Source organism: Scyliorhinus torazame, chromosome 25, assembly GCF_047496885.1.
Source record: "Scyliorhinus torazame isolate Kashiwa2021f chromosome 25, sScyTor2.1, whole genome shotgun sequence".
In the NCBI taxonomy this organism is placed as follows: domain Eukaryota; kingdom Metazoa; phylum Chordata; class Chondrichthyes; order Carcharhiniformes; family Scyliorhinidae; genus Scyliorhinus; species Scyliorhinus torazame.
This window is the reverse complement of record NC_092731.1, coordinates 16,492,993-16,637,171: the sequence shown is the minus strand read 5'-3', so window position 1 is coordinate 16,637,171 and position 144,179 is coordinate 16,492,993. Positions and strand designations below refer to the sequence as shown.

Below are 144,179 nucleotides of genomic sequence, written 5' to 3'. Positions count from 1 at the left end.
GAGAAGAGTGTTTGGGGTTCTCCCCCCCCCCCCCCCCCTCACCGAGGTGAAAGGTCAAGTGATAAAACCTCCCGGAAGGTTTGCCTGCTCTGCCCTCGCGGAGTTGTTGCGGCAGAGGAGAGAGTCACAACACTGCCATCTCCAAAAGGCAACATCGCCACTCGGGCAAAAGTGCTCCGTTACGCCGAACAGCACCAGGCAGACTGGGTTGCCCCCCCCCCCCCCTCCACCCCCGAAGTTGCCACCTCCCACCAGCCGACCGACCCTCCGAAAGAGCACAACACCCGGACCCATCCCTGCAACCCACTCACCTTTGGCCACGAAGGGGCAATTTAGTGTGGGCAACCCCCCCCCAACCCGCACATCTTTGGACTGAATTGAAGGCATCTTTCTGGCCGTCCCCCCCAATACAAGAACACAGATTGGAGAATGATCAACAATTCATTACCCTAAAGGAAAGGAGGAACACATTCTGCCTTTAAAAACTCGTTTAAAAAAAAAAATATATATAGATGTTGCTTATTCAATTGAGCAATGTTGCCCAGTTTTGTACTTGTGCGGCATCGGTTAACCAAGGACAAGTACGAGCTTGTTAAATCAAGGCTAATGCTGCTTCTAGACATTGCCCCAGCTTCCCATGCACCACCCCCTCTCCCTGCTACCCGAAGCCAATCGACATTTCTCTCAATACAGAATGAACCCACGAGCTGCCACTCTTCTCCCCCTCCCTCCCCCCCCCCCCCCCCCAAAATCCCAAGACTCAAGCGCTTTGTCCCAAGAACAACAACATTTGAGCGAACGAGAAGCGGGTTTCATCGACGTTCACTCCATCCAATAGGCGCCCCCCCCCCCCCCGTCCTCTCTGATCGCTGCCAATGTTTCTCCCGTGGACAGGGGAGGTCAGACACCTTAGTCTGTCCGCCCCCTCCCCGATCCATAACGAAAAACCCAGGGAAGTTCCTCCCCAAATGCTCACGGCAGGATTCCTGTTTCAACTACCTCGCCCCTTGCGAGTCACGGAGCCAGAAGGTCGCAAGTTCAAGTTGCACTCCAGAGATTTCGACACAAAGCAAAAAGTCCCAGGCCGACGCTTGCGTACAATGCCGGAGCGGTCACGTTTCAGGGGAGACTCTCCCTCTCTCTCTCGTGTGGATGGAAAGATCCCAAGGAAACGATTCCAAGGAAAATCAGGGCAGTTTCTCCTGGCCGACATTTATCCCTCAGTAGCATTTCTGCCTCACGGCGCCGAGGTCCCGGGTTCAATCCCGGCTCTGGGTCACTGGCCGTGTGGAGTTTGCACATTCTCCCCGTGTTTGCGTGGGTTTCGCCCCCACAACCCAAAAGATGTGCAGGGAAGGTGGATTGGCCCTTAATTGGGGAAAAAAGAGTGAATTGGGTACTCTAAATTTGTAAAAAATTATCCCTCAGACAACATCGCAACAAAAACAAAATAACGACACACTGACCAGGTCCCACTATCACGTCACTGACCTCGGTTCCGGAATCAGCTATCAGGCGATCTACACCAGATACACCCGATCGCATTACGTGAAAAGAATGAATTCACCTTCCGTGTTTCACATCCTGACCTCGGTGCCACAGCTGGAGTTTGCATTTTGGACGGTCCAGTCACAAAAGCCGTCATCTGCAGTGGTGCAGAAAGCGACGATTCAACTCCTCCAATCTGCACCAGCGTTTTCCTCTGCACGAGCTCACCTTCCCGCTTACTCGCTCGTACCTTTCAATATTTCTTCTGATCGAGCCCGCACCCCCCCCCCCCCCCCCCACACCTCTCTCCCGCCACTGCGTAAAGGCGTTTAGAACAAAATCTTCACGACATGCATCCTCTTGGGCACAGCACGATCCCACGACTGGTTGGGGATTTTGCCGGCTCGCGGGGTTAATTGTTGGCGATGGATCCGCGGGGGACCACCCGAACCGGCAGGTGGGGCCGCCTCCAAGACGATACATGTCGTAAAGATTTAGATTTAGCACGGGGCTAAAGAGCTGGCTTTTAAAGCAGGCCAAGGCAGGCCAGCAGCACGGTTCAATTCCCGTACCAGCCTCCCCGAACAGGCGCCGGAATGTGGCGACGAGGGGCTTTTCACAGTAACTTCATTTGAAGCCTGCTGGTGACAAGAAGCGATTTTCATTTCATCGTTTTGGGTTGTGGGGGCGAAACCCACGCAGACACGGGGAGAATGTGCAAACTCCACACGGACAGTGACCCAGAGCCGGGATTCGAACCCGGGTCCTCGGCGGCGGGAGGCAGCAGTGCTAACCACCGTGCCGCCCTTGGCATTCACCAAAATAACAGTGACTGCAAGTCAGGAGGAACCCCCATGGGACACACATTGGGATGCTTTGAAGAGGTCCACTAAAAGTATCGTATGACGTTATACGACCGCCTGGGTTGGCGCCCGGTCAAGCCCAGCCCCACTAGACCCGGAGTCGCAACGCAGGAGAGATTAACTTTTAATTTAAAAAAAACGAAGTTCATGGCCGCCCAATTACTAGTCATTTTTCTTGGATTCGGGTCACCGAACGTGGGCCCTTCAGAGGTGCGTGATGCTCCTGTGCTTTCTCACCTTGCACCTTCTAACTTACATCTCTGTCGGAATTCAATTGGTGCTCCCCCATCCCCCGCTCGATACAAGTCAATACCCGTTTAAAAAGTTTCAATTTGCACTGCTGTTTTCCGAATCTCTCCCCCAACCCCCCTTGTCCAAATACAGCAAACACCTTGGGTCCAAATGGCCACCTCTCACAAGCAGGATAGATTTTTGGTAGGTAAGGAGATGGTAGGTTATCAGGCGTAGGTGAAGTGCAGGTTTGAGGCCATTATCAGATCACCCCACAGTCCAAAGATGTGCTGGTTAGGTGGATTGGCCAGGCTAAATTACCCTTAGGGTAGATGGGGTTGCAGGGTTACGGGGATAGGATGGAGATGTGGGCTAAAGTAGGGTTCTCTTTCCAGGAGCCGGTGCAGACTCGATGGGCCAAATGGCCTCCTTCTGCACTGTAAATTCTATGATTCATCCATGTGAAAATGAGTGTCAGCAAGTGTTAGCCCTGCTGCCTTACGGCACCGAGGACCTGGCCCCGGATCACTGTCCGTGTGGAGGTTGCACATTCTCCCTGTGTCTCACCCCAACAATCCAAAGATGTGCTAGGTTAGGTGGATTGGCCACGCGACATTGCCCCCCCCCTTAATTGGAAAATAATAATTGGGGACTCTAAACTTAAAAAAAGAGGAGTGCCAGTGGGCAGCTCAACTACAAGGGGCATCATCTTCAGCCCCACCCGGCGTTTGCACCATCCAACCAGAGGCACTAGGTACCAATCAGGGATACCAATTTATCAGGCGGTGGGGGGGGGCCTCTTGAAATCTTCCCTCTCGAGCCTGCTCCGCCATTCAGTAAGATCACAGCTAATCGGTTTGTGTTTTGATTCCATCGTTCACATCTCCAGCCCTCCCCCCTCCCCACCCGACCCTTGCTCCCCCCCCCGCCCAACACTATCTCTCTACCTCCATCTTGACTCCCGTTCTCCACCGTCTTCTGAGGCAGAGAATTCCAAAGTCTACACCAGGCATTGTCAAACTCGGGGGCGGGACCCGCGGGTGGGCCGCGGGCGGGTGTCGGGAGGGTAACGGAGCCGCCTGGCGCAGAGCTCCCGACCGCGCAAATCCGCGCGCAACAGCCACTTTTAATAATGCCGGCTGCAAGCGGCCTTCAAAACGGCCAGGAACAGATTTAAAAAATTCGGCCGCACTGCGCAGGCGTGCCCGATCATCGGTACGCATGCGCAGTGCGGACGCATTATTTTTAGATGGTCTCAGCCTTTTCACCCCCCCCCCCCAAAGTTTGGGGGGGCCAAAGGGACCCATAAACCATTTCCTCCATTTTTTGTCAGCAACAAACAAGGCAAGAGAAAATGGTGGGTCGCACAGGTCAGCCTGCGACAGGGCCGCGAAGGTCGGCCGGTCGGCAAAAATGGGTTCCGTGAAAAAAGTTTGAAGAACACCGGTCGACACTACCCTCGGAGAAAATAATTCCCACCTCCGTCCCAAAATAGGCGATCCCTAGTTTGGAAACATTTCCCCCTGGTCCTGGACTCGCCCACAAGAGGAAACATCCTTCCCTTGTCCGCCTCGTCGAGACCGTTTAGGTTTTTCTCTGGGCTCCAGGCGGCCAAGGACACTCCTCGGTATCCTGTTACTTAGGATGGCCAGCAGGTTGGGACCCTCTCACCCCCTCAGGTCAGTGCGCCGCCAGCGTCAGCCGCGCCTCCGTTAGCAGCACTTTCATTCCGGTGTCACAAATTTCAGGCTTCAAGCCCGGAGGTTAACACAATTGCTCCAGGGTCCCAGGTTCGATTCCCGGCTTGGGTCACTGCCTGTGAGGAGTCTGCACGTTCTCCCCGTGTCTGCGTGGATTTCCTCCGGATGCTCCGGTTTCCTCCCACAGTCCAACGATGTGCAGGTTAGGTGGATTGGCCGTGCTAAATTACCCCTTAAGTGTCGAAAAAGGTGGATGGGGTTACGGGATAGGGTAGAGGTGTGGGCTTGGGTAGGGTGCTCTTTCCAAGGGCTGGTGCAGACCCGATGGGCGGAATGGCCTCCTTCTGCACTGTAAATTCTATGATATGACAAGCCTCACCCCAGCACCGAAATCAAGGCCGCCACTTTAGTGCAGTACTGAAAGGGTGCCGCGCTATTGGCAAGGGTGGCGATTGGAAGGGAGATGCTGAACCGGGGTTCGACCTGCTACTCGGGTGGTTGTAAACCTTGGCCTCTATTTCGGAGGAGAGCAGGGAAGTTCTCCCCGGCGTCCTGGTCAATGTTTGCCCCTCAAACGAAAACAGATCATTTGGTCGCGATCACCGTGCTGTTTCTGGGAGCTTTCTGTGCACAGATTGGCTGGCATGTTGCACACATTGTGACAGAGGCTTCCCTTCTGAAGTATTTAATTGGCAGGGAGGCACTTTGGGATGTCTAAATGGTTGCGCCACATACGATATAAATACAAGTACGCCCCTTACTGCTCTGGCACCCAGGCCGGCATTTTCTGATGATTGCTAAATCTGCATTTCTATAGCACCTTCTGCTGCCTCAGGCCATTCCAAGTTTCTTTACAACCAATGACCTACTTCCTGAAGAGTAGGCACGGCTCCAATGAAGGCAACGTGAGCGGCCAGTTTGTGCACAGCAAGCTCCCACAAACAGCAATGTGATCACGACCAGGGCATCTTTGTTCCTCATTAACGTTGGTTCTGGGGTGAATAGCGACAGGACACAGGAGTGGGGGGTGGGGGGGGGGGGGGAACACACACACTCCCCTGCTCTTCTTCAAAATAGAACCCACGGGACCCTCCACGTCCGCCCAAATCTGCTTGTCCAAAAGTTGGACTTTTACACGCACGGACCTCCCACCAGATCCAGAGGCAGGGACCATGTTTGAGTTGTGCACACTTGGGAAATGCCAGTGTTGGGTTGAGGAGAGGGTGGGGGGGGGACACTCTCTGATCAGGCATAGTTGTATCCGACACAGACTAAACCCCCTCCACTCTGTCCTGACCACGCAGCTCAACTCCTAACCTCGGAAAGTAAGTCCGACTGGGTTAGAGCTGCGTTTGGCCAATGGAGAACACGGACTGGCCACGGATGTGGCCACACCGACACCATCATAGCCACACGCGACTAAGTTTAGCAGAAACACCTGTCACACCCTCAATGCTGGTAAACGCACGCCACGTTTATAAGCAATTACTTCTATTGCAGTCAGAAACAAGCTCGATTCCCGTGTCAACACGGGTCTCGTCCCCACATTATAAAGATGTGCAGGGTAGGTGGATTGGCCGCGCTAAATTGCCCCTTAATTGGAAAACAAAGAATTGGATACTCTAAATTTAAAAACAAATATACAACAAGGTCGAAATAGGAGTAGGCCATTCAGCCCTTCGAGCGCGCTCCTCCATTCAATGAGGTCATGGCTGACCTTCAACATCATTGTAACAAATATAAACGTTAAGGTTCCTGTACATACACCATGTGAACATAGAAGCTTCAGATCATAGGCCTCACGGTTCTGCTGATTGCTCACGGTCTTTATTTCCGAAATCACAGAATTGAATACATCTGGGGCGAGATTCTCCGACCCCCCGCCGGGTCGGAGAATCGCCGGGGGCTGGCGTGAATCCCGCCCCCGCCGGTTGCCGAAGTCTCCGGCACCGGATATTCGGCAGGGGCAGGAATCGCGCCGCGCCGGTTGGCGGGCCCCCCTGCGCGATTCTCCGGCCCGGATGGGCCGAAGTCCCGCCGCTAAAATGCCTGTCCCGCCGGCGTAGATTAAACTACTTACCTTACCGGCGGGATGAGGCGGCGCGGGCGGGCTCCGGGTTCCTGAGGGTGCCCCCACGGTGGCCTGGCCCGCGATCTGGGCCCACCGATCCGCAGGCGGGCCTGTGCCGTGGGGGCACTCTTTTCCTTCCGCCTTCGCCACGGTCTCCACCATGGCGGAGGCGGACGAGACTCCCTCCACTGCGCATGCGCGGGGATGCCGTCAGCGGCCGCTAACCCTCCCGCGCATGCGCCGCCCGGAGATGTCATTTCCGCGCCAGCTGGCGGGGCACCAACGGCCTTTTCCGCCAGCTGGCAGGGCGGAAATTCGTCCGGCGCCGACCTAGCCCCTTAAGGTTGGGGCACGGCCCCCAAAGATGCGGAGCCCGACTGATTTGCGCCGTTTTGGGCGCCAGTCGGCGGACATCGCGCCGTTTCCGGAGAATTTCGCCCCTGGTTCCTATTTAGCCTCATGAGGCTACTGGGTCGGGAGCTACTGCAGCTCCCTCCCTAACAGCACCATGGCTGGACCTGCAGCACAGGGACTACTGCTGCGGCCCAAGGGGACAGCTCACCACCACCTTCTCAAGGGGCAATTAGGGACGGGTGACAAATGTTGGCCTGGCGATGAAATCATTTAAAATTCTACACACAAGGCACACAGGAAGCTGGGAAAGTGACTGGGTCATTGTTAGGGGCCAGGGTTTAGAGAACCCCAAAGTGTATCATGGAGTTCCCCTGACCCACAACTTTTAATAGATTGTGGTATGGGGAGCGGCCCACTCTACAGGTGTGGTACAGCAGAAATGGAAAAGTATTTTTTAAAGCAAAACAATGTTTATTCTATGAACTCAAGTTAACTTTTTTAAAACATACAGTGAACATCTTAGCAACCATCAATTCAAATACAACCCCCAAAGAATACAACACTAAGTAATCCTTTAAGCTTTCCTTTTAACATCCATACAACTTAAAACACCTTTTACCAGAAGCACATCAGGTTAAAGTCACCACTGTTATTAGTTTTAAATCACCAGGATCGATTTACAGTCTTTAGATTAGAGAGAGATTCATACACCTTCTGGCTGTGACTGCAGCTATCCAGCTCTGAAAACAAAACTAAAACACACCCTGCAGCAAACAGCCTAAAATGAAAGTTGCCACCCAGGTTGATAGGGTTGTGAAGAAGGCCTATGGAGTGTTGGCCTTTATTGGTAGAGGGATTGAGTTCAGGAGTCAGGAGGTCATGTTGCAGCTGTACAAAACTCTGGTACGGCCGCATTTGGAGTATTGCGCACAGTTCTGGTCACCGCATTATAGGAAGGACGTGGAGGCTTTGGAGCGGGTGCAGAGGAGATTTACCAGGATGTTGCCTGGTATGGAGGGAAAATCTTATGAGGAAAGGCTGATGGACTTGAGGTTGTTTTCGTTGGAGAGAAGAAGGTTAAGAGGAGACTTAATAGAGGCATACAAAACGATCAGGGGGTTGGATAGGGTGGACAGTGAGAGCCTTCTCCCGCGGATGGATATGGCTGGCACGAGGGGACATAACTTTAAACTGAGGGGTAATAGATATAGGACAGAGGTCAGAGGTAGGTTCTTTACGCAAAGAGTAGTGAGGCCGTGGAATGCCCTACCTGCAACAGTAGTGAACTCGCCAACATGGAGGGCATTTAAAAGTTTATTGGATAAGCACATGGATGATAATGGCATAGTGTAGGTTAGATGGCTTTTGTTTCGGTGCAACATCGTGGGCCGAAGGGCCTGTAAAGCGCTGTATCGTTCTATGTTCTATGAAAGCCAAAAGCTGACAGACAGCCCAGCTCCACCCACACTCTGACATCACTGCAGTAGTAAACACCCATTTCTTAAAGGCACTCTCACTACAGATATTTAAATACACACCCATTTATACACACCCATTTCTTAAAGGTACTCTCGCATGACAGTCATGTACCAGGGAGATTTAGTAGCTTAGAAGGAGGAGAAATCGCACTGAAGCAGACAACATTCTTACAACAGCCCCTGACAAGGCAGATTCAGGGAGGACTCTTTCCCCTGCCCCATGGGGGGGGGGGGGGGGGGGGGGGGAAAGAGAGGGAGAGAGAGGGAGAGGGAGAGAGAGAGAGAACGTGGAGTCGGCCATTTAGGACAGAGTTGAGGAGGGCAGTGCAGGGGAAAGCGGCGTTGAGGTAGGTCAGCCATGATCTTATTAAAGGCAGGGAAGGCTAGAGGGGTGAAATGGCCTTTTTCTGCTCCTATTTCCGATGAAGCAACTTGGCCCCACCCTCAGGGTAATTAAATCAAGGACAGGGAGGACACTGAAACAGACGTTTTACAGGGTTCATGGAACAATTACGTTTCTAGATAAAGGAGGGATTTGGTGAGTGGGAAAAGGTAAGGGGAGTAACAGCTTTCAGTCTCACAGCCGCGCCAGGAATATTTCTTCAAGGAAACTCTGAAGACCACGGAGCACACATCAACCAAGTAGCTGCGATCTGCAGCAATTATGTTGCTCTTTTATCTTTCACTTGTTGCAATAGGGCCGTCGACCTCTTTGCAAATCAGTTACTTTATTATTTTTTTTGTTAAGTGCCGAGCAGGAAAGTGCTCCCAGGTACAAGGCCCAGTCCCGTGCTGATTTCGCCCCCTGGAGAACTGTGCATTGTTTGGGGGCCTCTATTGGAAGCAGCTCAGGAGATGGTTCGCCTGATGGATCCCTGGGTTGTCTAAATGAGGAATGGTGGGGCCTGTAGTGAAGAGTCAAGAGTGAGCAGGGATCTGATTCAAGCAGTAGGTTCTGAAGCGGGGTGGGGCTTGACAAGGTGGATGCTGGGAGGGTGTTTCGCCTCATGGGGGAAATCGAGAACTAGGGGCACAGTTTCATTAAGGGGTCTCCCATTTGAGATGTCGATGAGGAGGAATTTCTTCTCTCAAGAGGGTTGTTAGTGTTTTGAATTCTCCACCACAGTGCGGCGCCGAGTGGGGTCATTGAATATATTCAAGGCTGAGATAGATTTTTGATTGACAAGGGAGTCAAAGGTTGAAAAAGGGTGATCAGTGGCAGACAGGAAGCCACAGAATCCCTACAGCGCAGGAGGCCATTCGGCCCATCGCGTCTGCACCGACCCTCTGAAAGAGCACCATGCCGAGGCCCGTTTCCCCCAACCATAGCCCCGTAACCCCGCCACTTCGATCGTCGCCAATCCACCCTAACCCGCACATCTTTGGACTGTGGGAGGAAACCGGGGCACCCGGAGGAAACCCACGCAGACACGGGGAGAGCTGGAGTTGAGGCCACAGATAGATCGGCGGAGTAGGGCTGAATGGCCCACTTCTGCTCCGTCTTATGTTCTTATCCTTTGGTGGAATAGCCACCACACTGTGCAGGTTCATGCACAAAGAATGGACCAGAGCCCAACATGAGTCAGCATCTTTGGGGCACAGAAGGCAAATAGTGAAGAGGAACTCTTATAACCAACATATATTTGTGGAGTTTTGCTAACTCCCTGAGTACTTCAGAGTACCCAATTATTTTTTGTTTTCCAATTAAGGGGCAATTTAGCGTGGCCAATCCACCTACCCTGCACATCTTTGGGTTGTGGGGGTGAGACTCACACAGACACGGGGAGAATGTGCAAACTCCACACGGACAGTGACCCAGAGCCGGGATTTGACCACGGCTGAGGAAGGTGCAATGAATTTCCTCCACCACGCAATAAATCCCCTTTGTTCCGCAATAAACCAACCGGAGTTGCTTTTAAATTCCAGGCCGCTGCCTTTCAACATTGGAGATATTTCCCCACAGAAATAGCAGAACTTCGGAAATAAGAAACAGTCGCGGCCAATATCTATGCAGCTTCCTCAGAGCCTAACGCCTTCTCCACACACATCCGCTGATGATGTTCGCACTTCTCCAAATTCAGACAAGAAAATTCTCCCCCCCCGCCCCCCCGATGGGCCCAACAGCTTCCTCCTGAACTGTGGGGATTCCAAGTCTGCTGGAGGCAGACTCACGCACGTCTTTCAGACGAGAATCGGACAAACGCGCAGCATGACAGGGACAGGTCAGCCGACTATCCGAGTCGCTCCAATAGAGCTGGCACAAGCATGACAGGCCGGATGGCCTCCTCCTGGGCTGTAACAATTCGATGGTGCAGTACGGGCGAGCGTGCCTTCGCCTGCCTCCGACCCAAGGACTGTAACTTTCTTCCTAAACCTTGTTGATTGTACGTGAATTGGGTGCATCGAGATGCATGGAATTAACTGAGGGGACAAACTGTTGCGGGGGTTGGAGGCCAATGCTTGCAACACGTGCCTCTGCAAATAAAAGCATGTAAGGATGGGAAGAAAACGAGGCCCCGGTTGTATTCTCCACCGTCTCACTCCACTGACTGCTGCTTAACCGATTTCTCCTCTAAAAATACTCACTAAACGGTAACCCCATTTCTTCAGGGGCAGCACGGTAGCACAGTGGTTAGCACAATTGCTTCACAGCTCCAGGGTCCCAGGTTCGATTCCCGGCTTGGGTCACTGTCTGTGCGGAGTCTGCACGTCCTCCCCGTGTGTGCGTGGGTTTCCTCCGGGCGCTCCGGTTTCCTCCCACAGTCCAAAGATGTGCAGGTTAGGTGGATTGGCCGTGATAAATTGCCCTTAGTGTCCAAAATTGCCCTTAGTGTTGGGTGGGGTTACTGGGTTATGGCGATAGGGTGGAGGTGTGGGCTTGGGTGGGATGCTTTTTCCAAGAGCCAGTGCAGACTTAATGGGCCGAATGGCCTCCTTCTGCACTGTAAATTCTGTGATTCAGCGTTACTTCACACGGTTTTAACCTTTTGGGAATAGTCGCGGGAAGGAGGGCTGGGAGGATTACCAGCGCGTTGGAACCACTTTCTGAAGGCACCTTCCGTGGCCAACACGTCCTGGCATTGGACTCGAACCTGGATCTTCTGCTGCAGCAGTAGGGGCCCTACCCACTTCGTTCGTCACAAGGCCTCTCAGCTACCCCCTTGACTAAGTTGTTTAAATATCCTTGTATCTGCCTCGTTAACGATACGTGTCCGTGAACGCTCCTAGGAAGGGCTGTGGGACTTTATCATCACATTAAAAGGCGCTACATAAGTGCAAGCTGTTGTTGGGGGGTGTGGTGGGAGGGGGTTTATAAGGCACTTATGCCGCACTTCCCATTCCAAGCTAACTTGATGGCGTTGGAGCACCCCAGGAGATCGAGAGTTCAAACCCCGTCACGGGACGTTGCAAACCTGGACCCAACAAATCACGTCATTTGTTGCTGAACGTTAGTGAGGTGATGTTGAAAGCTGCCCCAAAGCAAGGGGCAGGAGATTTCGAGGGGATCTGAGGAAAGACTTTTTCCACCCAGACGGTGGTGGGAATCTGGAACTCGCTGCCCCAAAAGGTGGTAGAGGCGGGAACCCTGACATTTAAGAAGCATTTAGAGGGGCAGCACGGTGGCGCAGTGGGTTAGCCCTGCTGCCTCACGGCGCCGAGGTCCCAGGTTCGATCCCGGCTCTGGGTCACTGTCCGTGTGGAGTTTGCACATTCTCCCCCGTGTCTGCGTGGGTTTCACCCCCACAACCCAAAGATGTGCAGGGCAGGTGGATTGGCCGCGCTAAATTGCCCCTTAATTGGGAAAAATTAATTGGGTACTCTAAATTTATAAAGAAAAAAAAAGAAGCATTTAGATGAACACTCAAATGGACCTAGGTCGGGTGATCTATCAGAGGGTCGGTGCAGAGTCGACGGGCCGAATGGCCTCCTCCTGCACTGTAGGGATTCTATGATTCTCCAGCATTTTATGTTTTTTGTTTCAGATACCAGCATCCGCAGTAATCTGCTTTTATCTAACCAAACTGTGCCCGCCCTGGGAGGATGTTGTGGGAAAGTGTAGGAAAAGTACCAGTCATCTAAAATTGTATTGCATCTGACACACCCGTGCTGGATGGAACAGCGAAGAGTAGACCGACCTTTCAAGTGTATCTAACCTGCTCTACATTTAGCCAGGAGTGTTGGAGGAAAACTTTAGAGGAAGCAGAGGGTTTACAGCCGGGACCCATTGTTGGGGGTCTCTTTCCCCCCCCCTCCGATTCCAAAGGTGGATTAAAGTCTCACTCCATGGTCGATAAAGATTGAGGCCGACACTCCCCGAGCAACACAGAGGGAGTGCTACACTGCCGGAGGTGCCATTTGTACGCTATGAAGGCAAACCGAGGCACACCTGCTCTCAGAGAGAACTCTTACACTAATCTCACTCGCCCAGTACCTGGGAGCCCTCGCCCCACAGGAGCCCTCGCCCCTGGTTAAACGGCTCCTCATTCCCAGAATAGCAATTCCATTCAAAAAAATACTGTTTCAATCTAAAGAGTTACTGATTACATTACAGCAATCAGCATTTGCTTAATACGGCGATACGTATTTTTGAAAAACTACCCAAAATAAGGGACGGCACGGTGGCGCAGTGGTTAGCACTGCTGCCTCACGGCACCGAGGGCCCGGGTTCGATCCCGGCCCTGGGTCACTGTCCGTGTGGAGTTTGCACATTCTCCCCGTGTCTGTGTGGGTCTCACCCCCCACACAACCCAAAAGGATGTGCAGGGTAGGTGGATTGGCCACGCTAAATTGCCCCTTAATTGGGCAAATAAAATACACACACACACGCGAAACAATCTGCTCGTCTCTTTCATATGAGTCATGTTTCCAACTATTTTGTGTCAAGCAATAAAACCAAATAAAACGGACATTGAACCTATCACAAATGAAACAAAAATGAGGGATATCACAAATGAAAAAAAAAAATGTGATTACAGCAACTGGGACTGCACAATTGGACTGACTGGGGGTCAGTTCCTCGTTAGTACAGTGGTTAGTATCCCCGCCTGTCACGCGGGAGACCGGGACGGGGAACCTCTACAGAAAAACGACTGGAATACTTTTATGGTCCTAACTATGGAGAGAGAGAGAGAGCGGGTAAATGGAGTTGAAATCAGCCATGATTGAATGGTGGAGTGGACTCGATGGGCCGAATGGCCTTACTTCCGCTCCTATGTCTTATGGGTTGGGGGGGGGGGGGGGGTTACATACAGCTCTTTTGTGACCGAGAAACTTCAGTTGAAAAGCCAAGGCTGCAGTGAAGTGGGTGGTGAACCAGGAAGTCATGAGGCGGCAGTAACAAGGCTCGGTGTCGAAACCGTTTGAGATTGTAGAACGAGGACTGCACAACTTATTCTATCTCACTCGCCTCCCCACCTCCCTCAGAAACAAAAGGAAATGGGCCAAATTAATATCAAAAATATAATTAACTTCTTAACACTCCCCCCCCCCCTCCTCCCCCAGGAAAGAATTTTAGCTGCAGTGCACAGTGAGCCCTGTTTCATTGTGGAGGGTGATTGTTCATAGAATCCCTACAGTGCAGGAGGAGGCCATTTGGTCCATCGAGTCGGCACCGACCCCCCCCCCCCCCCTCCCCCCGAAAGAGCAACCTACCCGTGTTCACTCCCCCCCCCGTCCCCGTAACTTAACCTGGACACTATTCTTTTTAAAGGAACGCGTGTCCTTGTTTTCGGTGTTGTGCAGAGAGATAACAAATTCCTAATTCCACTGCGTCTCAGAAAGACAGGAGTTAGGGGAGGGGAGAGGATGGTACGACGGGATCTGAAGTGTTTTAGAGTTAAGAGTGAGGCACAAGGGTGCAGGCAGCTGAATAGTTTCCCCTTGGCTGTGGTTACTGCAATGTACTTGAAGAAACCAAACATTTAAAAAAAAAACAGCAGCCGTTATGATTCACCATGATCTTCAAAAACCATCTTCCGTTCGACTAGGGCTTAAACAGACCCCACTAAAGCACTTTTGTTTCAGGTTAAGAGCACGTAACTACTGAACAGCATAACAGATTAATCAGCAGGTTAAAAATTATAGTGCAAAATTTTATGGCAATTGAACAAACCCAAGAATATATTTAAAAGAATAAAGTGCTCTTGAAGTTTTATGTAACAAGGGAATGGAAGACATACAGAATGACAAATAGGAGGTTATTTCTTAACATAGTGCTCACACACACAAAAAAAAATCACTTCATATTCCATGCCACAAAACATAATCTCAATGGACCGAATCAATTATAACTTACCTTGAAGTCGCAATTCTTCCCTGGGGGGGTTTATAAACTTAATTAAATTATGTCTCGGTAATTAACTCGAGCCATTTTTCTGCTTTGGGGGGGGGGGGAAAGAGAAGCAGCAAAGTTGGTGTCTAAAATTAATTTGGAAACGAGACATGTAGAAACTTAACCCAAAGTCAGAAAAGGAACATTTTTTTTTTAATGCACTCCCTTCCCTCCCCCCCGCAAAAAACAGGAAATTGCCCCCATTTGGAGACTGGAAAGGAAAAATCTGCATTTGGTAAAAAGTGGTGGAAATCCACACGCCCAGAAATTGACAAAAGGCTGAAATCCTACCTCATGTTTGGCTTTGGAAAGGATCTTTCTTAGGAGGCTGTCCCGGGCTCTCTGGAACACCAATTCCTGCTCTGCTGTCAGTTCTCTCGCTCGCACACACTCGCTGGTTTCTCGCTCTGTCGCTTCCTGGGTTAATTTCAATGCGAGAGGCCAGTGGTTAACCTGCCCGGGGTGTGTTTGTGCTCTCTACCTCCCCGACTTCCCCCGCCCTGCATCCGACCTTCTTTCAGTGGCCAACACGGTCCTGTCGGGACATGTTACTGATCCCGCGACACTGTATCCAGCACACTGCACTGTAACCACCCCCCTACTGTACTCTGTCCTCTACTCGCTACAATGTAGCCTCCACTCGCTACTCTCTACTCTCTACCCCCCTCCCCTGCCTCGCTCTATCCTCTGCTCTGGGTTACATCCCAGGATCCACACACCCTCCCCAGCCCCACAATGCAAAGCCAGGCACTTCCGCCAGCACCAAACAAATTAAAAGGGCAACAACCCCAATGTTGCCTTAAAAGGGCAATCATGGAGGGGGAGGGTAGGAGGGGGGGGGGAGGGATTGGCCACTCTCTTGAGGTCCACCAACAAAATAGAAGAAAGGAAACAAACTGAGGGTCAAAGCAAAAAAAGGGCCGCTCCTATTAGGAGCACTGCCCGAACATAACAAAGATCTACGGAAACTTAAAAACATCAAATAAGAGTGCAGAAAAAGGGGTCAATAAAGCCCCCCAACCTCTGCGGTGTCCCCGTGCACGGAGGAGGGGGGGGGGATTGGCCATGCTAAATTGGCCCTTGGGAAAAAAAAATTGGGTACTCAAAATTTATAGGGGGCGGCACGGTGGCTCAGTGGGTTAGCACTGCTGCCTCACAGGTTCGATCCCGGCTCTGGGTCACTGTCCGTGTGGAGTTTGCACATTCCCCCCGTGTCGGCCTGGGTTTCGCCCCCACAACCCAAAAGATGTGCCGGGTAGGTGGATTAACCACGCTAAATTGCCCCTTAATTGAGAAAATAAAATTGGATACTCAAAATTTAAAAAAACCAGAAAACCCATTATTCACTGATATGATCTAAATTTATAATTAAATGTAATCAGCAAAATAATCACATTATTGAGCTGGACAAAGCTGAGTCAAAAATGTATTAAATTTATATTTTAAAAAATGAAAAACAAAAGAGGTTTCCCAGTAGCCAGGATGCATTCAACGGGAAACCCCACTGACGACGCTGGGGCAAGAGCGGGACCAGATGATCGGCCAACTCCCCACGGCGGGTTAAGCGGAAAATCCCACACGGAGTTTTACAGCACAGAAAGAGGCCCTTCAGCTCATCCTGTCTGTGTCAGCCATCAAGCACCTATCCATTCTTATCCCGCTTTCCAGTTCTTGGTCCGTAGCCTTGTCTGCAGTGGAGAGTCAAGAGTCCATCGAGATGCTTCTTAAATGATTTAACACCAGATTTTTACTGAATTCAAATTTCACCATCTGCCGCGATGGGATTCGAACCCAGGTCCCCGGCGCATTACGCTGGGTCTCCGGATTACTGGTCCAGTAGGGGCTGGTTTAGCACAGGGCTAAAGAGCTAACTTCATTTGAAGCCTACTTGTGACAATAAGCGATTTTCATTTTTCATTTTCAGTGACAATTCCACGACAGTGCCATCCGCCCCGATTTCCTGCCTCTGGCAAGAGCGGAGAATTCTGCCTGTTTTTCTCACGAGGGTTTATTAGTTGCCTCGATGGACCTGTTGATAGCAGCACTCCGCGAGGTGGCGCTGAGGCGAGATCAATCAGGAAGATCCCAGGTGCGTGGGGGATTTCTTTGACCTCGCGGGTTGCAGTTCTTTGATACCCTTCGCCGCAGAAAGCAGCGGGAATCCCAGGTTTCCAACTTTGATCGGATATAAGTCTCCTGGAGGTTTTAATCACGTGACCTCGTGCCTCCGATGGCCCTGCAAACCCCACCCTACCGCCTCCCCTCATTGGTCGCCCAACCGTCCATCCTCACGGCTGCCCTCCTTTCCAATTGTAAAGTCAGCTGGCAGGTCATCATCTCAAACAGCCTTTATTCCCAGGTCCAATGTTTGTGTAACTAATAAACAGAGGTGTGCAAAGAATATTTAAAAACACACAAACTTTAATGCCCCCTACCCTTGTGGTTTTTCTCCCAAGCTTTGCTCCCAGGGATTCGGGTTCGATTCCGGCCTCGGGTGATATTATGTGCGGAGTCTGCATGGGTTTCCCCCGGGTGCTCCGGTTTCCTCCCACAGTCCAAAAATTAATTAATAATCTTTATTGACACAAGTAGGCTTACATTAACACTGCAATGAAGTTACTGTGAAAACTCCCTAGTCGCCACATTCCGGCACCTGTTCGGGTACACAGAGGGCGATTTTAGAATGTCCAAATCACCTAACAGCACGTCTTTCGGGACTTGTGGGAGGAAACCGGAGCGCCCGGAGGAAACTTGGACCCTGGCTCTGTGAAGCCACAGTGCTAACCACTGTGCTACCGTACAGGTTAGGTGGATCGGCCATGAAAAAATTGCCCCTTGTGCAGCACGGTGGCGCAGTGGGTTAGCACTGCTACCTCACGGCGCCGAGGTTCCGGGTTCGATCCCGGCTCTGGGTCACTGTCCGTGTGGAGTTTGCACATTCTCCCCCGTGTCTGCGTGGGTTTTGCCCCCACAACCCAAAGATGTGCAGAGTAGGTGGATTGGCCACGCTACATTGTCCCTTAATTGAAAAAAATTAATTGGGTACTCTAAATTTAATTGCCCCTTATTGTCCGGGGAGGCGTGGGTTTGGTGGGATTACGGGGATAGGGCAGTGGAGTGGGCCTAAGTTAGGATGCTCCTTCAGAGGGTTGGTGCAGACTCGATGGGCCGATTGGCCTTCCTGCTGCACGGTTGGGATTCCATGGTAATTCCTGGAGTCTCCAGGGCAGTCCTGGAGGGTTGGCAACACACTGAGCCCTCAGGACCTGGTCGCTGCTGTCGATGATCCGTGCTGGGTAACTCGGGAAGGCAGAACTGGACCTGCCTGCACCCTGCCAGTGCTCACTGTCAAGGTTACTTCACAGAGAATGTCAATGTGGGCATGAGAGGCGGAACCACCACACATTATAGGAAAACTGGAGCAATAAAAAAAAACAATAACAGGGAATTATTCCTCGACATCAATCTAATTCTGCCATTCTGATGACAACTGGAGGCTGCAGCAGCTCTCAACCCAAACCCGGTGAATATAATCTCCTTCTGTCACACAAGGAAGCCACAGGCTTTCCCTTCTCAAACTTTGGAGATTAAAATGCCAACCACATGGAATTTATCTGCTGGAGTCTGTCTGTTCATCTGCTCTTTGTGTCGTTTGGTGGGGGCCCAAGTTACTTATTTTTAACTCCATTTTTCCATGAATTTTGTGCTCACCGAGGGCTGCTTCGGGCCTTATTTCCTGCACAGCCCGTGACCGTGTCCAAACCCCCCCCGTAGAAAGTTTTTTTTAAAAAATTCCTTTGTGGGAGTCGAGCATCACTGGCAAGGCTGGCATTAATATTGTTAGTTGTTTATTGCCCGTCCCTGATTGGCCTCGAACCGAGTGTCTCGCCCGGCCGTTTCGGAGGGGCGTTTGAGAGTGAACCGCATTTGCTGTGGGTTTGGAGTCACGTGTAGGCCAGACCGGGTAAGAACGGCAGATTTCCTTCCCTAAAGGGGGCATTAGTGAACCAGATGGATTTTTACAACAATCGATGGTAGTTTCATGGTCATCAGTAGCATGCGTTTGATGGTAATCGTGAGACAAGGACTGGGCATCATTATTTGCACGCAGACACACACACACACATACTGAACATGCACACACACATTGAAGTCACACACACATTGAACATGCACACACACACATTGAACATGCACACACACACATTGAACATGCACACACATTGAACATGCACACACACATTGAACATGCACACACACATTGAACATGCACACACATTGAACATGCACACACATTGAACATGCACACACACATTGAACATGCACACACACACATTGAACATGCACACACATTGAACATGCACACACACATACTGAACATGCACACACACACATTGAAGTCACACACACATTGAACATGCACACACACACATTGAACATGCACACACACATTGAACATGCACACACACATTGAACATGCACACACACATTGAACATGCACACACATTGAACATGCACACACATTGAACATGCACACACATTGAACATGCACACACACATTGAACATGCACACACACACACACATTGAACATGCACACACACTGGAATACACACATTGAACACACACACATGCATGTACAAACACAGTGAACACACACACACTGGACACACACACACTGGACACACATACACTGGACACACACACATGTGCTGTAAGGGTCTTTACTGTTTAGTCCCTGATTTTCCCTTTCTTTTATCTTGCTGTTGCATTTTTGATCCATGATAATTAATGGACATGCCACTTTAAGACCAGCAGCCTGTAAGAAGCCTATACCTTTAATTCAGACAGAAGAATCTGGAAGGCTGTGCTGGTTTAAACTGGTTTAAAGTGGTGATTGTGGGCTAGCCTGTATCAGCGAGGACTCGGTTTCATTGATTTGTCCGGTGGCCAATGAATGGGCCCAGAGGGCTGTGCTCTGCCCGGTAACAGATGGTGATGGATATTATTCCAGCAGAAGGCTTTTCAGAGTCCCCAGGTTCCAGTTTTGATCATGGCAGCCCCAGGAAAGGACCTGCCATCCTCTCCTCTCCATTGTGCGCCAGAAAGGCTATGTTCCTGAACTGGCAGAGAGCTTGGATGAATCTATGCACAGGTGGAGTCCAGAACTGACCAACTCTCTCTCCCTAAGGCAAAGGCAGAGCCGACCAACTCTCTCAGCACGGTAGCAATAGTGGTTTGCATAATTGCTTCGCAGCTCCAGAGTCCCAGGTTCGATTCCCAGCTTGGGTCACTGTCTGTGCGGAGTCTGCACGTTCTCCCCGTGTCTGTGTGGGTTTCCTCCGGGTGCTCCGGTTTCCTCCCACAGTCCAAAGATGTGCAAGTTAGGTGGATTGGCCATGCTAAATTGCCCTTAGCGTTGGATGGGGTTACTGGGTTGTGGGGATAGGGTGGAGGTGTGGGCTTGGGTAGGGTGCTCTTTCTAAGAGCCGGTGCAGACTCAATGGGCCGAATGGCCTCCTTCTGCACTGTAAATTCTATGATTCTCTCTCCAGAAAGATAGAGGCCTAAATGCGAAATAAGGTGTCTCTCCTGTTGCCTGTGAGTACTGCATTTTCAAAACTACAAGGACCCTGAATGAATGAATCTACAAAGAAGACCATTACCGGCTGTATACCAGAGACTTTAATCAGCAAGCTTGCTGTGAAGAAAATGTGCTAAAGAACCACCATCTGAGGCAAAGACTCTTATCTTTTGACTTCATCCTTATTATTTATTACCCCTTTCCACCCCCTCTGTGTTTGTCTATTTTGTGTGTGTGGGTAGTGGGTAGAGGGCGAGACAGTTTGGTATTATCTCGTCATGAACCAGTTGAATACACTGCATATTTTATGATAGCCCTTGTCATAAATGAACGGTAATCGTCTTTACATTTACAAACCAGTAATTGGGCAGCCCGGCCAAAGACTTTCGGTATTGTTATATAAAAACAAAAAATTTTGAGTACCCAATTCTACTTTTCCCAATTAAGGGGTAATTTAGCGTGGCCAATCTACTTACCCTGCACATCTTTTTGGGTTGTGGGGGTGAGACGCATGCAGACATGCAGAGAATGTGCAAACTCCACACGGACAGTGACCCAGGGCAGGGATCGAACCGGTGTCGCAGTGCTAAATACTGCATCCCCATGCGGCCCTTCGGGTATTATTGTAAAATTATTGGTTAATTCACTTGTGTTGTGACTCCAGGGCATCTGGGGCTGGAATTGACCGTTCACTGGGCCAGGGGATCATAATAATGCACACACACACTGAACAAACACACTGAACACATACACACTGAACACACACACTGAACACACACACACTGAACACACACACTGAACACACACACTGAACACACTGAACACACACACTGAACACACACACACCGAATATGGATACACACGGAACACACACACACCGAATACGGATACACACTGAACACACACACTGAACACACACACACTGAACACACACACTGAACACACTGAACACACACACTGAACACACACACACCGAATATGGATACACACGGAACACACACACACCGAATACGGATACACACTGAACACACACACACTGAACACACACACTGAACACACTGAACACACACACTGAACACACACACACCGAATATGGATACACACGGAACACACACACACCGAATACGGATACACACTGAACACACACACACACACCGAATACGGATACACACTGAACACACACGCTGGACACACACACACCGAATACGGATACACACGGAACACACACACACCGAATACGGATACACACTGAACACACACACTGAACACACACACACCGAATACGGATACACACTGGACACACACACACTGAACACACACACACCGAATACTAATACACACTGAACACACACACACACACCGAATATGGATACACACTGAACACACACACTGGACACACACACACCGAATACGGATACACACTGAACACACACACACCGAATACGGATACAAACTGAACACACACACACCGAATACGGATACACACTGAACACACACACTGGACACACACACACCGAATACGGATACACACTGGACACACACACACTGAACACACACACTGAACACACACACACCGAATACGGATACACACTGAACACACACACACCGAATACGGATACACACTGAACACACACACTGGACACACACACACCGAATACAGATACACACTGAACACACACACTGAACACACACACACCGAATACGGATACACACTGGACACACACACACTGAACACACACACTGAACACACACACACCGAATACGGATACACACTGAACACACACACACACACCGAATACGGAAAGACACTGAACACACACACTGGACACACACACACCGAATACGGATACACACTGAACACAGACACACCGAATACGGATACACACTGAACACAGACACACCGAATACGGATACACACTGAACACACACACAACGAATACGGATACACACTGAACACACACACTGAACACACACACACCGAATACGGATCCACACTGAACACACACACACACCGAATACGGATAAACACTGAACACACACACACCGAATACGGATACACACTGAACACACACACACCGAATGCGGATACACACTGAACACACACACACCGAATACGGATACACACTGAACACACACACTGAACACACACACACCGAATACGGATACACACTGAACACACACACTGAACACACACACACCGAATACGGATACACACTGAACACACAAACACACCGAATACGGATACACACTGAACACACACACACCGAATACGGATACACACTGAACATACACACACACCGAATACGGATACACACTGAACACACACACACCGAATACGGATACACACTGAACACACACACACACCGAATACGGATAGACACTGAACACACACACACACCGAATACGGATACACACTGAACACACACACACCGAATACGGATACACACTGAACACACACACTGAACACACACACACCGAATACGGATACACACTGAACACACACACACCGAATACGGATACACACTGAACACACACACTGAACACACACACACCGAATACGGATACACACTGAACACACACACACCGAATACGGATACACACTTAACACACACACTGAACACACACACACCGAATACGGATACACACTGAACACACACACACCGAATACGGATACACACTGAACACACACACACCGAATACGGATACACACTGAACACACACACACCGAATACGGATACACACTGAACACACACACTGAACACACACACACCGAATGCGGATACACACTGAACACACACACTGAACACACACACACCGAATACGGATACACACTGAACACACACACACACCGAATACGGATACACACTGAACACACACACACCGAATACGGATACACACTGAACACACACACTGGACACACACACACCGAATACGGATACATACTGAACACACACACACCGAATACGGATACACACTGAACACACACACACCGAATACGGATACACACTGAACACACACACTGAACACACACACACCGAATACGGATACACACTGAACACACACACACCGAATACGGATACACACTGAACACACACACACCGAATATGGATACACACTGAACACACACACACCGAATACGGATACACACTGAACACACACACTGAACACACACACACCGAATACGGATACACACTGAACACACAAACACACCGAATACGGATACACACTGAACACACACACACCGAATACGGATACACACTGAACATACACACACACCGAATACGGATACACACTGAACACACACACACCGAATACGGATACACACTGAACAGACACACACACCGAATACGGATAGACACTGAACACACACACACACCGAATACGGATACACACTGAACACACACACACCGAATACGGATACACACTGAACACACACACTGAACACACACACACCGAATACGGATACACACTGAACACACACACACCGAATACGGATACACACTGAACACACACACTGAACACACACACACCGAATACGGATACACACTGAACACACACACACCGAATACGGATACACACTTAACACACACACTGAACACACACACACCGAATACGGATACACACTGAACACACACACACCGAATACGGATACACACTGAACACACACACACCGAATACGGATACACACTGAACACACACACACCGAATACGGATACACACTGAACACACACACTGAACACACACACACCGAATACGGATACACACTGAACACACAAACACACCGAAAACGGATACACACTGAACACACGCACACCAAATACGGATACACACTGAACATACACACACCCCGAATACGGATACACACTGAACACACACACACCGAATACGGATACACACTGAACACACACACACACCGAATATGGATACACACTGAACACACACACACACCGAATACAGATACACACTGAACACACACACTGAACACTCACACACCGAATACGGATACACACTGAACACACACACTGAACACACACACACCGAATACGGATACACACTGAACACACACACTGAACACTCACACACCGAATACGGATACACACTGAACACACACACTGGACACACACACACCGAATACGGATACACACAAAACACACACACTGGACACACACACACCGAATACGGATACACACTGAACAAACACACACCGAATACGGATACACACTGAACACAAACACTGAACACACACACACCGAATACGGATACACACTGAACACACACACTGAACACACACACACTGAATACGGATACACACTGAACACACACACTGAACACACACACACTGAACACACACACTGAACACACTGAACACACACACTGAACACACACACACCGAATATGGATACACACGGAACACACACACACCGAATACGGATACACACTGAACACACACACACTGAACACACACACTGAACACACTGAACACACACACTGAACACACACACACCGAATATGGATACACACGGAACACACACACACCGAATACGGATACACACTGAACACACACACTGAACACACACACACCGAATACGGATACACACTGAACACACACACACACACCGAATACGGATACACACTGAACACACACGCTGGACACACACACACCGAATACGGATACACACGGAACACACACACACCGAATACGGATACACACTGAATACACACACTGAACACACACACACCGAATACGGATACACACTGGACACACACACACTGAACACACACACACCGAATACTAATACACACTGAACACACACACACACACCGAATATGGATACACACTGAACACACACACTGGACACACACACACCGAATACGGATACACACTGAACACACACACACCGAATACGGATACAAACTGAACACACACACACCGAATACGGATACACACTGAACACACACACTGGACACACACACACCGAATGCGGATACACACTGGACACACACACACTGAACACACACACTGAACACACACACACCGAATACGGATACACACTGAACACACACACACCGAATACGGATACACACTGAACACACACACTGGACACACACACACCGAATACAGATACACACTGAACACACACACTGAACACACACACACCGAATACGGATACACACTGGACACACACACACTGAACACACACACTGAACACACACACACCGAATACGGATACACACTGAACACACACACACACACCGAATACGGAAAGACACTGAACACACACACTGGACACACACACACCGAATACGGATACACACTGAACACAGACACACCGAATACGGATACACACTGAACACAGACACACCGAATACGGATACACACTGAACACACACACAACGAATACGGATACACACTGAACACACACACTGAACACACACACACCGAATACGGATCCACACTGAACACACACACACACCGAATACGGATAAACACTGAACACACACACACCGAATACGGATACACACTGAACACACACACACCGAATGCGGATACACACTGAACACACACACACCGAATACGGATACACACTGAACACACACACTGAACACACACACACCGAATACGGATACACACTGAACACACACACTGAACACACACACACCGAATACGGATACACACTGAACACACAAACACACCGAATACGGATACACACTGAACACACACACACCGAATACGGATACACACTGAACATACACACACACCGAATACGGATACACACTGAACACACACACACCGAATACGGATACACACTGAACACACACACACACCGAATACGGATAGACACTGAACACACACACACACCGAATACGGATACACACTGAACACACACACACCGAATACGGATACACACTGAACACACACACTGAACACACACACACCGAATACGGATACACACTGAACACACACACACCGAATACGGATACACACTGAACACACACACTGAACACACACACACCGAATACGGATACACACTGAACACACACACACCGAATACGGATACACACTTAACACACACACTGAACACACACACACCGAATACGGATACACACTGAACACACACACACCGAATACGGATACACACTGAACACACACACACCGAATACGGATACACACTGAACACACACACACCGAATACGGATACACACTGAACACACACACTGAACACACACACACCGAATGCGGATACACACTGAACACACACACTGAACACACACACACCGAATACGGATACACACTGAACACACACACACACCGAATACGGATACACACTGAACACACACACACCGAATACGGATACACACTGAACACACACACTGGACACACACACACCGAATACGGATACATACTGAACACACACACACCGAATACGGATACACACTGAACACACACACACCGAATACGGATACACACTGAACACACACACTGAACACACACACACCGAATACGGATACACACTGAACACACACACACCGAATACGGATACACACTGAACACACACACACCGAATATGGATACACACTGAACACACACACACCGAATACGGATACACACTGAACACACACACTGAACACACACACACCGAATACGGATACACACTGAACACACAAACACACCGAATACGGATACACACTGAACACACACACACCGAATACGGATACACACTGAACATACACACACACCGAATACGGATACACACTGAACACACACACACCGAATACGGATACACACTGAACAGACACACACACCGAATACGGATAGACACTGAACACACACACACACCGAATACGGATACACACTGAACACACACACACCGAATACGGATACACACTGAACACACACACTGAACACACACACACCGAATACGGATACACACTGAACACACACACACCGAATACGGATACACACTGAACACACACACTGAACACACACACACCGAATACGGATACACACTGAACACACACACACCGAATACGGATACACACTTAACACACACACTGAACACACACACACCGAATACGGATACACACTGAACACACACACACCGAATACGGATACACACTGAACACACACACACCGAATACGGATACACACTGAACACACACACACCGAAAAGGGATACACACTGAACACACACACTGAACACACACACACCGAATACGGATACACACTGAACACACAAACACACCGAAAACGGATACACACTGAACACACGCACACCAAATACGGATACACACTGAACATACACACACCCCGAATACGGATACACACTGAACACACACACACCGAATACGGATACACACTGAACACACACACACACCGAATATGGATACACACTGAACACACACACACACCGAATACAGATACACACTGAACACACACACTGAACACTCACACACCGAATACGGATACACACTGAACACACACACTGAACACACACACACCGAATACGGATACACACTGAACACACACACTGAACACTCACACACCGAATACGGATACACACTGAACACACACACTGGACACACACACACCGAATACGGATACACACAAAACACACACACTGGACACACACACACCGAATACGGATACACACTGAACAAACACACACCGAATACGGATACACACTGAACACAAACACTGAACACACACACACCGAATACGGATACACACTGAACACACACACTGAACACACACACACTGAATACGGATACACACTGAACACACACACACCAAAAACGGATACACACTGAACACACACACACCGAATACGGATACACACTGAACACACACACTGGACACACACACACCGAATACGGATACACACTGAACACACACACACCGAATACGGATACAGACTGAACACACACACACCAAATACGGATACAGACTGAACACACACACTGGACACACACACACCGAATACAGATACACACTGAACACACACACTGGACACACACACACCGAATACGGATACACACTGAACACACACACACCGAATACGGATACACACTGAACCCACACACTGGACACACACACACCGAATACGGATACACACTGGACACACACACACTGAACACACACACTGAACACACACACACCGAATACGGATACACACTGAACACACACACTGGACACACACACACCGAATACGGATACACACTGAACACACACACTGAACACACACACACCGAAAACGGATACACACTGAACACACATACACACCGAATACGGATACACACTGAACACACACACACCGAATACGGATACACACTGAACATACACACACACCGAATACGGATACACACTGAACACACACACACACACCGAATACGGATACACACTGAACACACACACACACCGAATACGGATACACACTGAACACACACACACCGAATACGGATACACACTGAACACACACACTGAACACACACACACCGAATACGGATACACACTGAACAGACACACACCGAATACGGATACACACTGAACACACACACTGAACACACACACACCGAATACGGATACACACTGAACACACACACACCGAATACGGATACACACTGAACAGACACACACCGAATACGGATACACACTGAACACACACACTGAACACACACACACCGAATACGGATACACACTGAACACATAAACACACCGAATACGGATACAAACTGAACACACACACTGAAAACACACACACCGAATACAGATACACACTGAACACACACACACCGAATACGGATACACACTGAACAGACACACACCGAATACGGATACACACTGAACACACACACTGAACACACACACCGAATACGGATACACACTGAACACACACACACACCGAATACGGATACACACTGAACATACACACACCCCGAATACGGATACACACTGAACACACACACACACCGAATACGGATACACACTGAACACACACACACACCGAATACGGATACACACTGAACACACACACTGAACACTCACACACCGAATACGGATACACACTGAACACACACACACCGAATACGGATACACACTGAACACACACACACACCGAATACGGATACACACTGAACACACACACACACCGAATACGGATACACACTGAACACACACACACCGAATACGGATACACACTGAACACACACACACACCGATTACGGATACACACTGAACACACACACACACCGAATACGGATACACACTGAACACACACACACACCGAATACGGATACACACTGAACACACACACTGAAAACTCACACATCGAATACGGATACACACTGAACACACACACTGAACACACACACACCGAATACGGATACACACTGAACACACACACTGGACACACACACACCGAATACGGATACACACAAAACACACACACTGCACACACACACACCGAATACGGATACACACTGAACAAACACACACCGAATACGGATACACACTGAACACACACACACCGAATACGGATACACACTGAACACACACTCACCGAATACGGATACACACTGAAAATACACACTGAACACACACACACCGAATACGGATACACACTGGACACACACACACTGAACACTCACACACCGAATACGGATACACACTGAACACACACACTGGACACACACACACCGAATACGGATACACACTGAACACACACACACACCGAATACGGATACTCACTGAACACTCACACACCGAATATGGATACACACTGAACACACACACACCGAATACGGATACACACTGAACACACACACTGGACACACACACACCGAATACGGATACACACTGAACACACACACACACCGAATATGGATACACACTGAACACACACACTGGACACACACACACCGAATACGGATACATATTGAACACACACACTGGACACACACACACCGAATACGGATACACACTGAACAAACACACTGGACACACACACACCGAATATGGGTACACACTGAACACACACACTGAACACGCACACACCGAATACGGATACACACTGAACACACACACTGGACACACACACACCGAATACGGATACACACTGAACACACACAGTGGACACACACACACCGAATATGGATACACACTGAACACACACACACCGAATACGGATACACACTGAGCACTCACACACCGAATATGGATACACACTGAACACACACACACCGAATACGGATACACACTGAACACACACACTGGACACACACACACCGAATACGGATACACACTGAACACACACACATACCGAATATGGATACACACTGAACACACACACTGGACACACACACACCGAATACGGATACACACTGAACACACACACTGGACACACACACACACCGAATACGGATACACACTGAACACACACACTGGACACACACACACCGAATACGGATACACACTGAACAAACACACTGGACACACACACACCGAATACGGATACACACTGAACACACACACACCGAATACGGATGCACACTGAACAAACACACTGGACCCACACACTGAATACGGATAAACACTGAACACACACACACCGAATACGGATACACACTGAACACACACACTGAACACTCACACACCGAATACAGATACACACTGAACAAACACACTGGACACACACACACCGAATACGGATACACACTGAACAAACACATTGGACACACACACACACCGAATACGGATACACACTGGACACACACACACCGAATACGGATACACACTGAACAAACACACTGGACACACACACACCGAATACGGATACACATAGAACACACACACCGAATACGGATACACACTGAACACACACACACCGAATACGGATACACACACTGAACAAACACACTGGACACACACACACCGAATACGGATACACACTGAACAAACACACTGGACACACACACAACGAATACGGATACACACAGAACACACACACTGGACACACACACACCGAATACGGATACACACTGAACACACACACTGAACACACACACACCGAATACGGATACACACTGGACACACACACACTGAACACACACACACCGAATATGGATACACGCTGAACACACACACACACACCGAATACGGATAAACACTGAACACACACACACCGAATACGGATACACACTGAACACACACACACCGAATACGGATACACACTGAACACACACACTGAACACACACACACCGAATACGGATACACGCTGAACACACACACACCGAATACGGATACACACTGAACACACACACACCGAATACGGATACACACTGAACACACACACTGAACACACACACATCGAATACGGATACACACTGAACACACACCGAATACGGATACACACTGAACACACACACACGGAATACGGATACACACTGAACACACGCACACCGAATACGGATACACACTGAACACACACACACCGAATACGGATACACACTGAACACACACACTGAACACACACACATCGAATACGGATACACACTGAACACACACACACCGAATACGGATAAACACTGAACACACACACACCGAATACGGATACACACTGAACACACACACACCGAATACGGATACACACTGAACACACACACACCGAATACGGATACACACTGAACACACACACACCGAATACGGATACACACTGAACACACACACTGAACACACACACATCGAATACGGATACACACTGAACACACACACCGAATACGGATAAACACTGAACACACACACACCGAATACGGATACACACTGAACACACACACACCGAATACGGATACACACTGAACACACACACTGAACACACACACATCGAATACGGATACACACTGAACATACACCGAATACGGATACACACTGAACACACACACACCGAATACGGATACACACTGAACACACACACACCGAATACGGATACACACTGAACACACACACACCGAATACGGATACACACTGAACACACAAACACCGAATACGGATACACACTGAACACACACACCGAATACGGATACACACTGAACACACACACACCGAATACGGATACACACTGAACACACACACACCGAATACGGATACACACTGAACACACACACCGAATACGGATACACACTGAACACACACACACCGAATACGGATACACACTGAACACACACACACCGAATACGGATACACACTGAACACACACACTGAACACACACACACCGAATACGGATACACACTGAACACACACACACACCGAATACGGATACACACTGAACACACACACACCGAATACGGATACACACTGAACAGACACACACACCGAATTCGGATACACACTGAACACACACACCGAATACGGATACACACTGAACACACACACGCACCGAATACGGATACACACTGAACACACACACACACCGAATACGGATACACACTGAACACACACACTGAACACTCACACACCGATGACGGATACACACTGAACACACACACTGAACACACACACACCAAATACGGATACACACTGAACACACACACACCGAATACGGATACACACTGAACACACACACTGAACACTCACACACCGAATACGGATACACACTGAACACACACACCGAATACGGATACACACAAAACACACACACTGAACACACACACACCGAATACGGATACACACACTGAACAAACACACTGGACACACACACACCGAATACGGATACACACTGAACAAACACACTGGACACACACACAACGAATACGGATACACACAGAACACACACACTGGACACACACACACCGAATACGGATACACACTGAACACACACACTGAACACACACACACCGAATACGGATACACACTGGACACACACACACTGAACACACACACACCGAATATGGATACACGCTGAACACACACACACACACCGAATACGGATAAACACTGAACACACACACACCGAATACGGATACACACTGAACACACACACACCGAATACGGATACACACTGAACACACACACTGAACACACACACACCGAATACGGATACACGCTGAACACACACACACCGAATACGGATACACACTGAACACACACACACCGAATACGGATACACACTGAACACACACACTGAACACACACACATCGAATACGGATACACACTGAACACACACCGAATACGGATACACACTGAACACACACACACCGAATACGGATACACACTGAACACACGCACACCGAATACGGATACACACTGAACACACACACACCGAATACGGATACACACTGAACACACACACTGAACACACACACATCGAATACGGATACACACTGAACACACACACACCGAATACGGATAAACACTGAACACACACACGCCGAATACGGATACACACTGAACACACACACACCGAATACGGATACACACTGAACACACACACACCGAATACGGATACACACTGAACACACACACACCGAATACGGATACACACTGAACACACACACTGAACACACACACATCGAATACGGATACACACTGAACACACACACCGAATACGGATAAACACTGAACACACACACACCGAATACGGATACACACTGAACACACACACACCGAATACGGATACACACTGAACACACACACTGAACACACACACATCGAATACGGATACACACTGAACATACACCGAATACGGATACACACTGAACACACACACACCGAATACGGATACACACTGAACACACACACACCGAATACGGATACACACTGAACACACACACACCGAATACGGATACACACTGAACACACAAACACCGAATACGGATACACACTGAACACACACACCGAATACGGATACACACTGAACACACACACACCCAATACGGATACACACTGAACACACACACACCGAATACGGATACACACTGAACACACACACCGAATACGGATACACACTGAACACACACACACCGAATACGGATACACACTGAACACACACACACCGAATACGGATACACACTGAACACACACACTGAACACACACACACCGAATACGGATACACACTGAACACACACACACACCGAATACGGATACACACTGAACACACACACACCGAATACGGATACACACTGAACAGACACACACACCGAATTCGGATACACACTGAACACACACACCGAATACGGATACACACTGAACACACACACGCACCGAATACGGATACACACTGAACACACACACACACCGAATACGGATACACACTGAACACACACACTGAACACTCACACACCGATGACGGATACACACTGAACACACACACTGAACACACACACACCAAATACGGATACACACTGAACACACACACACCGAATACGGATACACACTGAACACACACACTGAACACTCACACACCGAATACGGATACACACTGAACACACACACCGAATACGGATACACACAAAACACACACACTGGACACACACACACCGAATACGGATACACACTGAACAAACACACTGAACACACACACACCGAATACGGATACACACTGAACACACACACTGAACACACACACACCGAATACGGATACACACTGAACACACACACTGAACACTCACACACCGAATACGGATACACACTGAACACACATACTGGACACACACACAACGAATATGGATACACACTGAACACACACACTTGACACACACACACCGAATACGGATACACACTGAACAAACACACTGAACACACACACACCGAATACGGATACACACTGAACACACACACTGAACACACACACACCGAATACGGATACACACTGAACACACACACTGGACACTCACACACCGAATACGGATACACACTGAACACTCACACACCGAATATGGATACACACTGAACACACACACACCGAATACGGATACACACTGAACACACACACTGGACACACACACACCGAATACGGATACACACTGAACACACACACACACACCGAATACGGATACACACTGAACACTCACACACCGAATATGGATACACACTGAACACACACACTGGACACACACACACCGAATACAGATACACACTGAACAAACACACTGGACACACACACACCGAATACGGATATACACTGAACACACACACACCGAATACGGATACACACTGAACACACACACACCGAATACGGATACACACTGAACAAACACACTGGACACACACACACCGAATATGGATACACACACTGAACAAACACACTGGACACACACACACCGAATACGGATACACACTGAACACACACACACCGAATACGGATACACACTGAACACACACACTGGACACACACACACCGAATACGGATAAACACTGAACAAACACACTGGACACACACACACCGAATACGGATACACACAAAACACACACACTGAACACACACACACCGAATACGGATACACACTGAACACACACACTGAACACACACACACCGAATACGGATACACACTGAACACACACACTGAACACTCACACACCGAATACGGATACACACTGAACACACACACACCGAATACGGATACACACAAAACACACACAGTGGACACACACACACCGAATACGGATACACACTGAACACACACACTGAACACACACACACCGAATACGGATACACACTGAACACACACACTGAACACGCACACACCGAATACGGATACACACTGAACACACACACACCGAATACGGATACACACTGAACACACACACTGGACACACACACACCGAATACGGATACACACTGGACACACACACACCGAATACGGATACACACTGAACACACACACTGGACACACACACAACGAATATGGATACACACTGAACACACACACTTGACACACACACACCGAACACGGATACACACTGAACAAACACACTGAACACACACACACCGAATACGGATACACACTGTACACACACACTGAACACACACACACCAAATACGGATACACACTGAACACACACACTGGACACTCACACACCGAATACGGATACACACTGAACACTCACACACCGAATATGGATACACACTGAACACACACACACCGAATACGGATACACACTGAACACACACACTGGACACACACACACCGAGTACGGATACACACTGAACACACACACACACCGAATACGGATACACACTGAACACTCACACACCGAATATGGATACACACTGAACACACACACTGGACACACACACACCGAATACAGATACACACTGAACAAACACACTGGACACACACACACCGAATACGGATACACACTGAACACACACACACCGAATACGGATACACACTGAACACACACACACACCGAATACGGATACACACTGAACACACACACACCGAATACGGATACACACTGAACAAACACACTGGACACACACACACCGAATATGGATACACACTGAACACACACACACCGAATACGGATACACACTGAACAAACACACTGGACACACACACACCGAATACGGATACACACTGAACAAACACACTGGACACACACACACCGAATACGGATATACACTGAACAAACACACTGGACACACACACAACGAATACGGATACACACAGAACACACACACTGGACACACACACACCGAATACGGATACACACTGAACACACACACTGAACACACACACACCGAATACGGATACACACTGGACACACACACACTGAACACACACACACCGAATATGGATACACGCTGAACACACACACACACACCGAATACGGATAAACACTGAACACACACACACCGAATACGGATACACACTGAACACACACACTGAACACACACACACCGAATACGGATACACGCTGAACACATACACACACACCGAATACGGATAAACAGTGAACACACACACACCGAATACGGATAGACACTGAACACACACACACCGAATACGGATAGACACTGAACACACACACACCGAATACGGATACACACTGAACACACACACTGAACACACACACATCGAATACGGATACACACTGAACACACACACACACCGAATACGGATACACACTGAACACACACACACCGAATACGGATACACACTGAACACACACACTGAACACACACACACCGAATACGGATACACACTGAACACACACACACCGAATACGGATACACACTGAACACACAAACACCGAATACGGATACACACTGAACACACACACCGAATACGGATACACACTGAACACACACACACCGAATACGGATACACACTGAACACACACACACCGAATACGGATACACACTGAACACACATACCGAATACGGATACACACTGAACACACACACACCGAATATGGATACACGCTGAACACACACACACCGAATACGGATAAACACTGAACACACATACACCGAATACGGATACACACTGAACACACACACACCGAATACGGATACACACTGAACACACACACTGAACACACACACACCGAATACGGATACACGCTGAACACACACACACACAACGAATACGGATACACGCTGAACACACACACACACACCGAATACGGATAAACACTGAACACACACACACCGAATACGGATACACACTGAACACACACACACCGAATACGGATACACACTGAACACACACACTGAACACACACACACCGAATACGGATACACACTGAACACACACACTGAACACACACACACCGAATACGGATACACGCTGAACACACACACACACACACCGAATACGGATAAACACTGAACACACACACACCGAATACGGATACACACTGAACACACACACATCGAATACGGATACACACTGAACACACACACACACCGAATACGGATACACACTGAACACACACACACCGAATACGGATACACACTGAACACACACACTGAACACACACACACCGAATACGGATACACACTGAACACACACACACCGAATACGGATACACACTGAACACACAAACACCGAATACGGATACACACTGAACACACACACCGAATACGGATACACACTGAACACACACACACCGAATACGGATACACACTGAACACACACACACCGAATACGGATACACACTGAACACACACACACCGAATACGGATACACACTGAACACACACACACCGAATACGGATACACACTGAACACACACACACCGAATACGGATACACACTGAACACACACACTGAACACACACACACCGAATACGGATACACACTGAACACACACACACACCGAATACGGATACACACTGAACACACACACACCGAATACGGATACACACTGAACAGACACACACACCGAATACGGATACACACTGAACACACACACCGAATACGGATACACACTGAACACACACACACACCGATTACGGATACACACTGAACACACACACACACCGAATACGGATACACACTGAACACAAACACTGAAAACTCACACACCGATGACGGATACACACTGAACACACACACTGAACACACACACACCGAATACGGATACACACTGCACACACACACACCGAATACGGATACACACTGAACACACACACTGAACACTCACACACCGAATACGGATACACACTGAACACACACACACCGAATACGGATACACACAAAACACACACACTGGACACACACACACCGAATACGGATACACACTGAACAAACACACTGAACACACACACACCGAATACGGATACACACTGAACACACACACTGAACACACACACACCGAATACGGATGCACACTGAACACACACACTGAACACTCACACACCGAATACGGATACACACTGAACACACACACTGGACACACACACAACGAATACGGATACACACTGAACACACACACTGAACACACACACACCGAATACGGATACACACTGAACACACACACTGGACACTCACACACCGAATACGGATACACACTGAACACTCACACACCGAATATGGATACACACTGAACACACACACACCGAATACGGATACACATTGAACACACACACTGGACACACACACACCGAATACGGATACACACTGAACACACACACACACCGAATACGGATACACACTGAACACTCACACACCAAATATGGATACACACTGAACACACACACTGGACACACACACACCGAATACAGATACACACTGAACAAACACACTGGACACACACACACCGAATACGGATACACACTGAACACACACACACCGAATACGGATACACACTGAACACACACACACCGAATACGGATACACACTGAACAAACACACTGGACACACACACACCGATATGGATACACACACTGAACAAACACACTGGACACACACACACCGAATACGGATACACACTGAACACACACACACCGAATACGGATACACACTGAACACACACACTGGAAACACACACACCGAATACGGATAAACACTGAACAAACACACTGGACACACACACACCGAATACGGATACACACAAAACACACACACTGAACACACACACACCGAATACGGATACACACTGAACACACACACTGAACACACACACACCGAATACGGATACACACTGAACACACACACACCGAATACGGATACACACTGAACACACACACTGAACACTCACACACCGAATACGGATACACACTGAACACACACACACCGAATACGGATACACACAAAACACACACACTGGACACACACACACCGAATACGGATACACACTGAACAAACACACTGAACACACACACACCGAATACGGATACACACTGAACACACACACTGAACACACACACACCGAATACGGATACACACTGAACACACACACACCGAATACGGATACACACTGAACACACACACTGGACACACACACAACGAATACGGATACACACTGGACACACACACACTGAACACTCACACACCGAATACGGATACACACTGAACACACACACTGGACACACACACAACGAATATGGATACACACTGAACACACACACTTGACACACACACACCGAATACGGATACACACTGAACAAACACACTGAACACACACACACCGAATACGGATACACACTGAACACACACACTGGACACTCACACACCGAATACGGATACACACTGAACACTCACACACCGAATATGGATACACACTGAACACACACACACCGAATACGGATACACACTGAACAAACACACTGGACACACACACACCGAATACGGATACACACTGAACACACACACACACCGAATACGGATACACACTGAACACTCACATACCGAATATGGATACACATTGAACACACACACTGGACACACACACACCGAATACAGATACACACTGAACAAACACACTGGACACACACACACCGAATACGGATACACACTGAACACACACACACCGAATACGGATACACACTGAACACACACACACCGAATACGGATACACACTGAACAAACACACTGGACACACACACACCGAATATGGATACACACACTGAACAAACACACTGGACACACACACACCGAATACGGATACACACTGAACACACACACACCGAATACGGATACACACTGAACACACACACTGGACACACACACACCGAATACGGATAAACACTGAACAAACACACTGGATACACACACACACCGAATACGGATACACACAAAACACACACACTGGACACACACACACCGAATACAGATACACACAAAACACACACACTGAACACACACACTGGACACACACGCACCGAATATGGATACACAGTGAACACACACACCGAATACGGATACACACACACCGAATACGGATACACACTGAACACACACACATGACACACACACACCGAATACGGATACACACTGAACAAACACACTGGACACACAGACACCGAATATGGAAACACACTGAACACACACACACACCGAATACGGATACACACTGAACACTCACACACCGAATATGGATACAAACTGAACACACACACACCAAATACGGATACACACTGAACACACACACCGAATACGGATACACACTGAACACACACACACCGAATACGGATACACACTGAACAAACAGTGGACACACACACACCGAATACGGATACACACACTGAACAAACACACTGAACACACACACACCGAATACGGATACACACTGAACAAACACACTGGACACACACACACCGAATACGGATACACACACTGAACAAACACACTGAACACACACACACCGAATACGGATACACGCTGAACACACACACACACACCGAATACGGATAAACACTGAACACACACACACCGAATACGGATACACACTGAACACACACACATCGAATACGGATACACACTGAACACACACACACACACCGAATACGGATACACACTGAACACACACACACCGAATACGGATACACACTGAACACACACACTGAACACACACACACCGAATACGGATACACACTGAACACACACACACCGAATACGGATACACACTGAACACACAAACACCGAATACGGATACACACTGAACACACACACCGAATACGGATACACACTGAACACACACACACCGAATACGGATACACACTGAACACACACACACCGAATACGGATACACACTGAACACACACACACCGAATACGGATACACACTGAACACACACACACCGAATACGGATACACACTGAACACACACACACCGAAAACGGATACACACTGAACACACACACTGAACACACACACACACCGAATACGGATACACACTGAACACACACACACACCGAATACGGATACACACTGAACACACACACACCGAATACGGATACACACTGAACAGACACACACACCGAATACGGATACACACTGAACACACACACCGAATACGGATACACACTGAACACACACACACACCGAATACGGATACACACTGAACACACACACACACCGAATACGGATACACACTGAACACACACACTGAAAACTCACACACCGATGACGGATACACACTGAACACACACACACCGAATACGGATACACACTGCACACACACACACCGAATACGGATACACACTGAACACACACACTGAACACTCACACACCGAATACGGATACACACTGAACACACACACACCGAATACGGATACACACAAAACACACACACTGGACACACACACACCGAATACGGATACACACTGAACAAACACACTGAACACACACACACCGATTACGGATACACACTGAACACACACACTGAACACACACACACCGAATACGGATGCACACTGAACACACACACTGAACACTCACACAACGAATATGGATACACACTGAACACACACACTTGACACACACATACCTAATACGGATACACACTGAACAAACACACTCCGAATACGGATACACACTGAACACACACACTGAACACACACACACCGAATACGGATACACACTGAACACACACACTGGACACTCACACACCGAATACGGATACACACTGAACACTCACACACCGAATATGGATACACACTGAACACACACACACCGAATACGGATACACACTGAACACACACACTGGACACACACACACCGAATACGGATACACACTGAACACACACACACACCGAATACGGATACACACTGAACACTCACACACCGAATATGGATACACACTGAACACACACACTGGACACACACACACCGAATACAGATACACACTGAACAAACACACTGGACACACACACACCGAATACGGATACACACTGAACACACACACACCGAATACGGATACACACTGAACACACACACACCGAATACGGATACACACTGAACAAACACACTGGACACACACACACCGATATGGATACACACACTGAACAAACACACTGGACACACACACACCGAATACGGATACACACTGAACACACACACACCGAATACGGATACACACTGAACACACACACTGGACACACACACACCGAATACGGATAAACACTGAACAAACACACTGGACACACACACACCGAATACGGATACACACAAAACACACACACTGAACACACACACACCGAATACGGATACACACTGAACACACACACTGAACACACACACACCGAATACGGATACACACTGAACACACACACACCGAATACGGATACACACTGAACACACACACTGAACACTCACACACCGAATACGGATACACACTGAACACACACACACCGAATACGGATACACACTGAACAAACACAGTGGACACACACACACCGAATACGGATACACACTGAACAAACACACTGGACACACACACACCGAATACGGATACACACACTGAACAAACACACTGAACACACACACACCGAATACGGATACACACTGAACAAACACACTGGACACACACACACCGAATACGGATACACACACTGAACAAACACACTGAACACACACACACCGAATACGGATACACGCTGAACACACACACACACACCGAATACGGATAAACACTGAACACACACACACCGAATACGGATACACACTGAACACACACACACACACCGAATACGGATACACACTGAACACACACACACCGAATACGGATACACGCTGAACACACACACACACTTCGAATACGGATAAACACTGAACACACACACATCGAATACGGATACACACTGAACACACACACACACACCGAATACGGATACACACTGAACACACACACACCGAATACGGATACACACTGAACACACACACTGAACACACACACACCGAATACGGATACACACTGAACACACACACACCGAATACGGATACACACTGAACACACAAACACCGAATACGGATACACACTGAACACACACACCGAATACGGATACACACTGAACACACACACACCGAATACGGATACACACTGAACACACACACACCGAATACGGATACACACTGAACACACACACACCGAATACGGATACACACTGAACACACACACACCGAATACGGATACACACTGAACACACACACACCGAATACGGATACACACTGAACACACACACTGAACACACACACACACCGAATACGGATACACACTGAACACACACACACACCGAATACGGATACACACTGAACACACACACACCGAATACGGATACACACTGAACAGACACACACACCGAATACGGATACACACTGAACACACACACCGAATACGGATACACACTGAACACACACACACACCGAATACGGATACACACTGAACACACACACACACCGAATACGGATACACACTGAACACACACACTGAAAACTCACACACCGATGACGGATACACACTGAACACACACACTGAACACACACACACCGAATACGGATACACACTGCACACACACACACCGAATACGGATACACACTGAACACACACACTGAACACTCACACACCGAATACGGATACACACTGAACACACACACACCGAATACGGATACACACAAAACACACACACTGGACACACACACACCGAATACGGATACACACTGAACAAACACACTGAACACACACACACCGATTACGGATACACACTGAACACACACACTGAACACACACACACCGAATACGGATGCACACTGAACACACACACTGAACACTCACACACCGAATACGGATACACACTGAACACACACACTGGACACACACACAACGAATATGGATACACACTGAACACACACACTTGACACACACACACCGAATACGGATACACACTGAACAAACACACTGAACACACACACACCGAATACGGATACACACTGAACACACACACTGAACACACACACACCGAATACGGATACACACTGAACACACACACTGGACACTCACACACCGAATACGGATACACACTGAACACTCACACACCGAATATGGATACACACTGAACACACACACACCGAATACGGATACACACTGAACACACACACTGGACACACACACACCGAATACGGATACACACTGAACACACACACACACCGAATACGGATACACACTGAACACACACACACCGAATACGGATACACACTGAACACACACACTGGACACACACACACCGAATACAGATACACACTGAACAAACACACTGGACACACACACACCGAATACGGATACACACTGAACACACACACACCGAATACGGATACACACTGAACACACACACACCGAATACGGATACACACTGAACAAACACACTGGACACACACACACCGATATGGATACACACACTGAACAAACACACTGGACACACACACACCGAATACGGATACACACTGAACACACACACACCGAATACGGATACACACTGAACACACACACTGGACACACACACACCGAATACGGATAAACACTGAACAAACACACTGGACACACACACACCGAATTCGGATACACACAAAACACACACACTGAACACACACACCGAATACGGATACACACTGAACACACACACTGAACACACACACACCGAATACGGATACACACTGAACACACACACACCGAATACGGATACACACTGAACACACACACTGAACACTCACACACCGAATACGGATACACACTGAACACACACACACCGAATACGGATACACACAAAACACACACACTGGACACACACACACCGAATACGGATACACACTGAACAAACACACTGAACACACACACACCGAATACGGATACACACTGAACACACACACTGAACACACACACACCGAATACGGATACACACTGAACACACACACACCGAATACGGATACACACTGAACACACACACTGGACACACACACACCGAATACGGATACACACTGGACACACACACACTGAACACTCACACACCGAATACGGATACACACTGAACACACACACTGGACACACACACAACGAATATGGATATACACTGAACACACACACTTGACACACACACACCGAATACGGATACACACTGAACAAACACACTGAACACACACACACCGAATACGGATACACACTGAACACACACACTGGACACGCACACACCGAATACGGATACACACTGAACACTCACACACCGAATATGGATACACACTGAACACACACACACCGAATACGGATACACACTGAACAAACACACTGGACACACACACACCGAATACGGATACACACTGAACACACACACACACCGAATACGGATACACACTGAACACTCACATACCGAATATGGATACACACTGAACACACACACTGGACACACACACACCGAATACAGATACACACTGAACAAACACACTGGACACACACACACCGAATACGGATACACACTGAACACACACACACCGAATACGGATACACACTGAACACACACACACCGAATACGGATACACACTGAACAAACACACTGGACACACACACACCGAATATGGATACACACACTGAACAAACTCACTGGACACACACACACCGAATACGGATACACACTGAACACACACACTGGACACACACACACCGAATACGGATAAACACTGAACAAACACACTGGATACACACACACACCGAATACGGATACACACAAAACACACACACTGGACACACACACACCGAATACGGATACACACTGAACACACACACTGGACACACACACACCGAATACGGATAAACACTGAACAAACACACTGGATACACACACACACCGAATACGGATACACACAAAACACACACACTGGACACACACACACCGAATACAGATACACACAAAACACACACAGGACACACACGCACCGAATATGGATACACACTGAACACACACACCGAATACGGATACACACTGAACACACACACCTAATACGGATACACACACACCGAATACGGATACACACTGAACACACACACTTGACACACACACACCGAATACGGATACACACTGAACAAACACACTGGACACACAGACACCGAATATGGAAACACACTGAACACACACACACACCGAATACGGATACACACTGAACACTCACACACCGAATATGGATACAAACTGAACACACACACACCAAATACGGATACACACTGAACACACACACCGAATACGGATACACACTGAACACACACACACCGAATACGGATACACACTGAACAAACACAGTGGACACACACACACCGAATACGGATACACACTGAACAAACACACTGGACACACACACACCGAATACGGATACACACACTGAACAAACACACTGAACACACACACACCGATTACGGATACACACTGAACAAACACAGTGGACACACCCACACCGAATACGGATACACACTGGACACACACACAACGAATACGGATACACACAGAACACACACACTGGACACACACACACCGAATACGGATACACACTGAACACACACACTGAACACGGATACACACTGGACACATACACACTGAACACACACACTGAACACACACACACCGAATACGGATACACACTGAACACACACACACACACCGAATACGGATACACACTGAACAAACACACTGAACACACACACACCGAATACGGATACACACTGAACACACACACTGAACACACACACACCGAATACGGATACACACTGAACACACACACTGAACACACACACACCGAATACGGATACACACTGAACACACACACACCGAATACGGATCCACACTGAACACACACACACCGAATACGGAACCACACTGAACACACACACACCGAATACGGATCCACACTGAACACACACACACACCGCATACGGATAAACACTGAACACACACACACCGAATACGGATACACTCTGAACACACACACACCGAATACGGATACACACTGAACACACACACACCGAATACGGATACACACTGAACACACACACTGAACACACACTCACCGAATACGGATACACACTGAACACACACACACCGAATACGGATACACACTGAACACACACACTGAACACACACACACCGAATACGGATACACACTGAACACACACACACACACCGAATACGGATACACACTGAACACACACACACACCGAATACGGATACACACTGAACACACAAACACCGAATACGGATACACACTGAACACACACACACACCGAATACGGATACACACTGAACACACACACACACCGAATAGGGATACACACTGAACACACACACTGAAAACTCACACACCGAATACGGATACACACTGAACACACACACTGAACACACACACACACACCGAATACGGATACACACTGAACACACACACTGGACACACACACACCGAATACGGATACACACAAAACACACACACTGGACACACACACACACACCGAATACGGATACACACTGAACAAACACACACCGAATACGGATACACCGAATACGGATACACACTGAACACACACACACCTAATACGGATACACACTGAACACACACACACCGAATACGGATACACACTGAACAAACACACTGGACACACACACAACGAATACGGATACACACAGAACACACACACTGGACACACACACACCGAATACGGATACACACTGAACACACACACTGAACACACACACACCGAATACGGATACACACTGGACACATACACACTGAACACACACTGAACACACACACACCGAATACGGATACACACTGAACACACACACACACACCGAATACGGATACACACTGAACAAACACACTGAACACACACACACCGAATATGGATACACACTGAACACACACACTGAACACACACACACCGAATACGGATACACACTGAACACACACACTGAACACACACATACCGAATACGGATACACACTGAACACACACACACCGAATACGGATCCACACTGAACACACACACACCGAATACGGAACCACACTGAACACACACACACCGAATACGGATACACACTGAACAAACACACTGAACACACACACACCGAATACGGATACACACTGAACACACACACTGAACACACACACCGAATACGGATACACACTGAACACACACACACCGAATACGGATACACACTGAACACACACACTGGACACTCACACACCGAATACAGATACACACTGAACAAACACACACCGAATACGGATACACACTGAACACACACACACCGAATATGGATACACACTGAACACACACACACCGAATACGGATACACACTGGACACACACACACACCGAACACACACACTGAACACACACACACCGAATACGGATACACACTGAACAAACACACTGGACACACACACACACCGAATACGGATACACACTGAGCAAACACACTGGACACACACACACCGAATACGGACACACACTGGACACACTCACACTGAACACACACTGAACACACACACACCGAATACGGATACACACTGAACAAACACACTGAACACACACACACCGAATACGGATACACACTGAACACACACACACCAAATACGGATACACACTGAACAAACACACTGGACACACACACACCGAATACGGATACACACTGAACAAACACACTGGACACACACACACCGAATACGGATACACACTGAACACACACAGACCGAATAGGGATACACACTGAACAAACACACTGGACACACAGACACCGAATATGGAAACACACTGAACACACACACACACCGAATACGGATACACACTGAACACTCACACACCGAATATGGATACAAACTGAACACACACACACCAAATACGGATACACACTGAACACACACACCGAATACGGATACACACTGAACACACACACACCGAATACGGATACACACTGAACAAACACAGTGGACACACACACACCGAATACGGATACACACTGAACAAACACACTGGACACACACACACCGAATACGGATACACACACTGAACAAACACACTGAACACACACACACCGATTACGGATACACACTGAACAAACACAGTGGACACACCCACACCGAATACGGATACACACTGGACACACACACAACGAATACGGATACACACAGAACACACACACTGGACACACACACACCGAATACGGATACACACTGAACACACACACTGAACACGGATACACACTGGACACATACACACTGAACACACACACTGAACACACACACACCGAATACGGATACACACTGAACACACACACACACACCGAATACGGATACACACTGAACAAACACACTGAACACACACACACCGAATACGGATACACACTGAACACACACACTGAACACACACACACCGAATACGGATACACACTGAACACACACACTGAACACACACACACCGAATACGGATACACACTGAACACACACACACCGAATACGGATCCACACTGAACACACACACACCGAATACGGAACCACACTGAACACACACACACCGCATACGGATCCACACTGAACACACACACACACCGCATAAGGATAAACACTGAACACACACACACCGAATACGGATACACTCTGAACACACACACACCGAATACGGATACACACTGAACACACACACACCGAATACGGATACACACTGAACACACACTCACCGAATACGGATACACACTGAACACACACACACCGAATACGGATACACACTGAACACACACACTGAACACACACACACCGAATACGGATACACACTGAACACACACACACACACCGAATACGGATACACACTGAACACACACACACACCGAATACGGATACACACTGAACACACAAACACCGAATACGGATACACACTGAACACACACACACACCGAATACGGATACACACTGAACACACACACACACCGAATAGGGATACACACTGAACACACACACTGAAAACTCACACACCGAATACGGATACACACTGAACACACACACTGAACACACACACACACACCGAATACGGATACACACTGAACACACACACTGGACACACACACACCGAATACGGATACACACAAAACACACACACTGGACACACACACACACACCGAATACGGATACACACTGAACAAACACACACCGAATACGGATACACCGAATACGGATACACACTGAACACACACACACCTAATACGGATACACACTGAACACACACACACCGAATACGGATACACACTGAACAAACACACTGGACACACACACAACGAATACGGATACACACAGAACACACACACTGGACACACACACACCGAATACGGATACACACTGAACACACACACTGAACACACACACACCGAATACGGATACACACTGGACACATACACACTGAACACACACTGAACACACACACACCGAATACGGATACACACTGAACACACACACACACACCGAATACGGATACACACTGAACAAACACACTGAACACACACACACCGAATACGGATACACACTGAACACACACACACACCGAATACGGATACACACTGAACACACACACTGAACACACACATACCGAATACGGATACACACTGAACACACACACACCGAATACGGATCCACACTGAACACACACACACCGAATACGGAACCACACTGAACACACACACACCGAATACGGATACACACTGAACAAACACACTGAACACACACACACCGAATACGGATACACACTGAACACACACACTGAACACACACACCGAATACGGATACACACTGAACACACACACACCGAATACGGATACACACTGAACACACACACTGGACACTCACACACCGAATACAGATACACACTGAACAAACACACACCGAATACGGATACACACTGAACACACACACACCGAATATGGATACACACTGAACACACACACACCGAATACGGATACACACTGGACACACACACACACCGAACACACACACTGAACACACACACACCGAATACGGATACACACTGAACAAACACACTGGACACACACACACACCGAATACGGATACACACTGAGCAAACACACTGGACACACACACACCGAATACGGACACACACTGGACACACTCACACTGAACACACACTGAACACACACACACCGAATACGGATACACACTGAACAAACACACTGAACACACACACACCGAATACGGATACACACTGAACACACACACACCAAATACGGATACACACTGAACAAACACACTGGACACACACACACCGAATACGGATACACACTGAACAAACACACTGGACACACACACACCGAATACGGATACACACTGAACACACACAGACCGAATAGGGATACACACTGAACACACACACTGGACACACACACACCGAATACGGATACACACTGAACACACACACACCGAATACGGATACACACTGAACACACACACTGAACACACACACACCGAATACGGATACACACTGAACACACACACACCGAATACGGATACACACTGAACACACACACTGGACACACACACACACCGAATACGGATACACACTGAAGACACACACTGAACACACACACCCGAATACGGATACACACTGATCACACACACACCGAATACGAATACACACTGGACACACACACACCGAATACGGATACACACTGAACACACACACTGGACACTCACACACCGAATACAGATACACACTGAACAAACACACACCGAATACGGATACACACTGAACACACACACACCGAATATGGATACACACTGAACACACACACACCGAATACGGATACACACTGGACACACACACACACCGAACACACACACTGAACACACACACACCGAATACGGATACACACTGAACAAACACACTGGACACACACACACACCGAATACGGATACACACTGAGCAAACACACTGGACACACACACACCGAATACGGACACACACTGGACACACTCACACTGAACACACACTGAACACACACACACCGAATACGGATACACACTGAACAAACACACTGAACACACACACACCGAATACGGATACACACTGAACACACACACACCAAATACGGATACACACTGAACAAACACACTGGACACACACACACCGAATACGGATACACACACTGAACACACACACACACCAAATACGGATACACACTGAACACAAACACTGAACACACACACACCAAATACGGATACACACTGAACAAACACACTGGACACACACACACCGAATACGGATACACACTAAACACACACAGACCGAATAGGGATACACACTGAACACACACACTGGACACACACACACCGAATACGGATACACACTGAACACACACACACCGAATACGGATACACACTGAACACACACACTGAACACACACACACCGAATACGGATACACACTGAACACACACACACCGAATACGGATACACACTGAACACACACACTGGACACACACACACACCGAATACGGATACACACTGAAGACACACACTGAACACACACACCCGAATACGGATACACACTGAACACACACACTGATCACACACACACCGAATACGAATACACACTGGACACACACACACCGAATACGGATACACACTGAACACACACACTGAACACGCACACACCGAATACGGATACGCACTGAACACACACACACCGAATACGGATACACACTGAACACACACACTGGACACACACACACCGAATACGAATACACACTGAACACACACACACCGAATACGGATACACACTGAACACACACACTGGACACACACACACACCGAATACGGATACACACTGAACACACACACACTGAACACACACACACCGAATACGGATACACACTGAACACACACACACCGAATACGGATGCACACTGAACACACAAACTGAACACACACACACCGAATACGGATACATACTGAACACACACACTGAACACACACACACCGAATACGGATACACACGGAACACACACACACCGAATACGGATACACACTGAACACACACACACTGAACACACACACACCGAATACGGATACACACTGAACACACACACACCGAATACGGATTCACACTGAACACACAAACTGAACACACACACACCGAATACGGATACACACTGAACACACACACTGAACACACACACACCGAATACGGATACACACTGAACACACACACACCGAATACGGATACACACGGAACACACACACACCGAATACGGATACCCACTGGACACACACACTGAACACACACACACCGAATACGGATACACACTGAACACACTCACTGAACACACACACACCGAATACGGATACACACTGAACACACACACTGAACACACACACACCGAATACGGATACACACTGAACACACACACTGAACACACACACACCGAATACGGATACACACTAAACACACACACACCGAATACGGATACACACTGAACACACACACTGAACACACACACACGGAATACGGATACACACTGAACACACACACACCGAATACGGATACACACTGAACACACACACTGAACACACACACACCGAATACGGATACACACTGAACACACACACTGGACACAAGAACACCGAATACGGATACACACTGAACACACACACTGGACACACACACACCGAATACGGATACACACTGGACACACACACACCAAATACGGATACACACTGAACACACACACACAGAATACGGATACACACTGAACACACACACTGAACACACACACACCGAATACGGATACACACTGAACACACACACGAATACGGATACACACTGAACACACACACTGGACACACACACACACCGAATACGGATACACACTGAACACACACACTGAACACACACACACCGAATACGGATACACACTGGACACACACACACTGAACAAACACACTGAACACACACACACCGAATACGGATACACACTGAATACACACACACCGAATACGGATTCACACTGAACACACACACACCGAATACGGGTACACACTGGACACACACACACCGAATACGGATACACACTGAACAAACACACTGGACACACACACATCGAATACGGATACACACTGAACACACACACACACCGAATACGGATACACTCTGAACAAACACACACCCAATACGGATACACACTGAACACACACACTGAACACACACACACCGAATACGGATACACACTGTACACACACACACCGAATACGGATACACACTGAACAAACACACACCCAATACGGATACACACTGAACACACACACTGGACACACACACACACCGAATATGGATACACACTGAACAAACACACTGGACACACACACACCGAATACGGATACACACTGAACACACACACACCGAATACGGATACACACTGAACACACACACACCGAATACGGATACACTCTGAACAAACACACTGGACACGCACACACCGAATACGGATACACACTGGACACACACGCACCGAATACGGATACACACTGAACACACACACACCGAATACGGATACACACTGAACACACACACTGAACACACACACACCGAATACGGATACACACTGAACACACACACTGGACACACACAAACCGAATACGGATACACACTGAACACACACACCCTGAATACGGATACACACTGAACACACACACTGGACACACACACACCGAATACGGATACACACTGAACACACACACTGAACACACACACACCGAATACGGATACACACTGAACACACACACTGAACACACACACACCGAATACGGATTCACACTGAACACACACACACCGAATACGGATACACACTGAACACACACACACACACACCGAATACGGATACACACTGAACACACACACACCGAATACGGATACACACTGAACAAACACACTGGACACACACACACCGAATACGGATACACACTGAACACACACACTGGACACACATACACCGAATACGGATACACACTGAACACACACACACACCGAATACGGATACACACTGAACACACACACACCGAATACGGATACACACTGAACAGACACACACACCGAATACGGATACACACTGAACACACACACCGAATACGGATACACACTGAACACACACACACACCGAATACGGATACACACTGAACACACACACACACCGAATACGGATACACACTGAACACACACACTGAACACTCACACACCGATGACGGATACACACTGAACACACACACTGAACACACACACACCGAATACGGATACACACTGAACACACACACACCGAATACGGATACACACTGAACACACACACTGAACACTCCACACCGAATACGGATACACACTGAACACACACACACCGAATACGGATACACACAAAACACACACACTGGACACACACACACCGAATACGGATACACACTGAACAAACACACTGAACACGCACACACCGAATACGGATACACACTGAACACACACACTGAACACACACACACCGAATACGGATACACACTGAACACACACACTGAACACTCACACACCGAATACGGATACATACTGAACACACACACTGGACACACACACAACGAATATGGATACACACTGAACACACACACTTGACACACACACACCGAATACGGATACACACTGAACAAACACACTGAACACACACACACCGAATACGGATACACACTGAACACACACACTGAACACACACACACCGAATACGGATACACACTGAACACACACACTGGACACTCACACACCGAATACGGATACACACTGAACACTCACACACCGAATATGGATACACACTGAACACACACACACCGAATACGGATACACACTGAACACACACACTGGACACACACACACCTAATACGGATACACACTGAACACACACACACACCGAATACGGATACACACTGAACACTCACACACCGAATATGGATACACACTGAACACACACACTGGACACACACACACCGAATACAGATACACACTGAACAAACACACTGGACACACACACACCGAATACGGATACACACTGAACACACACACACCGAATACGGATACACACTGAACACACACACACCGAATACGGATACACACTGAACAAACACACTGGACACACACACACCGAATATGGATACACACACTGAACAAACACACTGGACACACACACACCGAATACGGATACACACTGAACACACACACACCGAATACGGATACACACTGAACACACACACTGGACACACACACACCGAATACGGATAAACACTGAACAAACACACTGGACACACACACACCGAATACGGATACACACAAAACACACACACTGAACACACACACACCGAATACGGATACACACTGAACACACACACTGAACACACACACACCGAATACGGATACACACTGAACACACACACACCGAATACGGATACACACTGAACACACACACTGAACACTCACACACCGAATACGGATACACACTGAACACACACACACCGAATACGGATACACACAAAACACACACACTGGACACACACACACCGAATACGGATACACACTGAACAAACACACTGAACACACACACACCAAATACGGATACACACTGAACACACACACTGAACACACACACACCGAATACGGATACACACTGAACACACACACACCGAATACGGATACACACTGAACACACACACTGGACACACACACACCGAATACGGATACACACTGGACACACACACACTGAACACTCACACACCGAATACGGATACACACTGAACACACACACTGGACACACACACAACGAATATGGATACACACTGAACACACACACTTGACACACACACACCGAATACGGATACACACTGAACAAACACACTGAACACACACACACCGAATACGGATACACACTGAACACACACACTGGACACTCACACACCGAATACGGATACACACTGAACACTCACACACCGAATATGGATACACACTGAACGCACACACACCGAATACGGATACACACTGAACACACACACACACCGAATACGGATACACACTGAACACTCACACACCGAATATGGATACACACTGAACACACACACTGGACACACACACACCGAATACAGATACACACTGAACAAACACACTGGACACACACACACCGAATACGGATACACACTGAACGCACACACACCGAATACGGATACACACTGAACACACACACACCGAATACGGATACACACTGAACAAACACACTGGACACACACACACCGAATATGGATACACACACTGAACAAACACACTGGACACACACACACCGAATACGGATACACACTGAACACACACACACCGAATACGGATACACACTGAACACACACACTGGACACACACACACCGAATACGGATAAACACTGAACAAACACACTGAACACACACACTGGACACACACGCACCGAATATGGATACACACTGAACACACACACCGAATACGGATACACACACACCGAATACGGATACACACTGAACACACACACTTGACACACACACACACCGAATACGGATACACACTGAACAAACACACTGGACACACACACACCGAATATGGAAACACACTGAACACACACACACACCGAATACGGATACACACTGAACACTCACACACCGAATATGGATACAAACTGAACACACACACACCAAATACGGATACACACTGAACACACACACCGAATACGGATACACACTGAACACACACACACCGAATACGGATACACACTGAACAAACACAGTGGACACACACACACCGAATACGGATACACACTGAACAAACACACTGGACACACACACACCGAATACGGATACACACACTGAACAAACACACTGAACACACACACACCGAATACGGATACACACTGAACAAACACAGTGGACACACCCACACCGAATACGGATACACACTGATCACACACACTGAACACGGATACACACTGGACACATACACACTGAACACACAGACTGAACACACACACACCGAATACGGATACACACTGAACACACACACACACACCGAATACGGATACACACTGAACAAACACACTGAACACACACACACCGAATACGGATACACACTGAACACACACACTGAACACACACACACCGAATACGGATACACACTGAACACACACACTGAACACACACACACCGAATACGGATACACACTGAACACACACACACACACCGAATACGGATACACACTGAACAAACACACTGAACACACACACACCGAATACGGATACACACTGAACACACACACTGAACACACACACACCGAATACGGATACACACTGAACACACACACTGAACACACACACACCGAATACGGATACACACTGAACACACACACACCGAATACGGATTCACACTGAACACACACACACCGAATACGGAACCACACTGAACACACACACACCGAATATGGATCCACACTGAACACACACACACACCGAATACGGATAAACACTGAACACACACACACCGAATACGGATACACACTGAACACACACACACCGAATACGGATACACACTGAACACACACACACCGAATACGGATACACACTGAACACACACACTGAACACACACACACCGAATACGGATACACACTGAACACACACACACCGAATACGGATACACACTGAACACACACACTGAACACACACACACCGAATACGGATACACACTGAACACACACACACACCGAATACGGATACACACTGAACACACACACACACCGAATACGGATACACACTGAACACACACACACCGAATACGGATACACACTGAACACACACACACACCGAATACGGATACACACTGAACACACACACACACCGAATACGGATACACACTGAACACACACACTGAAAACTCACACATCGAATACGGATACACACTGAACACACACACTGAACACACACACACACCGAATACGGATACACACTGAACACACACACTGGACACACACACACCGAATACGGATACACACAAAACACACACACTGGACACACACACACCGAATACGGATACACACTGAACAAACACACACCGAATACGGATACACACTGAACACACACACTGAACACACACACACCGAATACGGATACACACTGAACACACACACACCGAATACGGATACACACTGAACACACACACACCGAATACGGATACACACTGAACAAACACACTGGACACACACACAACGAATACGGATACACACAGAACACACACACTGGACACACACACACCGAATACGGATACACACTGAACACACACACACCGAATACGGATACACACTGGACACATACACACTGAACACACACACTGAACACACACACACCGAATACGGATACACACTGAACACACACACACACCGAATACGGATACACACTGAACAAAGACACTGAACACACACACCGAATACGGATACACACTGAACACACACACTGAACACACACACACCGAATATGGATACACACTGAACACACACACTGGACACACACACACCGAATACGGATACACACTGAACACACACACACCGAATACGGATCCACACTGAACACACACACACCGAATACGGAACCACACTGAACACACACACACCGAATACGGATACACACTGAACAAACACACTGAACACACACACACCGAATACGGATACACACTGAACACACACACTGAACACACACACCGAATACGGATACACACTGAACACACACACACACCGAATACGGATACACACTGAACACACACACTGGAGACTCACACACCGAATACAGATACACACTGAACAAACACACACCGAATACGGATACACACTGAACACACACACACCGAATATGGATACACACTGAACACACACACACCGAATACGGATACACACTGGACACACACACACACCGAACACACACACTGAACACACACACACCGAATACGGATACACACTGAACAAACACACTGGACACACACACACACCGAATACGGATACACACTGAGCAAACACACTGGACACACACACACCGAATACGGATACACACTGGACACACTCACACTGAACACACACTGAACACACACACACCGAATACGGATACACACTGAACAAACACACTGAACACACACACACCGAATACGGATACACACTGAACACACACACACCAAATACGGATACACACTGAACAAACACACTGGACACACACACACCGAATACGGATACACACTGAACAAACACACTGGACACACACACACCGAATACGGATACACACTGAACACACACAGACCGAATAGGGATACACACTGAACACACACACTGGACACACACACACCGAATACGGATACACACTGAACACACACACACCGAATACGGATACACACTGAACACACACACTGAACACACACACACCGAATACGGATACACACTGAACACACACACACCGAATACGGATACACACTGAACACACACACACCGAATACGGATACACACTGAACACACACACACCGAATACGGATACACACTGAACACACACACACCGAATACGGATACACTCTGAACAAACACACTGGACACGCACACACCGAATACGGATACACACTGGACACACACGCACCGAATACGGATACACACTGAACACACACACACCGAATACGGATACACACTGAACACACACACTGAACACACACACACCGAATACGGATACACACTGAACACACACACTGGACACACACACACCGAATACGGATACACACTGAACACACACACTGAACACACACACACCGAATACGGATACACACTGAACACACACACTGAACACACACACACCGAATACGGATTCACACTGAACACACACACACCGAATACGGATACACACTGAACACACACACACCGAATACGGATACACACTGAACAAACACACTGGACACACACACACCGAATACGGATACACACTGAACACACACACTGGACACACACACACCGAATACGGATACACACTGAACACACACACACACCGAATACGGATACACACTGAACACACACACACCGAATACGGATACACACTGAACAGACACACACACCGAATACGGATACACACTGAACACACACACCGAATACGGATACACACTGAACACACACACACACCGAATACGGATACACACTGAACACAGACACACACCGAATACGGATACACACTGAACACACACACTGAACACTCACACACCGATGACGGATACACACTGAACACACACACTGAACACACACACACCGAATACGGATACACACTGAACACACACACACCGAATACGGATACACACTGAACACACACTCTGAACACTCCACACCGAATACGGATACACACTGAACACACACACACCGAATACGGATACACACAAAACACACACACTGGACACACACACACCGAATACGGATACACACTGAACAAACACACTGAACACGCACACACCGAATACGGATACACACTGAACACACACACTGAACACACACACACCGAATACGGATACACACTGAACACACACACTGAACACTCACACACCGAATACGGATACATACTGAACACACACACTGGACACACACACAACGAATATGGATACACACTGAACACACACACTTGACACACACACACCGAATACGGATACACACTGAACAAACACACTGAACACACACACACCGAATACGGATACACACTGAACACACACACTGAACACACACACACCGAATACGGATACACACTGAACACACACACTGGACACTCACACACCGAATACGGATACACACTGAACACTCACACACCGAATATGGATACACACTGAACACACACACACCGAATACGGATACACACTGAACACACACACTGGACACACACACACCTAATACGGATACACACTGAACACACACACACACCGAATACGGATACACACTGAACACTCACACACCGAATATGGATACACACTGAACACACACACTGGACACACACACACCGAATACAGATACACACTGAACAAACACACTGGACACACACACACCGAATACGGATACACACTGAACACACACACACCGAATACGGATACACACTGAACACACACACACCGAATACGGATACACACTGAACAAACACACTGGACACACACACACCGAATATGGATACACACACTGAACAAACACACTGGACACACACACACCGAATACGGATACACACTGAACACACACACACCGAATACGGATACACACTGAACACACACACTGGACACACACACACCGAATACGGATAAACACTGAACAAACACACTGGACACACACACACCGAATACGGATACACACAAAACACACACACTGAACACACACACACCGAATACGGATACACACTGAACACACACACTGAACACACACACACCGAATACGGATACACACTGAACACACACACACCGAATACGGATACACACTGAACACACACACTGAACACTCACACACCGAATACGGATACACACTGAACACACACACACCGAATACGGATACACACAAAACACACACACTGGACACACACACACCGAATACGGATACACACTGAACAAACACACTGAACACACACACACCAAATACGGATACACACTGAACACACACACTGAACACACACACACCGAATACGGATACACACTGAACACACACACACCGAATACGGATACACACTGAACACACACACTGGACACACACACACCGAATACGGATACACACTGGACACACACACACTGAACACTCACACACCGAATACGGATACACACTGAACACACACACTGGACACACACACAACGAATATGGATACACACTGAACACACACACTTGACACACACACACCGAATACGGATACACACTGAACAAACACACTGAACACACACACACCGAATACGGATACACACTGAACACACACACTGGACACTCACACACCGAATACGGATACACACTGAACACTCACACACCGAATATGGATACACACTGAACACACACACACCGAATACGGATACACACTGAACACACACACACACCGAATACGGATACACACTGAACACTCACACACCGAATATGGATACACACTGAACACACACACTGGACACACACACACCGAATACAGATACACACTGAACAAACACACTGGACACACACACACCGAATACGGATACACACTGAACGCACACACACCGAATACGGATACACACTGAACACACACACACCGAATACGGATACACACTGAACAAACACACTGGACACACACACACCGAATATGGATACACACACTGAACAAACACACTGGACACACACACACCGAATACGGATACACACTGAACACACACACACCGAATACGGATACACACTGAACACACACACTGGACACACACACCGAATACGGATAAACACTGAACAAACACACTGGACACACACACACCGAATACGGATACACACAAAACACACACACTGGACACACACACACCGAATACAGATACACACAAAACACACACACTGAACACACACACTGGACACACACGCACCGAATATGGATACACACTGAACACACACACCGAATACGGATACACACACACCGAATACGGATACACACTGAACACACACACTTGACACACACACACCGAATACGGATACACACTGAACAAACACACTGGACACACACACACCGAATATGGAAACACACTGAACACACACACACACCGAATACGGATACACACTGAACACTCACACACCGAATATGGATACAAACTGAACACACACACACCAAATACGGATACACACTGAACACACACACCGAATACGGATACACACTGAACACACACACACCGAATACGGATACACACTGAACAAACACAGTGGACACACACACACCGAATACGGATACACACTGAACAAACACAGTGGACACACACACACCGAATACGGATACACACTGAACAAACACACTGGACACACACACACCGAATACGGATACACACACTGAACAAACACACTGAACACACACACACCGAATACGGATACACACTGAACAAACACAGTGGACACACCCACACCGAATACGGATACACACTGAACAAACACACTGGACACACACACAACGAATACGGATACACACAGAACACACACACTGGACACACACACACCGAATACGGATACACACTGATCAGACACACTGAACACGGATACACACTGGACACATACACACTGAACACACACACTGAACACACACACACCGAATACGGATACACACTGAACACACACACACACACCGAATACGGATACACACTGAACAAACACACTGAACACACACACACCGAATACGGATACACACTGAACACACACACTGAACACACACACACCGAATACGGATACACACTGAACACACACACTGAACACACACACACCGAATACGGATACACACTGAACACACACACACCGAATACGGATTCACACTGAACACACACACACCGAATACGGAACCACACTGAACACACACACACCGAATATGGATCCACACTGAACACACACACACACCGAATACGGATAAACACTGAACACACACACACCGAATACGGATACACACTGAACACACACACACCGAATACGGATACACACTGAACACACACACACCGAATACGGATACACACTGAACACACACACTGAACACACACACACCGAATACGGATACACACTGAACACACACACACCGAATACGGATACACACTGAACACACACACTGAACACACACACACCGAATACGGATACACACTGAACACACACACACACCGAATACGGTTACACACTGAACACACACACACACACCGAATACGGATACACACTGAACACACACACACCGAATACGGATACACACTGAACACACACACACACCGAATACGGATACACACTGAACACACACACTGAAAACTCACACATCGAATACGGATACACACTGAACACACACACTGAACACACACACACACCGAATACGGATACACACTGAACACACACACTGGACACACACACACCGAATACGGATACACACAAAACACACACACTGGACACACACACACCGAATACGGATACACACTGAACAAACACACACCGAATACGGATACACACTGAACACACACACTGAACACACACACACCGAATACGGATACACACTGAACACACACACACCGAATACGGATACACACTGAACACACACACACCGAATACGGATACACACTGAACAAACACACTGGACACACACACAACGAATACGGATACACACAGAACACACACACTGGACACACACACACCGAATACGGATACACACTGAACACACACACACCGAATACGGATACACACTGGACACATACACACTGAACACACACACTGAACACACACACACCGAATACGGATACACACTGAACACACACACACACCGAATACGGATACACACTGAACAAACACACTGAACACACACACCGAATACGGATACACACTGAACACACACACTGAACACACACACACCGAATATGGATACACACTGAACACACACACTGAACACACACACACCGAATACGGATACACACTGAACACACACACACCGAATACGGATCCACACTGAACACACACACCGAATACGGAACCACACTGAACACACACACACCGAATACGGATACACACTGAACACACACACTGAACACACACACCGAATACGGATACACACTGAACACACACACACACCGAATACGGATACACACTGAACGCACACACTGGAGACTCACACACCGAATACAGATACACACTGAACAAACACACACCGAATACGGATACACACTGAACACACACACACCGAATATGGATACACACTGAACACACACACACCGAATACGGATACACACTGGACACACACACACACCGAACACACACACTGAACACACACACACCGAATACGGATACACACTGAACAAACACACTGGACACACACACACACCGAATACGGATACACACTGAGCAAACACACTGGACACACACACACCGAATACGGATACACACTGGACACACTCACACTGAACACACACTGAACACACACACACCGAATACGGATACACACTGAACAAACACACTGAACACACACACACCGAATACGGATACACACTGAACACACACACACCAAATACGGATACACACTGAACAAACACACTGGACACACACACACCGAATACGGATACACACTGAACAAACACACTGGACACACACACACCGAATACGGATACACACTGAACAAACACATGACACACACACCGAATACGGATCACTACACACACCGAATACGGATACACACTGAACACACACACTGAACACTGAACACACCGAATACGACACTGAACACACACACACCGAATACGGATACACACTGAACACACACACTGGACACACACACACACCGAATACGGATACACACTGAACACACACTGACACACACCCGAATACGGATACACACTGAACACACACTGATCACACACACACACGATACACACTGGACACACACACACCGAATACGGATACACACTGAACACACACACACCGAATACGGATACGCACTGAACACACACAACGAATCGGATACACACTGAACACACACACACCGAATACGGATACACACTGAACACACAAACTGAACACACCACACCGAATACGGATACACACTGCACACACACACGAATAGGAACACACTGACACACACTGAACACACACACACCGGAACACGACACACACCTGAAACGACACACACTGAACACACACACACACCCGAATACGGATACACACTGAACACACACACGACCGAATACGGAAACACACTGAACACACACACACCGAATACGGATACACACTGAACACACACACTGAACACACACACACCGAATACGGATACACACTGAACACACACATTGAACACACACACACCGAATACGGATACACACTGAACAAACACACACCGAAACCGGATACACACTGAACACACACACTGAACACACACACACCGAATACGGATACACACTGAACACACACACACCGAATACGGATACACACTGAACACACACACTGAACACACACACTGAACACACACACACCGAATACGGATACACACTGAACACACACACTGGACACATACACACCGAATACGGATACACACTGAACACACACACTGAACACAAGAACACCGAATACGGATACACACTGAACACACACACTGGACACACACACACCGAATACGGATACACACTGGACACACACACACCAAATACGGATACACACTGAACACACACACACAGAATACGGATACACACTGAACACACACACTGAACACACACACACCGAATACGGATACACACTGAACACACACACACCGAATACGGATACACACTGAACACACACACTGGACACACACACACACCGAATACAGATACACACTGAACACACACACACCGAATGCGGATACACACTGGACACACACACACTGAACAAACACACTGAACACACACACACCGAATACGGATACACACTGAATACACACACACCGAATACGGATTCACACTGAACACACACACACCGAATACGGGTACACACTGGACACACACACACCGAATACGGATACACACTGAACAAACACACTGGACACACACACATCGAATACGGATACACACTGAACACACACACACACCGAATACGGATACACTCTGAACAAACACACACCCAATACGGATACACACTGAACACACACACTGAACACACACACACCGAATACGGATACACACTGTACACACACACACCGAATACGGATACACACTGAACAAACACACACCCAATACGGATACACACTGAACAAACACACTGGACACACACACACCGAATATGGATACACACTGAACAAACACACTGGACACACACACACCGAATACGGATACACACTGAACACACACACACCGAATACGGATACACACTGAACACACACACACCGAATACGGATACACTCTGAACAAACACACTGGACACGCACACACCGAATACGGATACACACTGGACACACACGCACCGAATACGGATACACACTGAACACACACACACCGAATACGGATACACACTGAACACACACACTGAACACACACACACCGAATACGGATACACACTGAACACACACACTGGACACACACACACCGAATACGGATACACACTGAACACACACACCCTGAATACGGATACACACTGGACACACACACTGGACACACACACACCGAATACGGATACACACTGAACACACACACTGAACAAACACACACCGAATACGGATACACACTGAACACACACACACCGAATACGGATACACACTGAACACACACACACACCGAATACGGATACACACTGAACACACACACACACCGAATACGGATACACACTGAACACACACACCGAATACGGATACACACTGAACAAACACACTGGACACACACACATCGAATATGGATACACACACTGAACAAACACACTGGACACACACACACCGAATATGGATACACACTGAACACACACACTGGACACACACACACCGAATATGGATACACACCGAACACACACACTGGACACACACACACCGAATACGGATACACACTGAACACACACACCGAATACGGATACACACTGAACAAACACACTGGACACACACACACCGAATACGGATACACACTGAACACACACACTGGACACACACACACCGAATACGGATACACACTGAACACACACACTGAACACACACACACACCGAATACGGATACACACTGAACACTCACACACCGAATACGGATACACACTGAACACACACACTGGACACACACACAACGAATACGGATACACACTGAACAAACACACTGGACACACACACACCGAATACGGATACACACTGAACACACACACACACACCGAATACGGATACACACTGAACAAACACACACCGAATACGGATACACACTGAACACACACACACCGAATATGGATACACACTGAACACACACACTGGACACACACACACCGAATACGGATACACACTGAACACACACACTGGACACACACACACCGAATACGGATACGCACTGAACACACACACACCAAATACGGATACACACTGAACACACACACACCGAATACGGATACACACTGAACACACACACACCGAATACGGATACCCACTGAACACACACACACTGAACACTCACACACCGAATACGGATACACACTGAACACACACACTGGACACACACACACACCGAATATGGATACACACTGAACACACACACTTGACACACACACACCGAATACGGATACACACTGAATAAACACACTGAACACACACACACCGAATACGGATACACACTGAACAAACACACTGGACACACACACACCGAATACGGATACACACTGAACACACACACTGAACACACACACTGAACACACACACACCGAATACGGATACACACTGAACAAACACACTGAACACACACTCACCGAATACGGATACACACTGAACAAACACACCGGACACACACACACCGAATACAGATACACACTGGACACACACACACCGAATACGGATACACACTGAACACACACACTGGACACACACACACCGAATACGGATACACACTGAACAAACACACACCGAATACGGATACACACTGAACACACACGCACAGAATGCACACACTCACATTCTTAACACACACATTGAACACACACACACACACATGCTTAACACACCCGCACACTGAGCATGCACATGCACACACACGCTGAACACAACCACACACACTGAACACACCCACACCCTGAGCATACACACAGACACATGCTGAACACAACCACACTCACACTGAACACACACATAACATTGAACTCTCTCTCTCTGTGTGTCACAAAGTCACTGTTTCCTGTGTGCACATGGGACAAACCTGTACAGCCTGGTTCTCCTCGGGTGAGCATCAGGCCTCAGCACCGTACCTGCGGGTATGTCAGCGCAGCGGTTACTTTACTGGGGCTCGTACGCCAGAGGTCTGGTCTCATATTCCAGAGGTCACAAACTCCACCATGTGGCTGTTTAAGAATTCAAATTCAGTTTAAAGAGCAATAAACATGGAAATGAGAAGCTACTGTCGGTGAAATCACCATAAAGAAATCCACGAGGTTCAGAAATGTCCTTTCGGGAAGGGAACCTACTGTTCTTACCGGGTCTGACCAACATGTAGTGCAGTCAGTCCCACAGCAATGTGGTGGAAGCGGTCCAACCAGCCGCTCAACAAAGGGCCACTCAGGGTGAGCAATATAAATGCAGTCCCTCACAGTGACGGTTGCCTCTTGGGAATGAATCAATCTTGTAAAAAACAAAGTAAAATATGTGGAGGGCTCTGAATAAATGTATGTTGTTTCTCTCTTTGCAAATAGGAACAAATCCTGGTTTTCTGATGTACAAACCCTCAAAATTCACCAGGACAAAAAGGGTGGGTGAGCAATACTAGGACAAATAAAACTGGGTTGCCCAGGGTTCAAGGGTTGGTTGGCAGAGATGACATGCCACCATGGCAGCCGGTTGGGAAGGAACATCCGCAGCCTGGTCCCGCTCCAGAGGACTCGGACTTTGAGGGCTTAGAATATCGGAGAAGGTTTATGAAGTGAAAAATGAACATCGCTTACTGTCACAAGTAGGCTTCAAATGAAGTTACTGTGAAAAGCCCCTAGTCGCCACATTCCGGCGCCTGTTCGGGGAGGCTGGTAAGGGAATTGAACCGTGCTGCTGGCCTGCCTTGGTCTGCTTTCAAAGCCAGCGATTTAGCCCTGTGCTAAACCAGCCCGAACACCCACCGGTAAGTTCTCTCTGTGCGGCGGAGTCTGCACCTTCTCCCCGTGTGTGCGTGGGTTTCCTCCGGGTGCTCCGGTTTCCTCCCACAGTCCAAAGACGTGCAGGTTAGGTGGGATAGTGCGGGGTAGCGGGCCTAGGTAGGGCGGGTGCAGTCTCGATGGGCCTCCTTCCGCACTGTATGGATTCTATAAGCACAAGCAACAGTGCCCCTAACCCTGTTCCAAGGTCAAAACCTACAGAGGCTGATGAAGACAAACACACAGGCTGCTCAAACCGGTCTCAATAATTTAATACAGAAATTTAAAACAGGCACAACAATAAATAGGAACCATAATAACAGATTAACGGCTTTGTCGAGCAATGACAATATGTGACTTTATTTTTTCAACGCTCCGAATGCGAATCAATCAGGAAACGTAGTTACCTTAACACTGAAGTTAGCAGTGGAACAATGGAAAGGGCCACCCCATTGCAGTGCAGGTGTAACATGTGCCAGTAACACCAGGCCAGCAGCACACACTCTCACTCAAGGCTTTCAGCTCGTGGCTTTTGTGATGATTGTTTTCTTCCACGCACCATCCTTTAACCCCCCAGACGTGGATAACATACCATGGGACTATCCTCCCCGCACCTACCATCGCTGCTCGCTAATGGTCCCACAGGGATTGCGCCCGTCTGGAACCAACGCTCGGCAGGGATCGGTGATTTGGGGTGTCACCGTAACAAAGCCCCGCTGTATCAAAACGACACGGCACAAACGTCAATAACAATTAATTGTAAAAGGGCACGGGTACAACCGGAGGTCACCCTGTTGGTCTGATTCAATGGGTAGCTCACGTGGCTCTGGGTCAGAAATCCTACCCCAGAACAGGCGGATGCCATTGAGGGTGACGTTCCCATGCACTAGTGAGGGAGGGCCGGGCTGCATTGTCGGAGACTTATCCCACAACACTACTCAAAAAGGAAAGGACAGTTCTGCATTTTCTAGCTGATGACCCTCCTTATCCTCAGCCAATAAGAGAGGATACTTGGCCTGCCGTCTCACTGGCAGGGCGAGACAGGCCTTGTCCAAAAATGGTTTGCCTGCATAACAAGTGACTAACCCTCCCCCTCCCCCAAGTAACGGGTGTGATTTGGCCGAGTTGACAGTTCAGGAGCGAGTGAGTGAGTCCAGAGTGAAGTTGTCCCGCTGCGCTTTTCTTTTGTGTGGTCCCAGCTCTCCACCCGTTATCTCATCCCGGTCTCCCGGCAGGCCTGGCGGGAAACTGGCTCACGGTGAGGGGGTGGACCGGGAACGTCGCCGTACGGTGGCCACAAGATTGTCACAGGGTACCAGCCCAGTGTTCACACCACGCTCCTGTGGAGCACGCAAGGGTCTGGGCCGGCAGGTCACATTCTCAGATCGGTACAGCTGTAGAAACAGTGGTGCCGGGAAAGGCTGGGTGAAGCATGGCGGTCAACAAGAGTGCGTGCACTTGCTGTCAACCACACCTTTGTAAAATAAAAGCACCTTAAGTGTGGGTTGGCATGCTGAGTGTGATATAAATGATCCTCATTGCCCAATATTTACTAGCCAAGTTGTATTGCTAAGTTGTATTTGCATTTTAATATGAAATGCAAACTGTACTGACCGTTGAATACTTCGGCGCCATCCTTCTATAAGAATCAGTTCTCAGTAATGATATTGGCTTGAAGGAGAGAAACCTTCTGTGCAAATTTTGTGCCGGTTAAGATGGTGAACAGAACGCTTTGTTTTGTTTAAACTTTAGGCACTCAGTGACAGGGTCAAACATTCCTCAGGCAAATGAAGCATGATTAGACTCCGAGCAAAACTCCTTCTAACCTGTCCCACCACAATCTCAGATCAGATACCCAGTAAAGTCCGCCCTTCTCTGCTCCAACCGCGTAACCTCAGCCCCGGTCCCCAGGTGAACACCTTCCGGGACACCAGTGAGATACTGTCCCCGGCGCCAAACTAGAAGTGGCTGCCTTGCTGGACGTGCCCACGTGGAAAGGAAGGCGGGGAAGGTGTGGGTGGGTGCTCGTGACTCCCTTCAGACCGAATTAAATCCAACGGGTGAAAAGGCCGAAGGGAATTTCATGGTGGTGCCGCGGCTTGCCGTGACGATTCAACGAGATTTTTCGTACCACTAGAGGCCGAGCTGCTGGGCGATATGGGCGTGAGAATGTTGAAAAAACTATACCCCCAGGGTCACACCAGTGGCCCAGCATTAACACAAACATGAGCAGAGCTCGGCTGAGTGCTTTCATATAGGCATAAAAAGATCTGTTGGATATATGACTGATAACCGCATCACGTTCAAACACACCTGGACTGTGCACTGTTACAGCTAACCACTCCACTGGGAACATCACCCTTCACCTAAACCTTAGCACCGCTGTCAACATGTTCAGGTGAGTGCTGTTGTTCAACAGTAACTATAGACGAAAATTCCTGTTGCACAATTCTCCAACATACATTAAAAGAGACACAATGATTTTCCAAGATTTTACGCTTGCCCTGGGGATCCAAGACATTTACTGACTAAAGTTTGCTGAACCTGTGAGGGCTGCCCGCCTCCGGCCTGCCATTAACGGTCCTCGTGCCACTTGAGTCAGACAGGCATCTCCGACCCGGAATGTGTGTGTGTGTGTGTGTGTCTCAGAGTCAGGCAGCATCTTACAGTAGATGGAGGGGCTCGGGCATCTCCACCTCCTCCCTCTCTTCACTTGATGAGCTATCCAGCCTCACAATGCGGTTATTTTTCTTGCTGAACTCACGGGCCTTGATGCTACAGATGACAGAGAGAGGAGCATTCAGTGTTTGCCTGAAGATTATAATTAGCTCCACTGTCCTATTCAATCAGGTCGAACCTCCACTCCCGTTTAAACCGTCTACCCACTGCTTGAAATCTCCCTCTCCCTTCAACCCTGAAGAAGGGTCATGGACACGGACTCGAAACATCAACTCTATTTCCTCTCCCCACAGACGCTGCCAGACCGGCATTTCGGTTTTACTTTAAATCCATGTTCCCAGGTTATTGACCTCTCTGCTAATGGAAACATCTCCTCCCTACCCATTCTATCTGCGCCCCAAATAATTTTATACATCACGATTAAAACCTGTCTGCACTCCCCTCAGTTCCCAGGAAAACAACCCCCGGCCTATCCGATCTTTCCTCATCGTTAAAATTCTCCAGTCCTGGCAATATCCTGGTCACTGTCCTCTGTATCCTCTCTGGTTTTTTTTTTAAAAGGTTAATTATGCAGTTTGAGGACCTAATTGAGACTGGGACTGCAGAATGAATTCCAACGCATGAAATGAAATGAAAATGAAAATCGCTTATTGTCACAAGTAGGCTTCAAATGAAGTTACTGTGAAAAGCCCCTAGTCGCCACATTCCGGCGCCTGTTCGGGGAGGCTGGTACGGGAATTGAACCGTGCTGCTGGCCTGTCTTGGTCTGCTTTCAAAGCCAGCAATTTAGCCCTGTGCAAAACAGCCCCTGTATTGGAAGTAAAAAATGTTTTAAAGCTGTTGACTAATATGGAACGGCGGCGGAGTGGTAAATTGGGAACATTTAGAACATAAGAACCAGGAGCAGGAGTAGGCCATCTGGCCCCTCGAGCCTGCTCCGCCATTCAATGAGATCATGGCTGATCTTTTGTGGACTTAGCTCCACTTTCCGGCCCGAACACCATAAACCCTTAATCCCTTTATTCTTCAAAAAACTATCTATCTTTATCTTAAAAACATTTAATGAAGGAGCCTCTACTGCTTCACTGGGCAAGGAATTCCATAGATTCACAACCCTTTGGGTGAAGAAGTTCCTCCTAAACTCAGTCCTAAATCTACTTCCCCTTATTTTGAGGCTATGCCCCCTAGTTCTGCTTTCACCCGCCAGTGGAAACAACCTGCCCGCATCGATCCTATTTATTCCCTTCATAATTTTATATGTTTCTATAAGATCCCCCCTCATCCTTCTAAATTCCAATGGGTACAGTCCCAGTCTACTCAACCTCTCCTCGTAATCCAACCCCTTCAGCTCTGGGATTAACCTCGTGAATCTCCTCTGCACACCCTCCAGCACCAGTACATCCTTTCTCAAATAAGGAGACCAAAACTGACCCAAGCAATACTCCAGGTGTGGCCTCACTAACACCTTATACAATTGCAGCATAACCTCCCTAGTCTTAAACTCCATCCCTCTAGCAATGAAGGACACAATTCCATTCGCCTTCTTAATCACCTGTTGCACCTGTACCAACTTTTTGCGACTCATGCACTAGCACACCCAGGTCTCTCTGCACAGTAGCATTTTAAAATATTTTATCATTTAAATAATAATCCCTTTTGCTGTTATTCCTACCAAAATGGATAACCTCACATTTGTCAACATGTATTCTATCTGCCAGACCCTAGCCCATTCACTTAACCTATCCAAATCCCTCTGCAGACTTCTGGTATCCTCTGCACTTTTTGCTTTACCACTCACCTTAGTGTCGTTCGCAAACTTGGACACATTGCCCTTGGTCCCCAACTCCAAATCATCGATGTAAATTGTGAACAATTGTGGGCAATTTGTGTATCATCTTGCAACGTCACTCTGGTACATTTGAAAGAGTGGAATGAGTCCTTGTCGCATTGGAAAATGGGATGGCCGTTCGACACCAGCAACATCCCAGACAAGAATGGGGCGAATGGCCAATTAACCTGTTCTTTTGGTGGTATCGGTCGAAGGGGAAATGTTGGTCAGGAGACTGGAAAAGAGCCCTGGGATCGTTCACGCGAACGTCAGGGAAGTCAGCCCAGTGTGCCAACCCATTACCGTGCTGCCCGAACTACTAATCTCAATCAGGGAAGCCCGTGTCTGAGAGCTTCAAGTTTTTAGGTGTCCAGATCACCAACAGCCTGTCCTGGTCCCCCCATGCCGACACTATAGATAGGAAAGCTCACCAACGACTCTACTTTCTCAGAAGACTAAGGAAATTTGGCATGTCACCTACGACTCTCACCAACTTCTACAGATGCACCATAGAAAGCATTCTTTCTGGTTGTATCACAGCTTGGTATGGAGCCTGCTCTGCCCAAGACCGCAGGAAATTACAAAAGGTTGTGATTGTAGCCCAGTCCATCACGCAAACCAGCCTCCCATCCATTGACTCTGTCTATAATTCCCGCTGCCTCGGAAAGGCAGCCAGCATAATTAAGGACCCCAGGCACCCCGGACATACTCTCTTCCACCTTCTTCCGTCAGGAAAGATACGAAAGTTTGAGTTCACGCACCAACCGACTCAAAAACAGCTTCTTCCCTACTGCCACCAAGACTTTTGAATGGACCTACCTCGTATTAAGTTGATCTTTTCTCTACACCTTGCTATAACTGTAACATTATATTCTGCAGTCTCTCCTTCCTTCCCTATGTACGGGATGCATTGTTTGTGCAGCATGTAAGAAACAATACTTTTCACTGTATACTAATACATGTGACAATAATGAATCAAATCAAATCAAATCAAATTCTGGTGAGAGATGTGGGACAACGTGCACCGCTGCTATGTGGGGGTGCTCCTCACTAGCTGGGGTTGAGCATAGGTTTCCCCGTCATCTAATCTGCCCTAACACCTGAAAGGAAAGAGAGAGAGAGAGAGAAAGAGCAAGAGAGAGGGAAAGAAAGAGTGAGTAATGGGGGAAGGGGTAACTCACACAGATGGGCCCTTTGGCGTACAGATAGAGGAATGGCGCTGTCCTCGGATAAGAATCAGCAGACACGACGCTGACAGGTGGATGCCTTTATCCGTGATACTAGAATGAGGGGACAACAGTTCAAAAATAAGGCGTCCCCCATTCAAGATGGAGATGAGGCAGAATAATTTTCTCACGGAACGTCTTTGGTCTGTGGTATCTTCATCCTCAAATAGCTGTGGAGGCTGCAGGTAGTATCATTTTAGGACTGAGTTAGGTAGATTCCTGATTGGCCGAGGGGTTGGGGGTAGACAGGAAAGGAGAGTTGAGGCCACAATAGGATCATTACCAAATGGCGGCACAGGCTTGAGGAGTCTAGTGGCCCACTCCTGCCTGCTCTCAAGTTGTATGTTAATATTTAGCAAGTACGAGAGGAAAGTTACGGAAAACTAGTGGGTAGAGTCTTGGAGGGGATTATAAGAGACAAGATTTATAATCATCTAGATAGGAATAATATGATCAGGGATAGTCAGCATGGCTTTGTGAAGGGTAGGTCATGCCTCACAAATCTTATTGAGTTCTTTGAGAAGGTGACTGAACAGGTAGACGAGGGTAGAGCAGTTGATGTGGTGTATATGGATTTCAGCAAAGCGTTTGATAAGGTTCCCCACGGTAGGCTATTGCAGAAAATACGGAGGCTGGGGATTGAGGGTGATTTAGAGATGTGGATCAGAAATTGGCTAGCTGAAAGAAGACAGAGGGTGGTGGTTGATGGGAAATGTTCAGAATGGAGTACAGTCACAAGTGGAGTACCACAAGGATCTGTTCTGGGGCCGTTGCTGTTTGTCATTTTTATCAATGACCTAGAGGAAGGCGCAGAAGGGTGGGTGAGTAAATTTGCAGACGATACTAAAGTCGGTGGTGTTGTCGATAGTGTGGAAGGATGTAGCAGGTTACAGAGGGATATAGATAAGCTGCAGAGCTGGGCTGAGAGGTGGCAAATGGAGTTTAATATAGAGAAGTGTGAGGTGATTCACTTTGGAAGGAATAACAGGAATGCGGAATATTTGGCTAATGGTAAAGTTCTTGAAAGTGTGGATGAGCAGAGGGATCTAGGTGTCCATGTACATAGATCCCTGAAAGTTGCCACCCAGGTTGATAGGGTTGTGAAGAAGGCCCATGGAGTGTTGGCCTTTATTGGTAGAGGGATTGAGTTCCGGAGTCGGGAGGTCATGTTGCAGCTGTACAGAACTCTGGTACGGCCGCATTTGGAGTATTGCGTACAGTTCTGGTCACCGCATTATAGGAAGGACGTGGAGGCTTTGGAGCGGGTGCAGAGGAGATTTACCAGGATGTTGCCTGGTATGGAGGGAAAATCTTATGAGGAAAGGCTGATGGACTTGAGGTTGTTTTCGTTGGAGAGAAGAAGGTTAAGAGGAGACTTAATAGAGGCATACAAAATGATCAGGGGGTTGGATAGGGTGGACAGTGAGAGCCTTCTCCCGCGGATGGATATGGCTGGCACGAGGGGACATAACTTTAAACTGAGGGGTAATAGATATAGGACAGAGGTCAGAGGTAGGTTCTTTACGCAAAGAGTAGTGAGGCCGTGGAATGCCCTACCTGCTACAGTAGTGAACTCGCCAACATTGAGGGCATTTAAAAGTTTATTGGATAAACATCTGGATGATAATGGCATAGTGTAGGTTAGATGGCTTTTGTTTTGGTGCAACATCGTGGGCCGAAGGGCCTGTACTGCGCTGTATTGTTCTATGTTCTATGTTCTATAAAACTGAAGAAGTGAAATTTTAATTTGCCCAAGTAAAGCATCAACTCACGATCACCTGTGATTAGTGGGAATACCGGATATAAATGGAAATATTGACAGAGGGATAGATGAAAGCTTAAAAGGCAAAGGAGCCAGCATTATTCAGGTGGCGGGGGGTTCCTCTTCCTTTTTTAAAAATAAATTTAGAGTATCCAATTCATTTGTTCCAATTAAGGGGCAATTTAGCGCGGCCAATCCACCTACCCTGCACATCTTTGGGTAGTGGGGGCGAAACCCACGCAGACAAGGGGAGAATGTGCAAACTCCACACGGACAGTGACCCAGAGCCGGGATCGAACCCGGGACCTCGGCGCCGTGAGGCAACCGTGCTAACCGCTTGCGCCACCGTGCCGCCGGGATTTTCCTTCCTGCAAACACATTGCCGCTGATACTGGCTGCCACCCACCTATCGCAGCTACTCAATGCTCCAATTGACCGGAGGTGGGACGTCCGCCCGAGAGCTGCCAGCTCGCTAGTCCTAGCAGCGCTAGAAGCTGTAGTGGACAAGACTGGGACTGCAAGCAGTCCTCAGAGTCCCAAGTCCATGGAGTCCACAGGACCAGGTCGTTTTGGGTGGTTTCAGGGGGAGGGGAGGTGAAGTCCAGAACGTTAAGGATGGGGGGGGGGGGGCAGAGTGAGGTAGGGGTGTTGGTGGAGAGGCCGGAGAGGGAGCGCCCAGAGGGGCCAGATGTTTCGGCATCCGATGTTGAAAGGAGATGTTTATGGAGGCGCCACACTCCTTCCCACCAGGGGTCTGGTCTGATTAATTATCCGGACCTGCTCCTGAACTCTTCCCGCTAGCCTTAAAATTGAAGCTAGTGGCACCACGGGTTAACAGTGGTTAGCACTGCTTCCCCACAGCGCCGAGGACCCGGGTTCAGTCTCGGCTCTGGGTCACTGTCCGTGTGGAGTTTGCACATTCTCCCCGTGTTTGCGTGGGTTTCGCCCCCACAACCCAAAAGATGTGCAGGGTAGGTGGATTGGCCACGCTAAATTGTCCCTTCATTGGAAAAAATGAATTGGGTACTCGAAATTTATTTTTAAAAATTGAGGCAAGGCAGGAAATGACCCTTATATGGTAATAAAGTGGCCACTTAAGGGCCTGAATTGGGGGGGTTGGAGTGGGGGGCCTCGCCCATTCCACTTCTATACTGCGGAGAAGTCGAGGTGGGTGAGAGCCCAGTGGGCAGGCCCTCTGAAGCATTTTACCACCATCCCCTGCCTACGACCCTCGGAGAATGTAAAATTACGGCAAGTAAATGTACGGAACTGTGGTTTGCCGTCATTTTTTAAAACAAATTTAGAGTACCCAATTATTTACTTTTCCAATCAAGGGGCAATTTAGCGTGGCCAATCCACCTAACCTGCACATCTTTTTGGATTGTGGGGGTGAAACACGCACGGGGAGAACGTGCAAACTCCACACGGACAGTGACTCGGGGCCGGGAGCAAATTCTGGTCCTCGGCGCCGTGAGGCTTCAATTTAAATACTGTCCCACTGTTTGGTTATCAATTCCTTGAGCCTGATTGTCCCCAAGAAATATGTTCAAGCCTCATGTCTTTATTTAATTGCCCGGGAGCTTCGGGAGCCGAGAGTTTCCTGCTGCTCTCTCCATGGCAACGCTTCAGCCAATCAGCGTCGACCTGCCAACCAATCAGCACGCTTTTCTGCTCTACAGTAAACTGTGGCGATTGTTTGAAATTTGGTATCCTTGCATTTGGCCTGATGAGTCCAAGTTGAAAAACTTTGACAGCCTGGCTCTCCTTTCAGCAACATACTCGGGTTTGTTAATACAGTTTGGCATGCTTTCCCTTACTGACTGGATAGCTGCCACCATGAATCTTTGCAATGCACCATCTTACCAGTAAGGCCGCCGTTCGTTTTTCGACATGGTACGCCACACATGAGCCAAAGCTTTGGTCGCAACTGTAGAAGCAGTTCCGGGATGGTCGCTGTGGAGACACGAGGGAGTTTCATCAGTCAATCTGTGTTCAATGTGCACAATAGAGTATTTCGCACATCAGCACACGTACATTCGGCATCCACGCAATGCTGTTTTATTCAAAATCTCCACCTCGGGGGAGATGGTGGCATTGGTGGGAAGGTCTGCCCTACGCAATGTGGTTGACTCTTAACTGCCCCTCTGAAATGGCCGAGCAAGTCACTTGGTTCAGGGGCAATTGGGCACCAAATGCTGGCCATGCCAGTGACGCCCACATTCCATGAAAGACTAATCCAACGGCCATACTGGGCTGGAAAAGCAGCTCGCCGCGGCGCAGCGTGGCCAAAGAAAGCCGGGATACCCCGTTCCCGAGATCCAACGCAATCCCGCGAGACGTTGCGATGTAAATCCCGCCCATTGTCAGCGGGATCACTTCTTGGCAAATCTGCATATTAGAGTGAGGCAGTTAGCCTCACTCTAATGCGCAGTTTCCCAAGGTACCTGGGGCTTTGCGATTCATCCCCTTCACCTCAGAGACCTCGGGCGAGCGCCATTCAGCACTGGTACCCGCAGACAGGGACCAGACGGAACGGCACTCGTGGGGGTCTCCCAGGGGATCGGAGGCCCCCAGCTGCATGTCCTTTGGGTAGGGTGGTCCCTGGCACTGCTTGTGCCACTTGGGCACCCTGGCAGTGCCAGCCTGGCACATTGACAATGCCACCTGGGTGCTAGGTGGTGCTTGGTGTGCGGGCAAGCTGGGGGGGATGTCGGGGATTGTTTTGGGGGCTCTCGCTACACTGGGGAGTTCTGCCGGGCGGAGTTGGCCACTATACAAAACGGGGCTATGTGCAGCCTCGGCAGCGCGTTCCCCATTCAAGCCCCGTATACAACGCCATGTAGAATAGCCATGTGTTTCTCAGCACTGGGAATGCTGGGAAACACACGGCTAAATGCGCGCACTGCTGGGAAAATTCCCGTCTATGAATAGATCTCCCATCCTTCTAATTCCTGCCCTCTGCCAGCTCCGGAACCCGCCATCTAACCTGCCCGCTCTCCTCTCTCTCAGATGGACTGTATCACACTCGCCTCCCTCTTTCTGATGGACTGTATCACACTCTACCCTCTCTCATGGACTATACAATTAGCCAACATACCTGATGTACAGCCTCCTATTAATGCGACAGAACATGATGAAGCCGTTGACACATTTTTTCTTGAGTTGCAGGGTGCAGCACCTCTTCCTGCGTATCTTGCTGTGGTTGGCTGGGCTAATAATCTTGGTGCGCTTCTGATTACTCAAAGTGGTTTGCTGGAAATATTTCCCCCTGCAGTACGGAGTCCAGGTGATATCATTGTCTTCCATATCGTCGCTCGAGGACAGCCAGCGTTCGCTTTCATCACTGTCCTGGAGGGGACAGTCAAAGAGTCAGATAACCAGTCGCACTAAAAGGCAGAACTCTGCCCTCACAAAGTGAGGCCCTACGTCATGCTGAACCCTTATCGGGTCGCAGGGTGGGGTGATGGGCCTTTCTCAATCACAGGGTAGGCCTCAGCTGGAGCAATGTGTCTAATTCGAGGCACCGTGCTTTAGGAAGGCTCTGAGGGCCTTGGGGAGGGGAGATTTGTTGGAATATTACCAGGGATGGAGCACTTCGGTTACATGAGGGACTGGGAAAGCTGAGAGTGTTCTCCTTTGAGCAGAGAAGCTGAAGGGGAGGTTAAAGAAGTGCTTAAAATGGCAAAGAAGTTTGATATAATAGGGAGGGGGAAACTCTGCCTATTGGTTGGAGAATCAATAACTGGAGGACATTAGTTTACGATAATTGGCAAAAGAATGACAGGGAGATGAGGAGTCATTTCGTTTTTTATGCAGCGACCTGGATGATGTGGGTTTCACTGTCTGAGAGTTTGGTGGGAGCAGATTGCATTGTAACTTCCAATACAGATGTGGATATTCGGGGCTGCAGGGAAAACAGACTAAGAACAAAGAACAATACAGCACAGGAACAGGCCCTTCGGCCCTCCAAGCCTGCGCCGACCATGGTACCTGCCTAAACTAAAACCGTCCGCACTTACGGAGTCCGTATCCTTCCATTCCCACCCTATTCATATATTTGTCTAGATGCCCCTTAAATGCCGCTATCGTACCTGCTCCCATCCCCTCCCAAGGCAGCGCGGTCCATATGTTTACCATCCTCTGTGTAAAAAACTTGCCTCGCACATCTGTTCTAAACTTATCCCCACGCACTTTAAACCTATGTCCCCTAGTACTCGACTCTCCTAACCTAGGAAAGAGCATCTGACTATCCACTCTGTCCATGCCACTCATAATCTTGTAGACCTATATCAGGTCGCCTCTCAACCTCCGTCGTTCCAGTGAGAACAGACCGAGTTTATCTAACCTCTCCACATAGCTCATACCCTCCATACCAAGCAACAGCCGAGTAAACTGCTTCTGTACCCTCTCCAAAGCATCCACATCCTACATAGATAGTTCTTTCAATAACTTCTTTCTGTGGCTGAATATCCCCAAGGCTGGAATTGTTACAAGTGGTATTTTCCATTCTGCCTCCATCTCAACATCAAGAGCATCTTTCTGACATCTGAGCTCATGGTGGTGAGAGACTTAACAAGCCAGGTCCGTGCTCTCTGGGATGAGGGGCTAAGCTCACGAAGAAAGGTTGGGCCTATACCCATTGGAGTTTAGATGAATGCAAGGTGACCTTGTTGAAACTTGGGGGCGACCTAATGGGAAAAAAAGTCCCGTTGTGGGCGGGATTAGTGGGGTTGTTCCCAGCATTTAAAAATGGCACCCCGATCTCTTCCCCAGAAAGCAGTGGAGATTCTTGTTTGGGGAGAGTGGCCAGGCAGGGGCTGTGACCTGAACCATTTTGGGGGGAGTGCTTGGCGATGGGTTTATTTGTTGTAAGAATGTAAAAAATTTGAATAAAAATATTTCTCGGGGAAAAAAAAGCTCATGTAACTAAGGAAGTCTGTATCCCGCCCATTGTGGGCAGGATCCTGACTGCAACATCTGGCCAGATCTTCTTAGATCTCACAGGGAGTAACGACTTTCGGGAATCCCGGAAGAGGCCAATCGCGGGATCCTCTGGCCATCCCGATCCCGGAGAGAAGTGGCCGGTAAATCGCGCCCAAAGGATCCCAAGGGGATTTGATAGGATTTGAAGAGGAGGGGGGTTCCCACTTGTGGGTGAGACCAGAACTGCGGGACAGAGCAACAGGTCTATCGTTTAAGATGGAGCTGAGGGGGAATTATTTTTCCATAGAGGGCCGTTAGTCCCTTCCCCAGAAAGCAGCGGAGGTTGTTGCTAGACAAGGAAGTCAAGGGTTATGGGGGGGGTGGGCCGGGATTCGAACCCGGGTCCTCAGCGCGGTGAGACAGCAGGGCTAACCACTGCACCACCGTGCGGCCCAAGCCGAGTGAATCATGACATTGTGGACAGGAAGTGGTTGAAGGGGATAGAGAAAGAGCGACGGAATGGGAAGGAATGGCCGATCTGGAAAAAACCTCCCACGCAGGACTTCAACGCAAATTCCAGCTGGAAAGATGAATGGGAGTCATTGGACATGTAAAAAAAACCAAGTACCTGGTCTCTCAACCCAACCCAACAGCTGCCTGGTTTCAACCTTCCGAGGATAGAGTGGTTCTCTCCTCAACAGCTTCAGGGCCGGCCACAGCCTCTGCCTGGCCAACCTCCACAGGCGGGGCATCAGTGCCAGCCCCCTATGTGCCTGCGGGGGGAGAGCAAACTATGCCCCAGTCCAATGTCCAATCCGCGCCCGTCACAGCAGGGCTGGAAGGAACCGCTCGGTTTAGGGACTTTGCATTCGCTGGGTAAATAAACAATGGGAAGGAAGGAGATATCTGTGACCTGGCGCAGCCACAATCAGAGTCATAGAATTTACAGTGCTGAAGGAGGCCATTCGGTCCATCGAGTCTACACCGGCCCTTGGAAAGAGCACACTACCCAAGCCCACACCTCCACCCTATTCCCGTAACCCAGTAAACCCACTTAACCTTTTTGGACACTAAGGGAAATTTATCATGGCCAATCCACCTAACCCGCACATCTGTGGACTGTGGGAGGAAACCGGAGCGCCCGGAGGAAATCCACGCACACACGGGGAGAACGTGCAGACTCCGCACAGACAGTGACCCAGCGGGGAATCGAACCTGGGACCCTGGAGCTGTGAAGCAACTGTGCTAACCACTATGCTACCATGCTGCCCAGTCAGCTCAATGACCTTGCTCTGTGCTGAAAGTCCTAATGATTTTACGAGAACCTTGATGCTCAAACATTCTCAATTTGCCAGGGAGGCACTTATGATTCACCGTGCCTTGAATCGTGCTCTGCTATGTGTTTACCCGGGCACAGACATGTTCACAGAACTGGGACTGAGTACTATTCCCATTGTGTCTCGGAGGAGCAGTAACCTGTACGAGTCACTGTCCAACCTGCCGCTTGTGTGTGTGTGTGTGTTTAACAATTCAATTGCACCAAGTGTGGTTTCAAGCTGGTGTCACGTAACAATCTCAGCGGATTGTAAAAGCTTTTGTGCGATTAGCTGAGGTTGGATTTGAACCTTGGTCGGTGAAACGACAGTCAGAACTTGGTGAGTAAACACATGACTGGTTGGGCAGCACAGGAAGACCAGATGTTGGCCTTTCGCCTCAGCGATCTAGGTTCAAATCCTGCCAGACCAATGACTGGTCTCAATTCAGCCACCGCAAGATGTTGCAAGGATACCGTTAAAGGGCATAAGATGAGGCGTGCGTCTCTAAAGTGCCTTTTCGTGGTGAGGTCCCTAAGCTCTGCATACTGAAGTACTTTTGAAGTGTGGTCTCTCTGGCAACGTTGGAAACGCAGCAGCCAATTTACGCCTCGCAGGTTCCAACAAACAACAGTGAGATAACGACCAGCTAATATGTTCGGGCGATGTTGATTGCAGGACTCCCCATTGAAATAGTGACCACGGGCTCCTTCCTATGCTTCCGAGGGGCCAGGCTTAACCTTTGGTTCAGCATCTCAGCTGAAAGCTGCCATTTCTGACTGTGCAACCCCTACCCGAGTGTCATTCTGTGCTCAAGTCACTGCAGTGGAACTTGAGCCCACAACCTTCTGACTCAAGAGGCAAGAACTATACGGCTACAGTCTGAAGTTGGCTCAGGCACATTGTTAGGGCAGTGCTGAAGAAAATCCATCTAAGCTGACCTTGGAGGCATTATAGAGTGCTGCAGCTTAAATTCCCCTTAATGAGTAATAAAAATAAAAATGTGTGTAGGAAGGAGGGATGGTTATGATGGAGTAAGTCACCTCCTGCAGAAGATGTCTGTCCCACTTCTCTAAGCTTGGGCAAATCTGGCAGGAATTGTCCCCTGAAGATGTACTGTCGGCTTGACTGGAGTCTGTCCTACTTGTCTCACTGCATGGGAGGTAGCAGTGGTCAAAAATGAAGGTGGACTGGAACGAGTCGGAGGTCACCGGTGCAGTTGCTGGCACAGTTTGATCTGGATCGCCCTGGGTAAAGCAAAGCAAGGAGATATCTATCATCTACAGCGCCAGCTCCTCAATGCCCCCCCCCCCCCCCCCCCCCACCAACCACCCCCTCCCCTCACCTTGCAGGTCTTCCCCTCCCCGGTTTCCCTGAAGACACTGATCCCAGCTGCTTAGTCAGAAGGTCATGGTTCAATTGCCACTCCGGGGATTGAGTACCTTCTCGAGGCTGACGCTCACAGTATAGATCTGAGGGAATACTGCTCCCCAGTAGGAATACTGCTCCCCAGTAGGCCACCCACTTTCCCCGTGTCATCCAAGCGTCCATCCTTCACGGTGATTGTCGGTAAGGTTTTGTGACCATGAGTAGCATCATGGCCAAGTCCCATGCCCGTCTTCACCCAACAGCCAGTTTCCTGCAACTGTAACAGGGAGTGGGAACCTTGCCTGATTTCTATTCCCTTCTGCTCAAGGGGCAGAGACTACTTTAGACATTCTATTTGGGTGACTCCGCACATTGAAGGTCAACCCCGAGCCCCCCTGGTCTGCATGGCTCAGTCCTAAACTGGCGGTACCCACACAACAAACCCAGATTCTTACCCAAGCCTAAAATCTCCACGTTCTGGAGCGACGCATTGAGCTGAAGGCAGCGGAGAGCTGAAAGAGATAGACCAAGGGTAGGCCTCCACGCTCTGCTGCGTGAGTCAACTCCAGCTAGGGTGATGCATGGGACAGTACAACTAAGCTCAGTCCCAATGGACTGACCCATAATCACCATCCAGGAAGCACAACAACCAATTTACGCACAGCAAGATCTCAGTAGCAGCAGTGCAATGGCTGGGCGATCAGTTTGTAATGATGTCGATTGAGGGATAAGTGTTGACCAGGACACCTGGAAGAACTCCACCTGCCTATCTTCAAAATAGCGCTGCGGGATCTTTTACACCCACCCGAGAGGGCAGATTAAGGTCTCATCTGAAAGATGGCACCCCAGGTAGTGCAGTATTCCTTCAGAACTATCGTGTGAGTGTCAGCCTCGAGTAGGTACTCAATCCCCGGAGTGGCAATTGAACCCATGACCTTCTGACTAAGGGGTGAGAGTGCTAAGAAAGTGTAACTGCGTTCAGAACGGGGAAGGTAACGGCTAGAGTTGAGAGGGGGCAATGCGAGACTTTTTTTTTTTCAGTGTCTATGTTCTATAAGCTCCATGGAGTTAGTACCTTTAAAGTGAGATTCCGGTAGCCGGTGGGATAGTGCTGGTTTTGACTTGGGTTAGACAGCTTCAGGTCTCCGGGTCTGGTTGCTGGGAGTTCTGGGCTAAGGCACACAGCACCGAACAAGACTGTAAGGAGCAAAGTTACAAGGTTGTGACAGGAAATCGCAGGTCGGCTTTTCAGTCTAAAATGTGTAATTCAGTGACTGATGGACAGAAATAAAAAGACAGACGCCTCCGGCTGAGACGACACTCAGCATACGCACTCACTCAGCCGGGATTGCATGCGAGACACAGGGACTTGAAGCTGCGGTGACTCTTACTGACTCAGAGGTGAGAGCGTGACCAACTGAGCTACAGCTGATGCCTACTGAGAAGGCAACCTGTGAGGGAGAAAGGAGTATCAAGACTGCCGGCGTCAAGGGCCCGCAGCACTGAAGCACAACCGGATGCTTCCCGGGTAGCTGGAGTATTCGACAAATTATCAAGCTTTTTGTTGGGGCAATTTAGCGTGGCCAATCCACCTAGCCTGCACATCTTTGGGACGTGGGGGTGACACGGGGAGAATGTGCAAACTCCACATGGACAGGGGCCCGGGGCCGGGATCGAACCTGGGACCTCGGCACTGCGAGGCAGCAGCAATCCCATACCTGATACCGCTGTGGGAGCTATAGCACCATAATAAGTGCAACAGTTCCTTCAAGAAGGCCGTGCGTGTTGCTAACCCCAAGGCTGACTTTTACTCCTTAGCCCTTGTTGCCCTGAGAAGGTGCCCACCTCTTGTGAGGAATGGCTGGGTTGCCTTATGAGGAAAGGTTCACAGGCTGGATTTGTATCCACTGGAGTTTAGAAGAGTGAGAGGCGACTTGAGTGAAATATATAAGATCTGAGGGGTGTCTATTGATAGGGTAGTTGTGAGGAGGACGTTTAATCTTGTGGGAGAATCTAGAACTAATGGATTAACTGGTTGACAATAAGGAGGGGCTCACTTAAAATGGAGTGAGGTGAATTTTATTCCACCCAGTGGGCCATGGGTCTCTGGAACCCTCTTCCAGGGGCAGCACGGTAGCATTGTGGATAGCACAATTGCTTCACAGCTCCAGGGTCCCAGGTTCGATTCCCGGCTTGGGTCTCTGTCTGTGCGGAGTCTGCACGTTCTCCCCGTGTGTGCGTGGGTTTCCTCCCACAGTCCAAAGACGTGCAGGTTAGGTGGATTGGCTGCGCTAAATTGCCCTTTGTGACCAAAAAGGTCAGGTGGGGTTACTGGGATAGGATGGAGGTGTGGGCTTGGGTAGAGTGCTCTTTCCGAGGGCCGGTGCAGACTCGATGGGTCGAATGGCCTCCTTCTGCACTGTAAATTCTATCATTCCTGAAAAGGCGATGAGAGCAGAGTCTTCGAATATTTTTAAAGTCAGAGGTGGAAAGTTTCTTGGTAAACAAGAGGGGGCTTGACTTCCGGTGACGGCGGGCGGGGGAGGCGGCCGCACAATGGAGGGCTCCCGTTCGGGAACGGCATTTTCGGGGCTTTAAGCCCGGTCCCAGGGTCCACTGAGGCGGCAAAAGCAGGGAGAAGGCACAGAGGCGGCAGAGTGAAGGCACAGTGAAGAAAAATGTCGAGGGTGAGCAAAAGAACGTCCGTAAGGAAAACAGCTGAAGGTCCGTCGGGGAGTGGAAAGGTCACCGCGGGGTCACCGTGGGGTCACCAAGGAAAATGGAGGCTGGAGCACCAAGGGAGGCCGCATTGCTTACGGCTGAAAAAATAACTAAGGTGATGGCTGCGGAATTCGAAAGGTAGTTTACAAAATACATGGAGACAATGAGGAAGGAGATGAGAGAGGTTTTGAGTGTGCTGGTGGAGGAGGCGGTTTCCCCGGTGAGGACGGAGGTGGCGAGCGCAGTGGCGGAGGTGCGAGACCAAGGGGAGGCGCTGAAGGAAGTGGAGGAGACGGTATTGCAGCACGGTGATCAACTTGCCTCGATGGGGAAGGAGATGCGGAAGGTGATGAACATTAACAAGGATCTGCGAGGAAAAATGGAAGACCTGGAAAACAGATCCAGGCGACAGAATATGAGGATTGTGGGGCTGCCCGAAGGAGTTGAAGGACCGAGGCCAACTGAGTATTTTGCCGCGATGCTGGCGAAACTATTGGGGGAGGGGGTGGATCCCTCCCGATATGAACTGGATCGGGCTCATCGGTCGTGGAGGCCTGTACCAAAGGCAAGTGAGCCGCCAAGGGTAGTGACTCTGTGCTTCTGTAGGTACAGTGTGAAGGAGAAGGTCCTGAGCTGGGCCAAGCAGAAGCGGGTGGTGCAGTAGGCTGGAGCTGGTATACGTGTATACCAGGACTTTACGGTGGAGCTGGCGAGGAGGCAGGCTGCCTTCAACCGAGTGAAGAGGGCACTGTACATTAGCAAGGTACGGTGCGGCATTGTATATCCAGCGAAGCTGAGGGTGACTTACAAGCTCAGGGACTTTTATTTTGGAACGGCGGAAGCAGGGGAGGAGTTTGCGAAGGCAGAAGGACTGTGGCAGAACTGAGAAATTGAGAACTGGCCATGTGCCGATGTAACCTCATGACTATTTTCTTCTTTTTTGTTTCACTGCGCGCGGGTGTATGGGCTAAAGGAGCCAATGTTGTATATATTTGGACAAGGGAAGTGATGGGACTTTCACTCGAAATGAGGGCTATTTGGGATGTAGGTGGATATGCGGGGTTTGTGTGCTAAAAAGGGATTTCTGGGCTTTCCTAGGGCCGGGCAAGGGGGAAAGGGACCTGGGCGGGGGCCTCCACGCTGGCCGGTTTAAGCCGGCCAGTGAACGGGAGTGAGGTGGGGGGAGGGGCTGCGGCCATCGGAGCCTGGCAGAACAGGGTCCGAGTGGTCTAGCTGGGGTGGAAAGTGGGGGGAAGGAACCGAGGTTGGGGGGAGGAGTTTTACAAGAGGCAGTGGACGGACGGGAGGAGTTGGAGACTGGGGGAAAGGGGGGGGGGGGGGGGGGGGGTACAACTCTTGGGTGTCATGTACGGTACTCTTTCAGAGGTTGGAGGGCGTTGAGTGTAGGGGGGGGGGGGGGGGTGGACTCTATAGGTCAATGGTGACCATGGGCGGTCCCGGACTCCTTTTTCTTTTTCTCCTTTGTTTTTTTGTTGCCACCATGGGAGGGTTTGTTTTATTGGATGCATATATTGACAGGTGGGCCGTTGTTTGGGGTGGTGGGAGGATGGGATCGTTGGTATTGTTAAGGGGATTGATTTTGTATTTGTTACCGTTTACTGTTTGTGGGTGGGGTGTAAATTTTGAAGGAAAATGTGAGAATAAAAACATTAAAAAAACAAAAAACAAGAGGGGGGCTAAAAGTTATCGGGAGAGGGGTGGCTGGGTAGGGGACTACAAGATCAGCCATGATCGTATTAAATGGTGGAGCAGCCTCGAGGGGCTGGATGGCCTCCTCCTGCTCCTTCCTGTTCAGATGGAGAAGGTAATTTTGAAACGACTACATCCGTTACTGTGAAGAGTTTGAGGAAAAAACCCCACAGTTTATATCTTTTCCCTACCCACTCTAATACTAGCTGGAATCAAATGATAACATGGGGGGAAATCTGAGATCAGAAGGCTATATTACAAACTCTCAGCATAAGTCCTATTCTTACACAGCACCTTGCAGGAGAGGCAACTGCTGTGAGGCCTGCGGCTAATTCTTTTCGTCACTTCTCTCTCTGCCAAGGTGCTGAAGCCAATTATTACGATCTCAAAACTGCCAGCCGACATCTTCCATCAAATAACTCAGCACGGATTGTGGACTGAACATGGGAATTCCTTGGCCTCCATGGCTTTAGTTTGTCCCCTTGTGCGTTTGCTAACTAAGCCAGCTGGAGTGATCACAGGTATGGTGATAAACTCATAGTGCAATGGGAACAGGCTCCAGTGTAAGCACTCGTCACAGCTTTTAACCAAACCAGTGTTAGTTTCAGGTCTCAGTTCTACATTGTGCGAGAATAGTGTTAAGTAATGGGTTAAGAGACATTGCAATGAGTTGTCTCATTTATGTTAAGTATCCATTAATTGACACTGATTATGTAAAGGGGCTTCAGGTGGCCTCTGTCGGGTGATGTATAGTGAGAGTTTTGTGCAAAGGCTGTTGGAAGGAAATAAATGTGTGTTTGTGAAAAAGGAGCAGAACTTTAGACTCTTCATATCACAGCAACTAAAACGTCTAACAAATAGCACATCGAACGATAAAACCCCCAGTGCACTGAGAACCCGCTGGTAACTTACGTAAGGGAAGTTGCTAATTGTGATGCTTCTGCATTTGGGGTGAAGAAGTTGCGTTTAGCAATGTCGGGGTGGAAGCTGATGCGTGGGCGTCACTGTCTGCCAGCTAAACCAAACCAAATGTCAAAGCGTCCTTAGAGGGCTCAAACGACGGAGTGTAGAGAAACTAAATTTCAATTCCTAGAATCTACAGTGCAGAAGGAGGCCATTTGGCCCAACAAGTCTGCACGGCCCTTAGAAAGAGCACCCTACTTTTAAAAATAAATACATTTAGAGTACCCAATTCATTTTTCCAATTAAGGGGCAATTTAGCGTGACCAATCCACCTACCCTGCACATCTTTGAGTTGTGGGGGCGAAATCCACGCAAACACGGGGAGAATGTGCAAACTCCACACGGACAGTGACCCAGAGCCAGGATCGAACCTGGGACCTCGGCGCCATGAGACAGCAGTGCTAACCCACTGCGCCACCATGCTGCCCAAGAGCATCTACAGTGGGAGGAAACCGGAGCACCCGGAGGAAACTCACGCAGATATGGGGAGAAGGTGCAGACTCCGCACGGACAGTCACCCGAGGCCAGAATTGAGCCTGGGTCCCTGGAGCTGTGAGGCAGCAGTGCTAACCACTGTGCCACCGGAGCAGCTGATCAGATACTAGGATTTAGTTGCTTTAGTACGGGACTTGACTACTGCTGGAAAAAGAGACAGTCGGTCGAAGCTTTTCGTCTTGCACTCATCAGGTCAGGTTCACAAGAATACCAAATCTTGAGTTGCATTTCCACATCTCACTGAACTAGTGCCCTGAGCCATAGCCAATTTAGTTTGCAAGTGTTTGAAAAGAATGAAAAGATACCCCAGCTTATTTTTAAATGTAAGAGAAGAATTTTTACTTTTTGTGGCAGCCCTGTTTCTGCTGAGAATCAAGGCATGAACTGAGGTGAGCTCGTGTTGGGAAAGTGGTCTCTGTTGGCAATGTCTTGAAGGGTCTGACTAACTGTACTAACCCAACCCTGTTACCTTGAGCTAGGTTTTCCTTCTTGTCCTGCAGAAGTTGAATGTGGCGCCCTGGAGATGAGAAGAGAGAAGGACTCAAACCCAGTGTTGCCTGTAGCCCCGATGTGGCTAGAGAACCACTCATGGGAGAATGAATCTCTGCTGCTCCTTGGGAAAGGATTGTGTAGATTAGAGACTGGTAACAAATCCCGATTTGGATGAAATTACCCGACATGATATTAACAAGCTGTTGTGCAATTTCAGCGCCAGTGCAAACACTTTTAAAATAAATTATCACAGAATCATAGAATCCCTACAGTGCAGAAGGAGGCCAATCGGCCCGTCGAGTCTGCATCGGCCCTCAGAAAGAGCACCAGACCTAGGCCCAATCCCCCACCCTACCACAGAAGACCCACCTGACCGTTGGACACGAAGGGGCAATTTTATCATGGCCAATCTACCCTAACCTGCACATCTTTGGACTGTGGGAGGAAACCGGAGCACCCGGAGGAAACCCACGCAGACACGGGGAGAAAGTGCAAACTCCATACAGACAGTCGCCCGAGATTGGAATCGAACCCAGGTCCCTGGCGCTGTGAGACAGCACTGTGCTGCCGTGCCGCCCTCCGATGCTTGCTCAGCCTGAAATATTGCGAGCTGTCCTTTCTTCACACAGCTGACTGATCTGCTGTGTATTTCCCAGCGGATTTTCCACCTTACTGGACCCAGCCGCACTTCCATTGCTAACACTGCAAAGATTTTACTCCAAGTATCTTTTGCGGTATTCAACTTTGCTTTACGTCTGAATTTTTTCCCACCCGTTAAGCCTTATGCCAGCTGTGGGTCAGTGGGCAACATTCTCCCAGCCAAGATGGACACTTGGGTCCAAATGTCAGGCTGACGTTACTAGTGTAGTACTGAGGGAGGTCTTCACTGCCGGGTATGGCAGCTTTTGGATGAGACATTAAACCTTTCTGCCCCTCAAGTCGGTGTAAAAGATCCCATGGCACTATTTTGAAGGAGAGTAGGGGGGATTTTCCCCAATTCCTTGGTCATTATTTATCCCTCAACCAACAGCACTAAAACCAGATCACGAGCTCATCACGTCATTGCTGTCCGTGAGATACTGCTGTGAGCAAACTGGCCGCTGCATTTCCTGCAACAGCGACTACACTCGAGAAGTACTTCACTGGCTGTAAAGGGATGCCTTGAGGTTGCAAAAGGCGCTACATAAATGCAAGCTTTTCCTCTCCATCCCCCCCCCCCCCTCTCCTTCCGCTGCTGACTCTTGCTGGGACCATGCATCCGCAAGCAGTGACCTCTGACGCCTCATCCAAGTGGAATTCCAGGGGCGAGACTCTCCGGCCTCATCCGCCGCGGGAATGGAAAATATGGCGTTCCTGCCAAAATCCCCATTCACTCCCGGCGGCACTGGAAAAATCCCAGTCCTGAACGAGGAGGCAGGTTTCAACCTTTCACGTCTGGGCCCAGTAAAGTAGTGGCAAGATATTCATCTGCGGCGGACAGGAACACAGTTGAGGACTTTGGTTTTCCAAATAAGGGGCAATTTAGTGTGGCCAATCCACCTACCCTGCACATCTTTGGGTTGTGGGGGTGAGACCCACGCAGGCAGGGGGAGAATGTGCAAACTCCACACGGATAGCGGCCTGGGACCGGGATCGAACACAGTTGAGTGTTTGGAGCAAAACCTACTGGGTTGCCATCAGGAGTGGGAACCTGATTCTTCTTTAATTCACCAGCGCCGAGGTCAATTGTGGCGCCCCTGCTGAGACCAGCTTGCAGAACGCATCACAGATCCTTCACGTTTTGTATGGTTCAAACTCAAACGAGCCAGTGATGGGGGACCTTTACTGGTTCCCCATGCAGTAATGGAAATAAGAGTAACAATATGCGAGGAAGGCAACCTGCCATTTTAGCTCACATGAGGGAAGGGACTTTCCTTAAAATATTAGTGACACCATAGAACATAGAACATTACAGCGCAGTACAGGCCCTTCGGCCCTCGATGTTGCGCCGACCTGTGAAACCACTCTAAAGCCCATCTACACTATTCCCTTATCGTCCATATGTTTATCCAATGACCATTTAAATGCCCTTAATGTTGGCGAGTCCACTACTGTTGCAGGCAGGGCATTCCACGCCCTTACTACTCTCTGAGTAAAGAATCTACCTCTGAAATCTGTCCTATATCTATCTCCCCTCAATTTAAAGCTATGTCCCCTCGTGCTACAGTTTGTAGCTTCAAGGGGACAATTATTTTGTTCTACAAGGAGCACTAGGCTCGAGTGTATTATATTACATCGCATCGTGTACTTATCATTGTTACGTAGGCAAAAATGGCATTTAATTAGCGTACAGCTAGACACCACCAACAGCAAGTGAGATGATAATCTTTTTAGATTTTATTGTTGATGTCGGTTCAAGGGGAAGTGGTGGTCAGGCTAACTTCCTGCTCTTAATAAGACAGCACTCTGGGGTTATTTTACACACATGGGGGGGGGGGGGCAGGCCCCTAGTTTTACCATCTCTTCAAAAACAAAGCCGTGCGGCCTCTGGGGAGAAGTGGGCAAAAAACCCACACGGAACATAGTCTCCAAAACGCTGGAAATAATTTCTAAAAATCCCCAGGTACACCATTAAACTATGAACTTACTTATGAGCTCTGGCATTTCTATTTCTAATTTGAAAGTAGGGTTTACCTTACCTAAGGCGCTTAGGTTAAATATTTAACAAGGCATCTTTCCTCTGGGGCCAAAAGGATTGAGCTTTTGTAACTGATGCACGATCAATGACCACTAAAGCGAGGTTGTAGTCCAACTGAAGGCTTTAATAAGCGAGATGTTACCCCCAGCAGCTCAGGTACAGAATGAGGGCTGCTGGGGTGGCATGGGTTATTATACCCCGCCTATCAGGGCGGAGCTATTATACACTCTAGCCAATAGAAAGCATACAGGTTCTACCAATGGTGCTTTAGCCTCTCAGGTACCGTAATACCTATAATACCACATTCACCCCCTGTTAAAAAAAAGGTCCGGCAGGGGTGGTGGCCAGAAACTACAAAACATAACAACATGGTATAATTAGTTATGGAGGTACCGTAATGCCTCCATACTGTGTTTAGTAACTATTTACAAGTCTGGTAGCTATGTACATTTGATGGTTTATATTTACAGATTACAGTTAAAATGAAGCAACCAGTCGATCGGGGGTCCTGGTCGTCCTCTGTGATCGTCGGAGCCTCAGTGGTGACTCCGGTGGAGGCTCGGGCGTCTGTGACTCCGGGAGCGTGGCTTCGATCTCCATGGCAGCTTCGTCACCCCTAGACAGCGCTGGTGGGGAAAATGGCTGACCTGGGAAGGGAACGCCTGCGGGGGGCGTCGGTGGGTGGGGGGGCCTAGACGGGGCCGGCGGAAGGACCGATCCTCCTGTAAGGTGCTGCGGTGGAGGGGAGGGTGGGACTGGTGGCTGGAATGTGCGTGGCGTTCCGGCGGGCGCCAGGTCCCGTAGGGAGACTGTATCTTTTCAGCCGTCGGGGTATGCCACGTAGGCGTACTGGGGGTTAGCATGGAGCAGATGGACCCTCTCGACCAACGGGTCCGAATTGTGCGCCCGCACGTGTTTTCGGAGCAGGATGGGTCCGGGTGCTGCCAGCCAGGTCGGGAGCGAGGTCCCAGAGGAGGACTTCCTAGGGAAGACAAGGAGACGTTCGTGAGGTGTCTGATTGGTTGTCGTACAAAGTAGTGACCGGATGGAGTGAAGATAATCCGGGATGACTTCTTGCCAGCGGGAGACTGGGAGGTTCCTGGGCCGTAGGGCCAGTAGGACGGTCTTCCAGGCCGTTCCATTCTCCCTCTCTACCTGTCCGTTACCCCGGGGGTTGTAACTGGTCGTCCTGCTCGAGGCGATGCCCTTGCTGAGCAGGAATTGACGCAGTTCGTCGCTCATAAAGGAGGACTCCCTATCACTGTGTATGTAAGCGGAGAACCCGAACAGTGATAAGATGCTATGGAGGGCCTTGATGACGGTGGTGGCGGTCATGTCGGGGCAGGGGATGGCGAATGGGAACCGGGAGTACTCGCCAATCACGTTCAGGAAGTTCGCGTTGCGGTCGGTGGAGGAGAGGGGACCTTTGAAGTCCATGCTGAGGTGTTCAAAGGGACGGGAAGCCTTTATCAGGTGCGCTCTCTCTGGCCGGTAGAAGTGCGATTTGCACTCCGTGCAGATTTGGCAGTCCCTGGTGGCAGTCCTGACCTCTTCGATGGAGTAGGGCAGGTTGCGGGTCTTGACGAAATGGAAAAAGCGAGTGACCCCTGGGTGGCAGAGGTCCTCGTGGAGGGCTCGGAGGCGGTCCACCTGTGCGGTGGCACGTGCCGCGGGACAGGGCGTCAGGAGGCTCGTTTAGCTTCCCGGGACGGTACAAGATCTCGTAATTGTAGGTGGAGAGTCCGATCCTCCACCGCAAGATCTTGTCGTTTTTTATCTTGCCCCGCTGTGCATTATCGAACATGAAAGCAACCGACCGTTGGTCAGTGAGGAGAGTGAATCTCCTGCCGGCCAGGTAATGCCTCCAATGCCGCACAGCTTCCACTATGGCCTGGGCCTCCTTTTCCACTTAGGAGTGGCGGATTTCGGAAGCATGGAGGGTATGGGAGAAGAAGGCCACGGGCCTGCCCGCTTGGTTGAGGGTGGCCGCCAAAGCTACGTCGGACGCATCGCTCTCATCCTGGAAGGGGAGGGACTTGTCGATGGCGTGCATCGTGGCCTTTGCAATGTCTGCTTTGATGCGGCTGAAGGCCTGGCGGGCCTCTATCGACAGGGGAAAAGCTGTGGATTGGATCAGGGGACGGGCCTTGTCCGCATAATTGGGGACCCACTGGGCGTAGTAGCTAAAAAACCCAAGGCAGCGTTTCAGGGCCTTGGAGCAGTGAGGGAGGGGGAACTCCATAAGGGGGCGCATGCGTTCAGGGTCGGGGCCTATAACTCTATTTCACACTACGTAGCCGAGGATGGCTAGCTGGTCGGTGCTAAACACACATTTATCCTTATTGTATGTTAGGTTAAGGATTTTAGCGGTCTGGAGAAATTTTCGGAGGTTGGTGTCGTGGTCCTGCTGGTCGTGGCCGCAGATGGTGACATTATCGAGATACGGGAATGTTGCCCGTAAACCGTACCGGTCAACCATTCGGTCCATCTCGCGCTGGAAGACCGAGACCCCGTTGATGATACCATAGGGAACCCTTAAGAAGTGTTAGAGCCGCCCGTCTGCCTCAAAGGCAGTGTATTTGTGGTCACTAGTGCGGATGGGGAACTGGTGGTAGGCGGACTTGAGATCCACCGTGGAGAAGACCTTATAATGTGCGATCCTGTTTACCAGGTCGGATATGCTGGGGAGAGGGTACGTGTCCAGCTGCGTAAACCTGTTGATGGTCTGACTGTAGTCGATGACCATCCTATGCTTCTCCCCGGTCTTTACCACCACTACTTGAGCTCTCCAGGGGCTGTTACTGTCTTCAATGACCCCTTCCCTCAGTAGCCTTTGGACCTCTGACCTAATAAAGATCCAGTCCTGGGCACTGTAGCGTCTGCTCCTGGTGGCGACGGGTTTGCAATCCGGGGTGAGGTTCGCAAACAGGGAAGGCAGGTCGACCTTAAGGGTCGCGAGGCCGCAGACAGTAAGGGGGGGGGTTATAGGGCCGCCGAATTGGAAGGTCAGACTTTGAAGGTACAATGGAAGTCTAAACCCAGGAGTGTAGCCGCGCAGAGGTGGGGAAGGACGTAGAGACGGAAATTTTTGAACTCCCTTCCCTGGACTGTGAGGTTTTCTACACAAAACCCCTTTATCTCCACTGAGTGGGAACCGGAGGCCAGTGAGATTTTTTGATTAACTGGGTGGATGAGAAGGGAACAGCGCCTTACCGTGTCGGGGTGTATGTAGCTCTCTGTGCTCCCAGAGTCGATTAGGCAGGACTCGTGCCCGTTGATGAAAACGGTCGTCGTAGCGGTTGAGGGTGTTCGAGGTCGAGACTGATCCAGAGTCACCGAGGCCAATCGCAGTAGTTGAGAGTTCTGGTCAGGCAATGTGTGGTCGGCCGAGCTGGGGTCCTGGGGGTTCATCCAAGATGGCGTCTCCGATTGGTCGCACATGGCCGGGGGTGCACAAAATGGCGGCGCCCATCCCTCCAGTGTGGCGTCCGCGGAACAATATGGCGGCGCCCGGGGTCCGCACGTGGCCCTGGGATATGGGGGTGGCGGCGACCGCTGGCTGCACGGGACCCGTGGAGAAGTTTGTGGTTGCGGTCCGCATTCGCCGCTCGAAACCGCAGACACCGCTCGGGCCTGACATACCCCCACGAAATGGCCCTTTTTGCCGCATCCCTTCAGGTGGATGCGCGGGCCGGGCAGCGCTGGCGGGGGTGCTTGACCTGCCCGCAAAAGTAGCAGCGAGGCCCCTCGGGGTTGCCAGGCCACCTTGCATCGCAGGCCTGAGGGGGAACGGGGGAAGTCTCGGGGTCGGCCGTGGTGGAGTTCCACGCTGCCCAGGGGCTGCCGTGCGGTCGGGAATGTAGGCGTGGGCATTCCTGGAGGCCACGTCCAGGGAGCCTGCAAGGGCCCGTGCCTCCCTGAGATCCAGGGTGTCCTTCTCTAACAGGCGCTTGCGGATTTGTGACGAAAGCATACCTGCCACGAAAGCGACCCGGACTAAGAGTTCCATGTGTTCGCTCGCCGAAACTTGCGGGCAGCCGTAGCTTCTTCCCAGCACCAGGAGTGCGCGGTAGAATTCCTCCAGCGATTCCCCAGGGGTTTGTCGCCTTGTTGCAAGCAGTTGCCGGGCGTAGACCTGGTTTACCGGGCGAATATAGTGTCCTTTTAGCAGCTCCATTGCTGCATCGAAGTCTTCCGCTTCCTCGATGAGGGTGTAAATCTCCGGGCTCACCCTTGAGTGCAGGACGTGCAGTTTCTGTTCTCCCGTGGGTGCGTTTTCGGCCGTCTCGAGATACCCTTTAAAGCACACCAGCCAGTGCTTAAAGATTGCCGCTGAGTTCACCGCGTGGGGGCTAAGTTGCAGACACTCCGGCTTGATTCGGAGCTCCATCCTTTCTTCTTAAAAATCTAGCTTATTAAATTGATGCACGATCAATGACCACTAAAACGAGGTTGTAGTCCAACTGAAGGCTTTAATAAGCTAGATGTTTCGCCCAGCAGCTCAGGTACAGAATGAGGGCTGCTGGGGCGACACGGGTTCTTATACCCCGCCTATCAGGGCGGAGCTATTATACACTCTAGCCAATAGAAAGCATACAGGTTCTACCAATGGTGCTTTAGCCTCACAGGTACCGGAATACCTATAATACCACAGTAACCCTTCCTCGCGGATTGCAATCAACGTTCCCTCCACCGTCTGGAAGCTGGGTGATGTACCCCTTTCCTTTTACTCTTTAAAAAATTTTTTTTTAGTATACCCAATTGTTTTTTTTTCCAATTAAGGGGCAATTTAGCGTGGCCAATCCACCTACCCTGCACATCTTTTGGGTTGTGGGGGCGAAACCCGCGCAAACACGGGGAGAATGTGCAAACTCCACACGGACAGTGACCCAGAGCCGGGATTGAACCTGGGACCTCGGCGCCGTGAGGCAGCAGGGCTAACCCACTGTGCCACCCTGCTGCCCTCCCCTTTCCTTTTACAATGGTGAGAAACACACTCAGTGCTCCAAGGGTGGCCTATTGATTTCAATGGATGACCGAAGAGCATGATCACCAGGTTGCGCTCGTCACTGCTCTGGATTTATAGCCTAGCTTCTTTAATTGCGTCACCGGATTGCCCAGAATTTGCCAGAGATGAGGCGGAACTATGCAGTATCATTAATGTGATAAATGCCCCAACGTGCTTCGCAGTGATGCAACAGATGCCAAGCTGTAGTGTCCCGCAGGCCCCTTTCCGAGTCACCTTTTTCTAATTCTACTCCATTCATTGTGCATGCATGTCGCTCGCACATTACTTCATCCGATGTACAACACTTTGCATCCGCTGGGATTAAACCTCATACGCCACCTGCTTCAGTAGCGAATACAGCAGAAGATTCACGATTGCACTTTGGTAGATAGGGTGCGGGCAGTTTTGGCTGGCAACATACAAACGCATGCAGACTGCACTGATTTCTCAATCAAAAATTCAGCAGGTGACCCGCTCCTAGTTGGCTGATCGCTAACAGAACACTAGGGGGTGCTGTGGGAGGGAAGCACAGGTGATTATGAGAATGACCTCAGTTTCCGTGCTGAGCTAACACTGTTGAATACAGGATGACGCCAGAATCAATACGCAGATACCATTGGTAATCCAGTTACTCCCTTCTCCAAAGTAACAACTGTTTGAATTATTCATTATACCGAACCACCACAAGATCAGGGCCGGGATTCTCCGTTTTGCTGGCGCCCAGGGGTTTCCCGACGGCGTGGGGCTGCCCCACAATGGGAAACCCCGTTGACCGGCTGGCGTAACGGAGAATCCCGCCGGTCAGTCGGGGCAGAAATGTTCTCTGACCTATTCTAGGCTGCTCACACCATTAACATCCCACTGGTTTTTTTTAAGGTAGAGAAATAGCATAGAAAGAAAATGACACACCTTGAGGTGACTCCTGTGGAAGCCAGGGACTCCGATCGATATCGTCATCCTCGTCATGAGATGAGAGGTAGTGAACCAGCTTCTGATCCTTCATACTGTGAATGTGCGAGAAGGTGCAATAACTAACAATTTTTAACTTTGCCCTTGTTTCATCTGCCTTCTTTGCCCACACGCCGCTACGTTATTAAGAGCCCTGGAGGGGGCTCACAGCTCCTTGCTTCCGTCATGTCACGGTTGTTGGCCAGAGTGAAGGATCCACGAGTAAGGCCCGTGAGGGACTGACCAATACAGAGCAGCCAGAGGCAGCTTGGAAGTCCAAGCGAGGCTGAATTAGCTGAATTCTGCAGCGGCAACATCAGAACTCCACAATTGGGTCTGTACAGGGCCAGGGGATAAGAGGATTGGAACTGGATGAAATGTCCCAATGATCCCGTCGGAGAACAGCACGTGGACAATCATTACAGGAACAAATGCTGACGGGATCTACCCGGCTCACAACGCCTCGGGAGATCCAATGCGATCTCGCGAGACGTTGCGATGTAAATTCCGCCCAATGTGGGTGGGGTCACCATTTGGCAAATCTGCCTATTAGAGCGAGACAGTCTCACTCTAATGTACAGATTCCCGAGGCAGCTGAGGCTTCGGGGATTCATCCCCTTCATCTCGGAGACCTCGGGTCAGCGCCGTTCACTGCGGGTCCCCACAAACGGTGACCAGACGGAATGGCACTCGTCGGGGTTTCCCAGGGGATCGGAGGCCCCAAGCTGCATGCCCTTTGGGGAGGGTGGTGCCCTGGCACTGCTGGTGCCACCTTGGCAGCGACATCTGGGTGCCAGCCTGACACTGCCAGGTGGCGCTGCCAGCTGGCAAGGGCACTGCCAGGAGCCAGGTTGGCACTGCCAAGGTGACAAGCTGGCATTATTTGTACCCGTTATCAGGCGGGGGTTGGGGTGGGGCTGCATGGGTGTTGGAGAGATGCGGGGAAGGAACCCTCCTGTAGTGTGTTCGGTGTTCGGCTGGGGCGGGGGGGGGGGGGGGGGGGGGTGCGCTGTGTGGTTGGGGATCGCTTCTGGGGCGATTGGGACATCGATCTCGCTACATTGCACAAAATGGGGCTATGTGCAGCCTCGGCCACCCATTCCCCATTCAGGCCCTTTACACGTTGAGTAGCCGTGTGTTTCTCAGCACTGCGAGTGCCGGGAAACACGCGGCTAAATGCATTCGCTGAGGGACTTTGTTCCCAGGTGGTTGAATCAAGCCCTAAAGCTCCTTTGCTGTGGTAAAACATTCCAGGGAGTTTTTGTGGAAGTGTTATCAAACAAAGTTTGACACCGAACCACACATGGAGCTATAAGGAAGGCACACAAAAGCTTGGTCAAAGAGATGGATTTTAAGGGGTGCTTTTTAAAGAAGGTTGAGGCAGTAGAGACAGTGAGGTTTAGGGAGGGAATTTCACATCTAAGGGCCTATGCAACTGAAGGGATGACCGCCAATGATGGAGCAGTGAGAATTGAAGGTACGCAAGAGGCCAGAATTTGAGGAGAGCAGACGACTTCGTGGGTTGCAGGAGATTACAGAGCCGGATGGGGTAAGGAAAATCGGGGCGCAACTCTCCGGCCGCGTTGCGCTCAAGCGAGAGCACAGCGCGGCCGGAGAATCCTGGGAGAGGCCTGCAGCGAGCCTCCCGATAGCCTCCGCGCCTCGCGGGATTCCTGGAGTCCCACGAGATCTCGGAGTCAGAACCCTGCCCCAAATGGGCGAGACCCAATGACGCTCGCGGAAGTAGGTTCTAAACCTACTTACGATCTACCTGCCTCCAGTAATTCAACGGCCTCCCCGGGGAGGCTGCAGCTGGGTGCCGATAAGTGCTGGTCCACTCAAATGTGGACCAGGTGGAACGGCACTCGGGAGGTCTCCCAGGCCATCGGAGACCCCAGGGTAGTCAGGGTAAGTGCAGGGTGGCTCCCCGGCCCTCCCCCCTGGAACCTGGGCACCTTGGCCCTGCCCAGCTCGCACCATGACATTGCCATCCTGGTACTGCCCAGGTGCCCGGATGGCACTGCCAAGCTGGCAGGAGCACTGCCTGAGTGCGAGAGTGCCACTGCAAAGGGCCAGGGGCCATGCCCATGAAATATGGGGGGGGGAGTTGAAGGGTGGGGGAGTGTAAAGCATGTAAGTAGGGGCCTTCGGGAGGTTGGTGGGGGTTGATGGGTGGGGGTCCTAGAAGGGAGGAGGTACTTTATGGGGGCTTGGGGGGGGTACCCCCAGTGTCCCTGTAGTCGGGGTGACATTGCCCGTGGGTGAGGGGTGTGGGGGACCTAACAAGCTCACTTTGAGATTGGGGCACCCTTTCAAGGTGGCGGCCCGATCTCGGAGTTCAGCTCCCCAGTTCCTAAAAATAATTCTAAGTGCGCCCTAAACCAGTGAGAAACTCCCCAGGGCCCCAAAAAGTGACTAAGTGTCATTGAATAGCGGTGGGGAACTCGCCGTTCGGAAACTCCCTGAAAAACCCGCCACAAATTAACTTCTGAATTTTGGGGGAGAATCGCGCCCTCAGTGTGAGAACTTTAAATTGCCAGACGCAGAGTCAATGTACATTGGCAACCACATGGACGACCGATGACCATTTATGGGTACAGGGGACTGAATTATCCAAAAATGGGGCTATGACCTCACGCCAGCGTTTTTACGCTGGCGTTTCACTCTCAACACTCCTCAGAAAAATTTACAGCTATTATCCAACCTGCAGGGGGCTGGCAGGGCCTCGGAGTGCTTCTCACGGCTCTGGCTGCGGATACGGGCCCCGGCAATTTCGGTCGCGCGTCTGCGCATGTGCACAGCGGCGGCCTCCAGCGGCCGCGCCGTGCACGATGGCGGACTCAGACCGACATCGATTATGTAGGCCTCCCCGAGATGGCACGCGCCCGCTGATCCGAGCCGGCCGATGGCTGCCCTGGCCACCAAGGAGGGCCCCGGTGGTTTAGGGGTTGCCTTCTGGAACGTACCGAGTGAATCAGAACCGCCAAGAGCGAAGCAGGCAGCTGAGAATAAAAGACACGGTTCATGGATTGTATCTGTTACCTCAGACACAGAGCGTTGACCGGTGGGTCGTACATGCTGGACTCATAGCTGCAACTGAACTTTCTTTCATCCTTTTCGGGAGAGCCCTTTGGGTCGTCGTTCGTCTCGTTCCCTGCCACAGAAACTCAAATTACTCTTCAATGTGCAACAACGTCACCCAACCAGCTGCAGGGAACCCCGGGTTTAACGTCCCATCCAAAATACATGACTTCTCCGACAAAACAAGTGCCTGCCCCCTCACACTGTACTAAAAGTTAATATATGTGCTCAGGTCAGAGGGGAGTTTGGCCTTCAATACAGCTTTCTGACTCAGAGGTGTGGATGCTATTAACTTCTCGTAAAATCATTAGGACTTTCAGCACAGAGCAAGGTCATTGAGCTGACTGGGCAGCATGGTAGCATAGTGGTTAGCACAGTTGCTTCACAGCTCCAGGGTCCCAGGTTCGATTCCCGGCTTGGGTCACTGTCTGTGCGGAGTCTGCACGTTCTCCCCGTGCCTGCGTGGGTTTCCTCCGGGTGCTCCGGTTTCCTCCCACAGTCCAAAGACGTGCAGGTTAGGTGGATTGGCCGTGCTAAATTGCCCTTAGTGACCAAAAAAGACTAGGAGGGGTTATTGGGTTAAGGGGATAGGGTGGAAGTGAGGGCTTAAGTGGGTTGGTGTAGACTCGATGGGCCGAATGGCCTCCTTCTGCACTGTATGTTCTATGTTCTATTGAGGCTAAAACCTCCTTCAAATAGTTACCCGTGTTTCTGAGAGCGGATGCTGCAAGGTCCTGTGATTCTGCCAGCTCCAGCAAGGTAAGGAACAGGGTAAGGCCTGGGGGTCTGACGGTGTTGTCCTGTGAACAGGAGCTGGAGGAAGAAGTATCCAGAGATGGTCCTTGCCACGTCAGCTTAACTTCCCGCTGGCCTTCTGCTCGCGGGTAGTTGTCTCGAAGCGCTGGCTCGCTGTAGAGGCGGCGGCGTGATTTCAGCACATGTCTCCGTTCTGTGGTGGAAAGTGAGCAAACTTACACCATTGCCAATTAAGTCGAAAATCATCGTATTTCTCTCACTAGTTCGGTGCATGCATGCATAAGAGTGGGTCTCTCCTTGATAGCCTCTCAACAGTCCTGGAAAATTACCAAAACGTTCAACATTTTCAATATACAAGTCGACTGAAAGCTCAAAAAGTGTGCAGTGAACATCATTCTGAAGTAGCTGGCAATTTTTAAACATTGAATTGTGGATTTACAGAGAATGTTCACACCGGGCGACATTTTAAACGCAAAAACTCAGTCGGACACGTCTTAGTTTCATCCCTCTGAACGCTAATCACCTTCCCTGGACAAGGTGGCTAAAACACTACGGTAGGAGCTGTTGCTGTTAAGACACCAGGGGCTGGATTTCGTGAAGGAGCTGGGAAACGGGAGTCAGGAAAGGTCTCGTCTCTGCAAACCCATCTCCATTGAGGAGGCCCTAACCCGCCATTTTTTTTCCTGGGTAGGCGGGGATGGGATGAAGTCTCCAACAGAGATAGGCCTGAGGTGGCACTGGAGGAAAGCCAGAAGGCCCAGCTCCATTTACTGGGACATTGGCCCAGTGGTAATCATGACCATAAGGCCCTCAAACCCTTACCCTCCTTCCACCCCTATGTCCCCTCACAACCCCTCTGTGCCTCCCATGTCCCCTCATATTCCCCGTGTCCTTTATTAGCTCTGATGCCCCCATTTCCCTTCATAACTCTTATTTCCCTCATAGCTGGGGCTGCCCCCACCATTCCCCCTCATATCTCCCATGCACACTCTATGTCCCCTTATCTTTCATGCTCCTTCCAGGGAGTGTTTGATGGAGACAGTGTAGAGGGAGCTTTACTCTGTATCTAACCCCGTGCTGTACCTGTCCTGGGAGTGTTTGATGGGGACAGTGTAGAGGGAGCTTTACTCTGTATCTAACCCCGTGCTGTACCTGTCCTGGGAGTGTTTGATGGGGACAGTGTAGAGGGAGCTTTACTCTGTATCTAACCCCGTGCTGTACCTGTCCTGGGAGTGTTTGATGGAGACAGTGTAGAGGGAGCTTTACTCTGTATCTAACCCCGTGCTGTACCTGTCCTGGGAGTGTTTGATGCGGACAGTGTAGAGGGAGCTTTACTCTGTATCTAACCCCGTGCTGTACCTGTCCTGGGAGTGTTTGATGGGGACAGTGTAGAGGGAGCTTTACTCTGTATCTAACCCCGTGCTGTCCCTGTCCTGGGAGTGCTTGATGGGGACATTGTAGAGGGATCTTTACTCTGTATCTGGTCCTGTACTGTTCTTGACCTGGGAATGCTTGAAGCAGCTCTGCAGAGAGAGCTTTACTCTAGTTTACTGTGTTGTACCTTATCTGTGTGTTCTAGATGGGGTAGTGATTTGATTTGATTTATTATTGTCACATGTATTAGTAAACAGTGAAAAGTATTGTTTCTTACATGCTGTACAAACAATGCACACCGTACATAGGGAAGGAAGGAGAGACTGCAGAATGTAATGTTACAGTTATAGCAAGGTGTAGAGAAAAGATCAACTTAATACGAGGTAGGTCCATTCAAAAGTCTGATGGAAGTAGGGAAGAAGCTGTTCTTGAGTCGGTTGGTACGTGACCTCAAACTTTGGTATCTTTTTCCTGACGGAAGAAGGTGGAAGAGAGTATGTCCGGGGTGCATTGGGTCCTTAATTATGCTGGCTGCCTTTCTGAGGCAGCGGGAATTATAGACAGAGTCAATGGATGGGAGGCTGGTTTGCGTGATGGACTGGGCTACAATCACAACCTTTTGTAGTTTCCTGCGGTCTTGGGCAGAGCAGGCTCCATACCAGGCTGTGATACAACCAGAAAGAATGCTTTCTATGGTGCATCTGTAGAAGTTGGTGAGGGTCGTAGCTGACATGCCAAATTTCCTTAGTCTTCTGAGAAAGTAGAGTCGTTGGTGGGCTTTCTTAACTATAGTGTTGGCATGGGGGGACCAGGACAGGCTGTTGGTGATCTATACACCTAAAAAGTTGAAGCTTTCGACCCTTTCTACTTCGTTTCCATTGATGTAGACAGGGGCATGTTCGCCACTACACGTCCTGAAGTCGATGACAATCTCCTTCATTTTGTTGACATTGAGGGAGAGATTATTGTCGTCGCACCAGTTCACCAGATTCTCTATCTCATTCCTGTCTCGTCATTGTTTGAAATCCGACCCACTACGGTGGTGTCATCGGCAAATTTGAAAATCGAGTTGGAGGGGAATTTGGCCACACAGTCATAGGTGTACAAGGAGTATAGTAGGGGGCTGAGGACACAGCCTTGTGGGGCACCGGTGTTGATGATCGTGGAGGAGGTGTTGTTGCCTATCTTTACTGATTGTGGCCTGTGGGTTAGAAAGTTCAGGATCCAGTCGCAGGGAGAGGAGCCGAGGCCAAGGCCACGGAGTTTGGAGATGGGTTTTGTAGGAATGATGGTGTTGAAGGTTGAGCCGTAGTCGATAAATAGGAGCCTGACATAGGTGTCTTTGTTAGAGGGAGTTTTATTCTACATCCTTGCTACACCTGTTGGGAGTGCCCAATGCTGAAACTGAGTGATGAAACTGGAAAATGTTCCATGATACCATGCTAACATTCCTCACCCTCATAAGCTCAGGGTTGACAAAAAGAAAACGGATGAGTCCTAGTCCAGAAAATTGTACCTGTTTTTTCCACCCACTTCTTCTTCCTTGGTTTGGGACAGATGTTCCTCAGCCTCATTTTCTTTATGCTTGGAGGTGTGGAGGGAGGACTTATTTCGTCTGTGTTACTCTGTGCAGCTTCGTCTGGGCTTGTAGAGTCCTCTCCATTTAAGTAGTATTCTAGGAACGGAAAAATTAGTTGGTTGTCTGCTTTATTGATTGAAGGTACATAATGCATCAAATGGTATTTATTTTGCCCCTTTAATGTAGCAAATCACCCCAAGGCAGGTTATCAAACAGAATCTGACACCGAGTTACATCTGGGACTATTAAGACCAAAAGACCTGGTCAGAGAGCAGGTTTTAAGGAATATTCTTTGAGGAGGGAGAGATGTGGAGAGGTTTAGAGAGAGAATTCCAGCTCTAGGATAATGGGCAGCTGAAACTGCGGCCGACAGTGATGGATGATAGCGATCTAGCAGGAGGCTAGAATCGGAGGAGTGAAAATAGTTTGCAGGGTTGTGCAACTGGGGAATATTAGAGAGATAAAGGAAAGGGAAGAGGCTGAGGAGGGGTTTATGAAGAATGTTGCCAAGATGTAAGAAAGTTCAGGAATCAGAAGTGGTCACCTGGCCTACTGGAGCTCATCCCTCAAGCAGATTCACTCTACCTTGTGATATTCAACTGATATGAAGGAGAGCTCCTGTACGGGGACATCACTCCATGTACTGGCCACTCAGAGGCCCACTCCCATTTCCCTCAGCCAGGTACTCAAGAAGCCCAGTGGTAGTGGCCACGTTGAGAATGTGGAACCAACTCAGACACCACATCTCCAAGAACCCTAAATTCACCTCTGTGACAATAGACGCCTCGTTTAAAAGGTGGAGACAGGCTGAAGGGGCACTGACAGAAGGGGACCTATATATAGATGGCACGACCCAGGGGGAACTCACAGACAAGCTACAGCTCCCAAAAGGGAACAAGCTCTGGTACATACAGACAAGGAACTTCCTCCACATGGAGACAGCAACTTTCCCCAGCTACCAGGATACTCCCTACTGGATAAACGTCTGACCACGGGTGAACTAGGGGACGGCAGCTGTGGGAACTTGTACGGACGGCTACTAGAGGAGATATGGTCACCACTGGACGAGACACAGGAGAAGTGGGAGGAAGAGAAAGGCATGGAGATAGAAGGGCGGCTCTGGATTAAACGCCACCTCCTTATGCGCAGGACTGAGCCTAATGCAACTAAAGGTTGTGCACAGGGCGCACTTAACCAGAACAAGCATGAGTGGGTTCTTTTGGTCAGCACGGTGGCCCAGTGGTTAGCACCGCTGCCTCACGGCGCCGAGGTCCCAGGTTCGATCCCGGCTCTGGATCACTGTCCGTGTAGAGTCTGCACATTCTCCCCGTGTCTGCGTGGGTTTCACCCCCACAACCCAAAGATGTGCAGGGTAGGTGGATTGGCCACACTAAATTGCCCCTTAATTGGAAAAAATGAATTGGGTACTCTAAAAAAAATTTTTTTTTTAAAAATGAGCGGATTCTTCCTGCAGGTGGAGGACAAATGTGAACGGTGCCAGGGGAGCCATCCACACCCACATGTTCTGGTCTTGCCCCAGACTCGTCGGGTATTGGACAGCCTTTTTCGAGGCCATGTCCAAGGTTGTGGGGGTGAAGTTGGAGCCATGCCCGCTAGTGGCGGTCTTCGTGTTATCGGAACAGCCAGTGCTCTTTATGCGGAGAGGGGCGGACGCCCTAGCCTTTGCCTCCCTGATCGTCCACCAAAGACCCCTGCTCATCTGGAGATCAGCAGCGCCACCAAAGTCCACAGGCTGGCTGTCTGCCTTGGCAAAATTCCTTAGAATTGGAAAAAAATAAAATTCCCCACTTCCTTCCACAGCACGTGCAGCCTATTCACCAGCCTGCTCCAAGACCCGTTTGTGACCAGCAACCAGTAATAGGGGGTGGGACGGCCCCGAAACTCACAATGGAAAGAGTGGGTGCGGGAAAGAGATGGGAGGACATCAAGCAAAGCACAGAGCAATTAGGGAGCCTAAGGGACTCGCCAGGGTTATCACACAGTGTGGGTAGCACAGTGGTTAGCACTGTTGCTTCACAGCGCCAGGGACCCGAATTCGATTCCCAGCTCGGGTCACTGTCTGTGCGGAGTCTGCACGTTCTCCCCGTGCCTGAGTGGGTTTCCTCCGGGTGCTCCGGTTTCCTCCCACAAGTCCCAAAAGACGTGCTTGTTAGGTGAATTGGACATTCTGAATTCTCCCTCTGAGTACCCGAACCGGCGCCAGAGTGTGGCGACTAGGGGACGCACTTGGGTGTGACCACAACAGCAACGCCAAGGCAAACCCGGTTGATGCCAAACCTGCCCCGGTATGTTCTAACACCAGAGGCAGCATGTACGGTTAGGGCAACCGATCACAGGGGGCACAAAAATAGGGGCCCTACACCTATACATATGTTACTTTTGGATGTATACCTGTTTGTTTGTCGCTTATTGTTTCCCTTTTGCATACCAAGTAGTCCTACATTAACACTGCAATGAAGTTACTGTGAAAAGCCCCTAGTCGCCACACTCTGGCGCCGGTTCGGGTACTCAGAGGGAGAATTCAGAATGTCCAATTCACCTAACAAGCACGTCTTTTGGGACTTGTGGGAGGAAACCGGAGCACCCGGAGGAAACCCACTCAGGCACGGGGAGAACGTGCAGACTCCGCACAGACAGTGACCCGAGCTGGGAATCGAATTCGGGTCCCTGGCGCTGTGAAGCAACAGTGCTAACCACTGTGCTACCCACACTGTGTGATAACCCTGGCGAACGTTATTAGAAATAAATGCAAAACCAATAAAAATATTTTTTTTAAATGACATTCAACTGAGTTTTAAAGAGCCCCTAGAAAAATGGTCTAGCCAGAGAATAGTGGTGTAGGTTCACTGTCATATCCTTTGATCTTTTATCTATTGATGACTGTTTTCTTTATGCTCTAACAGATGGGGCAGAAGCTCAGATATCTGAACCCAGGCTTGGAATTTTGCACATTTGGATTAAGAATATACTTTGCAGATCTCTAAAGCATTGGTTCAGGAAGAGGGCCCGTCATCGCCTTCTCCAGGCCAACCAAAGGGATGGGAAATGAATTTCTGCTTGCTCCATATCCCGAGGCCAAAGAAAAGACTACTTGATGTGGAAGCTCTTAAACTCAGAAGGAAGCCTCGGGTCTCCCACTGCTGTCCTATTTATGGCAGTGAATTCAGGAGTTAGCCCAAACATGAGCCAGCCGGGAACAAGTGAAGGACCATTTACTCCAAGAAACTACAAAGTCGTGAACACCGCCCAGTCCATCAGACAAACCCGCCTCCCATCCATTGACTCCATCTACACCTCCCGCTGCCTGGGGAAAGCGAGCAGCGTAATCAAAGACCCCTCCCACCCGGCTTACTCACTCTTCCAACTTCTCCCATTGGGCAGGAGATTCAAAGGTCTGAGAACACGCACGAACAGACTCAAAAACAGCTTCTTCCCCACTGTTACTAGACTCCTATGGGCTGACCTGATGAATACTACACTCCTGTATGCTTCACCTGATGCCGGTATCTATGTATTTACATTGTGTACCTTGTGTTGCCCTATTATGTATTTCCTTTTTCTTTTCTTTTCATGTACTAAATGGTCTGTTTGAACTGCTCGCAGAAAAATACTTTTCACTGTACCTTGGTACACATGACAATAAACAAATCCAATCCATCAAGCCAGGAGCTCAAAGGCAGCACAGGTGATTCAGACAACCCCATGGGGAACCCATAAAACATGAAGACAATGCGTCAGTGGAAGATATACACTCACCACTTTCATCTACTGCCACATAATGATTCTTCAACAGGGATTTAGCGTTGCAGATGTGCCTGTTAAGAAAGGCAATGTATCGCAAAACCTGGTTCAGAATCTCCTTCTGTCAAAGAGAGTAGAACTTGCATTAAAATGAGCTTCTCCTGTTGCTAAGGACATCCCCAAGTGTCTCACAGATAAATTACGTACTTTCGAAATGCAGTCCCTGTTGTGATTCAGGCAGATAAATGGAACGCAGCAAACATTAGCGATTAGCGACTGGTCGAGCTGTGTTTGGTCAACGAATTAAATGTTCGGACAGTTTTTTTTCATGAGATCTTTAACATCCACCTGAGGCAGTGAGGGCAATGGTTTAAGGTCTTATTTGAAAGGTATTGGGGGGGGTGGGGTGGGATCTTTAGCCGCCCTGCAGCCCATTTTCTGGCGGCCAAGGCGGCCCATCATTGGGCGGCAGTGGGGATCTTCTTGTTCCGCCGATGCCTAAGGGGTTTTGCATGCCAAACGCCAGAGAACGCGTCGGGGGGGCGGGGAGACACGACTGGGAGATGCAGAACATTTCGGCCACTGTCTCCGGCAGTGTATCATTCCCTCGGCACTGTGCTGAACTGCCAGGTTGGATTACATGCTCAAATCTCTTAACCCTGTGACTTTCAGACTCAGAGGTGACAGTCATGGTCGGAAGTAAGTGTGGGTGGCGACTTAATCGCTCACTACGAGAGACTATCTTAATAGAGACAAAAGAAAAAGCTGAGCATGCTGGAAAACTGAAGTAAGAACAGAAAACGCCGAACATATATAAATATATAAAAAGTGCTTAAGGAGGGGAAAGGCAGGTTTACAATGGAAATTGAGAAACAGAAATGGGTTCTTTGCAATAGGATTTCTATCTGTTTCTTAATTAGATAGGCACACTGCAGTTAAGTTCCTGTTTGTATTGCTGTGATCAATTGAGAAAGTGGGGCGATTTTTATCTCACTTCCACCCTGGGTTTTTTTTGACTCACAATGGACTTTTGACAAACCTAAAATTCTTTCTTTCTTTCTTGCTTTCCCTCAATGTCAGATACGGCACAGACAGATGAAGAGCCAGTTGAACATGCCTTAGCCTCAACCTTAGGGAAGTATCGGGACATTTTTCAGCATTATCCATTGAGTGGGCTTGCCAATTAGTATCACATCGGGGACGGACTAGTGTCGTCCAGCCACCCTTACCAGATTTCCCAAACACGCAGTGCATATAAATATTGTGGCTACAAGAGCAGCTCAGAGGCTGGGAATTCTGCGGAGAGTAACTCACCTCCTGACTCCCCAAAGCCTGTCCACCATCTACAAGGCACAAGTCAGGAGTGTGATGGAATACTCTCCACTTGCCTGGGTGAGTGCAGCTCCTGCAACACTCAAGAAGCTCGACACCATCCAGGACAAAGCAACCCCACTTGATTAGCACCCCTTCCACAAACATTCACCGCGCCCACCACTGATGCACAGTAGCAGCCAAGTGTAGCATCGACAAGATGCACTTCAGCAACACACAAAGGTTCCTTTGACAACACCTTCCAACCCTGCAACCTCTACCACCTAATAATAATAATCTTTATTAATGTCACAAGTAGGCTTACATTAACACTGCAATGAAAGGGCAGCACGGTGGTGCAGTGGTGGTGCAGTGGGTTAGCACTGCAACCCCATGGCACTGAGGTCCCAGGTTCGATCCCGGCTCTGGGTCACTGTCCATGTGGAGTTTGCACATTCTCCCCGTGTTTGCGTGGGTTTCACCCCCACAACCCAAAAATGTGCAGGGTAGGTGGATTGGACACGCTAATTTGCCCCTTAATTGGAAAAAATGAATTGAGTACTCTAAATTTATAAAACACTGCAATGACGTTACTGTGAAAAGCCCCTAGTCGCCACATTCCGGCGCCTGTTCGGGTACACAGAGGGAGAATTCAGAGTGTCCAATTCACCCAACAAGCACGTCTTTTGGGACTACAGAAGGGACTAAATAATAAAAGCATGACAAAAGTCAGAAAACAGAGGAGACTTTCATCCTATTAATTTGGGCTAGAATTGTGGTCCCAATGTTGTCCAGTATGTTATCAATGAATCACAAGTGGATAACGCAGGATGCAGATGCGGTCAATTATGTTTCTGATTCATGAATGTGGGATGAGCAACAGGCACAGTCTTTGGGCACGTGATCTCAACACTCATTTTCACACAGTATATGATGCATGTGCAATATACCCTTTTTTATGTGTTCGTTGATCGCTGTGAGAGCTTTAACTCTTTGGTTATCAAATGGCTTTGGATGATGTACCCAAGAAATAAATGTATCTGTGCTGTGTGACCATATTGTGTAATTTTCTACCAAAATTAGTACGTGTGGCTCTAACGATTATACCGTATCCTGTGACAATGCTCTACCTAATACACCCTTCGGTGCCCCCACCCCAGCTCCTGCATTAAAAAAAAAATCAGATTTGTCATTATGCGACGGGTGAGGTCAAGAGGGCCCAAGAGCTTCTAAAACAATTACGCCTTCTCGCCACCCAACATTGGCATCTGCCCGCCCATACGTCCACCTATGATCCCCTTCTGGGCTTGGTGGGCCCCACTCTACTCTACCCCTCCCCCCCCCGCCCCCCCCGGAACAGAAATTGGGCCCCTTTAAACCAAGGTGGGTCTGCTGAGTTTGGAAATTTGGCTACCGCTGCAAATATCCAACCTGTAGTCGCTCTCTATCTATGCCACCAAATCTTTTTCTTAAACACCTCAATTAGGTCAGCCCTTAAACATCGGTACCAAAAGAAATGTAAACCTCGTCAATAACCCGCCTACATAATTTAACCCTCTCAGCCTCAGTACCATCCTGTTGAATCTGTGCTGCGTTCTCCCCAAAGCCAAAACATTCTTCTGGAGGTGCAATGCTCAGAGCTGAACACAGTCACTCCGGACGTGTATACAATAGTGGCGTAACTTCCTCCTCTTTATGTACCGGCCGGCCCCCTTCAGATAAAGGCCAGCGTTCCACTAGCCTTTCAGTCCAGGATTTTCAGGACGGACAGTTTTCCCTTCCTGCCATATGATGAGTCGGTGATGAACACATTGGCTTCCCCGTGGCCATTTATCGGTCCAAGTAGCATTAATTGGCTGGAGGAAAGGGAGGTCAGGCCTGGGAGGGTGGTTGGGGGAAGGGGGGGGGGGGTGTTTGCTGGAGAGGCCAGGGTGCACACGCAAGCGCCAGACCTTTTTGGTGCTGCCCGATGCTGAAAGGAGGCTGTTGAGGCAGCACACCTCCTTCTGCGCACAACCCCCCCCCCCCCCCCGACCTTTCAGGCCTTCCGCCATGCTTTCTGTGCCAACCCGAATCCTGAGGCTGCCGAGGAAACAGCCCCCGAGCGGGCATTAATTGGCGGGCGGCTTGACCTATAGGCCTTGCGCGTGGCGCTGGAAGAATGCAGAGTGGCCCGGGTGGGAGGGAGCCCAGTTGGAATGCCATCCAAGGAATCTTACAGGCCAACACGCACCCAATCTGCAAACCTACTGGGCGGGGGAACATATAATACTGCCCTTAAAAGTGCACCAGCTGTGAACTGTGCTTTTGCCATGCTTATATACCAAGAAAGTGTGGGCAAATTCAGGCTTAGTTCTACCGAGGTGGTGCGTGTTATGAAGTGACATGCACCGCTGAAAAAGTATTGAGTGCTTACACTGAGATCAAGATTGGTGGGACGGGGCAAGGGGGGAGGGCGGTTAGTTTTCCTTTTGCTGGTCGGGTATGAGGTCAAGTTGCTTTGTATTTCTGTACCTTGGTAAGCCTTTTCTCCCGTTTCTGCAGAGGGACTGGCAGAATGGCCGCCAGCTCCCGTAGTGAGTTCACATTGCTGCGGTACTGCTCCCTGGGAAGAGATCATAGAACAGGTTCCTGAGAGGATAGTTGCTTCATGCACGTAGACCGCTTCAACCAAAGAAAAGCAACAGAATGGGGGTGTGAAGGAAGGAGACGGGTGTGTGTGGGGGTGGGGTGAACGGGATGGGAGAAAGGAAGAGGAGAGGGAGAAAGACATCATAGAACCATAGTATCCCTACAGCGCAGGGGGCCATTTGGCCCATCGGCTCTGCACCAACCCTCTGAAACCTTACTTCGGCCCACTCTCCTGCCCTATCCTTGTAACCCCACCTAAGCTGCACATCTTTGGACACTAAGGAGCAATTTAGCATGACCAATCCACCAAACCTGCACATCTTGGGACTGTGGGAGGAAACCGGAGCACCCGGAGGAAATCCATGCAGACACGGGGAGAACGTGCAGACTCCGCACAGATAGTCACCCAAGGCTGGAATTGAACCCAGGTCTCTGACGCTGTGAGGCTGCCGTGCTAACCACTGTGCCCCCGAGCCGTGAGGAATGTGGGAGTGAGGGGGAAGGGAGACGTCCAAACTTTGCTCCCTGCCTCTTTACAGAGTTTCAGCCACTGGGAGCACATGCTGCAAAACCGCGAGACACCCAGAAACTTCCAGCAGCCGTCAATGGCAGACAGGGCTCCGCGCTGGGAGCACGTAAGCAGAAAGTACAGCGGTTAAGTCTCTGCTGGAGTGCCGCTGGAATTGAGAAGGGCGCCAACAACTTGACCAGAGTAATTCCCAAAGGCAAACCCTAACCACAGCCCCACCAAATCGACCCCGTCCCAAACTCTGCTGGCTGCGTATTACTGCTTGTCACAAGGTGAGTCCTTCCTGAGGCCTTGCAGCACCATTTACTGGGGAAGTGTGGATAACCGAACCCGATACAAGCATGTGACAACCTGCATTTGTATCGCTCTTTCACTGTAATGTGACAGCGCGCAAACAGGGCCATCCGGCACAGACGATCAATCCCATTGTTGATGCTCTACACGAGCCTGCTCACATATCTTTCTCTTCCTTTCTGCCTGATGTGTTTGATCCAGCTTCCCCATTAACATTCACCACAACCACTCCGTGCGGTAGCGAGTTCCTCAATCTCACCACTCTCCGGGTAAAGACGTTTCCCCCGAATTCTTTAATCGGATTTAATAACGGCTAGCCCATATCCGCGGGGCCCCTACTTTCGAGCTCCCTTAGGGACGGAACCGCCCACTGGATGGTTAGGTCAAAGAATTCCTCAAACCGCCCTTGGCTGGCCTGCCTGCGGTCTGTTGGGGGCTTGCACCAAGCAGTAGAATTTCACTTCCTGCAGAAGTGTCTCAATTAAACTGCTCGAAATTTGCATGCGTCCCAGTGCACTGTAACTTACCAGCGCAAGTTTGATATTAACTAGCAACATTTGGAGTGACTGTAATCTCACCAAAATTGTTGTGTTGGGCGCTCTGGGTCCATGGAACACATACAGGCCACCAACACTTAAAATAGTGCAACACTATTTTATTAAGTCAGAAACTGTTTACTTTCACTGTGGGTTAACACGATATTAGATTGAACTAAAGATCTATGCCTTGTCCTAACCAGTCGATGCACTCAGCACATGGTGAAGATCTGTGCTGCAGGCTGTGAGCTCTGTCCTACTAAGAAGCTGCAGCTCGAATGAGCGGGAACTCTGATGCCCCCTGTCTTTATAGTGCGTGTGCTCTAACTGGTGATTGGCTGCGGTGTTGTGTGTGTTGATTGGTCCCACTGTGTGTCCATCGGTGTGTGAGTATCTGCACCATGATATGCTGGTGTATATTATGACAAAAATCACTGGGAACATTCCCACTCAGTAATGGAGGTCATAAATCCGGACAGGGAATAATGGAGCCCTAAGCTTCCGAATCCTGACACGCCCAGGGATCTCGTACGAATGTTGACACGCCCAGGGACCTCCAGAAATTAGTTGTTGGGGGTGTCCTTTTTTTTTGATGCACGCTCCCTTTAAAATGTTTGTGTGTGACTGGGCACATGCCGTTCTCTCTCACAGAAGGCGGCACACGTGGCACCTTGCAGACCACCGCATGGCTGCGCACCAATGCAGGCTCAGCGGGGACATTGCCATGGACCTCTGCATACTGTGACACGCCGAGGGACCCCCTACAAATACTGACACACTGGTACCCTAATGAAAAGCAGCATCAGCTTCTGAAAGGCTATCATTACGCGAAACTAAGTATAGAAGGAAGAAAACTGGAAATTACTGTTGTCAATATGATCCAAGAAAGATCAATGCGGTTTAAAGGCTGCCTTTTTAGCCCACTGCCTTGACGCAAATATTAACTCGCTTGTTTTAAAATCAGTAAATCCCACCACAGAAATAGCAGGCACAGTAAGGTCACACAAATGCTCGTATGTGAGCATTCAATTCTAGGCCACAGAGCTGAACATTTTTGAGATACTCAGCCCGCTCTTGAGGCCCCACAGCAGAACCTCTGGTGTCTGTGGAGTGCAGTTTGAAAGCCTTTATCTCTCCCTCAGAAGCCCACATCATTCTGTGGTCCGTGCACTGGGCATGGATGTGCTAGACTGGGGCACCTAATGGCGTTTCCTTAAGTTAGACATTTTCCTCGTCTGTTCATCTCAAAATACTTGAGTTGCCGGGAGTGCGGGTTGATAAAGATGAGACGAGGGGCAGTGGCGACCAAAGGTCTATCTCCCTAAGCAATGAGAGTTAGGGATCGGGAAATAAGCAGAGGCCAAACTGAGAAGGAGTGTGAATTAGAGTGGGTGGATTGAATATCAAATCTAGATATAGAAAGAGAAATAAAGTGAGGGAAAGAAAGACTGGATTAAGGCAGAGGAAAAGAGACAGAAAGAAACCGCCGACGTGATTCTCTGTTTTGCTGGCGCCTGGGGGTTTCCCGACGGTTGGGGCTGCCCCACAATGGGAAACCTCATTGACCGGCCGGCGTAACAGAGATTCCCGCCGGCGAGTCGGGGCAGAAAAGTGGCAGGGCGCAGAATCCAGCCCCGTGTCTTTAATTGTTCACTTTCTGGACCAGAGAGGTTGATTCAGTCGTTAACAATAAGCATATCATTAAAAGTGTACTTGTGCTATTAACTTCGAGATTTAATTTTCTATGGACAGTTTAATGGGCATTTAATATGCAAATGCAGCATCTTCCTGAAGCTCAAGGCCTGGTTAAGGGCAAGATGCAGTTTTTGCAATGCAGAGATGGTGACTTGTGGCGATTCACAACACGCGGTTTATCTCTTCCTCTCCACACCGCTGATCAATTCTGCACGTTACTCAATGTCTTGTGTCATTCACACAACCATTAATCTTTCACCAAATGTTGGTCCAAATATTTTTACCTTTGCTTCCGGCGATGTTGCAGAGGCGAGAGTTTAATTTTCTGGCTGTCTGGGGTCAGCAGGTCTCTGTAACTCAGAGCCAGGCCGTCTCTACTTGTTGGAATCTCGATGTTTTCCTCAAAATCCCAATCCTGCGGTTAGTTACAATGTGAGAGTGTCCATCAGGGAAGCAGCAGTGAAAACAGTAATCATGCCTTTGAGAACCATCATTAGCAGCAGTAACAAAGACCTCCAAGGGGGAGGAATACAAACAAGCGAATTTCCTGGCAAACGTTTATAAATCCTTCACGGGAAAGCTAATCATTTAATGGGTGAACAGATTGGAATGACCAAGTATTACGATCCCAGACCAGACCCCAACAGTGGCTAGGAAACGGGACAGAAAACCCAATATATTATTTGAATTTTGTAAGGAAGTGAGGAAAGGATACCTCGCTCCAGGAGTGATTTCATGGAGAAATAGGGATGGATTCTCTGTACCCTGACGCCCAAACCGCAGCCGGCGCGGGGGCGGAGAATCCAAGGAATCGGGACCGGTTCCCCGATTCTGCGGGCCCCGAATAGGCGGCCGGGGAATGTGTGTACGGGCGTTGAGGATCGAGTGCGGGACTGATCGGGGGGTTTCTTTTTGGGGGTCTAGCTCCGTGGTCCGAGTCCCGGGAAGTGGGGGGGCCATATCTGCAGCAATAGCTGCGTGTTTCACAACGGGTCCCTGCTAGTCCCCTGCAGGGCTAGGAATTTGTGACCCTTTCATGCCAGTTTTTCTGGCGTGAAACTCCACCGTTTTGACGCCTGCATGGGGACATGGTCCCAATAACGGAGAATCCAGCCCACAGTATATTAACACAAACTTTATTACTAACACAGTATTAAAATATCTTAAACATCACATAACTTACAATTACCCCTTAAACAATGCTGATCAATACAGTGACACAATAACCCTTAACTGCTCTCTTTATTCCCCCTCAAACAACATAAACCATCTCAGATCCCAATCCACTTTTAAATGCAGTTAGCACTCAGGAATGCTTGCTGTACAGAGATGTCTTGGATGCTCCACTTTGGGAAAGAGAGATCTTTTGAGGTTGCTTAAAGAAGAAGACCTGGGCCAGAATTCTCCAGCCGTTGTGATTCACTTTTCCCGCTGGAGACGCACCCCCGCCTTCGGGTATCCCTGCGGCGTGGGATGGTTACAATGAGAAATCCCACCGACAATCGCGGGAAGATAGAATCCCCGTCGCTAGCGAACGACCCGCGTCCGGGAAACACGTGGTTGGCGGACTAGAGAATTCAATGTCTGATTATCTACTTCCCAGGGATAGCACTTAATATAAACAAAACTCCATTAGCCCAAACTTTTACCATGCTTTAATTGCACCTCTAGCTCCCACAAACTCGAGCTGTCTTGCAAACCAGGATTTTTAAAAACGTGACTGCAGCAGTCACACACACTAACCCAGACTTTTAACCCTTACTGCGCCAAATACATATAATACAATATATCTGAAATCCCGTGTTGAAGTCCCCCTCCATTATCAAGCTTCCTACCTCCAGATCCGGAATCCGACCCAGCATGCGTTTCATAAATCCGGCACCATCCCAATTCGGGGCATATACGTTCACCAGCATCACCCGCACCCCTTGCAACCTACCACTCACCATCACATATCTACCTCCATTATCCGCTACATTATTCAGTGCCTCGAACGACACCCGTTTCCCCACCAGTATTGCAACCCCTCTGTTCTTCGCATCCAGCCCTGAATGAAAGAGTGAAAGAGCTGCCCTACCCATCCCTTTCTCAGCCTAACCCAATCTGCCACCTTCAGATATGTCTCCTGGAGCATAACCACGTCTGCCTTCAGTCCCTTTAAGTGCGCAAACACCCGGGACCTCTTGACCGGCCCGTTCAGGTCCCTCACATTCCAAGTTATCAGCCGGATCGGGGCTGATCCCCCCCCCCCCCCGCCGACTAGCCATCTCCTTTTCTAGGCCAGCCACGTGCCCGCGCCTCACGCACCCTCCAGTCCCCCAGGCGGCGGACCCCCGCCCCGACTACCTCTCCTACTTCCAGCTCCCCTTTGGCCAATGCAGCAGCAACCCAGTCCCCCCCCTCCCCCCCGCTAGATCCTCATCTAGCCATTTTGCTCCCCCCATGACACTCTCGTAAGTCAGCTGACTCCTGCTGACCCCGGCCTCTCCCGTCATTCCATCGACCCCCCAGTGTGAGAATCCCCCCACCCCTTGGCAGTCAGTGTGCGCTCCTCTCCAGCACTGCCCTTCCCCCCGGCCCCACCCCCATCCTTCCCTAACGCGGGAAAAAGCCCGTGTTTTCCTGAGCTGGCCCCGCCCCCTCTGGCGCAGCTCCTTTTTGTGGCCTTACCCCAACTCCCCATCCCCGGGCCTCCACCCCCCCCTCTTCCTCCGTGGGGCCCTGTCCCTCCATCACCGACGCCCACACTCTCCCACAGCCCCCACATCAAATCCATTCACCCATTCCCACCCAGCACCAAACAAAAAGAACATTCCCCAAACGCAGTAAACACAGTAAACATACCCCACGACAAACCCTCAGTTTGAGTCCAACTTTTCAGTCTGGATAAAGTTCCAAGCCTCATCAGGCGTTTCAAAATAGTGGTGCCGATCTTGGAACGTGACCCACAATCGAGCTGGCTGCAGCATCCCGAACTTCACCTCCTTCCGATGGAACACCGCCTTAGCCCGGTTAAAACCAGCCCTCTTCTTAGCCACCTCCGCACTCCAGTCCTGATAAATTTGGATCTCCGTGTTCTCCCACCTGCTGCTCCGCTCTTTTTTGGCCCATCTCAGGACACACTCTCTGTCCATAAAGCGGTGGAACCTCACCACTACAGCCCTTGGCGGCTCATTGGCTTTGGGTCTCCTTGCCAGGACCCGATGAGCCCCATCCAGCTCCAGGGGCCTCGGGAAAGCTCCCGCGCCCATCAGTGAATTGAGCATCGTGCTCATATATGCCCCGGCATCGGGCCCCTCCACTCCTTCAGGGAGACCCAGAATCCAAAGATTCTTCCTCCTCGACCTATTCTCCAGGTCCTCAAATTTTTCCGTCCACCTCTTGTGCAGTGCCTCATGCGCCTCCACCTTCACCGCCAGGCCCAAGATCTCATCCTCGTTCTCCGAGGCTTTTTGCCGCACCTCCCGGATCGCCGCCCCTTGGGCCTTCTGGGTCTCCACAAGCTTCTCAATCGCCGCCTTCATTGGCGCCAGCATTTCTGTCCTCAGCTCCGCAAAGCAGCGTTTAAAAAATTCCTGCTGCTCCTGCGACCACTGTGCCCACGCTGCTTGGTCTCCACCCGCCGCCATCTTGCTTTTCCTCCCTCGCACTTTCCGCTGCACCAGGATCACTTTTTTAACCGCTCCACTCCTGGTCCAATCCATATAGTGTCGGGGGAACTTTGCTGTCACCTTCCCACACTGGAAGCCATCGAACAATTGCCGTTGGGGCCCCTCTGAAGAGCCAAAAAGTCCGTTCCCGGCGGGAGCTGCCGAACGTGCGACCTACCTAGGCATAGCCGCAACCGGAAGTCCCACATTCCACGAATGAATTTTTAAAAGTTTTGGGTCACCCGGTGTTCCGGAATCTGCATTTGGTTCTGCCCAACGTGGAGACCACCTCGTGAGCAGCAAATACCGTGTACTAAAGTGAAAGAAGCGCAAGCAAACTGCTGCTCCACCGGGAAGGTGTGTCTCACTGACTCCTGCTCAAAGGGCTGGAAGGTTTGCAAACAGAAATGGTGCAAGGCCATCTCCCAGTGACTGCCCTGCCCTGTCCCCAACCACGCGGGGAGGCTTCAATGGCCTCCAAACCCCCTGGCGTGGACATCACGCCTGGTGTCTGTTTGCGGAGACCTTTACTAGTCAGAGCCCGAGTGAGGTTTATCACCACGGTGCAGTACCGGGAGCCGGGGAATGCGGCCTCAAACGGGCTGCGGGTATTTAGATGAGTCTAACGGTTCATTTAAATGTGATTATCTCGGCGCGATCCAGATCATGACGGGTGTAGCGAGTCGGGTGACTCGCGAGCGCCTCGTTGCCTGGCGCGAATCCCGTTTTGGGCCTGTCCTGCAATGCACCCGGCGCAACCACGCTCAGAGTTAACGGGTTTCAGGTCAATGGCCTTTTGGAAAAGATTAGAGCTGCAACAGTTTTTCAGCAAGTACCAGAGGCAGGGAAAAGGGGGAAGATAGGGGAAAGACCTAGTGGTACGATGGAAGGCAGGGAGAGATTAAGCGACAGAAAGGATGATGGTGCAAGGCAAAAGGAAATCAGAGAATCCCTACAGTGCAGAAGGAGGCCATTCAGCCCATTGAGTCAGCACCGACCCTCTGAAAGAACACCCCACCAAGGCCCACTTTCCCACCCTTTCCCAATAACCCCTTAACCTAACCTACACATCCCTGGACACTAAGGGGCAATTGAGCATGGCCAATCCACCTAACCGGCACTTCTTTGGATTGTGGGAGGAATCCGGAGCACCCGGAGGAGACACGGGGAGAACGTGCAGACACGGGGAGAACGTGCAGACTCCGCACAGACAGTGACCCAAGGTCCAAACTGAACCCGGGTCCCTGGCACTGTGAGGCAGCACTGCTAACTAACGTACCACCATATTAAGATGGTAATGGGACAAATATGGGGAGGAAAAGGGGAGGGGGTCTAGATACGGTGTACGTCAGGGAGCGGAAAAGCAGAATTATCACCAATCGCTGCTGCTGCTGGCCAAAAACAATAAGCAGGGCAGAGTTTATGGTCTGAAATTTTTCAACTCAATCTTGAGTCCAGGAGGCTGTAAAGTCCCTATGAGGTTCTGTTCCTCCTGATCACGCTGAACTTCATTGGAAGGAAACAGTGTAGCAGGCTGAGGACTGGGAGGTCAGAGTGGGACGGGGAGTTAAAACTGCAGGTGACCAGAAGTGACCTGGGGTACTGGCCCCATGTGTGCGGGGGGGGTGAGTGGGTCGCGATGTCTGCTGGTGGGGGACCCTCAACCTCACTGTGAGACCTGGGCAGATTTCTGAGGGGCCGGTCATGCCGGCGTCTTTCGTTCCTCACTGCAGAAAGAAATTCCAAGTGTGGGATTTTCCAGTGAGAAACTCCCCAAGAAAATGACTAAGTGTTGGTGCATGCTGGTCTGGACTGTGCGGGATGACACTTACCTCCACTTCATGCTTCACCTCAATTATGGAGGCCATTATTCATTCGCTCTCTATCTTTAAAGAACCTGTAAGGATGAAAAGAGGATTATTTCACCACTATCAATTACTTTGTTTACTTTTTAAACTTTAAATCATCGCATATTATTTCTATTTCTTTTTGGTCAGCTCTCTTGCTTTCAAAAAGTAGAACATTCAGCCCCTCTAATTCCCCCCCCCCCCCCCCCCCTCCCAAGTAAAGAAAGAAAGATTTGCAATCACATAGCACCTTTCGCAACCTCAGGCTATCCCAAAGAGCTTTCCGACCAATTAAGCCCTTTTGAAATGCAGTCGCTGCTGTATTGTGGGAGGTCGGCAGCCAATTTTCGCACAGCAAGCTCCCGCAGAACGGCAGTGCGATAACGAACAGCAAATCCAATTTTTGTGACGTTGACCGAGGGATCAATATTGGCCGCCAAGAGTGGGGACAACTCCACCACCCCCCCCCCCCCCCCGCTGCTCTTCCGCAAGAGTGTGGTGAGGTGTGTCCTGTCCACATGAAGGGCCAGATGGTTTAACGTCTCACCTGAAGGATGGCACCTCTGACAGTGCAGCCCTCTCTCAGCACTGTACTGGAGTGTCAGCTTCAACGTTTGTGCTCACGTCCTGGAGTTTGGATCGTGATTGATCAAGCTATATCCCAATTCTATATATTTCCCTTAACTCCATATCTATTGACGTACCCTTTTCATCTGTTGTTTTTTTTTAAACAAAAAACTTTTAAAGTCTCCTCCAAACAGGCGTAAGTCTCTGACCAGCTAGAGACCCTCTGCAGTCCTTCAAGGAGGGGAAATCAGAAGGCCAGCTCTCTTATCTTACAGATGATCCCTCACACCATCTATACTCGGTTACGGGGGTGCAGTGCAAGAACCTTGGGAAGCAGACACCATCACATCATAGAATTTACAGTGCAGAAGGAGGTCATTCGGCCCATCGAGTCTGCACCAGCTCCTGGAACGAGCACCCTACCTAAGCCTATGCCTCCACCTTATCCCCGTAACCCCACCCAACCTTTTTGGACACTAAGGGCAATTTATCACGGCCAAGCCACCTGACCGGCACATCTTTGGGCTGTGGGAGGAAACCAGAGCACCCGGCGGAAACCCACGCAGACACGGGGAGAACGTGCAGACCCCGCACAGACATTGAGCCAAGCGGGAATGGAATCTGGGACCCTGGAGCTGTGAAGCAACTGTGCTCACCACTGTGCTACCGTGCTACATGCAAGTGAATTCTTTTTGTGTGGTGAACGATCACTTTCACCACCTCCAGCCGGCTTAGCTGAATTTCAATGGTTGCTGGCAAATCGCACTACATACATTTCATTTCCAGGGGGCACTGCTAACTCAACTGAGAATGCAAATGCTTAGCAGGCTGGGCAACAGCCGTGCAGAGGAGCAGACAAGTTGAAATTTCAGCCTTACGGCATTTGTCTTTTAGGGTTCACGCATGAGCTGTGAATTTTATCTGTTTTTAACACTGCAATAATTGATGCGTCGCGTCTGCGTCATGTTGGGACATTACTAAGAATGGCCGGGCACACAGGCCCAGCACAATATCATTCTCCATTAAAATTTTTATGAGGAACACAAATCATTCGTACAAACATGAAAGGTTTGACGGTGTCTGATCGTGGGGCATGTAGTGAATGATTAGGGTACAGATTGAACTGCCTGAAAGGGTGATGGAGGCAGATTCAGTTGTCACGTTAGCACAGTGGGTAGCACTGTTGCTTCACAGCGCCAGGGTCCCAGGTTCGATTCCTGGCTTGGGTCACCGTCTGTGCGGAGTCTGCACGTTCTCCCCGTGTCCGCGTGGGTTTCCTCCGGGTGCTCCGGTTTCCTTCCACAGTCCCGAAAGACGTGCTTGTTGGGTGGATTGGACATTCTGAATTCTCCCTCTGTGTACCCGAACAGGCGCCGGAATGTGGCGACGAGGGGATTTTATCAGTAACTTCCTTGCAGTGTTAATGTAAGCCTACTTGACAATAATAAAGATTGTAAAAGAGGAATTGGCTAAACACCTGTACTTAAAAAGTTTCGCAGGATTCTGGGGAAAGGGCGAGAAGTGGGACGAGCTGGGGTTGCCCCGGCAAAGTGGAAATAGCCTTCACAAATAACCGAGGGACGGGAGCACGGGCTTTGACAGTCTGAAAAGCCTCCTTCTGTGCTGTAACCATTCTATACATTTAACCGTTCAAACTTATGGGACTTCTCACCCACCGCATTTCTGGGTCAGGTTTACTTGCCCTACAGATGATGCTGGGCCTGGTGAAACCAAAAGATTGGGGGGTAAGGAAATCAACAAGTACCTTTAACTCTAAAGGAAATGAAGTTACTGAAATTTCTCCCTTTGTACACTCTTGCACCTGAAAAGAGCTAATAAATACTCCGTGAGACCCCCTGTAATTACTGGCCGACTGTTGGGAATGTCTCCAGAATTATTGATACTGATTTGACCAGAAGGGACGCATGATCGCATGGTAGGATAGGAATCAACAGAGGTTTATTACAACTTCACAAAGCTACAACCCCAGGTCAGGGTTTATATACTGAGAGGTTCCCCCTTGTTCAGGGGAAACCCTGCCCCCAATTACCAGGCACGTTCATACTCTGAGGTGAAAGGGAGGAATCGAATGGAGTACAGTCCTTGGCCCCAAGGGGGTCGTAACACCTCTTTCCCACCTCCAAACGCTGGGGAAATGTCCCCCCCCCCCAACAAGTCCGGAGAAACGTCCACGTCCTCTGGCCAAGGCCTTCTTGTTCATTTGGGGAGCGGACAATGGGACAGGCTCGGAGTTTTCCGGGGCTCGACAGGCGGAGGCGACATCAATCGCTGTGGCGAACCGGCCGGCGCTCTAGGGTGTGATCCAGGTGGTGACGGAGCCTGCGGGCGGACCTGGACTGCCGCATCCCAAGCCTGCTCTGGAGGTTCCTGCATTCGGTGCGGCGAATCTGATCCAGGCAGCAGCTGACTTCATGTGCCTGTGCCCAGACCGAATCGGAAACCTGGGCTAGTTGTCCGGAGCACCATGCCCAGGATCCACCACGTCCGGTGGTCAGTTTCTTCATGGTCCTTTTGAAGGTTGGACCGCCCAGTCGCCCAACCCGCTTGAGGCTGAGTGATTTGTCCGCACGTGTCGACCTTCATTCGACGCCACGAACGACTCAAACTCCCTGTTGGTGAATGGGGCGCTGCTATTGGACACAAAAACTTCGGGTATTCCATGGGTACTGAACGTGTGCTGCAGTCTTTTCCCCGGCACCTTTGTGGTCACAGTCTTCACCTTGTGGACCATGAGCCATTTAGAGTGGGCGTCCACCATGACGAGGAACAATGCCCCTGGAAATGGCCGGCGAAGTCTATGAGGATGTGGGACCAAGGTTTTCCAGACGACTCCCAAGGGTGCATCGGAGCAGCAGGTGGGGCCTTGTGGTTTTCCTGGCAACGGCCACAGTGCTGGGCCACCTTCTCGATGTCCGAGTCTATCCCTGGCCACCAAATGTAGCTGCGGGCAAGCATCTTGATCTTGGATACCCCCGGGTGCCCATTGTGGAGATCTTGTAGTAAGAGCGCACGACCGAGTCCCGGGACGACCACCCGTGTCTCCCACATCAAAAAGCCGTCCTCCACCCTCAGCTCCGGGAGTTTTGTCGTATGAGCCCGCAGATCGCCGGGCAGGGCTCTGTGTCGGACCACGTACTGGACCATGTGTCTGACCCGAGATAACTGCGGGTCCATCTGGCTCCACTCTTTAATGCAAGCCGCTGTGACTGGCAGAGAGTCCATGAAGTGGAGGGCTGCTATCACTTCTGCGGCCGAGACGGGAGCTGGCAGCCTCATGGAGAGGGGCAGGTGGCTCAATGCGTCGGCATGTGGGATCTGCGTGCCCGGGCATGTTCCAGTGTATACTCGTACGCCGCTAGGAGTAAAGTCTACCGCTGGACCCTGGCGGACGCAATCAGGGGAAATCACTCAATCCTCTTTGAACAGCCCAAGCAGAGGGTTGTGGTCGGTATAAACCGTGGATGCCTGGCCGTAGGCGTACTGGTGGAACTTCGTCACGCCAAACACGACAGCCAGGCCCTCCTTTTCGATTTGGGCATAGTTCCGCTCGGCGTTGGCGAGTGGACGAGATGCGAAAGCTGCCGGCCGCTCCGACCTGTCAGGCATCCGGAGTGCGAGAACGGCCCCTACGCCATAAGGGGAAAGAGTCGCACGTTAGTAGAAGTTGTTTATCTGGGTCAATGTGCATCAGCGGTATCTCAGATGACAACCGCCGCTTGATCCCTTGGAAAGCCTCCTGGTGCGGAGGGCCCCATTCCCATTGGTGTCCTTTCTTCAACAATTGGGGGTCGGGCTAAACAGCATGGCTAAGCAGATGAATTTCCCGTATGAGCCCTAAGGAAGAGCGGAGCTCGGTCGGACCTTGAGGGATGGGCGCCTGTTGGATGGCCGTACTTTCCTTCCACCGGGTGGCAACCGGTCCAGATTGTGGCGAACGTCCGGAGGGTGATCACCAGCACTGCCTCTCCTCTGCCGAGCTCCACGTCAATAGGGTGTCCATTCACCTTCAATACAATGGGTGAGGCTTTTGATGAGCACACAGGTGAGTCTCCCGACTGCGGTCAGTAGGAGATCGGTTTGTCGCTCGTCCCCAACAATTGTGTTAGACCAAAATAAATACTGTACTAACTTGACGTGCTGGACCCAGTCATTGGTACCAGCATCGAACTATTCAAGTTTCCCATGTGTGGCATCTCACCATTCAGAGTGGAGGCCCCTTTGGGTCTGAACAAAGTGGGTTGGCGGTATAACGCAGTGGCAGCTCCACTTCACCCTCGTCACCAGTGTAGAATCCAACAGATGAGACGCAGGAACGCACGGTAGGATAGGAATGAGCAAAGGTTTATTACGGTCTACACAAAATCACAAAAGCTAAAACCCCTCTCCCCGAAGAGCCTGCCCCCAGGTCAGGGTTTTTATACTGAGAGATTCCCCCTTGTTAACGGGAAACCCCGTCGCCAATTACCGGGGGATTTCACACTCATGGTGAAAGGGAAGAATCGTATAGAGCACAGCCCTTGCCCCCCCAGAGGGGCATAACCCCTGCCTTACAGAAACCAGCACATGTTCAGGGTTCCTCCCCCTTCAGTCCCAAATAAACCTAACATGGGTCTGACTTTCAAAATGGCTGTATTAGGGACAGAAGGCATGACTATGGAAGAAAGCACTTTTCTATCAGTAGACACAGATAGCCTTTCATTTAGATAGCACCGGACATCTCAAAGTGCTTGAAAGTCAGCAGAGCAACCTCCCACAAACAGCAATGTGATAATGGCCAAATGGTCTGTTTTTGTGGTGTTGATCGATATTGGCCAGCACACCAGGGAGACCACCCCAACTCTTCTTCGAAATAGTGCCGCAGGATCTTTTACGCCCACCAGAGCAAGCAGCTGGGGTGTCTGTTTGAAAGCTGGAACCTCTGACAGTGCAGCATTCCCTGCACATCTTTGGGATGTGGGAGGATACCGGAACACCCAGAGGAAACCCACGCAGACACAGGGGAGAACGTGCAGACTCCGCACAGACAGTCGGCCGAGACCGGAATCGGATCGGGTCCCCAGCGCTGTGAGGTAGCAGCGCTAACTCACTGTGCCACCGTGGCCACCTGTGTCGGGTGGGTTTGAGAAAAAACTATCTTTACGCAGCCAGTGACAATGACCTGGAACTTGCTGACTGGGTGGGCCCTTGAGGGGAGTAAACATGCAGGATTATGGGGGTGGAACGGGCCAGGGAGTATTGGGGGAGGGGGAGGGTGTTGCCTGGATTGCTCCTCGAAGAGCCAGCATGGCCTCGTTGGGTTGAATGGCCGTCTTCTGTGCTGTAATGACTATGAGCTTCATCAGCAAAGCTTTTTATTGTAATTTAACCCTTTCAAGCGACAGTGTCATTCTGGTGAGGCCTGGCCACATTCTGCCCAAGGCCAATATATACTTCCTGAGGTGGGGTTCCCATGAATTAAGTTATTCTAACCAAGGCTCCACACAACCAAAGGATGGTCCCCACCCTCTCTTTCCAGCTCTTTTTGGTCGCGTCGACTGTTTTTCCTGGTACATTCTAGAACCTCAAAGAGTTGCCACCGAAGGTTCTAGATTCTTTTAGCCAACATGCCACACACAGAAGAAAATTGCAACCGCCGCCTTCACTTTGGAGGTGTGAGAGGTTTTAGCCATACACTGTCACAGTGGAAGACAAGCCGTCTCACGTCAGCTTCTCCCACCTCGGCTGAGTGACCTCCCGCCCCCTCAGAAATGGAGCCAGGAATTTGCCAGCGGCCTGCCAACCATGGGGAACCTCCCTCGGTTAAAAAGTCTCCAGTTAGTCACCCGGCTGCTTATTTAATCCTCCACCCCCACGGCAGACGTGAGCAGCAGGGGCCTTAAAAAGAGACAAAGACAGAGTGGACACCATGCCCACCATAACAGCCAAACATTTTGGTCAACCACCCTGTGATCCGGGGAGGGCGTGGCAAAATGTCCAGCCATATTACTTTAGCCAATGAAACGTGAATGGGTTTAATTTATAATCATTAAGTTGTCATTTGGTAGTGTGGAACTGCAGTACTGTTAGAACCATACAGTGAATCCCTACAGTGCAAAAGAGGGCCATTCGGCCCATCAAATCAGCCCGATCATCTGAAAGAGCACCCCACCTAGGCCCACTCTCCCGTCCTATATCCGTAACCCCACCTAACCTGCACAATTTAGGACACCAAGGGGCACTTTAGCATGTCCAGTCCACCTAACCTGCACATCTTTGGACGGTGGGAGGAAACCGGAGCCCCCGGAGGAAACCCACGCAGACACGGGGAGAACGTGCAGACTCCGCGCGGACAGTCACCCGGGGTCCCTGGCGCCGTGAGGCAGCAGCGCGCGCGGACCGCCGTGCCACCCACAGAAGAGAGTTGAAACCTTTGGGAAGGTTTTTTTTACTTTAAATACGTTTTCGGTATTCCAAAGAGAGGCACGTCAAAGTTTTCCGTCTTGCACTCATCAGGACAGACCGGCGGGTACAGAATACGGCGAAACTGTCAACGCAAAGCTCCGGCAGCGCTTCCATCTCTTATCTTCTGCGAGACCCCTACCCAGTGAGTAAAGCCAAGTGGCCATCTGCCCCCACCCCCAGGCGCCAACCACATGAATTATTTCAAAATGGCGTCCCAGGAAGCACGGGGTGACGGAGCAAGGGGGGTCACTCGAAGGTCCAGCGCAGGCACGGTGGTGGGGGCCCACCCACGTGGTGGGGGCACGGTGGTGGGGGCCCACCCACCCAACCTTGGCCCCACTTGCTCACCTGTCCAGCTCAGTGCTCCATCTTAGGCAGGTCACGTGCGCCCACTCCCCCCAGCCCCGCCCCCGCACACACCTGTGGAGCCAGGTCACGTGTTCCCCTCCGTTTCCCCTGCCCCTCCCCCACCCGCTCAGAACCCCGCTCGCCGCAACCTTGTATCCGTCTTGGGACCGTTAGGATTCGAACCGCCTTTGAGGAGCGGGAGGGGGCGAGGCGGGAAGGGGAGGGGAGGGGAGGGGGGGAAGTGCGCACGCGCACGGAGCAGGGGCGAGCCCACGTGGGCTCCCGAAAGCCGGTTGGTGAACCCTGATTGGCCGAGGCCTGTTGCTACCTGCGGGCGGGCAGAGGCCAGGCCGCGGTGATCGTGTCCCCCCTCACACCGCCGCCGGGCGGTGCCGGGGAAGGTGGGGCTACGCTGGCAGCCACCGTTAATCCCACTCCCCTCGGCCTCTTTACATACCTTCCCTTCTTTTTAAAATCGTTTTTTCCAATTCGCTCCCCCCCACTACACTAACCAGCTGAGGTATTCGCCGATAGATTAATGCGGCAAATCCTAAAGACATTCAAATTTATTTAAATTAGAATATCATGTTTTTAAAAAAAATTCAGACCACCCAGTTTTTCTTCCAATTAAATGGGCAATTTAGCGTGGCCAATCCGCCTGCCTGTAGACGGCGCGGTGGCACAGTGGTTAGCACTGCTGCTTCACAGCGCCAGGGTCCCAGGTTCGATTCCCACTTGGGTCACTGTCTGTGCGGAGTTTGCACGTTCTCCCCCGTGTCTGCGTGGGTTTCCTCCGGGCGCTCCGGTTTCCTCCCACAAGTCCCGAAAGACGTGCTTGTTAGGTGAATTGGACATTCTGAATTCTCCCTCTGTGTCCCCGAACAGGCGCCGGAATGTGGCGACGAGGGGCTTTTCACAGTAACTTCATTGCAGGGTTAATGTAAGCCTACTTGTGACAATAATAAAGATTATTAGCCTGCGCATCTTTTTGGGCTGTGGGGGTGAGACCCACGCAGACACGGGGAGCATGTGCAAACTCCACACGGACAGTGACCCGGGGCCAGGATCGAACCCGGGTCCTCAGCGCCATGAGGCAGCAGTGCTAACCACTGCACCACCATGCCGTCCTTATGTTATCGTCCACTCGGCACACGTGACGGCGGCACGGATGAGCAAGTTTTTAGGGGTAGATGACAGATGTGCGGAAAGCCCAGCAAACCATGTCCATATGTTTTTAGCATGCCCGAAGCTTGGCGGGTTCGGCAGGGGCTCGCCAAGGCAATGTCCAAGGTGCTAGGTATGCGGATGGTGCCGAGTCCAGAGGTGGCGATCTTTGGGGTGTCAGAAGACCCGGGAGTTCAGGGAGTGAAAGTAGCCGACGTTCTGGCCTTTGCCTCCCTGGTAGCCCGGAGACGGATCCTTTTAATGTGGAGGGACTCGAAACCCCCGAGTGCAGAGACCTGGGTCAGCGACATGGCTGGGTTTCTCAGCCTTGAGAAAATAAAGTTTGCCTTAAGAGGATCAATGTTAGGGTTCTCCCGGAGGTGGCAGTCGTTCATCGATTTCTTGGGGAAATTTAAAATGTCGGCAGTAGCAGCTTTCCGAGGGAGAGGGGGGGTTAAGTGTTGATTTTATGTTATTTTAGGTGGTCTATGAAGACAGAGCCATTTGGGGAAATATCTATATTTGCACCATGTTAATGTTTAATGTTTATTGTTCTTTTTGTGTTTTTGTTGTAACATTTTACAAATACTTCAATAAAAATATATTTTTAAAAAGGAATATCATGTAGTTGCCTTTTTTTAACCCCTCAAACGTCCCCTTTCCAAATCCTTTCCCATTGTGTTAACTACCTTTGGGAAGGTTTTTTTCTTAAATACGTTTTCGGTATTCCAAAAGTGCAGGGAATACATTCCTTTTTATTTAACAATATCAGGATATTTATTAACGTTTAAACAACCGTTGGCTGACCAGTTTCGGATCTGCAGGGTTTGTGGAAATATTGGGAAGATGATAACTATAATAATCTTTATTAATGTCACACGTAGGCTTACATTAACGCTGCAATGATTAAATAGATAAATTGGGCATTGATGCAAGAGAGGGACTACAGGAATATAATTTCCATCTAATATAATTAGAATGCATGAAAGTTGCTGTTTGGGTGGAAACACTCAGGATATTTCCAACAATTATATGGGGGAGGAAAGTAATAATTAAGACCTTCCATGACTTCAGAACATCCCAAAGCACTTTAGAATGTAAAATAATATCAGATTCTCATGCACGTCAGTGTTCATTTAGGAATAACACACTGCCCTCCTGAGTCCGAAGCTTGTAGATTCAAAGCTCGACCTCGAAGACCCTTAAATCTCAGTTGACGCTCCAAGTGAGGGAGTGCTACACTGCCGGATGTGTGAACGTTTGGATGATACATTAAACCGAGACCCCGTCTGTGCTCCTGGGCAGCCGGTGGGGGGGGGGGGGAGCAAGGGGGTGGGATTCACCGCTCCCGACGCCGATTTCGTAATCGGCGAGCGGGTGGAGAATCCCTCCTGACGCACAAATCGGGGGCGCCGCCTGTTTGACGCAGGCTTTGTATCCTATTCCCCCTCCAAATTGGCATCATCCCGCTGCATGCAGTTGGAATGGCGTTGGCGCGTCACCTGAAGGCCCTCCCCCGATGCTCCGCCCCGACGGGCCGAGTTCCAGACCGCGCGGTTGATGTGTGGCCTCAGCGGTCGGGAACCTGGCGTGGTGGCTGTGGACTGTGCCGCCACAGTCGGGCGGGAGCCGTGCTGCTGGCCAGGTGGGCTTCCGCGAGGGCTGGGGGGACTGATGAGTGGTGGCTATGGGGGCACTATCTGGCAGGTGGGGTCTGCACATGGCCGGCGCCATATTTTACGGCGTGACCTCTGCCGATCGCTGTCGTGCACATGCACGGCCATGGACCCGGCCATTCTCCAGACGTTTATATCATGGGAGCCGGGAGTTTCACTCAGCCCAGTTGCTAGCCCTTCACCAGTCACAGGATCGGTGAGGGGTCGGTGCCAATTCTTTTGTCGTAAAACGCCACAGTTCCTCCACTGGTGTCAACACTTAGTCTCAGAAATGGTGAATCCAGCCCAGGTTATCTGGTTAATATCCAGGTCACTGTTTGTGGGAGGTCACTGTGCGCAAATTGGTTGCCGTGTTTTCTACAACACACCAGTGACTCCACTTCAAAAATCCTTCATTATCTATGAAACACTTTGGAGTACAACATGGTCACGGAAGGCTCCAAATAAATGGAAATCATTTTCTTTTATCTCTCAAGGCAAATTTCATAGAATATACAGCACAGCGTTACTGAAACAATTATGATGCAGAACTGGTACAGGACAGAAGGAGGACATTCGGCCTGTCATGTCTGCCCGGACTCTCCGAATTACAACTCGACGCCATTCCGCCACCTTCTCCACGTGCCCCGCACAATCATAATTTTCCAGTAATAATTAAATTCTCTCCTTCATGCCTCGATTGAATCGAACTCCGCCACATTCTACTGACCATTAATTTCAGTGCTGTTTGCAGGACTTTGCTTTATGTCAGTCGGGCATCCCGTTTCCTGCCTTACAACAGTCACAGCACTTCGGCAGAACGTGGGAATGTCCTGAGGTCATGAAAGGCTCGATATAAATTAATTCTTCGGTATAAATTTCTGTGAATTTCCGCAATGGTTCTCCCAGTCGGTCATCGTGACTTCAAAGGAAACTGTGGGTACATCACATAAATCAGGTGCCCACTGAACCTCCGGCGGCTGCTCGGAAGGACCATGAAGGAAATTCCCTGAAAATGTATTAACCATCATATTTACAGAACGAGCTTCCTGAAACACTTTCCTTTGCTGCACACGACTGCGAAACAGCATATTCACTGACTCCCCATGAACATAACCAGAGGACATCTACTAGTAATAACTAAAAATAGACTGCGTCATTTACAAATGATAGGAATTGCTATTCATGCCAATCTTCACTTAGTTTAGGATATCTAAATATGAGCTAGATTCAACCTTACTTTCAAGAGTAAAGGTTCCTCTTTTTCCCTGCACCAATTATAACCAATAAACAGATTTTTAAAAAATGTATTCAAGGCTAGACCAATATTTGTTCCCCATCCCTAATTGCCCTCGAGAAGGTGGTGGGGAGCTCCCTCCTTGAACCGCTGCAGCCCCTGTGGTGTAGGTACACCCACAGTGCTGTTGGGGAGTTGGTTCCAGGATTTTGACCCAGCGGCAGTGAAGGAACGGCCGATATATTTCCAAATCAGGGTGGTGAGTGGCATCTGAATTGTTCCACCAGTTAACTGCTTGCTCCGTGGCCCTCGGACGTCTCTCCTTCCAGTTTTCTGCCCCTGTGAGGAGATGGCTCTTTTAAAAAATTCGTTCTTGGACTAGGAGCTTCACTAACAGGGCCAGCATCATTTTCAAAGCCTAATTGCCCTCAGTAATTGGTAGTGAGGCTCCTACAACTGTGCAGAGTAGCTTGCCGGGCCACTTCAGCGGGCAGTTAAAAGTCACACCACATTGGTGTGGATCTGGAGTCACATGTAGGCCAAGCATTGGTCCAAGCAAAGGAGGCAGGTTTCCACCCCTAAAGGACATTGGCGAGTCCCCAATTCTCTTCCCACCCTAGTGGTGCACTAAATAAGATGTTTGTCTGCTTCCATAGCGAGTTATTCCTGGAACAGGTCACTAGTCTGTTGCCAGAGATTTATAGCTTGATGCCAGTCCACATCAAGCGTGGCTGACCAGGAATCTTTGCCACTCTTACCGCCAGCCATCAGAATTGGAAGGATTTTACAGGTTGAGACTCAACTTGTTTGGCCATGTTATGAACGCACCTTCCTTGGCAGTGAAGTCCTTGGGAGTGGGACTTAGTTGGAGATTGGAGAAACGTATAAAATTCTAACAGGATTAGACACGATAGATTCAGAAAGAATGTTCCCAATGGAGTCCAGAACTAGGGGTCATAGTTTGAACATGTCATGCGAGAGTGCCTTTAAGAATTGGATGTTGAAGAAATGTACCTTTAACAAATGAAGCTGCTCATATTACTGAAGTGATGTCACAGGGTGGGGGGAGCCGAGCTCACTTCTGCTTTTGGTTTCAGTTTGAGAAAGCAGCTTGTGTGTGTCTGTGTGTTTCCAGAGAGCTGCAGGAAGAAAAGCAAGGTGCTGGAGCTGAAGTCAACCAAGCTGATATATCTCTACCATCCAACAGAAAATATATATATTCTGTGACCTGGTGTGTTACTGTTTTGAAGGTTTGAAGCCTTTTTGATGTTTGAAGAACCATTTTGATGGATTATTTAGTGTTGTATTATTTTCGGGGTTATCTTTGAAGAAAGGGATCCAATGTTTATTTAAAAGTTTAAGTTGAGTTCATGGAATAAACATTGTTTTGTGTTAAAAACCACGTGTCTATAATTGTAATATCACACCTGGAGAACAAGCCATGTGCTTCAAAAGCAACAACCATTAAAGGGGGAGGTTGGTTGAACTCCATGATACATTTTGGGGTTCTGAAAACAACTCACCCATAACAAACGTAAGGGGTAAACCTTTTAGGACTGAGGTGAGGAGAAATTTCTTCACCCAGAGAGTGGTGAATCTGTGGAATTCGCTACCACAGAAAGTAGTTGAGGCCAAAACGCTGTGTAATTTCAAGTAGGAATTAGATACAGCTCTTGGGGCTAAAGGGATCGAAAGATATGGGGGCAGGTGGGATCAGGGTATTGAACTTGATGATCAGCCATGATCATAATGAAAGGCGGAGCAGCATCAAAGGGCTGAATGGCCTCCTCCTGCTCCTATTTTCTGTGTATGTTTCTATGTATGAACCCGGAGCTTCCGGTTCGGAGACAGAGACGTTATCCCATTGCCCCCCAAGGCCTCCTACATTCTGTAGTAGTAGTAGTAATGATCTAATGGTGGGTTTGCAGCTTATTTTTCACTTCTCGTAGTCCTTTAGTTGTTGGTAGGAGCCTCCCATTTTCAAATTGCCTCAAATCATCATTCTCTTTCTCGATCTACATCCCTCTGACCTTCCCTCAGCAAGTTCCTGTGCTTTAGAATGTGGCCAATTCAAACCCTTTGATGATATTTCATGAACAATCTTCCCTCTTCCACCTCAGAGTTTCTTTGTTGCTCCGTGTTCTCTTTAAATGCCCTGCTCCAGAACCACATTTGATAACTTACCGCTCTTTGGATGTCTGATGAACCTATAATTGTTCCCTCAAAGCATTCCCCTCATTGGACGTGCATGTTGACCACAGGGGGTTGGGAGTTTTTTGACATCACGCTGGAGATTCCCCATTCAGCGGAGTGAGGGAATTAACCCAAATCTGTGCCCCTTATATCATTGGAGCGCTAACATTTATATAACTCACAGCAGCCTTACATCTCTTCATATTGTAATTTCTCTCTGATATAGGGCGGAATTTAATGCCCTCTCCCGAGGCAAGTTTGATGGTGGGGGGTATTTAATTGGGTGGAAGGTGACAGGCAGGGGTACCGCAGCTTTCCCGCCTCTACCCCGATTAAGCCTGGAGCAAGAAGACATGTGGATGGCCTTCTTGCCCCACTGCCAACTGAGGGCCTTAAATGGCCACCTAATGCTCACTTTGGGGTCTCATTCCGCCACCGGATGTGTTCTGCCGAGTGGCAGACTTGCCATGCTGGAGGCCCAAAAGGCATACCCCATCCGTCCCTGATTGAGGGACCCAAGGGTTTGGCCGATGTCTCAGTAAAGGGAGGTGGGCCTTCTAGCCAACCATTCGCCTGCCTCGTTTGCCACCCTTGGGCCTGTCTCCAGCAGCGGCAGGACCGACTCCATACCAAGCCCCGCCTCCCCGGTGGCTGGGGTCTCCTTAACGGAGACGGTCTGTGAGTTCAGGGGTTCCTCATCTCCTACCTGAGAATCCAACCGTACAAATCTACTGTTTTTGTAATATTCTTTAGGTGTCCACAGCTTTGCCTGAGACGATAGCTCCCGCTCATCTCCGAGTCAGAGGTTGTGGGTTCAAGTCCCACTCCAGGACTTGGCGGCAAAGATCAAAGCTGACACTTGGGCAGCACGGTGGCGCAGTGGGTTAGCACTGCAGTCTCACGGCGCCGAGGTCCCAGGTTCGATCCCGGCTCTGGGTCACTGTCCGTGTGGAGTTTGCACATTCTCCCCGTGTCTGCGTGGGTTTCGCCCCCACAACCGAAAAGATGTGCAAGGTAAGTGGATTGGCCACGCTAAATTGCCCCTCAATTGGAAAAAATTAATCGGATACTCTAAATTTTTTTTAAAATGCTGACACTCCAGTGCAGTACTGAGGGTGTGCTGCACTGACAGAGGTGCTGCTTTCAGCTGAGACGTTAAAAGCGAGGCCCTGCTCGCTCGAACAGACGGGCGCAAAAGATTCCATGGAGCTCTTTTGATGAAGAGCAGGCGTTTATCCCCAGTGTCCTGGTCAATTTTGAATTCTCATTCAGCATCACGTACAGTAAATGATCATCTGGTCATTATCACATTGGTGTGTGGGATCTTGCTGTGCACAATTAGCCTGTTGCGTTTCCTACATTACAGCACATCACTGGTCATAAATCACTTTGAAAATCCTGAATTCTGGGACATGGCTATATAAATCTCAATTTTTCATTCTTTCCAACCTGTTTGCCGTTTGACACTCTTCCTTGTTCTTTGTCCTTGTCCCGCTTACCCTCCCCCCCCCCCCCCCCCGCCCCCCGCCCAACCCCACCACCTTTTGTCTGTTCTCTTTGCCTTCCCTTCATTCCGTTCCACGATCGATATGAAAACCCAGTGGTTCACTCTCCTCTGCTCACTCTTCCCTTTCTCATTCCCTTTTCCCGATTTTCATCGCTCCACCATTGGCAACCGTCCCATCAGCTGCCTGGGCTCCAAGTTCTGGAATTCCCTTCCCAAACCACTCCATCTCTCTCTGCCTCTCTCTCCCCCCCTCACTCCCCTCCTTAAAACCTGCCAGGGGCGCGCATAACGCAGCCAAACGGGTTGAGCATCAACCTGCAAAGTCCTTCCACCATGATGCAGGCGGCAGGGAGAGTTTCCCGATCAGCCATGCTAGATGTGGAGTGGTGCCCCTCAAGCTATAACCCTCTGGTGATGGGCTAGCGACTCTTTCCAGGAAAAACCAGCTAAGGCAATGGATGGAAGTCTGCCTTATTGCACCACCAGGTGCGCGAAGAAAATAAACCCCACTTTCTTGACCAAGATTTTGGTCACCTGACCTGATATCTCCTTTATCATAGAATTTACAGTGCAGAAGGAGGTCATTCGGCCCATCGAGTCTGCACCGGCTCTTGGAAAGAGCGCCCTACCCAAGGTCAGCACCTCCACCCTATCCCCATAACCCAGTAACCCCACCCAACACTAAGGGCAATTTTGGACACTAAGGGCAATTTATCACGGCCAATCCACCTAACCCGCACATCTTTGGACTGCGGGAGGAAACCAGAGCACCCGGAGGAAACCCACGCAGACACGGGGGAGGATGTGCAGTAGGTGGCCTTGTGTCAAACCTATTTTTTAATAAATTTAGTGTACCCAATTCATTTCCCCCAATTAAGGGACAATTTAGCGTGGCCAATCCACCTACCCTGGGTTGTGGGGGCGAATCCCACGCAGACACGGGGAGAATGTGCAAACCCCACACGGACAGTGACCCAGAGCCTGGATCGAACCTGGGACCTCAGCGCCGTGAGGCAGCAGTGCTAACCACTGTGCCACCGTGCTGCCCTCGGTGTCAAACCTTGATTATACTGTTCCCGTGAAGCGCTTTGAAGGCGCTATATTAATGTAAGTTGTTTTTTGACACTTCCCTTGAAGCCTTGAATCTCTTGTCCGTGCCACATTGCCATTGAAAACGAACACTGAACAATTGAATTAAATTGTAATTAAGAGTTTTGGATTGATGGCCTGAAGTAAGATCCTTAACATGGGAATCTGCGGTAATCATTCCCTGAGGATTTATTTGCACCGAATGACAGAATATGCTAATATCGCTTCAAGTAAACTAGAAATTTATTGTCCTGACTGCTGCTACACACTGCGAAAAAACACCTCTTTCTTAATGCGACTGTGACTTATATCATTTTAATGTCATTACCAGAAAACTCAAGCATTTTCAAGTATTTTATCTGTCAAGTGTACAGCTGAGTTGGAGTGTGTTGTCAGTCTACGAATCAATTGAGGAAAGTCAGGTGCTGTTATAAACCCCTCGATAAGCTAATTTGCATCACGTTGTCAGGTCGGAACAGGCTGGGAGACAAAAGCTTTTTTTCTCCGTCACATATAATAATGGCAGGAGCTCGTAATTGGAAATATTACTTCTTAATTATTTTGCCTTAAATTGCCATGCATCATCATGCTGTTCTGCACAAGTTATACACCTGCATGCATGTTTAGACGCAGCGAAATCGCTGTTGTTTTTTATTTCTGATTTCATACTGGGATATTTCACCTTAAGCTTTGGTCGCTGAGCGGGTTTTGATTGAAACTTTGCACCTTATGGTTTTAAGGCTCAGATAGTTCGTTTTTTATTCACGGGATGTGGCCGTCGCTGGCCAGACCAGCATTTATTGCCCCGCCCTAATTGCCCCTTGAGAGGATGGGGGTGAGCCGCCTTCTTTAACCCGCTGCAGCCTGTATGGTGTAGGTACACCCACAGTGCTGTTGGGGAGGGAGTTCCGGGATTTTGAGCCAGCGACAGTGAAGGAACGGCCGATATATTTCCAAGTTAGGGTGGTGAGTGGCTCGGGAGGGGGGGGGGGGGGGGGGCGGGAACTTCCAAATGGCAGGGTTCCCATGTTTCTTGTCCTTCTAGATGGCAGCGGCTGTGGGTTTGGAAGGTGCTGTCTAAGGAGCCTTGGTGAGTTGCTGTGGTGCATCTTGTAGATGGTACAGACGGCTGCCACTGTGCGTTGGTTGTGGAGGGGGGTGAATGTTTGAGGAAGGAGTGTCAACCAACTGAGCTGCTTTTTGTCTGGATGGTGTTGAGCTCCTTGTGTTGTTCGAGTCACTCCCATCCAGGTAAGTGGAGAGTATTCCATCACATTCCTGACTTGCCACAGGATTCCCAACCTCGGACCCGCTCTTGTAGCCACAGTATTTATTCAGCTGGTCCAGTTGAGTTTTTAGTCAATGGTAACCTCCAGGATGTTGATCGTGACGATAATGCCATTGAATGCCATGGGGCAATAGTTAGGTCCTCTCTTGTTGGAGAGGGCCATTTCCTGACCCTGCTGTGACGCGAATGTAACTTGCCACTTGTCAACCCAATTATCCAGGTCTTGCTGCGTTTGGATACGAACTGTTTCATTATCTGAGGAGTTGCGAATGGTGCTGAACATTGTGCAGTCATCGGCGAACATCCCCACTTCTGACCTTATGATGGAAGGAAGGTCATGTTGCTCTTTTTAGCTTTAGTTTTATTAGCTCTGATTATGTCACCTTTGCTCACGAGTCGCCAGGTATCTTTCTGATACCGCCACGTGGTTCAAGCTCGAGTTATGATTAATAAGTCAACACACCGCTTAGTAAGATTGAAATCAACGGTCATTTATTATGTACAACAATAAATGCTTACACAATAATCCTACTGTCTATATCGAAACCTACCACTACTGGCCAATACTTAACTTTGGGAAGGGCCCACCAGGTCAGGGAAACAAATGGCTTATCGAATCGGATCTGGCCCGCGGGATTTAAAAGGCCGATACGGGTCGATGGCTAGGAGTCTCTATCGGGTAGCGATCGCTGGAGTCAAACTTACAGTTTCTGGTCGATGTTCTTGCGAAGGTGGCGAGCAGGAGAAGAAGGGAGAGAGAGAGCGATCTGAACTTGGCCCCTCACTTTATAGGGTCCCGGGGCTTCCCGCCTCTCGGGGCGGCCCTTGACCCTGAGTCCCAAGTGATTGGACTTGTTCCCAATCACTGGGTTCGATATGCTCCAATAATGGGGCGATTCCTCGATCGGGGGGGTGGTCGTTCACCTGTCTTCGTTTCGGCCACTGCAGGCGCCGACAGGTCTGGCCCGGTATTCAATTGCTAATATGTTGCAATTGTTCCCGGGGATAGCCGATTAAACTGCAGATGTCTGGGTTGATGTGCTGCTAATGGTCTTGAGTATCGATCTGGGCCGACTTCCCCAGAGCCGAATATGCTATTCTGTCTGCAGCTGTCCGTTTGTGTCCTGTTGGCTGCTTTTCCCATCAGCCTTTTCGGTTAGCCATTTTAAATTGGGTTTTGGCCAAATTAATAGGGAATCAGCCATTTTAGGTGGCAACAGTCATTGATGAAGCAGCTGAAGATGGTTGGGCCTAGCACACTACCCTGAGGAATTCCTCAGGTTAGCACTGCTGCCTCCCACCTCCGGGGACCCAGGTTAATTTCAGGCCTCGGGTCACTGTCTGTGCGGTGTTTGCACGTTCTCCCCGTGTCTGCGTGGGTTTCCTCCGGGTGCTCCGGTTTCCTCCCACAGTCCAAAGATGCGCAGGTTAGG

The 144,179-nt window shown here is 49.4% G+C and overlaps 1 protein-coding gene across 5 annotated transcripts; it reads right to left on the bottom strand.

Annotated features, from left to right (window-relative positions):
• Positions 1 to 72,334: 72,334 nt before the first annotated feature.
• On the bottom strand, positions 72,335 to 132,834 carry meiosin (meiosis initiator). Of its 5 annotated transcripts, none has more exons than XM_072490087.1 (15): positions 132,763 to 132,834; positions 125,222 to 125,286; positions 120,024 to 120,154; positions 116,569 to 116,659; positions 112,759 to 112,864; positions 108,919 to 109,077; positions 105,976 to 106,221; positions 105,234 to 105,345; positions 102,153 to 102,247; positions 93,536 to 93,679; positions 88,253 to 88,374; positions 86,853 to 87,056; positions 82,671 to 82,921; positions 81,437 to 81,526; positions 72,335 to 74,853 (listed from the first exon to the last, which is right to left on the bottom strand). In XM_072490087.1, exons 2-15 carry the CDS (start codon positions 125,255 to 125,257, stop codon positions 74,742 to 74,744), a joined length of 1,899 nt encoding a protein of 632 aa, XP_072346188.1. In that variant the 5' UTR covers positions 125,258 to 125,286; positions 132,763 to 132,834; the 3' UTR covers positions 72,335 to 74,741. The 5 variants fall into 5 exon arrangements, with proteins under 5 accessions (XP_072346188.1, XP_072346191.1, XP_072346189.1 ...); XM_072490090.1 differs by having other exon boundaries at positions 93,536 to 93,673; XM_072490088.1 differs by having other exon boundaries at positions 132,686 to 132,822.
• Positions 132,835 to 144,179: the final 11,345 nt, after the last annotated feature.

Excerpts from the sequence above, each read along its gene's own strand:
- meiosin (XM_072490087.1), bottom strand. The coding sequence starts at position 125,257 with ATGGCCTCCATAATTGAGGTGAAGCATGAAGTGGAG. Across the intron at positions 120,155-125,221 it reads AGGTGAAGCATGAAGTGGAG|GATTGGGATTTTGAGGAAAA; the intron begins GTAAGTGTCATC and ends AACTAACCGCAG. Across the intron at positions 116,660-120,023 it reads CAACATCGCCGGAAGCAAAG|GGAGCAGTACCGCAGCAATG; the intron begins GTAAAAATATTT and ends ATCTCTTCCCAG.